Source organism: Peromyscus leucopus, chromosome 8b (genome assembly GCF_004664715.2).
Source record: "Peromyscus leucopus breed LL Stock chromosome 8b, UCI_PerLeu_2.1, whole genome shotgun sequence".
NCBI classification, from domain to species: Eukaryota; Metazoa; Chordata; class Mammalia; order Rodentia; family Cricetidae; genus Peromyscus; species Peromyscus leucopus.
The window spans coordinates 97,319,154-97,430,189 of NC_051086.1; the positions used below are offsets into that span (position 1 = coordinate 97,319,154).

Genomic DNA, 111,036 nt, shown 5'->3' on the forward strand with positions numbered 1-111,036 from the left:
ATGCTGCCAGTGTTTTGAGCTGAGAGCAGGACCTATTTATGGGGACCCTGGCCCCACCCAGGGCACTCTGGGTAGGAGAAAGCATGGGTTTGTATTTCTTTCCAATGGCCTGGCTAAAGAAATAGGGGTGTCTCTGCAGTTTCCAAAGGAAAGCTATGTCCCTACAACAGTCTCTCTTCAGTGTCCGGGGTGTGGAAGATGAAAAAGGGTCACTTAGGTGGGCTGCAGAGGGGTCATGTGGTTTGAGGACTCCTTCCTGTGATGGCAGAATGAGTTCCAGCCAGGCCAGAGCCTGCCAAGCCCTGGCAAGGACAGACTGAAACCTAGACTCGTGAGCTGGGCTATTTATAGCCCTTGTGGACATCATCTGTTAATACCCCTTCTGTTCTTCCTTCGTACTTATTCACTCAACAAATATTGTTTAATAAAGCCTCTCAAACTTCCAGCTGGTCTCCACTGGGCCAGGAGACCCGGAGATGAGGTGTTGGTTCACATTGGAGCCATAGCCTCAGAGGAAGTGTTCTATTCGGGTCAGTGTGATGCCAGGGGCTGCGAGAGAAACAGGAGTCCCAAGAGGAAGGCGCTCCAGGGTGTGTGACCCACAGAGCCCAACCCTTCCCCATCCGAGTCCCCCTCCAGAACTCCAGCCCAGGAGCTTCTGGGCTTAGCTTTATGGAAGGAGTCTTCTAATGTCTAGGCTTTTGTGCACTGCCCTTACAGTCCTCCTCTCCTGATGCTCCAGAACCCGCTTCTCCTGACATCCCCTCTCCAGACTCTGAACAGCCTGATTCTGACTTGGCCAGTATCTACAATGCTGTGTATCTGCTAACTTTGGGACTCCTAGAAAACGTGGACATCTCTGATAGACTCAGGAGAGAGAGTGTACACAGCACTCTCTGCCATCAGCCTGGAGGCTCTCCCTGAGACAGGGGATGTGAGACCCCATTTACATGGTCCGGGTGGTACTCTTCCTGGAGTGTAGTATGACACTACCCAAGCATCTTGGCACATCCAGGTCTGTGTGTCAGGTCCCACCAGCTAGCTGTGCCTGCGGTGGGTGCTGTCTATGTGAATACCCTCACTCTCAGCAGGACAGGAAGTGGCTTCACCTTTATCACTCCTGTGTTCCTATGAAGAGCGAGGGCAGCAGACGAAACACAGCATTCAGTGTCAGCACACTTCCCGCCCATCCTTAGTGGACTATGTTGTCTTCTCTAGAATGGTCTTTAAAAACCCACCAGTGGGAGCTGGAGAGATGGCTCAGAGGTTAAGAACACTGGCTGCTCTCCCAGAGGTTCTGAGTTCAATTCCCAGCAATCACATGGTGATTCTCAACCATCTGTAATGTGTTCTGGCGCCCTCTTTTGGTGTGCAGGAATACAAGTAGGCAGTACACTGTATACATAGTAATAAATAAACCTTAAAACAAACCAACAAAACAACCAGTGAGCTCTTGGGGAATGGTGATGGGTGGGGTCCAGCCTAGGATCATCAGTTGTTAAGATAAAGAAATCTGGCTCTTGCTATCCTCTTTATTCCAGGAAGCCTCACCTGGACTCATTTTGTGGCTCAGGAAAGAACAGTCTCCAAGGTGCCAGGGAAGCTGAGCGCTTCTCTCCGGAGTCAGGAGAAGGCTGTGGAGAGGCAGCGCATGTCTGAAGGGAGCCGGGCTTGAGTCTTACTTGCCAGGTGATTTTGATGCAGTCCTCTGGCCTCTCTGAGAGAAAGCAGTGATTTTCCTCCAAGCATACCTGCTCACTGGTGGCTAGAAGGACCGGCCCTGCCAGTAGAGAGTGCTGTGCCCATGTGCCCAGTTCCGAGTTGTCACTCAGCCACCCACCCCAACTCAGAAGCATCTAGAGGCACAGCTTCTCTTTTACAGGGCAGGCTGTGTAGCCCAGCAGCTGAGGATCAATTCTGGAGCCAGGTTGCCTGGATTCAAATTCCTTTTTTGAGGGGGTGGGGTTTTGAAACAGGGTTTCTCTATGTAGCCCTGGCTGTCCTGGAACTCACTCTGTAGGCCAGGCTGGCCTCGAACTCACAGAGATCCGCCTGCCTCTGCCTCCTGAGTGCTGGGATTAAAGGCGTGCGCCACCACCACTACCCAGCTTGGATTCAAAAAGTCTTAGGGAAAGTTAGAAGGCTGTCATGGTTTTTTACAAAACACATTAAAAAACAGGGCCCTTGTTTGCATCCTGTAGCTCCATGGGTCCAGACCTCACTTGTGCTGGCTCTAGAGAAGCCTCTTCCAGCATGAACTGTATATCCCTCTAAGGCCTCTACCCACAAACAATACACAATTCTGAGGGTCTGAGGGTCTTATTTAGGAGTCAACAACCAGAGCGCACCCCCCCCCCAAACATACTCTAGGCCTGGGTGCTCTCCCACCCTACTTAGCCAGTCTCAACCCTGCCTAGGCCCCCAGCTGTGCCCTTGTCAAGCCCAGCCATTTCCCTTTCTTCTTGGCCACCTACATCATCTTCACCCACTTGGGAAAGAATGGTCTCCAAGGTGACCACATCCTCTTCCTCTGGTTAGGACAAGGTACTGTTCAGCCAGCATGCATTGAAGCCAGTTACGTCTGAGTCTTGGACCTCTGCCCCTCGGTGCATTACTACTAGCTCATCAGCCTGGATGGCCCCAGGGTCCCTTACTGGTACCCACTTCGTGTATAAAACCCAGCCCTGCCTTGGATGGGACCCTTGAGGGTGAGGACTGTCTGTCCGGCCTCACGGTGGGGTCTCTCATGAGCCCTATGTGAATCGTTTCTTCTGCATCCTGGAAGGGCTGAGGACATGGGGGACAGTGGACTTGGGTCAGTGTCTCAATCACAGATGAGTCCTGAATTTAGTGGCTATGTAGAAGCCTCCCACAGGGACAGAGAAACAACTAGAGAGGGGCTGCACTCCTCCAGGCTGTTTTTATAGGACATGACAGTGTTTTTGGTTTGGGGGAGCATCAAGTTGAGGTACACTGTGTAGAAAGGCACATAACTAGCCCATTTACTAGCCCTGGCAGCTCCCTGGCCTGGGATGGGGGCTGCTGCCGCTCAGTCAGGCTCTGCCATCTGCCACATCTCCGTGGAGATCAGAACTGAAGGGCTCATTGGAGGCAGAAATTTTTTCTCTCTCTCTCTTTTTTTTTTTAATGCTGCAGGATCAGGCTCAAGATGTCACTCTAGTGAGCGGGACCGGAGACGGGAGAGAAATGTCTAGGAAAACAGGGGAGAAATAAATGGAAGCTTCCATGCTCCAGAAGGAGGGAGGAAGAGGGAACAGCAAAGACAGGAAAATGAGAAGGAAAAGGAGGAAGATCGTGCAGAGAGGGACTGGATTTAGCATCCATCTTTCCTGGGCTGCTCAAGGCAGCAGCAGCCCAGGAAACAGGACTCTGGGCGTTTAAGCAACTTTCTACTGCCAACCTTTATTTTTGTGGAACTACAGGCTGAAGTGGCTCCGTCCTGCCTCTTATCTCCTTCCGGAATGTCTGCTCTCCTGACCTTTGGAAATATCACAATGATGACAGTGAGGATCATAAATGGAGAACCCAAGAGTGATTTCTAGGTGACCAGTGGCCTTTCTACCTCTACACATCGCAGCAGTGAGACACCTGGCGCCCATAGGACACCGGCCAGCCAGTCACCTCAAGACACTTTTTCTAGAGTGATTCCTGCTGTGGAAGACTCCCACACATCCAGCGGTGCTCCAGGGTGTCAGCCCCTCGCTGTAGATTGTGTTCTAAGAAACCCTGAAAGGAAATGGACTCCAAAAACCACCTGTAGCACAGGTTAGAAATGGAAACAATCGAGCAGGGCGGTGGTGGCGCAGGCCTTTAATCCCAGCACTCAGGAGGCAGAGTAGGCAGATCTCTGTGAGTCTGAGGCCAGCCTGATCTACAGAGTGAGTTCCAGGACAGCCAGAGCCACACAGAGAAATGCTGTCTCGAAAAACAAACAAACAAATGGAAATACTCATACAGAAACATCAATAACACTGCCAGCAGTTTATTTTTTATGGAGACTTTATTCAATGCCATGCTGGGTGTTGGGGATATGACGTTTATTTGCTCACCAACTCCTTAGACATCTATCTGGTATGTCTATTATACAGGTAAGAAAGTAAGAGTTTAGCCTGCTCTACACTCAGGCCAGTGTCACTTAAGGTCCAGATCCCGCATGGCAGCACTCAGCAATGCCAACTCCTTTCACAGCTAGCCCAGACCTTCACTTAGACCCCAGTCTTTCCCAGTTGTGGCCATTACCTCATTTCTACTTAGCTATAAAAAGCATAGGTCAGGGATGGTGGTTCACACCTTTAACCTCAGCACTCAAGAGGCAGAGGCAGGAGGATCTCTGTGAGTTCTAGGACAGCCCCAGCTACATAAAGAGACCTCACCCCCACCTCCAAAAACAGACCAAACAAACAAATAAAACAAACAAACAAACCATGAGTCACCAGAGACAAACAAGTGCTTACCTTCTCACTGGAAGACAGACCTGCTTGTTTCTGCACTGCCTGATCCCACACCTCCCAGCCTCACTGTAGGCCCTCCCTCCCTACTGAGCTCAGCAGAGCTTCAAGGCTTTCTCTCTACGGGGTCACCCCACCACTCACAGATCTAACATGCTCAGGTCTTGTCTAGAGAGATGACTCAGCAGTTGAAAGCAAGTTCTGATCTTGCAGAGGACCCAAGTTCAGTCCTTGGCATTCATGTCAGGCAGTTCACAACCCCCTGGAACTTCAGCTCCAAGGGGACCAGCTACCTCAAGGCTGCTTCTGCAGACACCTGCACTTATGTGCACACAGACCCCAGGCCTGACATACAATTAAAAATGTGTACCCATGCTTTGACTGCATGAGTGTCTGTGTACATGTGTGCCAGATGTCCAGAGGGGCTAGAAGAGGGTATCATATCTGGAACTGGAGTTACAGATGGTCGTGAGCTGTCATGTGGGTGCTGGGAACTGAACCTGGATCCTCTGGAGAAGGAGCCAGTGTCCTTAACCACTGAGCTCTATCCATCCCTATACAAAAGATTCCTATTCAAAAAAAAAAAATCTTTAAAACATGTTCTCATTCTGTAGAAAACACCCCCCCATCACACCCTCACGTGCTCCTTCGCTTCCTTTATCCTTCCCATCATAGTCACATCTGAAGATCTGTCAGGACACCTTGCCCGGTTATCTACCTGCCTCATTTGCAGTCTTGCCCCGAGATGATCACAGTCACCAAGGATTGCTATGTTGCCAGTTCTCCTCTACCTCCCTAGTGCTGGGATTAAATGCACCTGTAACCACTGCTGCCGCCACCACCACCCAGCTGGTTTGCTGCTGCCAATTATAATGAACGTTTTTTTTTTTACTTCCTCTTGTTGATACTTTAACATACTTTGTTAAATTTTCTTCTGGTTATCACTTTGTCATTGGTGAATCTTCCTTTAATAAATTTTGTTTTGCTTTTTCGAGACAGGTTTCTCTGTATAGCCTTGACTGTCCTGGAACTCACTCTGTAGACCGGGATGGCTTTGAACTCACAGAGATCCACCTGTCTCTGTCTCCCAAAAGTTGGGATTAAAGGTGTGTGCCACCACCACCTGGCAAATGTTCTAAGCAGTATTTTGTTACACTCTAAGCTCCCACGAGTGCAAGGCAGTTTTACTTGTGGCTGTGTGCCTAGAGATCAGCATACCCCTTGGCATACTGCATGTTAGATCTATGAGTTAACAGTAAACAGCATAAACGTTTAAAACATTTATTTTTAATGATGTACATAGGTGTAGAGCTATGTACATATGAGTGCAGGTGCCCTGAGGCCAAAGCTGTTGGATCTTCTTGAAGCTAGAATCACAGGCAGTTGTGAGTTGGGTGCTGGGATTCCAACTTGGGTCCTCTGTAAGAACTGTAAACCACTGAGCTACCTTTCTAGCTCCCAAAGATTTTGTTTTTATTTTTATTTAGTGTGTGTGTGTATGTGTTTATATGCCATGTGTGTGAAGGTCCCCAAACAGGCTAGAAGAGGGCACTGGACTCCATGGAGCTGAAGTTACTGGTAATTGTGGGCACCTGACATGTGAGCTGGGAACCTAATGTGGGTCCTCTGCATGAGCAGTACATGCTCTTAACCAGAGCTATCACTCTGGCTTCTCTAAAACCTTTATGGGGCCAAATCAAGGCAAAGATTTTTCAGTTTTGATGGGAGGACCCTGGGACCACCCACCGACAGCTGGGCACACTCAAACGCCCTTTCTTTTCTAGAGAACTTTGAAGGATGCACAGCGGAGGCCGCGGCCCCGGAAGAATTGCTGGTGATGGTGAGTAACTCCCTGGTGCTGATGCCTGCTTTCCATTAGCGCTGCAATCAACACAGGTTTCTAGTACTGGTGAGAGACAGAAATAAAAATGTGTTAATTTACCCAGAGAGATCAAAACGTGTAACATGACTATTGGTTCATGTATCAATGTCAACAGATCTACAGATGAATAAAACCACTTTATTTCATTTTGCCATTAAATGACACAAATGCATTTTTAAATTTACTTATATTTTGTGTGTATGGATGTTTGCCTGCATGTGTCTGTGTACCACAAGCATATTGGTACCCATGGAGGCCAGAAGAGTGTGCTAGGAATTGAACCCAAGTCCTTCAGAAGAGCAGCCAGTGCTGCTAACTCCTGAGCCCTCTCCTCAGACACAAATGCATTTTAAAGTACTGTGGGACAACAGGAAATAACCAGGCACAGGCATCTCCGAGGACAATCTGAAACCACACCAGTGGGGCGCTTGAGCTGGTTCACATTGGTTTTCTAGAGCCAACTGCTAAAGTTTTAGGAATCTTGAAAGCTAGCTGTTAAATAGCCATTATTAAAAAATTACATTCAAAGCCGGGTGGCAGTGGCCCATGCCTTTAATCCCAGCACTCAGGAGGCAGAGCCAGGCAGATCTGTGAGTTCGAGGCCAGCCTGGTCTACAGAATGAGTTCCAGGATGGTCAGAACTGTTTGTTACACAGAGAAACCCTGTCTTAAAAAACCAAATAAATAAATATAAATTGTATGACCATACAATTAGCAAAGGCAGTAAGCACTCAAAAGCTCTTTCTAATCATTTCACATCTTACTACTGTCTATGTGCACAAGGTTATTTTCATCTATGGTGTCTGTACAGGGGAGAGTCTAGAAAATGGCATACTGCACATCTCTTCCCAATTCTCATTCAGTAAGGTCACCTTGAAGACGTGAAGTCAGCCATGGTGAGAACATTTGCATCATGCAGACTGGCAAAGGGCTTCTGTATTTAGGAGCTGAGTAACATGCCTTCAGTAGCATACCACTGAACCAACCACTGGCCCATGAAAACATTTAAGGTGTGAAGAAACTTCTACTTGAAAGATAGGCTGAAAAAGCATAGAAACAGGTCTTTAGGGAATCATTCTCAAAAGAAAGTAGACTGAAGCTGGCTGTTCTCTTCTTCAGCTAGAATCTACAATTATTCTACAAACATGACTTTCACCACACAAGTATCAGTGGCTGAAGTGGTCTTAGAATCAAACAGTCAAGTGAACAGCCTGTATACAGTTATACATAAAAATGAATGTGCTCACCGACTAACTGAATCATGTTATTAGGGGTTGGTTCCTTTCTTTTCTCACAGCCAAACTTGTGCCAAGAGTAGCTTGTACTCAGTCTGCTGATTTGTCCCATTGGCCTTGGCTTCTTCCTCCATCATGACTGAAAATACTTTACAGTCACCGATGTTCCCCTAACATATGCTAAGGCCTCTCTGGTTTGCTTCCACCTCTAGCAGAGTTCATTGGCAGAGCAGATATTCTACCCTCTACCCTAGACTCAGCCTTGGAAGGACGAGGATCTCCAGTGCAATGCAATCATTTGCTGGTCTTTTACTCTGTCACTTTGGGCACATCTCCTCTTTTCTGGGTATCTGTTTTCTCTGACATGAAAAGATGGATTTTGTGGTCACCTCCTTCAATTTGGGAAGAAGTCACCATTAAAACCTTTTCGCTGAGCATTAGTGGCTAAGTCCATGCTACCATCAGGCAAACGTGGCTTCTCATCTTCTCTTTGGTCCTTGGGTCTAAGCACCAAATATTCTATTGCCTGTTACTTCTTGGCTCTGGGCCAGGAGGTGTGACCTTGAGGAAGTGACATTTCCACCTTTCCAACTTACACAACTTGGATGAATGAGAGCCACACAAGCCAAACCAGTAAGTGCTCAGGATGCCTGTGACATCTGTCAGCTGCAGGGACATTCCTATCCTGGAGTGGCATGTACTTTATCTTCATAATGTCTTTCCCCTAGAGTTGATCCCTTCAACTCCTTAATCATTTCTGCTGCTTGTATTGAATTCCCTCAAGTCTAGAATTCTCTTTTTCTCAGAGTGCAGAAGTCAGCAAACAGTATTGCAGATGTCACTTTCTCCTCCAGCGTTACAGACAGGATTTACAGAGGGGAGTGCTCATTTTGCTAATGGCTTAAAGATCCCATCAGTCAACAATATTCAAGTTCTGTTCTCATCTGGAGGTCAGAGCTTCGGGTTCTCCCAGCTCATTATCCTAAAGACTGATCTTCCTACAGCTGCTTTCTTGCTCACTGTATCCAGGAGGCATCCACCTAACGGGTCAAAGGGCCCACAGGGGCACAGTCGCCTCTGAAATTAAAAGCGGGAAAGTACAGCTACCTTGTGCATACACGTACACAGCAGGCCAGCGACACTTACCTGAATGTTAGATTAGTCAGCAAGTCGTCAGAAATGAATCTAAACGGTGGAGGGCAGAGGCCAATGGAAAGTCACAAGACAAAGGAAACACACAGGGCCCAGGCTGATTAAAAAGATAATGAGTTGTGGAAAGTAAGGTTGGGTGCCAGCCAAGAATTAGTCTTTAACAAAGGTATACCGAAGGATCCACCGCAGCCATGTTGCACACTGATTTAGTGGTTCTTTTATAGGAGTTGAAGGGCCAGAACAAAGCACTGGTTGGATGGATTCGAGCGCAGCAGCTCCACCCTCCCCAGTTTGTTGTCTGCACAGAGAAGCTGTTTTCCCTTCATCCGCACGGGCTTAGCCAACATGGCGGTCCCATAATAGGTTGAAGGCACATTTTAAAAGGAACTCTCAGAACTGGTCCAGCCAGAGATCTTTTGGCCCGTTGTAGGATCTTCATGTTCCTGGCTGGAATTAAAAAGAAAAGCAAAGCAGCAGTAGCTCTCTGAGAGCTTAAGGCCGGCAGCCTTATCAGTGAAAAGGGAAAGAGGGACATTTCTTTCCTAAATTGTTCAGGCCTATAAAGGTCTCCAAGCTGCCTGGTAACCACAGACAGGTTTAATCTCCACGTAGGGAATGGGAAATTCTCCCTACCCCCCCCCATGGATGGCCAGATATGAGGTAGGGGCTGACCACAGGGAGGTGGGGAGATGGAGACATGGCCAGATATTCTCTTTGGCCCCAAAACCGCAACTCTGAAGGTTCTGTGGAACTACTTGCCTGAAATACTGTTTTGATAAATAAGCCGTATCCTTGTGGAATTGCCATCTCCAACTGTCCCACTGGCACGGGCAGCTCTGCAGTGACGGCACACGGCCCAGACTGTGGAGTTAACCTGAATTAAATTTCAGACGTGCGGGAGCTAAGGGAAGAGGTGGTGGCGGTGGGAGGTTTATGAACAGTATGCTGAGGCTCTGATGTTGTCCTAACCAAATGGCTTCAACTGTATCTTTTAAACAAAACAAACATGGCCAGAAATAATATAATAATAGGAGAAGCATTGAGCAGCTTCATCTACACCTGAAATTCCATCAGTTTTCAATCCACAGCGAAGTCCACGTTGGAAATTCTACAAGTATGGAAAATTCCAGAAGAGATCTTTATCCTACCAAAAGCCAGATGTCAGGACAGCTCCCTTCCTGAGCGTACATGCTGAGTCCTCCATCCTCAACCCCAGGGCTGTGAGTGAAGTTCAGGAAAGCAAATCTGCTTCACCCTGCTGGGAGCTCCGAGGAGCAGGCCAGTAGAGGCACCTTTCTGGAGCTTTGTTCTTACTATTCCCAGAGGAAGCAAGCTTCACTTCCAATTTTATACCTAAGCACTCCAGAAATGGAACTTCCTCCACTCCTTACGTAATCTTCAGGATATGACATTAGACGATCTGGTACTCAGTACTCGTGTGACCTTAGGCATGTGCCTACCTCCATTTTCACCTTTCCCAGCTACAGACCAACACTACCTATCACCTGTCCAACCAAACTCATCGAGAAGTTGAGGGGTTTCAAAGGACACTGCAGACGAAGGTCTGCTGAGAAAGAGGGCTGTAGAACACACACAGAGGCAGTATGGGCAAAGGAGATGTGCCCACTGGATTACTACATCTGTGCACCAATTTGAAAAGCAGGGGTCAAAGCAACAGTGGTCAGCAGCCAGTACACAGGGAACCAGACACTTCCTTACAGAGGTCACACTTGGGAAGAAACTGAGAAGGGGCACAGAATGCAATAAATAAGTCCCACTTATGAAAAAAACTGTCTCTAGCTCATACATACCCAGCCCAGCAGTAGGTACACAATGAAAACCAGAAACTTTGTGAAGAGCAGCCACAGAAAGGAAATGGAATGTGAGAAGGGCCGAGTTTCCATCTAAGGTTAAATAATGCAACCTTGGCCAAACAATGTATTTTTAGTGTAGTGCTGTGGAGCCGGGAGCCCCATGCATTCCTGTGAGCTCACTGCAAGTTAAGACCCTAGCTTCCCCAGAAACACACCAGTCAGTGACAAGACCCATCAGAGACAACAATTTCCCTTTATTTAATCTCCATATTCATGTCCTCTGAATTTTTTTTTTTTTTGTATTTTGTTAGGAGAAATGAGATTGGGGATTAGGTATTAACACACACAGGGTGCAGAAAAGGCCCACTACAATTGCTTGCCTTGGCAGAGTAGGACCTGGTCCCAGTCTCTCATCAGGACATGGTTGGCAGCTCCTCAAGGAGGACAAGACTGGCAGATGCTCAAAAGGAAACTTGAGATTATGGAGAATAAATAAATCCCTACTGCTTCCTGGACATTTCAGATCTAATCCCTGAAAGATGAAGATCAAACCAGGCCTTCAAAACCCCATAAGCAAGAAACTCAGACCCATGAGACAAGCCAGGTGAGTGAAACAAAAGACCAGAGATACCACACAGTACAAAATAGTAATTATTTATATTTTCAAAAAGAAAAAATTAACATTTGGAAGTCTCCCCTTTGGAAGAGGGGCCAATCAGAAGTGACAGGACGGCTCCTATGCAGGCGACAAGTCAGGTACAAACAGCTGGGCATTCTGGACTGGCATTTTTTTCACATAGCAATAATAATAAAATTTCTTTTTCTCTTATGTATTTTCTGGATTTGTTTCTTCTTTTTTTTTTTTAGAAAAATGGAGGAGGAAGGGAAGAAAAAATAAAATCAGAGAAAAATGCAAAAAAAAAAAAAAAAAAAAAAACATTTTCCACGATATCTAAAAACAGAACCATAGTTCTTGTCAAGACAGTATGAATTCTGGATGAATTATTTTTTCCAGTTTTCAACATCAATAAAGATTCTGCAAAAGCCACTACCATCAAAACACTCCTCTTCCAGATCAAATCGCCTCCTCCCCTCTGCCTTCATGTGCCACTTTCGCTAAGAGGACAAATGGATGGGCTCTGTTCTTGCAAACAGTAAGTGCGAACAAGAGAGCTCTTCGGATACTTGAATGGTAGTGAGGAGTTTTCACAAATATCCAAGGTTTAGCACAGTTGGAAGGACTAAAATTTGCTTCTTTCAACATAAATACTACTGGAATCCACAAACTGATTTTTGAAAAAAAATTCTTCTTTCCTTTTCCCTTCTCTTAAAACTAAATGTCCTTTTTTTTTTTCCTTTTTGCTCCAAGCACCTGACGATGTGCTCTGCTCAGTCAGATGCAGGCAGGTTTCTCCGAAGTACCACTCCTGGGATGTGCTCGGGGCCAGCGCCTAAACTGCATCCCAGTGTCAGACCTGGTCAGGCCACAGGGAACACGGTGACACGGCAACAGGGTTTTCATTAGGTTGAGTAGCCCCAAGTCCTGGGCCCTTCCCTCCCCCCCGTTCCCCTAAGTTATTTAGTGCTGTTTTAAAGTCTGGGTCATGGTGCAGTCTTTCCCCGACACAGAGTAAAAGCTCCACAGATTACACTGTCTACCTGGTGGTCAGTGGCAGCAATGGTGGCTGCTGCTTCTGGAAAATAAATGGAGTCTCACAACTGGCAGGATCTTAGGACTGCTTCAGGCGTTTGCGTGGGGGCCCCAGGAAAGGGCATTGTGCCGAAGCCAGAGAGCGGTATGCTTCAGCCACTAAGTGCGGATGTGACACCACCATTGACTTCCACCCAGAGGTCTCCAAGACATCCGAAGCATGACTAGGAGAAATGTGGAGAGAGAGGTTACCAAAGGGAGTGTACACATGAACCAAACAGCTACCTAGATAGCCTTCTTTTTCAGTGTTTGGTGTAGAAGGTGTTAATGCAACCAACACTACCCAGACAGAACCCTTAACATGCAGAAGAATGTGCTTGCTAGACAATGTGCAGACTGGTGACTGGGCCATGGCTCTTCTAATCCCCAAAACTTGGACTCAGAGGCACTGCATTCTCAAAACGTGGGCTGTTCATCACACTCAACATTGATGATATTTATATTCACAGATGCTAATCAAGAGAAAGAGCAAGGGCTTCCTTAGATATCCAGCTCTGAGCTCCCACGTGGTGTTGCCATACTAGTCTTGTTAACCATAAGGCACATCACAGCCAGGGCCCATCTGATGGTCAGAAAAGAGAAGGTAATAACCACTTTTTGCTCAATGGTTGAGTTACCTTCTAAAAAGTAACAAGCACATATCCAACATATAGTGAGCCCTGTACAGAGCTGACGCTTACTGGTCCTTCCCTTTCTCTTCAGTCCCAGGCTAACACCTTAGAAACAACCATGTAACTAGGCCTAGAAGACATATTTCCCATATTTGGGTATTTTCTGTTTTAAAACTGTCCACTCATGTACCTGAACATCTTAGCCTTCCTAATTCCAAGGTGCTGTTGTTAGGACTTTTTTTCCCCTCCAATCAGGTAAGGGAGTATAGAGTATGTCCCAATGAGAAGAAGGACTACAGATATAACTTGTCTTAGCTCCTTCAAAGTACTTTAGAAAGTGCTGTGGTGAGGTGACCTGTCACTTGGAGTGAAGTAACCGATCTGGCAGACTGTTTCCCTTTCCAAAATAGTCTTTGACAATCAGTTAATATCTATCTCTTCTCATTCCCTGAGCCCACCAGAGACTATAAAACATATTTGACTAACTCATAAAAAAATGAACCTCTATTCTCCTGGAATTGCTCTATCTTTTTTTTTTCCCCAGTGAAATTACAGTGAGGTTGCTGTCATTTGGAGCACACAGCTTTTCCAGGCCAGCAAGTTATCACTACTTAGCTACACCGCTGTTTGGAAGTAAGGGGCTTCACTCATAACTAGAACCCGATCCCTGCAAACAAAACCATTTCACACTGTTGAGCTGAATAGAAAGATGAAAATTCTCTACTTACTACCAAAAGGTTAATGAAGCTACTTGCTCACTTTACTCACTAATTCAAAGTCTTTCTTATTTCGTTATCCCAATTATTCTCAAAGATGAACTTTGAAGATGCTACTCACTAGTTGATGAAATCCACTGCCTGAGTTTTCAGTTGATCTGCGCTGTGGAGGTCAGCCAGGATGAGAATTTCTGCGGCGTTCTCCACCGAGAGGTTACTGCAGAGGGCATCCTCGCACATGACCTTCAAGCGCTCCAGGGCATACTGTAAAACAAGCAGAGCTGTCGTCAGAGCAGCAGTCGCTCAGGGCGGACACGACTGAAGTTGCTCTCTTCAGGGGCACTGCTGTCCAGCTGGTATGGGAAGAGAATTGCAGAGCGCAGGAAAAGCCACCCCACAGTTAGAAACACAGCTGCTCGGAAGGTAGCTGTTTAAGCCTGAAACAAAGACAACCGAAGTAAGGGTGGCATCTATCAAATTCCAAGGTCTACCTGCTAGAAAATGGCAGTCAGAGCAGAGCCCACCCCAGCGCTCCCGGTATCACCTGTCTTTCGTAAACAATCACTACCCACCCTGACAAGGAGGCATTAGCCAGCCAACATTATACTACAACTTCTGCAGTCTCACTACTTAGAGCCGACTGAACTAAAGCACAGCTCTTTTTACTAAGCAGTGTCACTACCCTGGCAAGATTCTCCAAATGACCTATCAAGCTGCGAAAAGCCAGCTGTGGTGGCCTTTACCAGCATCTCTGCCATACATTGTTCCTGAGAGTGAACCAAGGGCTTCTCTGAAATAGGGAAAGAGAAATCAAATCCTATTTTACTGGGGTTGAGATTAAGATTCTCAGGGTAAAGGGACAAAGCAACAGAAACCCTGGTTCCAGTTTCAAACTTCTATTTTCTAAATAGACACCACAAACATCTGGAAACGGAAGGTCTGACTAGGCTGATGCCACTCTGCTACTTGCCCTAATACAGCACGGACTTACTGAGGAATAAAGAAGGCATGAAGCAAAATGCCATTCATTACTTCACAGGGGAAGCATTTGCTATGAGGTTTTCCAGTCTCTCTACAGATCCTTCACCCTCAGGCCTCAGAATTCAGTGACACAATGCCCCTCCAGGCTGAACCACGGCAATCAAACCAAGACAATTTTATTATGAATTTCAGGCAAGGAGGCATACCTGCTGGTATTGTGATCTCCTGCAGCAAAAAGGAGCTTTATTGGTTTTGGTGCTGCTTTAATTTCTTACATTTGAGTAACTGGAAAGCAGTTTCCATGGAAAAGGGAATGATAGGAGACAAGCAAGAAATGAGAGTGTGGGAAAGGCGAGTAGGTGCCCCGTCTTTCTACAGTGCTATTTCGACTGCTCCTCTTACCTGTCCTTACACATTCTTTTAAAGGGACTTCTGCTGTGAATAGCTCTGAGCCCGCCTGCATAATTAGACAAAAGTAGCCACTCTTGTCTCTTGGGGGACAAAGTTTTTTTTCTTAATTATGCTTCTGAAAACCCTGCCTAATGGCAGTACTTACTCAGGAGATTGAAATTGTGTCTCCCAGGCCTGGCCAGCGTGTTTTGTTTTGTTTTTGGTCTAATTACACATGTCCCCAGGAGATCGGAAAGGCTCAGAAGAAGCTGTTTCAGCCTCCAGGGTAAATTCTAGATGTTTAGATTCTTCCATGAAAGACCTTTTACTGTTTTCCTAAACTCATTGAGAGGTGTAAAGGTAAAGCATGCTTTCAAATAGGCTTGAATCAAAGGCTGCCCAGTTGGAAATTCTGAATGGAATTTGAAAATGCACCGTCAGCTATCTCCCCCGCTCCCCCTTTTTTACTGAGACAGGGTTTCTCTGTGTAGCCCTGGCTGTCCTGGAACTCACTCTGTAAACCAGGCTGGCCTTGAACTCAGAAATTTGCCTGCCTCTGCCTCCCGAGTGTTGGGGATTAAAGGTGTGTACCACCATTGCCCAGCAACTTCTCATTCATAAATTTATAGCATTATAGGGATTCAACTGCTTTCTATTTTAAAATCAGAAGGAAACATGCTTCATTGAAACCACCACTCACGTGGCAATTCAGGCTAATTTCCATGCCCATGCCCCACCGTTTTAGCTGAGAATGAAAACCGAGAGGCACAGAAGTTTTTAACTTTGGCTCTAAGGATGTATAACTTTGAGTTTCAGTGTTTCTGTCTAAAACGAGGGCTCATCATTCTCACAGGACCTCAAAGATAAGGTATATAAGCACAAGTGACCACTTCATTGGAAACCAGACCCAGGTCAGACAGAACCATAGCAACTCTATGAAAATGAGTTTGGGCTAGGCTTGGGTACACATAGCTAAACCCAGTACTCAGGAACTAAGCAGGGTGACTGTGAGGTCAAAGCCAGCCAGGGCTATAGAGCAAATCCCTATTTCAAAATAAACAAAAGATGAGCACTGGACTGTGCTAATTTCACCCAGCTTAAAGACAATACTTTCTTACTATCTATTAAAACCAACTTTCTCCTAGTCAGAAATGAGGTTGACTAGAAAGGTACAGAGTTTTCATGTTGCCAACTACTAATCAAGTCTGGAAAGGTGTTAACAAGAATAGTTACTATTCCAATCTTCATCAAAAGCAATGATTGGGTCTAATGCCTCACATTCAGCAATACTCCAAAGTGCTGATTATGGATAAACCTCTGCTGTAAGTCTAGGCATCCTCCTTTGTCCTCAGACACAAAAGGAGGAGGTATAAGGAGAAAATTCTTCAGAGCAAAACCTGGAAAGGCTCTGGTGCTCTTAGCTAGACCCACTTCTTCCTCAGAAAAGTACTGGGACTTGGACACAACAGGATGAGGTAGCACTCCCAGCAAGCATCTGCTTTCTCATGAGGTCTCGAGGAGGGAAGAGAGAAGAAAACAAAACTTCCAATGCACATTAAGAAGTTCTAGATTCTGAGGACTCCTGCAGGAAAATGGTTCAGTAATCTCTCTCTCTCTCTCTCTCTCTCTCTCTCTCTCTCTCTCTCTCTCTCTCTCTCTCCAAGACAGGGTTTCTTTGTGTAGCCTTGCCTGCCTTGGAACTAGCTCTGTAGACCAGGCTGGTCTCAAACTCAATCTTCCTCTGCAAAGGTGTGTGATACCACTGTCTGCTACTATTTTCTTTCTTTAAAATTATTTATTTGAAAAAATAAGACAGGAAAAAAAAAAAAGTCAGGCAGTGGTGGCGCACGCCTTTAATCCCAGCACTTGGGAGGCAAAGGCTGGTGGATCTCTGTGGGTTCAAGGCCAGCCTGATCTACAGAGTGAGTTCCAGGACATCCAGGGCTGTAGATGTAACCAACAGTCTTATTAAATAAGAAACACAGAACCAATGTAAAAGAGAAAGTCGAGAGGTCAGAGCTCAGAGCTCCTGCGGTGTCCCAGCTTCCCGAAAGAGAGCTATATCCTGTCTGTCCGTCTTTTTATAGTATTTTGTTCTGCCTTCTCATTGGTTGTAAACCCAAACACGTGACTGCCTTGTCACTGTCTGTATGTACAGCCCCCCAGGTCTTAAAGGCATATGTCTCCAATGCTGGCTGTATCCCTGAACACACAGAGACCTATGGGATTAAAGGCGTGTGCCACCACCGCCACACTCTTGCTATGGCTCTAATAGCTCTGACCCCCTGGTAACTTTATTTATTAACATACAATCAAAATCACATTTCAGTACAATTAGAATACCACCACACAGGGCAACACAGAAAAACCCTGTGTTGGTCAAAAAAATAGACCAAAACAAAAACAAAAACAAACCCCTCAAAACATTTATTTATTTATTCATTTATTTATTTAGTTAGTTAGTTATTTAGTGTGTGGAGGGGCATGTGTGTGGAGGTCAGAGGACGACTTGTGTGTGGGCATCAGTTCCTACACCCTGTGGGTTCCAGGAATTGAACTCAGATCCTCAGACTTGGCAGCAAAGCACTCTTACCCACTGAACTACCCTTGAGCCTATAGGCCCAAGACTATATAGTCTTTTTTATAAAGTTTGAATAAGTTAATGAAGTAAAAAATATCTTGAAAATTATAAAATACAACCCAAATGTTAGCATTACTTGAATGTTTACTCTTCTTTGTTTTGGCTTTTCGAGACAGGGTTTCTCTGTGTAGCTTTGCGCCTTTCCTGGAACTTGCTTTGTAGACCAGGCTGGTCTCGAACTCACAGAGATCCGCCTGCCTCTGCCTCCCGAGTGCTGGGATTAAAGGCGTGAGCCAAGACAGAGTAAGAAGAGGGGTGAATATCAAATATACCCTTCTGTTCCATGTTAGGGTGACCCTGATAGTTTACCGTTCAGAGCACGACACCTGACAGCTTTAGTACCAAAAGGTTACTACTGTGTTGGAGCAACATGTATAAATGAGACGGCCCTGCCTAATTAAGCTGTATGTGTGCCCACTTCATCCATGGCACAGTACACAAGCCCTATCACAAAACTGACACCTGGTCCTATGACTCTTTTCCTGTTCTCTCTGATCTTACCTTGTCAGCAGCTGCCAGCAAATCATCAGCCATCTTGTCAAGGTTTGGAGCCTTCCCCGTGTAAATGAAGCACATCATTTCCTTAAAAACTTCAGGTTCCACGTCGTTAATTTCAACCCGATTCTATGCCAGAAAAGGTGAAAATGAGAAACATTCCAACAGAACACATTCCTAAACTATATCCATGGTTTTAAGTTCTGGTGAGGAAAGAAGCCTGTACACGGATAGAAAATACCTCTCACTATTCTCTCACAATTGGTTATTCTCGTAGCTCTTCCTCCCATCATTGTGTACTACACCTTTATTTTATTTTCTCAAACACGGTAGCAAAACAAAACAACTACGTGTGTGTGTGTGTGTGTGTGTGTGTGTGTGTGTGTGTTTTGTTTTGAATCTCTGGGCTTTCTAGTATCTTTAACTCCAACTACTGAGATGACTGCTGAACAGTAAGTCCATGTCACCTGGGACATCCCCAGACCACCCATCTGCTCTCAGAAGGTGTCTGTTTAAGAAACTGTACTTTAATAACATGGCAAGAAAAAAAATCATTACGAAAATAAATAAGTCTGCCAGACTGGGAAAGGCCTGACTGTAGTCACCGGGTTACAAAGACGCGTGTCCATCCTGTTACACACCTTTTTGCTCTCCTCCATTTCGTGTTCAAACATGGCACTGAAAACTGGAGACCGAGCTACAAAGTGAGAGGGAAGTAAAGAGGTTATCACACGGGAACCACTCCATCACTCCAGTAATTATGACGACCTTTGTTCTTCCTGTCCCACTTCCAAGGAAATGCTCTTGGTCTCAAATCACATTGGAATTATAAAACATATTCTTCTTCTTTTTTTTTTTTTTTTTTTTTTTTGGAGACAGGGTTTCTGTGTAGCTTTGGAGCCTGTCCTGGAACTCACTCTGTAGACCAGGCTGGCCTATGATCTGCCTGCCTCTGCCTCCCGAGTGCTGAGATTAAAGGTGTGCACCACCACCGCCCAGCAAAACACGTTTTCAAAACATTTCTTTGGCTCTACTTTAATCATCCACATTTTAAGGAAATTATTAATCTGTGTTGGACAACAATGGTATATACAAATGGTATATACAATGGTATATACTATGTAGACTTTGAAGTTCAAATGGAAGGTATGCCATGGCCTAAGAAGGGTGTTCTAATAACTGGACTTTTGGCTGCAGCAATGAATGGCATCTCCAGAGAGACCACACAGGAAGAAGGTCAAGAGCCAGGCTCAATGGCATGCACTAGCTTGATGATGAACATTTCTGGCAAGTGTCTATTCCTCCAGCTATGTGTTCTCAGTGAAGTTGATATCATCCCCAAAAAACCTGAAAGAGCCTTAGACAGTATAACAGTTTATGGCCCTTCAAAGTTCTTTTCTGTTTGGTAAAATTATCTTCCTTAACACTGATTTTCTTTCATCACAGAGAATTCAGTTTTTTTCTTTAGAAATGAGAATGAAGAAAAAAGGTTAAGAAACAGTGCTATGGTCCATGTACTTTCTATGAACACCCATGAAACACCACACATACACACAAATAAGTAACTTAATTTCAACCATGAGAAATCATACAAGAACTCAAATTTTTTCATGTTGCTGAATAAATCAAGGGTTGGGGTCAAAGTTGAAATTCCCAACCCTGTACCTAAGAGTAGAAGGACAGATGGTAGGTGAAAAAGGGGCAGAGACCTACAACTTTTAGCCTGTAGTTTACATCGGAAAGAACTCATTTTACCTCTGCTATTTTCTAGGTAAAATTATTTAACCCTCTGAACCATTTACCCCTGCTTCTCCTGCGTGTGTGTGTGTGTGTGTGTGTGTGTGTGTGTGTGTGTGTGTGTGTATAACTTAATGTATATAAAATTTAAATTTTCTTAAATTTAGAAATAAACCAGGCATAGTGGCGCACACTTGTAAGGCAGGAGAATTCTGAGTGTGAGGTCAGCCTGGGTTACATAGCAGAAATATCTCCCTACTTTTTAAGACTTTAAACGTGAACCTCAGTATTTTCATCAATTTCAGAAGGTTATTTTTTCCCAATGGTCTTATCTCAGAAGAGTTACAGACTATTTGGTGCTCATGGACTGGTGCTTAAATACAAAGAGAAGGTCCATAGCAGCAGGCGGGGCGACTGCAGCTGGTGCAATGGACCAGAATTCCCAGCAAGAATAGAGGGCCCCTTAGGGCTGGCAGACGTTTGAAGGAGCAGGTGAAGAAGAGGGAGGGAGGGCACCAGGAGATAGAGCTTGGTGACGAAGTGCTTGCTGAGCACATGTGGGGCCCAGGGTTTACTATCCTGCCCCATAAAGAGGAAGAACAGGTAGTCAACCAACCAGGAGAAAACTGGAGCACGGAGTCAACTAGTATATGATCTGCAGCCTCTCAAACTTAGGAACTAGCAGGTAGTTCACGTAACTTTAGAAAATTGCTTTCCTGGCAAGGAGGTGAACTGAGGACAATGTGGGGAAAGGAAGCAGACAGCGAATATGCTACTTCAAGAAATTTAGCTCAGAGTATGTGGGGAGAAAGAGCACACAGACTGAGAAAACAAGGTTTCTAGGAAGGCAGGACAAGATTCAGAGAGCAGCAGTATACAAAACAATCCACTCTGAAGTTGAGGGATACCTCCTTGCCATTGAGAAGGCAGGTGAGAAAACAGCAGTCAAAGATGTTCCTACAAAAGGGCCTCTTGGAGGGAAATGTGGGCAAAAGCATCATTTAGGAGTTGGAGGAGGTTAGAGGGGGTATGGCAGAAGTCTGAAACATCTACTGTTGGGAAAAGAAGGAAGCTGACTGTACCTACAGGAAGATGCACTGGGGGTGGGGGTGGGGGTGGGGAAGCTGAGGAGACGGTCAGTGGATAAAGTGCTTACTGTACAAAGCATGAGGACCTCTGTTTCGATCTCTAGTGCCCACTTAAAAGCCAGGCATACATCTTTAACTCCAGCATTGGGTGAGGACATGGGAGGGATGTCCAGTAAAAATGGTGAGCTGGTGCCACTGAGAGACCACTACTTCAAAAGTAAGATAGAAAGTAACAAAAGAAGACATTCAACTTCTGGTCTCTGCACATATACACACAGTAATGTACTTGCATACACATGAAAAAACATGCTTGTACCACACACACAAGCAAGAAACAAACATTAAAAGAGAAAAAGAGGTGGGGGGGAAGGAAGGAAGGAAGGAAGGAAGAGAGGGAGGGAGGGAGGGAGGGAGGGAGGGAGGGAGGAGAAAAGAAAGAAGCATGTTGAGGGCCTCACTATACAGGCAGACACTAGTCTGAATTGCTCACTTCAACATTGACAATAATACCGAGGTGAAGCAGAGAATGGGAAGTTGTCCCATGAGACAGCTTGAGCTCATTTCAAGTGTGAACCTTGGAATGACAGAGCTCAGACATCTCAACAGAGGAGTCTTGGGAAGAAGTATGTTACCTGGAGAGTCACACAATACTCTCACATGTTCTGTGCTCTGCAGAGCAGTATGTAGCTATGACCCCCCCTTTTCTATAAGGATGAAGTCAGCCCTCTCTCAGTTCCTCCTCTGGTGAGTCTTTCTTGTCTTAAAGATCAAGGAACTGAGAGAACAAGACTTGATCCTCTGGGTCAGTAGCAATAGTCTCATTCTTCTTGTATGTTTACAGTGAAGATACAACTTAAGCATCTGAGACTGAGGTCTCAGCTTGATAAATACTTAGTCCCTTGACCAGAATCCTCTCCATTGCATTCAAAGCCCAACTAGGAGCTACCTGCTCTTAGGTACTCTGGGAGCTATTTTCCAAGTGCAAAGATATGGAATAGTTTTGTATAACCATCATTTATACTTTGAAAACGGTAGCCTAAGAGTCCACTCTAGAGACAAACCAGAAATGCTATTTTTATGGAAAGTAGCCTTTTTGGTTATGAGAACTCTCTTTAGAATATAAAAATACGGTCCAGGTATGGAGGCATATGCCTATTATTCTAGCACTGGGAGTGAGGGTAAGGTTAGGACTGAAAGTTTGAGGACAGTATGGGCTAACCTAGCAAGTTCCAGGTCAGCCTAAGCTACAAAGTAGGACCCTGTCTCAAAACACTAAAATGAAAATAAATTTAAAAATGTATTTAGGGGCAGAGTTCAAAAGTTGAAGTTGTCCAAAGACAATTTTGCAGCCACGATTTTTCCTATTGCATCAAAATTATAACGTGAACCATGAATAAATACCAACCTGCTAGGATGGCCTTGTGAGCCTGGAATTCTTGGCCAGCCACACACAGGCAGCAGTCTGTGAATCGAGAATTCTCCCACAGCCCTCCTAATTCATCTGCCAGCCGGCACTCAGGAACCTTTACCATGTTCATGGTATTCTGCCCAGAAATATTGACGGAATCTTGTACTACACTCACCTGTGGAATATAAGGAGACAGAAACAAAGCTTTTGTTACCAGCAGGTGGAGAGAGGCCTGCTGCCACAGTGCTCCAGAAGATTTAGGTATCATATTTTCTTGAAACCACCCCCACTAATCAAGACCTTCTCCTTTGGATCAATTTCCCCATTTATTATAATCACACTTCTTTTAGACCACACTGTAGGACAATGACCACCTCATAGAGCACGTTCTTCTCCAGTTTCTAGTAAGTTCCATCTCCTTGGAAACCCAAGCACAGCTACCAAGGAGAAACCGCCAGGGATAAATGCTTAATTTCAAGTATTCCCCTTAAGAGCTACTATAGAGGTCACTGTCTTAGTTAGGGTTTTATTGCTGTGAAGAACACCATGACCACAGCAACTCTTATAAAGGAAAACATTGAATTGCGGTCAGAGGTTCAGTCCATTATCATCATGATGGGACATGGTAGTGTAGACATGGTGCTGGAGAAGAAGCTGAGAGCCCTACATCTTGTAGGCAACAGGAAGTGGTCTGTCTCACTGGGTGTGGCTTGAGCATATATGAGACCTCAAAGCTCACCTCCACAGTGACACACTTCTTCCAACAAGACCATACACACTCCAACAAGGCCATATCTCCTGATAGTGGCACTTCCTTTGGAGGCCTCCCCCCCCCCCCAAACTATCAGTCACCATATAAAACTCTCTAAAGAAATCCAGTAAGTTAAGCCCAAAAGCATTTCTTTTATTTTAGTTAGGTCAGGAAACACAGATAAAGTGTAGTTTCTATAGCTACAGGGCTTGGTAAGTAACTGGCATTTCTCAGAGACGTTTGATTAATGAACATGATGGCTCACTAACCATAAGGATTGAAGTAGGAAGGCCTTTTAGTAGGGATAACTAGGTGGGTATAGCGTAAATTTTACACCTGAATTCAGTCATCTGTGACAATGACATTCAAGATGGCTGACTGCAGCTTACATGTACGCTTGCTTATACCCCTGGAACAGAATGACAATGAATCCTATGGAAGGCTCCAACTTCCCACTCTGGCTTCAGTAGCATGTTTCAACTAGTTGAAATTCAACCTAGATAGAAACCAACCTAAATTTTTAGATGGGTTAGTGAAAGTCAGCTGTTAGGATACCAAGTATAAGGATTTACAAATCACATTAACATTATAAAATATGCTAGCCGTTAAACAAAAAATAAGATCCTGCAAAGCAGTCACGCACCCAACAACTACTGTGTTTTATTTCCTACAGCACATAATGTTAAGAAAATTAAGTTTAAGCAGAACTCAAACCTTGAGAATTAACTCCCTGCTCTCCTACTGCTAAGAGTATGATGAGAAAGACAGTTTAAGAACATCCTTGATGACCCAGATTTCTTTTGACCTTCAAGATGCAAGTCATCCTTTAGCTGCAGTCATAAACCCAGAGGCAAAGTTACTGCTTGACCTATAATCTCTTTTGTGTAAAACTGAGGTATTTACTACTAGGTCAAGAAACTTATTCATTTGTTTAAAACTGTTATGATCTTACACAAGGAGGTAGTCAAGTTAATCAATTATGAATGTGCTCAGCATTAGAGCACATTTATCAGGGACAGATTATAACAATATTTTAATAACCCAAGACCCAGCACAAACCACCCCACAGAGATCCTCTCTTGTTCTTTGTAAGATTTCTAATTTGGTTCAACCATTTTCTCTTATTAGCATCCTCACCTCTTTGATATAATATTAAAACACTAAAAGTGAAAGTTGTCTGTTACCAGTTATAGTTCTAAATACTGATTTAGGGAAGAAAAAAAAAAAAAAAAAAGGAAAAGACCAATTAAATCCAACTTCCTCACAGGGAAAGGCAGGAATCTCCAGGGATGGCCAATGTAGAGAATGGAGAAAGCTTCTGGCACTATGTTTCTAGTTTGAATTAAACCAGGCTGACAGGAGCCCAAAATCATTAACACTTAATAGCAATTGAGTAGACTGGGTAAAATGAATTGGCAAACACTAAGCTGAATTTCAAATGAACTATGGTTACCAGTGGACTTTCTGCTGGCTAGATACATGCTTGGTAATGAGTGGGGTCCAAAGGCTGCAACACCTCTCAGTAGGATGATTCTTCTCTCTGGACACAGACAGGAACACAGCAGGAAGGAGAATGTACCTTTAGTGCCTGAGCCAGGCTTGTTCTGTAGATATATGGATGCTTGGAATCTCCAGAGCCCTGAATGTCTGGCACCTCTTACCAACATTAAATACGCTTAATTAAAAATAAATTTTAAATGGCACTCAGAAATGAGTCCTCAGAGCCCAAACTTTTAACTTAGAGAGGGATTGTTTTCCTCTGCAAATGATGATGCTAAAATGAGACCATTTTGAGAAAAATGAAAAGATATTTTTTATGCCTATAAAGTTGACTATGGAGACTCATTCAGAACTGCAGCTGTGAAGATGACGTGACTGTGACATTTCTGTCGTCTTATAAATGAATGCATGAAAATGTCTCAGGAAGGCTGTATAATCTCCAAAGTTTCAAGTTATGGGAGGGTCTCACTTTTAAAGTCAACTTCTCTCTCTCTCTCTCTCTCTCTCTCTCTCTCTCTCTCTCTCTCTCTCTCTCTCTCTCTCTTTCTTTCTTGGTTTTGTTTTTTGAGACAGGGTTTCTCTGTGTAGTCATGGCTGTCCTGGAACTTACTCTATAGACCAGGCTGGCCTCAAACTCAGAGATCCACCTGCCTCTGCCTCCTAAGTGTGGGATTAAAGGTGCTGCCTGACTTCAACTTCTCTTTCTTAAAAAAAGAAATTACAAGGTTAAAAAAAAATTTAAAAAGGAAATTTCATGAATGACTAAGGACTATCAAGTCTTGTATATTCATCCACATAAAATGGAAATCCATGGAAACATTCAGTACCTATGGAAGACTAAGGACTGTCAAATCTTGTATATTCATCTCCATAAAAGGAAAAATCAATGAAAATCACTTTAGTGTCTATACAATTAAAAACTGAAAAAATAAGGAAACACCACACACTGGTTAAAGTGTAGCACATCATTCACAGCAAAAGACTAGCAGCAACCTGAATGTCAGCCAGTAAGAGAACAAACCATACAATCATAAAACAGACTTCCCCTGCACTGAAAATTAACTGTGGTTACATATAAAGTATACATCTTATAAACAATATTTTAAAAAAAGCAGGTCCTAAAGATGACATTAAATCTCATATCAGTTTTATAAAGCCCAAAACCAAGTAAATCTTAAGACGGTATTGTTCAGGCACATAAACGATAGGGAATAATATAAAAAAAGTGAAGTAACTGCCTCATTCTTTGGTTCAGGGACAAGTATTCAGTATAAGGGAACAGCACACACAGGCTAGCTTCTAGTTACTGAGATCTTAGTGTGAGTGATGGGTTTACTACATCAACATGTTTTATAACCTACAAAGATGTTACATATTAAGCTAACATCTTTGGAGGTCAAGAACAATCAAATATTGGTTGTTTCATACAGTACAACTAATGCACACCAACAATTCACTAATAAAAAGTAAAAAATGAAGACATATTTATTTAAAACTGGGCAAAAATACATAGTCTCAGGTAACTAAAGGAACAGTCTATGCATGAGAATGAAAAGGACATTTTAAAAGCATAAGCTAATGTCTGAATATTTTATAAGTGGTATTTCATATGGTGTTTCCTATTTCTTTCTTTTTTTTTGGGTTTTTCGAGACCGGGGTTCTCTGTGTAGCTTTACGCCTTTCCTGGATCTCGCTCTGTAGACCAGGCTGGCCTTGAATTCACCGAGATCTGCCTGGCTTTGCCTCCTGAGTGCTGGGATTAAAGGCATGAGCCACCACCGCCCAGCTTGGTGTTTCCTATTTCATCTTAACTGACGCCTTACAAAGAGGACTCTTCTACCTGCATAGGCAAAGAAGGGGAATACATGCACCTTCACTGCTAAAGGATATTTGTTTTCAATATAAGGAACTGGAAAGGGTTAACAGAAGCTGAAAATTTTCACAAAGATTTTCTATGGCCCAAATTATTAAGGAGAAAATTAAAAATATAATTTAAACATGCTTTTTATGTTCTCCCTTTCATTAGCAAAGTAAATACTCTCTATTAAGAAAACTTGGGAGAGCCCTTGCTCTCTTGGGTGAATGGCATTCAGCTCCACTTAGTATAGCACAGCAGACAAGAAGTGGGAAATGGAGAGCTGACATGGCCTTGACATTAATTTGCTGTACAATGTTAGGAAAAATTACCTGACCTCCCGAGGCACTGCTTCTCTCATGTAACAAGAAATGAAGAAAACAGAACTAACCTAGCTCAAAGGATTGTGATAAGGGATGATTCAAGAAAGTCTTAAAAAACATTTAAGTATCTTAATTAAGCAAATTCAACTTGGAAGAATCACCATATTTCCTAATAGACAAATCTCCCCGAGAACTGAAAGTGAACCCCATGTGGGTGGCACATTACATACAAGACCACCCACCTGGTACTTTCAGTTGACAATCTAATCTCCAACATTCAGGAGCCATGATACCACTGAAATAAAGGCCAAACAGGCACAAGCGTTGTTCTCAGTCTTTCCCTTTCAGACTCCCCGTGACTCTGGGTCACCAAGCATCTCTGAAGCAGTTGCATTCAGTGTACATTAGGATAGCAAAGAAGTATCTGGGCACAGACTGAGGGCGCAGTGCAGCAAAGCAGTGGGTGCTTGCAACTAAATTTCCATGTGGATATCCTTTCATAAAATTTCTAAATAATAGAAAATAAGGAAAACTATAGAACATAAAATATAAGCAGGAATTAAGATAAACTTGTTTATAAATATTCCACTGATACAAGGGAAACAGGTCAAAGGAAGAGGACTTACATGGAAAATGGTCTAGCTGTGAAAAGTGCTAAGAACTTGGATGAATTGCAGACATTTTAAAAACCCACACATCCAATACACACCCCCACGCAACCGTCTTGCAGTGTTGAATGCTACTAAGTCCACAGAGAGCCTTGGAACAGGAACGAGTCTCACTAGGCACAGGACCAAGTACGAGAAGCAACACTCAGCACCTGTGGCCAACTGGGAAGTGTGAGAGGAACAGATGGCACACCTGGTTCCATGGCGAGAAACCTCGGCATCAGCAGAACCCAGCAGACGCTTCCCCGTGCAACATCTCCCATTTCCAACGTGTCATCTCACTTCCCTTCTAAGTCAGTAAGGCAAATCTAAACTTAACCACAGGATTTCTCCTAGGAGATTTCATATGGGGAAGTGAAGAGAGAATGCTGGAACTCAGCCTCAGACCTAACCAAGGGAGGGCAGGCCAAACAGTTTCCAAATCACAGACCACAATCCAGGGGTCGGAGCAGCTGGAACAGTATGGGGAAAGAGGAAGAAACACACCAGAAAAGGATGGACCCATTGTAGACTTGAAAATGCTACAACACGAGTCAAGGTACTGCCTAAAATGCCAGAGGTAATATTTGGAGAAGATTCTCTTTAGGGAGAAGCTTGAAGACTGGCTTTCATTTCCAACAAAATTAGAATTTCCCACTATCTTAAAGTTTTTTTTTTTCTTGAAATGTAAGTCTTCAGCATTCCGGGGGGTTAAGCAGGATGATAGGGGTGAGCCTGAGGCCAGCCTGGGCTACAGAAAGACCTGCTTTTAAAAAACCAAAGGGGCAGGGGAACAACCCACAAATCCCTAGGATAGGCAACAGGCAAAGATGGAAACTGATGCTGTTTATGTAACAGCTAACCCCAAACAAAGCCATATAGTTAATTCTCATTGTTCTACTCAGGCAAGCGAGTGTGACCTGCAACTAGCAGGACTCCCATGAAATTCACATTTCAAGTTCATTAAACATAAAACTGACACATTTCACATATTTATACAGATGCCTATACCGTATCATTTCGTTCAGTTACTCTGCAATTAAAATGGAGAGGGAATGAATGGCTATTATGCAAACTAAATTTTACCTTTTCAGTGTACAAAGTTTTCTAATCATTAGCAATTATTTGTTCTAATCCACAAGCCTGCTACTGCTGGCCATGCTTTTTTCACAAAAGGGCAAGAGTCCTAAGGACAAGTTCTTGGACTACACAGGTGTGATATGCCTTTGGAACAGTCATTAACTCACAATACAAACCTATTATTTGATGAGCTAGCTGGCAACTGGTATGCTTGCCTGCACTCTGCCTCATGAAAATACAAAATCATTTGCTTCACTCTCAGGAAGAAGTTTCCTGACTGAGATATACAGGGACAATAATACTCCAGTTTACCAGATAGAACTTTTGTTTCTTACATTTCTAAATGTATGGAAAATGGCATGAAATGATTCATTACAATATACAGTACCCATTTTAATAAGCCCCTTTCAATTGGATCTTGGGTCAAGGAATTTTTCTAAGCCTTTCCAAAGGCTCTTAGGTCTTTGGTAAGAGACACTGACTCTTCTATCTGATGACAGCTGACTCTCCCACTCTAAGCTACAAGTTCCCACAGCTTTCACCTTAGAAAAAGTGGCCCTTCACTTTCCTATTTCATGATCCCAGCAAGACAAACCATGAACACTCAACTCCTGCAAGGAGCCATCTTGTCCAAAGAGCAGAAAAGGAGAGCAACCCAGTCAACACATGCCAATCAAGAAGGAATCAGGGAGTTTAAGCGACAGATACACAAACTTAGTTGCAGTTGCTGGCCACTGCTCAGCTTGAAGTATTAGCCCTTCCAAATACTATTTGAAAAAACCCACAAAAAAAAAAAAAAAAGTGAGGATCTTGACTCAAGCAACTCAAAACTGACAGATACAATCTTTGTTCTTATGAACAGTAACAAGTAGAGAGCCCAGGTGCCCAACAACCTTGAAATCATAAGGCAGTTCAATCAGTCACATAAATAACATTTGTACAGAACTACTCCCCTTGGGGATTTTTCTCATTTCACATCCTTGACACAATACAATTAAGTCTACCAATACACATCAGGTCAGGGAATTGCCAGTCTCAAAGCAGGGCAAAAGGACTCACCTCACAGAAGAGGGTGAGCTTGTCATCAGGGAGAAGCCCATTGGCCTCATCCAAGAGAAAATCTCTACGAATAAATTTTTTGAATCCCCAGTCTTTGCCTTGCACGAACCTATAAGCTCGCTGACTCTCTGGAATGAAAAAGAGTGTCATACTCAGAGTTACTCAAAGACCAGCTCAAATCCACAACTTATCAGTGTATGAAGTTACTGGATGTGAAAGTAGAGAAATGTCATTTACCCATAGCTTTGGTTTCTTCTCCCTTGGCATTCAGGATGGAGAACTTGAACTTTGCCCGAACTTCACTCTTTGGACAACTGACCAATAACAGGTAAAGTGACAGGTAATCTTTGCTTTCTTCATCCAGCCCTTTTGGGTTTACTCGCAAACACCTGCCCAACACAGAAACAAATGTGGATCAAAAGAATCCTTATAGTTCCTGAACTCTAGTATGGAACATCAGAATCCAGAGGGGAAGAAGTGTTTCTGTTGCTGTTGTTGTTAGGTTTGTTTTTAAACACCTAAGCTCCTTACCAGGAGGCTGATTCAATAGAAACTTGAAAATAATCTTTCTACACCAATTTGGATCATATTTTAAAAAATAGACAAAAATAAAAGGGTATTCACATCCCTTACATCTCTATCATTTCCTTTATAATTGTCAAATTATTCACCTATCTCAGCCTAAAACATTCAAAAGTTTTTCAGACTACTCTGTTTTTCATTCTTCAATCTCAGAAAAGATAGCCTCAGTTTCTCATGGAGAAATAATTTTGTAAAAAGTCAGAGAACCTTTCAGTAACACTGTGGGAGAAAAATGTTTTCTGGAGAAGTATTCACATAGTATGTACTCTTTTTTGTTTGTTTGCTTTTCTAAACAGGATTTCTCTGTGTTAATAGCCCTGGCTATCCTGGAACTATGTAGACCAGGTTGGTCTTGAACTCACAGAGATCCGCCTGCTTCTGCCTCCAAGTGCTAGGATAAAGGCATGTGTCACCACATTTGGCTAATAGATACTCTTTTATAGGGGTGTGTGTGTGTGTGTGTGTGTGTGTGTGTGTGTGTGTGTGTGCGCTATGCCTGTGGAGGTCAAAGACATGGGACCCCTCTGGAGCTGGAATTGGGCGGTTCTGGGTCATCCAATGTGTGTGTGCTGGGAACCAAATTCAGATCCTCTGCAAGAGCAGCAAGTATTCTTACCTGCTGAGCCCTTTCTCTAGCCTCCAGCAATTATATTTTAAGATTTAAAATAACAGGTATTGTGGAAGAAGCACAGATAAAAGTAAAACTCTTATAAGACACAGGAATGTTCTAAGCTTGGCTTCTAAATAAGAGTTTGAGATGCCAATCTGTTAAGGATGATTCAAAACTGAATTTAGGCAGAACTTAACAGGTTCAACTGAGTTAAGTTGTAAATGTCATTAGCTGAAACGCATGTAGTTCAGACACTGCTCTACCACACAGAATACACAAGCCACATGTATCTTCAGGCCTTGCCAGGGTTATGTCACCTTTCTCAAACAGGTGGTCTAATCCAGTGCCTCTCTAGGGAGTACAGATGCCAAATATATCACTATACAATATGCTAGAGGGGTTAAATATAATGCTTAGAATAAACATTTTGCTCAGTACCTAGCCTACCATTTAATGTACAAAGTCAGCAAATATTGAATTAATAAATTCTTCAGTGGGTTATCAGAGAACAAAGTGGGGATTTAGAGACAAAAATGCTTTGATCTTTGCTGGGGACATACGGGGTATCCGTAACTACCTGGCTCCTACTCCTCAAGATGATACTTGGTTTTGATGACACTCATCCTCACTCTCAGGTCATAGTCATCTTGCAATAGGCACTAGTTCAGGGATTCCAGCCTTAATCCATTCTGTGCATGAACGACATACTCTTGACTAGACAGTAAATTCAGCTTCAATTCCATTGTTACTTCAAGCATAGGAAAGCTACACTTAAGATGTGTCATCGCATGGAACATGAGCAGAGAAATGAGGTCTGCAATGGAATATGCCTCCTGGATGACAGTTATCTCTACCCTCCCAGTTATAAAGCCAAACAAATATCCTTTATTGCTTAAAAGTAAGCTATTATTGTTAAAGACAGGACTTTATGTGGTCCAGGCTGGCCTCAAATTCCCTATATAATAAGGATGTCCTTGAACCATTGCCCTGCTCTCCTCTTTGAGAAAGACTTACTATGCAACCCTGTCTAGCCTGGAATTTGCTACGTAGACCAGGTTGGCCTTGAATTCAGAGATCCACCTGCCTCTGCCTCCTGAGTGTGGGGATGAAAGGTATGTGCTAGCATACCCAGCCTAACCTTGAACTCTTGTGAGAGGTAAGTGAACTTCAACCTGAGTGTGTGTGTGTGTGTGGGGGGGGGGGGGTTTCAGGTATCCACCACCATGCCCAGTTTATGAGTTCTGGGGACGGGATCTAAGTCTTCAAGTATGTGCAGGCAATTTAAAAGTCAAGATCTTAGCCCAGTGGTGGTGCACACCTTTAATCCCCAGCACTCAGGAGGCAGAGGCAGGAGGATCTCTGTGAGTTTGAGGCCAGCCTAGGCTACAGAGTAAGTTCCAGGAAAGGCACCAAAGCTACACAGAGAAACTCTGTCTCAAAAAAAACAAAAACAGGGCTGGAGTGATGGCTCAGAGGTTAAGAGCACTGGCTGTTCTTCCAGGAGTCCCGAGTTCAATTCCCAGCAACCACATGGTGGCTCACAGCCATCTAAAATTCGATCTGGTACCCTCTTCTGGCATGTAGGCAGAATACTGTATACATAATAAATAAGTAAATCTTTAAAAAAAAATTCGTGTTTGATTTTTTAAAAAACAAAAACAAAAACAAACAAACAAAAAGTCAAGATTTTTATGTTACAAACTTAGATTTGTTGCTGCATGTGATGGTGCACACCTTTAATCTCAGCACTCAAGAGGCAGAGGCAGGTGAATCTTTGTGAGTTCAAGGTCAGCCAACTCTATTTAGTGAGACCATATCTCCAAACAAACAAAAAGAAACCCACAAAAGTTAGACTTTGTCGCTTTTTCTGGAAAACACAGAAAACCTGATGATAGTCGGCTCTTCTCCACACATAGCTCTGTGACTGAGCCGTGTGGCACCAAGTCCTTCATATACTTACTGTAGTGCCAAGAACTAACCCTAGAACCTCACACATGCTGGGTGAGCACTCTGCTGCTGAACTACGCCCCCAGCCTTCTAACAATCCTTTATAAAAGGTAAATTACAATTTTTAATTTCTTGTGTGGGTCTGTATGTGGGTCCATGAGCGCCTTGGTTCTAGTGTGACAACTTGAAGAAATCATTTCTTTTCCTTCCACCATGTGGGCCCCAGGGATCAAACTCAGGTCTTCTGGTAACCCCGGCCTTCTTTATTCACTTATGTTACCCTATACAACTCGAATTTGCTAAATTGTAACCAACTCATTAAATTATTTCAACCACTTGTTAGTAGGTGCCTACTGTGTCTGGCCCTATTCTAGGCAATAAGGATAAGAAAAGTGAAGTTCCTGCTTTTAAGAACTTACATTCTGCCCATATCCTATTCAAACCAAGCAAAACAGGCAACGTATGGAATAAGTTTACAACTAGAGGTGTTCTTCCTCACCATTTCAGTTTATCATTGGCTCCTGATGAAAAAGTTGAACTTTTTATGACTTCACCCATTTCCTCCCGGCAAAAACTAAAGTTATTGATGGTCCACATGTAGGAGAATTTCACTACCTTGATCTGTTGATAGAAAATTAGGAAGGAATTAAATGTGGGGAACCTGGAAAAAACAGGCTGAAGATCAGACAAGCACCCCTCCCTTAACCCCACAGGAAGACAGCAGTTCATCAGGCCCCTGATCTACATTAGAGAAATCTCAGTGACCTACTGCTTCTACAACGTTTTCAACTTCTGGAAAACATTGGCAGGAAGTAAGAAAGAAAAACACAGTCAAGGAAGCAACAGCAACAATAACAACAAAACATGGACAGGGTAGGGAAAGTCTGAAACTTTGTGGTCCTAAAAGAGCCTGTTATTGAGATACTGATGTCATTCCTGGGACTGTGAATCTCAAACATTGCTCAGAGCTTTAGAACACACCCCTATCAAGTAGGATTGAAATAATTTCGACAAAATCTCTGTGAGTTCGAGGTCAGCCTGGTCTATAAATCAAGTTCCAGGACAGCCAGAGCTGTTACACAGAGAAACCCTGTCTCAAAAACAAAACAAAAAAAATCTAGCCAAAGATTCCCCTTCAATCATCATAGAAAAGCACTAGCCTTGGGAATTCTGACTCTATGTAAGAAAAACAAGAATTTAAGGCTAACAAGGACTTTATCTTGTGGCTTTTGGCAGTTATGCCCACAGAGAAACTAGTAACTCAAAGTTGAAAAGTGATTGTGTTGCTTCTGCCCACTGGTGAAAACATGAACTTACCTGTGTATAGCACCAGCTCTCTGCCACGGGACCACTCGACATTTCTGCCGGAGGTGGAGGACTTGGAACCCTTGACATCGCCAGTTTGAAGGTTAAACTGGGTTTACAAAGTCAGGGAGCAAAGATTTCTGGCTTTTCTTCACCCTGGTAAGACCCAAGAATTAAAACTTATTAGACTCTTTTTAATTGATTATTTTTAATGTTAATCTCAATTTTTATTATTCTTCTCTCATATAACACATCCTGACCTCAGTTTCCTCTCTCTCTACTCCTCTCAGGTCCTCCACCCTTTTCCCTACTATCCTATTATTCTATTGATCTTCTAAGATACTGGAAACTTTGTGGCTTGTCTGAAATGTTCTTTCTTGATTTAAATATCAACTTCAGAAAAGACCATGTAGTCTCCTAGGCAAAATTACATTATTGTCTATGCATGGTGGCTTACACCTTTAATCTCAGCACTCAGGAGGCAGAGGCAGGTGGATCTCTGTGAATTAGAGACCTGTATATCAAGTTTCAGGCCAGCCAGGGCTACAGGAGACCCTGTCTCAAATAAATGAAGTGAACCGAATAAATAAATAAAATTCCATTACTGTTCTGCACAATTCTCAACATTATGTTTAAAATCTGCTGGGCAGGGTGTCACATGCAACTTTCATCCCAACACTCTAGAAACAGGGGCTGGCGGATCTCTTGTATTTGAGGCCAAGCTAGTCTATACAGCCAGTATCAAGCCAACAAGCCCTGCATAGTGAAACAAGACAACAGAAGCAGAGAAACATAATCTAAAGGTGTATTAAAGCACACTGAAAAGGCTGCTTGATAAAGAGTCAACAGGACTAACACTAGGAACCCCCTTGCCACCAGAACCTTCCCTTAGGACACAAATGCTCCGCTCCAGTGGAAAATGACCTTGGTACTCTACCCTCCAATTTTCCTGATCGCCTGTGCTTCACTGCAGACTTAAGAGCAGCCTTCTGTTCGACTCCTCTGCCAGCTGCTCTCTTAAAGGGCACCATTTTTACACCTCCCTTAGATGTGCTCCTTTCTCTACAACATCACGTCAAGTTTTCACCTGACTTTCTAGATTTTTCTTGCTTTCTCTACTAATTGCTCTTCAACCTCAATTTCTCTTTCTTTCTTTTTAGACAGGGTCTCTCTATTATGTAGCTCTGGCTGGCCTGGAACTCACTATGTAGATCAGACTACCTGGAACTCAGAGATCTACCTGCCTTCTGCCTCCTGGGTACTGGTATTAAAGGTGTGTGCCACCAATTGGGCCTTCCTCAATTTCTTTTATTGGATTTTTTTTTTTTTACAATTACTCCCCATGGTTTAATTTTCAATCATTTTCTCAATTTACATTCTCATGGCAACCAATCATTTCAACAGTATCAAATTTCTGCCAGCACATAAACATTATCAAATGTCTTTAACTTACACCTCTTTTATAGCCCCAAGCCCCTTTCAAATAGCTGCTATAATAAAATCTAACTCAAAATAATTTTTAAAAACTTAGGTCATGGACCAGTGTGGCACCTCAGCAGATAAAGGTGCTTGCCACCAAGCCTGCTGACCTGAGTCGAAGTCCTGGAATCCACAAGGTAGAAGGAGATAACCAAGTCCTACAAACTGTCCTTGTACTACATGTATGCCATGGTACATGCATGACACAGCCACAGAATAAAAATATAATAAAATTATTAAAAACGTAAGGCCAGGCGTACTAGTATATGCCTGTATCCCAGTACTTGAAATTCAGAAGCAACAGATCTCTGTGAGTCCAAGACTAGCTTGGTCTACACATAGAGAGTTCTAGGCCAGCCAGAACTAAGACCCTGTTTCTCAAAAACCAAACCAAACCAAAACAAAACAAAAAAACAACAATCAAGAGTAAGTCAAAGGATACAAAGTTGCAGAGATATAGGGTAGACTAGAAACTCTTTCCCATTGTTGGTGAGACACTAAAACAAAAAGTATAACTGTGTATGTAGGAATTTGGTCATATCTAGCAAAGTTCAAAGTGCACACACCACAGAACGCAGCACTCCTACTTTGAACACAATGCACACCACAACAGGGATTGCCAAGTTTGGAAGGCACAAAATTACCTCTTATGAATGTTGATCTACCCCCAAGCTTCTGATCAGCAGTCTGGGATGGGCCCAAGAGTATATTTCTAGCAAGGTCCCAAGTAATCCTGCTGAACTAGTCCTGGAACCACTGCCCTAGAGAAAGTCTGCACTTACGGACAAGACATGGATGGACTAGAGAGTCAATGTGACACTGTAACAGTGAAAAGCTAGAAACAAACTAAAACCCTTTAGTAAGGAACAGGTAAGTAAACTGGGTTATTTCCATATAATGGAAAATGAGCTTTATGGTTTAAAATAGTAACTAGATCTGTAACACTGTGGTCCTCAAACACAATGAATGCCAATGAAAAGAAGGAGTTTTTGAAAGATAAGTCCAGAACATTACTTCTACAAATATAAGTACTGGTACAGATAAAAGCATACTGTAGGAACAAAACAAGAATAACAAAAACATGGCAAGTTGTTACCAGTTTCATGGGGAAATGAGATTTGAAAATAGAAGACACCAACTTTGTCTCTTACGTTTTGGTTCTCAAAGATTTATTTTTATGTATCTAGGTGTTTTGCCTGTATATGTATATGCATATGCACACTATGTAGGTGCTGGGAACTGAACCCCGGTCCTCTGGAGGAGTAGCCAGTGCTACTAACCACTGAACCATCTCTCCAGGTCCTCTGATATCTGCTTATTTTAAAAATAAGGGTGATAGGAAGCAAATAAAATAATACAAATCTGTTAGAGATAACAAGTGCTTGAGTATCTACTATTCTTTGAACTGTCTGGCTTAAATAATTTTTAAAGTGATGATGATGATAGTATGTGTGTTTATTACTTATGTTCATGCATGTATGTGCAATGCACGTGTGAGCACATTCCCTGGTATGCATGTGAAGTTAGAGGACAACTCTTTAGAGTCGGTTTTCCCTTCTTCCCTTTACATGGATTTCAGGATGAACTCAGGCGGTCAGGCCTGCAAAGCTACTCACCAATACGGTGTTGTCTGTCTTCTCTGCCTGGCTACTTGGAGGCTCTAAGACAAACTTTGACTCATCTCCTAAAATGACAGGTTTACATTCCTGTTCTACAGGCTTCGTTTTATATGTAATCACACGTTCTACTCTAAATTAGTTTTAAGTTCATTAATTTTCTTTGCCTCTTTGCTATAATTCTCTGAGCTATGAGAGAGAGAGAGAGAGAGAGAGAGAGAGTATGTGTGTTCTATTGTTCCCCCAGAAACTAGAGCTCACAGACTCAGCAAGGCTAGCTGTCTAGTATCTCTAAGCTCCAGGGATCCTCCTCATCTCTGCCTTCCCAGTGCTGAGATTATTGACACGTGCCACCATGCATGGCTTTTCATGGGCACTGGGGATCAGAACTCGGGTCTTCATGTTTACATAGCCTGTTTATTGCCTGAGCTGTCTCCCAAGTATTTTTTCAGTTTGCCTCAAATCCTAAGTAGAGGATGATATAAATGAATAACAGCAAAATCATTTAGTAGTAAGTAACTAACCTCACAAAACTTGCTTAAATAGAATAAAAATACTTATAAATGTAATTAAATGTTCCATTGGTCAAACTCTGCCCTAGAAGCATTTATAACTACAGCATCATCTGCCATCACAGATGGTTAGCTGTCTTATACACATGGCATGCTGTTGCAAACCACTGCATTCACCAGTTGGTGCAAGTCATGAGCCCCAGTCTCATAGGCTTGTTTGTCTAGTAACAAGTTAATATACCTTAGGCAGTTTTACAAATCCCAGTTATCGTTGCTGCCTAGAATGAAGTTGCAGATTTCCTACTTTTGGGCAGCGCAGCAATGAAGATGTGAATTTTAACGTGAGTTAAGAGAGTAAACCTGGCTCATGAAGCATGTGTTGGAAGCTACACTCCACACTGAGTCATCACAAAGTACTGAGCTGAGCTTATTTTTAAGTTCTTTAAAAAAAAAACAACAAAAAACTTCAAATTCACCTAACAAATAACAATTAACAGGGCTGGGGATAAAGCTGAATGGTAGAGTGCTCGCTTAGCCCTGGTTCAATATCCATTACTTCAACTACTACAAATTTTAAAAATCTAGGAAAAAGACATATATTTTTTCCAATGACATTCTGTTAATTCCTTAGTTTCTTTCCACTGAGTATTACTCCATTATGACCAGGAATAAAGAAATACTATTTTATTGGAATTGGGCAAGTGTGTGCTTGAGTAGTTACTGTAAACTAGCAGGATGATGTTTTTGTTTATTATAACAAAGTGGTTTTATTTAAATAATTTAAAAAGAAATACTAATTGGTCTTGACCATTATTCTCCTTTTTCTTTTCTTTCTTTTTTTTTCTTTTGACTTGTTTTATAACCAAGTCTTTCTTTGATCTAATTTTTTTTAAATGCCCAACCCAGCACCTAAGAGAACTGGAGACTCAATCTCAGCTCTGAGATGCTCTAACCAGACAACCTGCTGGGAGGGAAATTGACTGGGATGGCAGAAGTCTAATTAATTTCACTCATAGTGGGCACCATGGGCAAAGTGTTCATGGGCCAAGGAACCTGGTGCTGCATGAACTCTTCAGCACTTCATGCCAACCGCTGCAGAGGCTCAGCAAAAACAATCTTGGGAAAGAAGAGATCTATTTGAAGGTCATAGTTAGAGAATGTTCGAAAGAGACAACCAGAGCCAAAACATATTGTTCACAGCTCAAACAAGTTAAGACATGACCATCCAAGTTCTCTAAGGAGAAAATGATTTCCCCAAGCTTACCAACTCTAAGCATTGACAACTCTAGGTTGAGATGTCTTTATGTGCCACCATTTATTTTCCTGCTGACTCTGTAAAATACTGACCTGTAAGGAAAGACCTTCCTGGATTATACAGAAAAAAGTGTACTTCAGCATATTCCTTTCAACTCTAATACCAGAGGCAGTGTTACTAGCTAATGGCCATCTCTGATAGGATGCTTTCTAGCAGTACTATATATAAGTACTAACCATCTTTTGACAGGGGATTTAAGTCAATAAATATATAATTTCTAACTAGAAGGTAAAATGTAGACAAAAGAGAAACATATAAATGCAATCAAGCAAAAATAATGCTTTGAACTGAATCTACACAGTTCACTTTTCAGCTGAACCACCTCTTCCTGCCTTCTTACACACTTGTAAAAATACCCAGTTGCCTGCAGAAGGTTTTAAAGTTTTATTAGTTTTTAAAGTTTACAAAGTTATGCAGGTGGTGGTGACGCACACCTTTAATCCCAGCACTCGGGAGGCAGAGGCAGGCAGATCTCTGTGAGTTCGAGGCCAGCCTGGGCTACCAAGTGAGTTCCAGAAACGGCGCAAAGTTACACAGAGAATCCCTGTCTTGAAACAAAACAAAACAAAACAAAAAGTTTATAAAGTTTTTACTTAAACACAATTTACACCTGTTCTTTGTATCTATTCCTTTATCACCTAACATAGTGCCTAGAAAAGTAAACATACTTTGATTAAAATACATATCTAGTTATATTAAGTTAGCTAACTTTTCTGATTTTTGTTGTTCCTTTTTGACAGAACTCTAAAACAAGCTTTCTAACAATGTTGAGTACATCAGCTGTGCAATGCAATGGCAATCAGTAATTTGCTCTTTTGAATAAAAAACAAACACAGGTCCAAACTCCTAGCCTAACTTCTAGCCATAACATCAAATCCCAGATCTAGTAAAAACGAGGGTTTGGGCCAGTATGAAGTGTACCTTCCTTTTATAGAGGAAAAAAGATTGACTGTAATTTCTTCGTTTTGGAAACACATATCAAGTGGGCTAATTAATTTGGGTTAGCCAATAATTAATTGGCTTCTTATATAATCAAAATTATTTCAACAGACAGATTCTATTAGTAACAACAGAAAAGCCAATTGTTTATGTGTGGTATTCACTGAGCTAAGCTAGAATATACTAAAAAAGTATAAAACAGACAGCTTGTACAGCTATTTTGTTTAATCTTTCACGAGCATTTCTTCATCATTAATCTAATCTACTTATCCAGAGAATTAAAAAATAAACCAATGCACACAGACATATATCTCATACATGATGCACATATGCTGAGTTAACTTTATATTCATCAGTTTTAAAATGATAGAAATAAGATCATGAAGATACTAAGCTGAACCATGAAACTTGTTTTGTATGTCAAAATAGGTGCTTAATGGCCACTGCATGTGACACAACATGATACCCAGCACAAATGAGCTAATAATGTAGCAAGAACTAGGAATGGATCTTTCAACCAGAGAGCAGTTAAGAACTTTTTTTTAAAAGTCTACCTCTACCTTCTTCACTTTAAAGACTTGTTCAGTTTCTAAAGAAAACTCCCAATGTCATACCTATTTTAAACCTGAGAGACGTTAACATTCCCCAAAATATAAGATGACAAAACCACTGTTGATTTAAAAAACATACACGCCGAAAACATATAGAAGATTTTGGTATATTCATTTTCAAAAGGCTAATGTGACCTAAAAGGAATTTCTGTTTCTTCTGTTCAGCCCTGTTCTGCATATTCAGCCCAGGAGGTAATAGTTTCTCATTACCTTAGGGACAGCTATTACAGGTCATATTGACATCTTTTGTTGCAATATCTGAATGAGATTTTAATATTTTTTATAAGTAAATCCTTTGTACTTTGGTCTAATCTAATGAAATATTAAATACACTGGGCTTTTTTTTTTTTTTCCCAGTGTAGAAACACTTCTTAATGAAAATAAGAACACTGAAGAGAGCTCTCAATCAGCAAAGGAAAGGTTGGGGGTTTCTTGCACGTCTAGTTCATGTTCTGTACAATCTTACAAGACTACTGCTTTGTTTGTTTGTTTGTTTGTTTTCATTATTAAAAAATCCTATGTACCTATACAAGGACTTTGCAATATTAAGTAGATCTAGAGATAAAAAGAAGCAACTACTTCCAGTGTGGCCATGGCGGCCAATGCAACCACGGATCACTGCAGTTCCTGCTGCTAGGGGCTTGTGGACAAGTGTATAGGATCAACAATTCACACTGTGATGAAGAATGATAAAGAAACTGTTGGTACACTTCTAGATTTTGATGACTTTGTCAATATGGTGCTGGAAGATGTCAATCTGAAATTACACCAGAAGGAAGAAGATCTAAATTAGATCAGATTTTACTAATGGAAATAATGTAACAATGCTGGTTCCTGGAGAAAAAGGGCCTAAAATACAAGTAGACTTCCTTGACTTATGCTAGATTCTGGCTTTTTAAAGCAAGCATGAAGACCTGAGTTCAAATCTCCAACACTCTCATAAAAAGCTAAGTGCAGCAACACACATGCATAATCTCGGTGCTGGCAAGGCAGAGACAAGGAGATTCCTGGAGCCTACTGGCTCGATAGTCTTACCAAGTTGGTGAGCTCCAGGTTCAGCAAAAGATCCTGTCTCAAAAAAATAAGGTGGAGGAAAATGGAGAAAGAAATCTGTGGCCTATACATATAAACAGATAGACAGATGAACACACACATACACACACACACACACACACACACACCCCTAAGGGTTTATTAAAATTTATTAATAATAAATTTTTAATCCAAATGAGACAAGACACAAATTCTTCAGTGGTTTATGCTGTTCTGAGTAAAATCAGCATTCTTGTCCTGACCTGACTACCATGGCCTCTCTGTCTCATAATAATGTCTACATTTCTTTTCAACCAAAATGCTTTATTTAGTCTTTACTTCTGTTGGCACAAATCACTATTGAGCACATAGACTTTTTCTTCATCCCGGAGAGCTTTTTCTCCTCACGTTCCCCTACTATGGGAGCAGGCGCTAAGATAGGGTCTCACTCTGTAGCCCAGGCTGGTCTTCATCTCACTGCAATCTTCCTGTCATAGCCTCCCAAGTGCTGGGAGTAAAGCATGAGGCACAGTACCTGGCTCCATCAGGTCTTTCTAGTTGAGTCCCTCCTGTCATTTAGGTATCCTATAAAATGTAGTAGCCTAAGAGAGCTCTTCCCTGACCACCTAATCTGGGGCAGTCCTCACTTCTAAACCTGTTTCTTTCACATTACCTCATTTTTTTAATTGTCACTAATTGAAGTTATCTTGCTTCTATTTCCACACCTATCTAGTCTTCCCCACTAGAATTTATGTTCAATAAGAAAATAGCATCTCCTTGTGTCTCCAGTGCTAATACAACAGACATTCAATAAATATTTGTTCCATGATTCTGTTGTTGAGTAGCTAGACTGTTTGGGATCTATTTTCCCTAAGTGTGTCCTATTTACTAAGTTAAACTTCATGAACTACTGAGTCAATGTAGATATACAAAATCTGGCATACATTTTTGTATATATATATATATATGCATGTGTGGTATGCATCCATGTATATATGTGCATTCACACATGTGGGTGGGTGCATGTGTGTGTGTAAGTGAACTTGCTCTTTATGTGTGCATGTGTGAAGGCCAAACACTAATGTTAACATCTTCCATCACTCTCCCTTTTATTTAGCAGGGTCTCTCACTGAATCCAGAAGCTTGCCAATTCTGACTAGTCTAATGAGCCAGCTTGCCCCTGGATCCCATTTCTGTCTGCTGGGATTACAGGTGGCTACTACCTGCCTGGCTTTATATGGGTTCTGGAAATCTATGGTCCTCACACTTGCTTGGCAAGCACTTTATCCAGCCCACCTAGTCCCTCAAGCATACCTTAAAAAAAAAAAATCATTCATTTTACTCATAAAAGATTTATTAAGCCCAGGCGGTGGTGGCACATGCCTTTAATCCCAGCACTTGGGAGACAGAGCCAGGCTGATCTCTGTGAGTTCAAGGCCAGCCTAGTCTACAGAGCAAGAGCCAGGGCAGGCACCAAAACTACACAGAGAAACCCTGTCTCAAAAAAACCGGAAAAAAAAATTAAGTACATCTTAAAACTATAGTCAAAATTCTTTAAAAAAAAAAAATTTCAGAAAAGAAGAGAAAAGAGAATCTGCAGGGATATGGGAGAATTCCTGAATCTACAAGACAACACTGAGAGACGCACACTTCCCAGAACAATTTCTCTTATAGAAAGTACCATTAGCAGGTGCACACCTTAAATCCCAGCACTCAGGAGGCAGAGGCAGGTGGATCTCTGTGAGTCTGAGAGCAGCTTGGTTCACATAGTGACTTCCAGGATAGTCAGGACTACATAAAGAAACCTCCATTGCACTCTCTCGTGTGAGAGCGCACGCACGCGCTCCCCCCACACACACCAAAAACAAAACATAACAAAAAAAAGTAACTGTCAGGAAACCAGTCTAAATTTTAAAATAATCAAATTGAGGCAGATAGTAAGCATTTACTTAGATTCCATCTATAATTTTCCTATTTGACACAGCCTGATTACCTTAAAACAGACATATAGAAACAAAGATAATTAGACATGAACACACATCTATGTCTAGACACTTAACTAAGTTTTTCCAAACATTGTTTTTCAAACTATTGTATACATGGGAAACTCTGAAACAAAGATAGCATTTAGTGTGTAAGATTTCCCCAGGCTACAGACATTTCTTAGGCAAATACTGATTCTGAGAGGACTATGAGGACTCCTTCCTCCTTCTCCAGTACCATAAGCTAGTTTCAGAGAAACAGACTGACAGGGCTCATGCATACAAAGTTAAACTGTCAATGAACAAGAAAGGGTATTGAGTCTTTCCCCAAATGCAATAAGTTAACAGCAGAATGTTCCCACTCATTCCCAAGCTTCAAGGTATGCTGGGAGTTTACAGCCTTATTGCCCTCTTTAGAAGGCAGTAGGTTATAAATAACCACAAACTGTCCTTGTCCCTAAGGAGATCTAGCAGCCAGCTCAAAGGTTAAAATGTAGAACAATTTTCACTTCAGATACAACTTTTCCAGACAGCAAAAAATAAAAAATAAAAATGCAAAAAAAAATTTATTGCCAATTTAAGGGTCTGGAAGTAATTTCCTTCCCCTAGAATCTACCTACCACTTTAAGAGTTACTGGTACAGACACACTGGCATCATCCTCTACCCTCAAAATAACACTGGGTGAAGGCAATGCATCTATGCTCCAAACTTAGAAGCTTGCTCTGGAAAGGAGATTCCATTAAATTACTTTGTAGGACTGAAAAACTCCAGATATTAGAAAGACTTTTGGAGTTCCATTTTGCTTTTTAACTTAGGCAAAAATAGCTATGAAACAAAATACATACAAAGAACAGCATATGAGAAAAAAAATTCCACCTTCACTTAGATGAGGGAATCCAGAAAAATAAAACATGTCCAAAACAAGCATAGGTTTCACAAGGCTTGGACTAAAACCAGCAGGTGATATGCTGCTTTGTTAATTACAGAACCCCTGCTGGGGAGCAAGACTCTACCAGCTGCTTAAAACAAAAAAACCAAAAAACCAACACATAGGACTCATCAGAATAAGCTCTCCACACAGTTTCAAATCCACCACTTGGGAGATGTCTAAAATGGAGCAACACAAATTCAAATAAAAAAACAAACTTGCTGGGTGGAGGTGGCTCCGGCCTTTAATCGGATCTTTGTGAGTTCGAGTCCAGCCTGGTCTGCAGCGCAAGATCCAGGAAAGACACAAAGCTACACAGAAAAACCCTGTCTCAAAAAACAAACAAAAAACAAAATAACAAACAAACAAAAAGCTCATAAAGGGGCTGTTTCACTTCAGAGTGGACTTTTTTTATGACTCCATTTTCATAAATTAAAATCATGTGTTACTTCTAATGAATGATGGCCAAAACCTTCCAAGACCACAATGAGCAAGCTTGGTAAAAGTAGAGATTTTAACATCTCCTACATGTCCAAGATTTCTCTGCTGGAAAATAGTCAACAAAATTTTTAATAGGAGAATGTAAAAAGCAGACTCTAGTATTAGTTAATACTCCCAAAGCTCATCACATGTGGGCCCACACACACACAAGATGTGAGGAAAAACATAGATTACTGTATAAAGTTTTTATAGGCGTAGTTGAAGGAAGAAAGGAAAGATCATAATTTCAAGTCTAAACAAGTTTGGGGGTTCTAGTATTTCTAACAAAACTTTCCTATTTGTTTGTTTGTTTAGTGTGTATGGGGGTGTGTGAATACCATGGCTCCTGTATGAAGGCACAGGGCCAATTGTGAGAGTTGGTTCTCTCCTTCTACCACGTGGTTCCCAGGGATCCAATTCAGGCCATCAGGCTTGGGGACAAGTGCCTTTACCCACCAAGCCATCTTGCTAGCTGACCTAAAACTTTATATACAAGTAAACAAGCTAAAGAGATGTCTCAGCAATTAAGAGCCATATTGCTCTTACAGAAGACCCAAGTCTGGTTCCCAGCACCCATCTCAGGTGCCTCATAATGCCTACACATAGTTAAGAATACTTTTTAAAAAATCTTTAAACCATAAACAGATGAAAAGTTAACTCTAATATTATGCATATGTGTCCAGCATGCAAGGAATTTAAAAACTGAAATCATCTTATTTAACAAAGAGAACTGCCTATAACCCATAGTATCCGCTGGCCTTATAAGAAAAAAATCATTTAAATATTTATTGCTAATAAAAATTGGTCAGATAAGAGGCCCAAGGAATGAACATAGAAGAAAAGTCAGAATCAATACTGGGATATAGAGTGAGGAGTAAATTCATTAACTTGGAAACAGAAAAGCCTCACCTGCTACGGGGTATTTACCATACTACAAAAGCAACCCATTATGTTCCCCATTAACCACTACAACCTATCAGGGAACTCAATTTTCCTCAGAAATATGTTTTGAAAGGGAAAGCCCAACCCCCTCCAACTAAGATAAACAAGTACTCTACCACAGAGCTACCTTCACAGCCTGTGTGTGACTGTGTGTATGTGTGTGTGTGCCACACACTGTCATCTCCTTTAGGTCTTAACACATCTCCTTATTAAATGAAGTAAGGTGTCTTATCTAGAAATTAAACACAGAAAATAAATTCCTTCTTAAAAATAACTAAATTCAGCCAGGCAGTGGTGGGTGGCACACATCATTAATCTCTGCACTCTAGAGGCAGGGAGATCTCTGTAAGTTCGAGGCCAGGGCTGTTACACAAAGAAACCCTGCCTCAAAAAACTAAACAAACAAACAAACATAACCAAATTCTGGCCTGGGCATGGAGCTCAGTTGGTGGAGTTCTTGCCTAGCATACAGGAAATCCTGGGTTTGATTCTCAGCACCACATAAACTGGGCATAATAGCACATGCCTGTAATCTCGACATTTGGGAAGTGGAAGCAGAAAAGACCAGTGGTCAAAAGGTCATCCTCAGTCATTTAGTTTGAGGCCAAGAATAAGTGAGACCCTATATTGGTGTGCGTGTTGGGGATGGGGTGGGGGTAGAGCACAGAAAGTAGGGGGAAGGAGGGGGACTCAGAAGGAGATGCCTCTTTGGGTAAAGTGTTGCCAGACTGGAAACACTTCGAAGTAGACAAGGAGAGTCTTGGGAGTTAATGGGCAGCTAGTCTAGCTAGGCAATGAGCTATGTTAAGGATCTAAATAAACTCAACAGAACAAAGGAAAACCTGCAAGTTCTCAGTCTCCAGTGTGCATTACAAGTTCTTGAATCAAGGGTAAAGTAAAAACACATAGGCAGACAAAACAGGAAAGTTGAACAAGATGTCTCTCTTAAGAGAATGAATGCCCTTAGTTCCTGATGACCTTTGTCTGAAAAGATTAAAATGCAATAACGCCCATTTTGCCCAGTAAGACTCTGTAAAAGTATACACAGAGGCTTGAGGCATTAATCAGAGCCCAGAGTAAACACCTGAAGAGAGCCATTTTGGTAGCAAGATTTTAAGTCAACATTAAAGAACTAAGTTCTAAAGTACAACACAAAAAGGTAAGATGTTCAAAATTCAAACTCCTTTTACAGACCAAAAAAGCCACACTGCTTACAGCTTTTTGCTTTATAAACTGTAATCTTAACCCTCTAAGGAGCTCTTCTTACTCTACTGTTTCCATATCATGTATTAGCAACCCTTGATTAAAAATTTAAACCCAGCTGGGACTGCTGGTATATACCTATAATCCTAGCATTTGAGAGGATGATGAGTTTGAGGCCAGCTTGTGCTATATAGCGTCATTAAGTCTCAAAAAAAATTTAAATCCAAACACAACTGCTTCCCCCATTAGTATGTATAACCTTTTCCTAGTATATATTAGTCAGCAGAAAAGATATGATTAAAAGGTTCTAGTTTATTCCCAGCAGGGATATTTAGAATAAAACCTTTATTAGAGTCACTTACAAAAATGTTTCTTTGGATTGGGCTGGGGAGATAGCTCAGTTGGTAAAACATTTACCTTGTAAGAACAAGGGCCTGAGTTCAATCCCCAGAATCCACATAAAAGCTAGGCATGGTGGCACTCACTTTTAAACCAGCATTACTGGCAGGCAGAGATGGGGGATCCCTGGGACTCACTGGCTAGCCAGCCTATCATAACTGGTAACTCCAGGCCAATAAGATAACCTTGTCTTAAAGGAGGTGGATACTGTCGCTGAAGATGACAGACTACCCTCTGGCCTCCACATGCACACGCATACAAGTACATACACATTAAAAAGAAAATCAAACATGTTTTCTTTATATGACTTTACCTTCCATATGCACTAAAATCAAACAGTAAACTGCACTAAAGATGTACATTTTTCAAGCGCAATAAATATTTCTATCTATCTCATTCTGCTTTACCCCTTCATGATTAAACTGTATAAATAAAACTACATAAAACTCACCAAGTCAAGTCAGTAGGTAAACTCTAATTTGTCTTGTCTAGCAGGAAATCTCTGTTGGAAATAGAGACGATGAGTCAGCTTAACTACATTGTGAGTCTCATACACATCTTACTTTGGCTATTATTTAAAGGGAAAAGTTCACAAAAATCAGGTGATACAAATGCAATGAAATGACTGATAAAAGGACTTACTAGACAAAACTACTATTCTAATACTCTAGTCTGAACGATCTACTTTTTATTCAGCTCTCAAAAAGGGTATACTTGAAAGTCAGAAAACCAGCTGGTTCTAACACTCTTGCTTATAAGCAAAAATGAAATATCACTTGCCCCATGTCAATATTGTTGAGGAAAACTTACTACAAAGTATAACATATGCCTTTACTAAAAGGTGCTGTCTAGCTAAATTACACCAAAGCAAGACACATTTAAACAAAGTCATTTATCACATGGTTTTAGGAAATAGCAGGAAGCTATCCACAAAAGACCGGGTTATTAATACTGATTATACACGGGAGAGAAAGGGTTTGTGTTGAAGATCGGTGAGATTATCTTGGTTGCTGTCTGCAGCACAACTGCTTTAATAATCTTTCATATATCATGCAAAGGGAATTGGGCTTGTAGGACCAGGACCTAGGCAAAAATAGGTAGAACAGATCCTTTTTTCCTTTAATGTGTAAAAATGAGGCGCTGTGGAAATCATTGGTTAGCCTTCAAAGTCTCTCAAATGTGTGCATATGAACTTTAATACACTGATTGAAATTAATTTTCCTTATACTGTAACAGATTTTGGTAAAACCAAATGTGGTTACTATTAGTAAAAGAAAGAACCCCCTAAACAGGATGTTACCTCAGGACACCTTTAATCAGACACCATAAAATAAAACTTAGAAAAATCTCACAAGTTATATCAAGGAGCAGCAGTCAGATCAAATCCATCCAACAAATATTTGGTAAGCATAGCCAAATGGACACAGTTCTGGACACCCCAAAGGCAGAAAGAGAATGCCTTAAAGTACTAACTTCCAGCCAGAAGATAGCCTACTTTTTCAAATTAAAAGTCTCTGAATATGCGTGATTTATTTTTCTTTTTCTTTCTTTCTTTCTTTCTTTCTTTCTTTCTTTCTTTCTTTCTTTCTTTCTTTCTTTCTTTCCTTCCTTCCTTCCTTCCTTCCTTCCTTCCTTCCTTCCTTCCTTCCTTCCTTCCTTTCTTTCTTTTTCTTTCTTTCTTTCTTTTTTTTTTAAGACAGGGTCTCACTATGTAGCTCTGGTTGTCCTGAAACTCACAATATAGAACAGGCTGGCCTTGAACTTACAGGAATCCATCTGCCTCTGCCTCCTGAGTGCTGAGATTGAAGGCGTGAGCCACGACACTCAGTTTATACGTGTGATTCTTGCAGCAGAAACCTTTAGCCTTTTCCTCACTTTTTCTTAAGTTTCTGGGTTTTGTCTTGAATTAATTTCCCAGAATTAACACTTTTAGCCCCCATACACTGAAAAGGTTAAAGTAACACTACAGTGAATAGATATCTAGCTACCCTCTACTATTTAATAGTGAACAAAAGGTCTCCCCCACAGAACACTCCTTTGACTTTTCTTTTTTTAAAAGATAATTCAGCACTGAGAACTTGGTCATAAAACAGGGTCACCCAAGAATAAATACTTACAGACCAATATCCTATCATATTACTTAAAATTTAATTTTGAAGCCGGGCGTGGTGGCGCACGCCTTTAATCCCAGCCAGGCGGATCTCTGTGAGTTCGAGGCCAGCCTGGGCTACCAAGTGAGCTCCAGGAAAGGCGCAAAGCTACACAGAGAAACCCTGTCTCGAAAAAACCAAAAAAAAAAAAAAAAAAAAAAAATTTAATTTTGAAACATAAGACCTGTATTTTAGAAGTTTCCTCTATTGATATAAGGGTTGAAATGTAATGTGTGTGACTATTCTCTAGGAGCCACCACTTAACACTCCAATTATATGAGAAGGAAGCTTCTGAAAGAGCAAAATCAGGACAGACGTATTTTCTTTGCTTTGTGGAATGTCACAGTGGTCGAGGGAACGTCCAGTCACCCCATCTCACTCTAAGTAAAAGCCACAGTCTCTACAATGGTCCAGAGTAGGCACTCTGTAGCTCTCTAGCCTCATCTCCAGCTCCAGCTCCTAAGCTCGGAATGTTCTAGCTGTACCACTTTTCTTTGTTGTAGTTCCTCACAGCGCAGGCTCATTCCTGTCTCGGGGCTTTGTATTGCAGTTTGCTGTCTTGGTAATGTTCTCCAGGCCCTGAGAGATGATCGGGGCACACGCCCTGCCATTGCTGATTCCTTAATTGTCAGCATCTCTGTGAGAGCTTTCCCTGACACCCTTAAATGCAACTCTTTCCCCTGGCACAGTCTTATTCCTGCCTCATTATTTTTTCTATACTAGATAAAGTCATCTAGCATACTATATTTTTTACAATCTGTTTCCTCTAACTGAAAAATAAGCTGTTCAAAGGTAGAGTTATGTGTTTTGTTGCTGTACCTTGACAGTGTCTGGCACATGGAAGGCAAGAAACAAACCTATTTAATAAATGACTGAATTCAACTTTCCTTCTGAACTTCCATCCTTTGAAGATTGCACAGTAGTTCTATACATTCCTATAGGGGCACACACCTGTTATCGAGCACTTGGAAAGAAAAGGCTTGAGGATAAGTTTGAGGTCGGTAAGAGTTACAGACTAACTAAAGCTCCAGTCCAACTTGGATACCCTGCCTCAAAACAAACAAAAAAATTACCTCTCCATAAATTAGCAATTTTTTGTTTTATTTTTCAAGACAAGATTTCTCTGTGTAGCTCTGACTGTCCTGGAACTCACTCTGTAGACCAAGCTGGCCTTGAATTCAGAGATCTGCCTGCCTCTACCTTCTGAGTGCTGGGATTAAAGATGTGTGCCATCACATCTGGCCTTAAAGATTTATTTATTTTATGTAACGGATGTTTTATCTGCATGTATGTCTGCACACCGAAAGAGAACATTGGATCCCATTGGACTACAGTTATAGATGGTTTTAAGTTTTCATATGGTTGCTAAGAAATAGAACTCAGGACCTCTGTAAGAACAGCCAGTGCTCTTAACTACTAAACCATCTCTCCAGCCTCTTAAAATTAGCATTTTTTACATGAACAAGGTTTAGGCTTATGCTTTTAATATTAATGGACGATAGATGCCCAAAAAATTAATAAAAGTATATTTTCCCCCAACAAAGCAAAATATCTGTTTTCAATGATAACATCCTTGAGGGCAAAAAGAGCTAAGAACTCCTGTATTATGGGAACTAGCTGACAATGCACAACAGAAGTTTGTAAAAACTGAGCAGGTTTTATTTATACTATAAGGTAAAATATTTTTAAAAAATAAACATGTAAACAAAAGAATTGTAAGAAAAATGCACAGGCCTCCAGTGGCGGTGCACTCCTTTGATCCCAGCACTTGAGAGGCAGAGGCAGGTGGGTAGATTTCTGAACTTATGGCCAGTCTGGTCTACATAGAGTTCCAGGCCAGCCAGGGCTACATAGTGACACTGTCTTAAAAAAGCCAAAAGAGAAAAGAACAGTTCCTTAAATACTATATTTTTAAAGATTTATTTTTACTTTATATGCATGAAGGGTTTTGCTTACATGTATATATGTAAGTGTATGTATGCTGTGCTTGCCAGAGGCCAGAAGAGAGCATTGAACTGTCTGGGTCTGGGGTTAACAGACAATTATGAGCCACTATTTAGGGGCTGGGCACTGAAACCCAGGTCTTCTGCAAAGGCAATTTCTCCATGCACCAAGAAGAAGTACCTCGCGCCTTCTGCATTTATTTGTGTGTATCTGACTGTGTGAGCGTGCACACGACAGTGGATGTGTGGAGAGAGGACGACTGCAGCAACAGGCTCTCTCCTTCCACCATGTGGTCCCAGGGAACAAACTCAGGTCATCCGGCTTAGCAGCATGCACCTTTGCCATCCACTTACTGAGCCATCTTATTGGCCCTTAAGAAGAAAATTCTTTGTATTATTTTGATTGCCACAGAATAATAGATGCTGTTATATACCCAGATGAAACAGACCAAGAGGATGACTATAGTTTAAAAAACATACTTTTTTACTAAAAAGATTCATGACAATTTCTAGAAGAGAAAGAAAACTCCATAGTGTTAGTGCTCTTTGTTTGTTTTTGTTTTTCAAGACAGGGTTTCTCTATGTAGCCCTGTCTATCCTGGAACTTTCTCTATAGACCAGGCTGGCCTTAGACTCACAGAGATCTGTCTGCCTCTGCCTCCTGAGTGCTGGGATTAAAGGCGTGCGCCACCACTCAGCTAGTGTTAGTGTTCTAATGAAAGATTTAAGACAAGACATGTCTTAGGGCTGAAAGACAGCTCAGTGGTCAAAAGCAAGTAGTGTCCTTGCAGAGAATTCATTTGTTTTCCAGTACCCACAGACATACCTACATTTAAGCAAATGAACAAACAAACATATCTTTGCAACATAAAGTATAAAATGTGAAGTTGATGTGACAAAGAATAGGTTATCAATTCCTTTCAAACTCCAAGATTACCATGGCATAAGGAAGAATATTCACTAAATAAAACTTTCTAGTAAATGACATGAGACATATTTCAGCATATAGACAGCATTTATTTTGCTTCCCCCCCCCCCTTTGGGGGGGCAGGATCTGGCTATTTAGCCCAGACTTATCTAAAACTCTCTACTCTCCAGCCTTCCAAGTGCTGGAATTACAGGCTGGAAGCAAGCCTCACTGCATTTGCACTTTTGATGGAATACTTCATCCACATAAAAGTGAGAATATGCCTGAATCTAAGGTACTTTCCAATCTTGGTACTTAGGACGTGAGCCATACCCTAAGATGAGAACACATCTGAAAGAACACAGACATCTGGGACTCAAGTTTTATTAATGTGGTTTCCGATTCAAGGTCATATTGGTTGTTAAAAAAATACTCAGTATATCAATTTTTCCCAAATTCTTAAAGATAGTTCATATAGTCATGAGACGGGTTGCTGCCCAAACTAGTTGTTAAAAGAAGTTCTAATTGACACTTGCAACAGGCAGTGTGTGTTATTAGAGAAGAGAAACAGTTTTCATTGTATCATTTCTAGACTCCAAGTGCTGGAAACCTCTGAATAGGATCCAGGTTTAAAGGGGGAAAACACGCAGGGTGCAAATTAAAAATATACTCAACCTCTCAATAACAAATAAAGCACAGCAAATTAAAGGCTACAAAGAAAAATTTTAAAGTGGAAATCATTGGTCATTGAAATATATGATCCCTTAGACAAAATTTATAGGAAGTAATTCTAAACTAATACCAATGTAAAATTATATTTTAAAAATAGGGCTGGAGAGATGGCTCAGAGGTTAAGAGCACTGGCTGTTCTTCCAGAGGTCCTGAGTTCAATTCCCAGCAACCACATGGTGGCTCACAACCATCTACAATGAGATCTAGCTCCCTCTTCTGGCCTGAAGACAGAACACTCACTGTATACATAATAAATAAATAAATCTTAAAAAAAAAAAATGCTACCCCTGATGGGCAGTGGTAGTACACACCTTTAATCCCAGCATTTGGGAGGCAGAGGCAGGCAGATCTTCATCAGTTCAAGGCCAGCCTGGTCTACAGAGCAAGATCCAGGAAAGGTGCAAAGCTACACAGAGAAACCCTGTCTTGAAAAACAAAAACAAAAACAAAAGAAAGACTTATTTTTGGGGGGCTGGAGAGATGGCTCAGCGGTTAAGAGCACTGACTGCTATTCCAGAGGACCCGGGTTCAATTCCCAGCACCCACATGGCAGCTCACAACTATCTATAACTCCAGTTCCAGGGGACCCTCAGATAGACATACATGCAGGCAAAACACCAATGCACATAAAATAAAAATAAATAAATTATTTTTTAAAAAATGCTACCCCTTGTTTGTAGCACTTATAGCCATTAAATCTGAGGGAGGCAGAGGGATGATGAAAACCTTTCATAATTCAGAATATTGGTCTTCTTTTACTAAGGTGAAGCTCTGAAATTTTCTTCCCTTATAGATTCTTCTAAGAATCTGATAATGTGATAGCACTGCATTTTAATGTATTTCTAGTGACAGCCCAGTGGTTTAGCAGCTACAACTGGGACATGCTGAATTTCTGAGGCAACACAAGAACTGCAGACTGGGTCAGAGGTCATTAAACAGTCCCACATTTGGTGAATTAAAGTATCCGAGTAGTCAAAAAGTAGTAAAAGAGCTGAGCATGGTGGTACAGCCGGTAATCCTAGCTCTTGGGAAGCAGAAGCAGGAGAAATCACAAGATCAAGAACAGCCTAGTCTACACAGAAGAGAAAAATCTCAATAGTTATGGAAGTTTATGGAAACAGATATTAGATTTAAAACAATAAAATGTGGGCTGGAGAGATGGCTCAGCAGTTAAGAGTACTGGCTGTTCTTCCAGAAGACATGGGTTCAATTCCCAGCACCCACATAGAAGCTCACAACTGTCTGTAACTCCAGTTCCACAGGATCTGACACCCTCACACAGACAACATGCAGGCAAAACACCAATGCACACAAAAATAATAAAGATTTTAAAAAGACAAAATACAAAATATTAAAATGCAAAGCTCTCATTATCAAATTATACAAAGGGTCCATAGGAAAGAAATTTTTGGCACTTTCCACACCAGTAAAAAAAAGAAGTATTAAAATTATATAAAGGTTTTCCTCATTCCCCTTACTCCTTCAAATAATGACTATAAGTTATTGGAGTAAGTAGGAAATTCAAATGAAACTTTAGATAAAAATCAAAAACAAATTCAAACCACTGAAGGAAAAAAGGAGTAGCGTGCGCATAAACACACACACACACACACACACACACACACACACACACACACGAGATACCTACGTTCTTTGATATTTTTGTCTATAATGGCAAATTTTAAAAAAATCAACAGAGTTGTGATACTATGAAATAAAAACAGTATCATTAAAACAGGAAGCCTAGGGCAAGGCATGGTGGTGCATGTTTTTAATTTTAGAACTCAGGAGGCAGAAGCAGGCAGATCTCTGTGAGTTCAAGGCCAAGTTGGTCTACATAGAGAGTTTCGGACCAGCCAGGGCCACATAGTGAGACCTTATCTCAAAAAAAAAAAAAAAACAAAAAAAAAAACAAACAAAACATGAATGGCCGAGCATATATATAGCAACATGGATAGAGGTCAGAAAATAAGAAGAAATGAAAAAATGATTGCTATAGAATCTTTAGCCAAGTATGGTGGTGCACACCTTTAATCCTAGCACTTAAGAGGTAGAGGCAGAAGTATCTATTGTTAGTTTGAGGCCAGCCTGGTCTGTAAGTAGCTCCAGGACAGCCAGGACTACATAGAGAAACCATGTCTAGAAAAAAGAAAAAGAATCTTCATATATACAGTATACATACATAAGTACTTAAAAATCCATATAAAATTTATTATAAAAGACTGAACACATAAAGCAATACATTTTCATATCCATACCAGTGTATATACTACACTGAAAGGATACATATTACATTCTCTGTGGAGCAAGGATTGGAAACGAAGGATAACTTCTTTAACTGATAGTATTTCTCACAATCTCTACTTGGTTTTGTAAAAAACTTCAATGAAAATTCAGCGGAAATAGAGAATTGGAAAAACTAAAAACAGAGTACTCTTTTAAATAGACAATTATGTCATCTGAATGAAGCCCCATCAGACCCCAAAGCCAATGAATCTAATCAGATTTCATTAGTGAAAATCTGCTTGTAAAATACTTTTCCTGTGATTGATGGGAATAATATAGCAGTGGGTGACTTAAGCAAAGAGGAGAAAGACGCTGGCTTCCCACACTTTAGCAAGGAAGCACTTCTTAAACAAAAGTAAGCTCCAGTAACTCAACAAGCCTTCAGAAAGACTTTGGTCCCTGTAGGGAATGTTCTTCATAGTGTATAGTGCACCTCCTCATTCCCTCTAACATGCCACTCTGAAGACGGATCCTTCCTCCCTGAAGACCGATCAATCCCCCCTCTAATGACCTCGGATTTCAGTGTGTGAGAATGCAAAGACACATTTTCCAAAAACACTTGACACTTTTTGTTTTTGAGTGGGGAGGACTCAAATATTTCTTTGAAATATTTAAAGTCTTTTTTCTTTCTAATATTTCTCCTTCCTTTACTTTTTCTGTTTGTTCTATCTCTGGCATATTTGTACTTTTCACTTCTTGAGGGAAAATGTAATTCCAAATAAACCAAATCAAAATCTACTTCATAGCCCAAATCTAAAATAAAGGGAGAAAAGGGGGGAAAGCAAGAAAAAAAACTAACCTTATATTGCTGTCTTCATTTTTGCAATAAGACTACAAATAAAGTTCTGCTTATCAAGTAAGGGAGTAAAATCAAACTTACTTGTACATCATAAACCTTCAATTAATTCAGAGCCACCTTTTACAAGCCACTTTGTTTACTATAAAGCCATTTTAATAGGTACAACTGACCACTATAGTAGAATCTATAACTTCAGAATTCAGAGCTGTGATAGTCTATGTATCCCTACCTCATCCTCCTGGTCTCCTTCCCCTCCACAGCCTCCCAAGGACCAGTGTTTTCAGTGATCTGGGCTATATAAGGACTCCCTCAAAAGCAGAACTGCATCCAGTACTAAGTGGCTTCAGTTGTTTTCAAAGCACTCTGACATTCATGATCTTATTTGGGATTTTTACCAACTTAGTGAAGCATGCAGAATAAGCATTTTACAAACAAGGAAATAAGCTTCCCAGCTGTCCTGGTCACATGGTTACTAAGGAGCTTAAGTTAGACTACAAGTCTTTTTAACTACTAATCTAACAGTCTAATCCTTTGACTTCCCGATTCTTACATAAGGTTACATGTGAGGATGTATGTTATAGTCTTTTATTCAACATGTAAAAAATTGGGAAAATATCTCACAGAAAGCATGTTTATATACTCTAGTTTGCAACTGCATTTGATTTTTTTTTTTTTTTTTTTTTTTTTTTTTAGCTAGGATCATATGAGCACAGTCTGGCTTCAAAGTCACTATGTAGCCAAGGATGGCTTTGAAATTCTGATTCTCAGGGGCTGGAGAGATGGCTCAGTGGTTAAGAGCACTGGCTGCTCTTCCAGAGGTCCTGAGTTCAATTCCCAGCAACCATGTGGTGGATCACAACCATCTGTAATGAGATTTGGTGCCCTCTTCTGGCTTGCAGGCAGACATATAGGCAGAACACTGTATACATAATAAATAAAATCAACCTTTAAAAAAAAAAAGAAGAAATTCTGATTCTCCTGGCTTGGCCTCCTCAGTGCTAAAATGTGCCATTGTTCCTGGCTTAATTTCATTTTTAAGTGGCAACTTTGTAAAAATGGTCTTAGATTCTAATGAGTTCTGAACGTCATTTATTTGTTTTGGTTTTTGAAAACAGGGCCTTGGCTGTCCTGGATCTCACTCTGTAGACCAGGCTGGCCTTGAACTCACAGAGATCCACCTGCCTCTGCCTCCCAAGTACTGGGATTAAAGACGTGTGCTACTACCACCCGGCTACCAACACCCAGCATCTGAGCATCATTATTAATGGAGACATCAGCAAGCCATTGATTGGATTCATACTTTTCTTTCAGACTGGGTACTGGGAACAGATACTGTGTACCTAATTCTTCTAGAATGACTTTCCACACATTAACAGTTTATCCATCAGGTCTTTAAAATACAATGTTTACTATTCCAACCTGTCAGAATAATAGTCTACTGTTTCCAGGAAACCAGTACCTTTTCCTCTAAAGACCTCTACTGCTCCTTTGCCACAATTTACAGAATTAAAAAGCAGAATTTCTACAGTTCTTTAACTACATGTATTTGTGGTGTCTAGTATAACATTAACTGCCACCCCCTTCAACAGTTGCTCAGGCCACACCCTGTGTTTGCGTATCCCACCCAGTATCAAGTCCTATCTGGCACTAGGCTTCTTTACTCCCTATTATCCACTGTGTCCAAGCCAGTGTTCTCTCCCCTGAACAGTGTTACCTGTGCTCCTAACTCATCTCCTGGCTTCCTCTGTAGCCCAGTCTATTCTCTACAAAGTAGCCATGGTAAATTTTTTAAAATGCCAACAGATCATGCCACTTTTTCTCTTAACCACATTTAAAATAAAATTCAGCCTCTATAACAGACCCTATAGGATCCTTATATACGGGAGCTAGCTCATTAACTCATGGCCTACCCTTCTTCCCCGTCTTTTGACTCCAAACACACTGGTCTTCTATACACAAGTCAAGCTTGTTTCCATCTCAGGCCTTTGACTCTCTCTTCCTTGCTCAAAGTCCCTTAAAGATCATTTTCCTAGACATTTACATCGCTAGCTTCTCTTTGTTGTTGTTTCAGTTTTTGAGACAGGGTCTCACTATGTAGCCTTGGATGGCCTGGAACTCACAATGTAGACCAGACTGGCCTATTTAGACCTGGCTGGTCTCTTAAGAGATCCCCCTGCCACTGCCTCTGCCTCCCAGAGCTGGGACTAATGTGCACCACACTGGCTCATTGCTAGCTTCTTGTTACTAACTCAGGACACCTCTTAAGAGGTAGGAGGAAAGGGGCTGGGAGGGGTGGGGGGAGTCTCCTTTTTATAGACTTTGTGACCTCAATCAAAAGTAACAGCCAGTCCCTACTCCTTGGATGATTTCATGTGCATTAACCCACTATGCTACTTATAGCCTACAGCCCAATCATCTTCTTGGTGCAACTGTAATGACATTCTAGTCAGGTGTGGTGGCACATGCCTACAATTCCAGTTTGCTAGAGGCAGGAGTTCAAGGACAGCTTGAGCTATGTCGCCAGACCCAATATCAACAAACACAAAGCAAAAACAGCAACAAAGACATTCTGTTCCTACGGAGCCGAGAACACGGAGGCTCCATTTTTCAACAGTGGCCTGCTTCTTTTCTTTTTGGCACTCAACAGGATTTTCTCTTTACTTTGGTCATAAACTTTTTTTTTTAAACAATTTTTAACAAAGCCACAGATTTACAATACAGATTAGATACAATTTTGAGACAGGGATTCACTATTACCTAGTGAATCTCCCAAGGCCAAGTGACCCTCCTACTTAAGCTTCCTGAGTAGCTGAAGACAGGCCCATGCCACTATGCCCAACTCTAGGCCACACTTAATCTCAGAAAATTCCCTTATACAATTATTTAAGTCTGACTTAAAATACATATAATTATTATGCCTCTAATTTTGTCTCTCTTTTAACTCACTGAGTCCAATTAGTGCTGTCCATATGCACAGACATGAGGAACCTACCAGTGGCCACATTTGTCAAGAAAACCAACTTTCCCTCCCTCAGCTGCTGCTGCTGCTCTTCTCTGATTTGTGTGTGTGTGTGTGTGTGTGTGTGTGTGTGTGTGTGTGTGTGTGTGTGTGTGTGTCTGTGTGTCTGTGTGTCTGTGTGTCTGTGTGTCTGTGTGTCTGTGCGTATGTGTGCATGCGCCTGTAGGTGGTACACATATACCACAGGATGCACATGGAAGTCAAAGGACAACTTTCAGGAGTCAGTTCTCTCCTTCCACTTTGAGTTCTATGGATAGAACACTCAGGTTGCTAGGCTGCAGAGCAAGTAATTTTACACACAAGCCATCTAGTTGGCCTCTGCCCCACCCCTGCAGTCCCCCTCCACTTCAAGAGAGATCACTCACTAGTTTATGGCTGAGGGCACTGCTTTATAGTAAAGTTCTTGCCTAGCATTGGAGAGACCCTGGACTCATTCCCCACCACTGATAGAATGGGGATGAAGGCAGGAAGGAGGAAAAGGCAGACTAGTTTGCTGACCACTGAATATTTTTTGTGTATGCCTATTGTGCCTACAAGGTGTCTGTACACCATGTGCATGCCTCCTGCCCGAGGATACCAGAGAAAGCATAAAATCCCTTAGGTTGGAGTTACAAACAAATGGTGAACTGCCGAGTAGACAGTGGAAATACCCCGGACCTCTGCAAGAGCAACCAGTGCTCTTGACTGCGGAGCCACTTCTCCAGTCCTCTAGCATTGACTGTAACTCTACAGATCTATACAGTGGGTTCCAGGCTAGCCAGGGCTACGCAGTGAAACAGTTTCAAAAAACAACTAATCATAATGAGACCTGATAACACTGGAATTTTCCAAGACAGAAAATTGCTTATAAATAGAGTGGTGGGGAGAGGTACTGACATGAGTATTTTGGGAGATTTTGCCTCTAGATTCATATTCATATATATTCTCATTCTCATTCTCTCTCTCTCTCTCTCTCTCTCTCTCTCTCTCTCTCTCTCTCTCTCTCTCTCTCTCTCTCCCTCCCTCCCTCCCCTCCTCCCTCCATTCCTCCCTCCTCTCCCCTCCCCTCCTAACCCACTGGGTCCAATTAGTGCTGTCCATATGCACATGGGCATGGATCGTCCAACTGTGGAATGAGAACCAGTCTGTGATCACATGTATAAAGAAAACTGACTCTCACTCCTGCATCAACCACGTTAATACAGAGTGAAAATCAAATTCCCTAATACTAGTTTTTCCGAAGCAAAAGGCTAAATTGATCTGAAGAACACAAAGGAAGTTCTTTGCAATGAACCAACTATTCTCTTGAGGGAAAAGGACTGTACCCAGAGCATCTTAAACTGTGCCTTGAACATAGGATGAGCTCCATAAACGTTTGATTAATTAATAAAATCACTCTGAAGATGTATCTAGAAACAATTTTGTACTAGAGATCAGGAAGCTGAACTCCAAAGCAACTTAGTGGCTTGCCAAATGTGACATTGACACTGAAGCCAATAGCAGAGCTGAGACCAAACACAGTTACATTAGGAAAGGGAAGTGCTGAGCTGAAGAATTTCAAAGTGCAAACAAAAGATAACACACTGATGATAGACCATCCAACTGCAGCTAAGAACAATAGAGCCAGGATAAAGCAACACCACCAAGACTCTGGTGAGGTACTGGTTACCCAGTGCATAGAGTACAAAAGGACAAAGCAAACCTCTCCGTTCTGAGGAAGGATAGCACAACCAAACCAGAAAATGAGTGGGACACTGACACTGCCCACTCCAGCTTTCCAGTCTTAGTTAATGTGACTGCTCAACTCAACTGTCAAGCTGCCCAATCCACCGCTCAGTTACACCCACAACAAAATTAAGGTAGGTTTACAAACTGGATTCCTCCCTAAGGATATGGAATTATAATGATAAATTTGGAAATCTATTTGTTCTTGACTCCAGTAGTCCTTTCCTCTTACAATTCAACCAATCATTACTGATTTAAATAGCACCTAATAGTTTGACTCTGATGTTCAAAACGGAAAAAGGGCTTTCCCCTCAAAACTCTTTCAAAGCCTAATCATCTTATCACCTAAATCAAATCATTTGAATTATTATAAAATATTTAGAGATCCCATTTGAGACAGGGCTGTGATTCACCTAAGTTTTATAAAAGTTTTCCCACCCCTACTAGTAGTAAGGCTACAAAGTGGATTTTTTTAAAATCCTCAATCTAACTAATTGTAACATTAGTAAATGTGTTTCTACTGCTTAAGCCCTAAAGTCAATCAACCATAAAAATATTTATTGAAGGTTAGAGAGACGGCTCAAGAGGTTAAGCACACTGGCTGCTCCTGCAGAGGGCCTGGGTTCAACTTCAGTACCCACACAGTGACTCACAACCATCTACAAACTCCAGTCCTAGGAAATCCAATGTCCTCTTCTGGCCTCCTTGGGCACCAGGCACATACATGGTGCATATATAGGCAGACAAAATTCTCTCTCTCTCTCTCTCTCTCTCTCTCTCTCTCTCTCTCTCTCTCTCTCTCTCACACACACACACACACACACACACACACACACGATTAAAAAATTATTAAATATAATCTGAATGTCCAGTCCCATATTAAGCCTCACCATTCCCTGTCTGGCATGAATAGAAAATGTTTTTGGCCTTGAAGAAGTAGGAAAAGCCTCAAGTTATAGTTAAAAGATTATATATTTTCAACGACTAAGAGCTTCTCCACTATATGTATTTTGTCCTCTTAAACACCAAATCATTCAAAAGTCAGAGAATATTTGCCCTGGTATTTGAGATTTAATTTTTTTTTTTTTTTTTTTTTTTTGGTTTCTCGAGACAGGGTCTCTCTGTGTGGCTTTGCGCCTTTCCTAGAACTCACTTGGTGGCCCAGGCTGGCCTCGAACTCACAGAGATCCGCCTGACTCTGCCTCCCAAGTGCTGGGATTAAAGGCGTGTGCCACCGCCGCCCGTCAAGATTTAATTTTTTAAAACATTGTAAAATTAATCTAAACATCTAGGTTAGATAGGTATTAATAAAAAAGGAAGCACGGGACTTTAGACAAACTCCATTTCAAATAATGCATAATGTAACGAGTCCTTTTCTGTCCTGCCAGCCAGCTCCCAAATAATGACATGGAGAGTTCTTATTAATTATGAAAGTTGGCCTATAGCTTAGGCTTGCTCTTAACTAGCTCTTACAACTTAAATCAACCCATTTATATTAATCCATGTACCATCACACGACATTACCTCTCTTCTATCTTGCACCTCTTATTTCTTCTTTGTGTCTCCTGGTGTCTCTCCCTTTCTTTTTCCCAGAGTCCCCTCTGTCCCCAGAAATCTCACCTAGACCTCTTGCCTAGCTACTTGTCATTCAGCTTTTTATTACACCAACCAGCAATACACCTTCACACAGTGTATGAATATCCCACAACAACATAAAGATCTCATAAGTACATTCATCTTTAAGGGGTCAATTGAGTCCCTCAAACTTATAAAACATGAAGAGAAGTTAATACTATTTAATCATGAGTGAAAAAAACAGTTACTTTAAAAATCATCTTGTAGGTCAACATTTTACTGGGTCTTCCAAAAATGCAGCTCTTTACAAATGAGAAATGGGCATCAGTTAAATAAACTTGGAAGAAAACAAGAGTTGCCTTTCTGGCTCCTGAATTCTTATGCAGCTTTATATATACATTCCTAAATCTGAATTTTCTCTTTTCTAAACTAAGTATAAGACTGTCACAAGACAGTCACAAGGACTATCATTATCTATTCACTCCTGGATATGAAATGAAATAAAAACAGTAAAATCAATTTTTAAAATCTAGACTAGTCGGGTATTAAAGTTAATCTGATTTCTAATACTAAATTTCTGTGCCTCTTTGAAAATAATGTAAAAACTGTTACCTGGCTCTCTTTATGAATGAGTGTAAAAGCAGTTCATATGATGCAGTGAACATGATACAAAGTTTTTTATTTGTTTGTTTTTGTTTTTTTCAAGACAGGGTTTCTCTGTGTTGTTTTGGTGCCTGTCCCGGATCTCGCTCTGTAGACCAGGCTGGCCTCGAACTCAGAGATCTGCCTGGCTCTGCCTCCCGAGTGCCGGGATCAAAGGCGTGCGCCACCACCACCGCCCGGCTTGCAAAGTTTTAAGAAGCAAGGTGGCCCATGTCTGCAATTTCTGTAACCCCTGCACTTGTGAAACTGAAGCAGGGGAACTAGGCTTGAGGCCAGCCTGGGCAATATAGCAAGATTCTGGAGGAGAGAGGAGAGGAGAGGGGGGGAGAGGGGGAGAGGGGGAGAGAGAGAGAGAGTTATGGGAAGCTATAATCCAAAAGTTAAAGTTCTGTAGACTCTCTAAGACCTCACCAAGTCTGATGACCTGAGTTCAATCCCCACATGTACCAACCATTTTGGCACATTGGCCTTGGACCTCCACACATGCATGCACACACCAATAAATATGTGGCAAAAATTTTTAAATAAAAAAAATAAATAAAACCCATGTATCAGTAAAATACATATACATATTCATAATATATTCATATATTCATATTCCTTGTAGGCACATATACTCCCTAATTCTTGTTTGTTTTTTTCCATACAGTGTCTCACTCATTATGTAGCTCTGGTTGCTCTGGAACTTACTATGTAGTCCAGGCTGGCCTCTAACAAAGATCTGCCTGTCTCTGCCTCCCAAGTGCTGGGATTTCATGTGGTCCCATACCCAGCACCCCTATTTTTTTAATGGTTGCTCAAAACTCTTTACCTATATGCATACCTTTAATGATTGTACAGAACTCCCTTCTAACTCTGCTGTATCATTTCTAGTTTTGCTACTACAAACAACTTAGCAAACCAGTCTATAAGGAGGCCCAGGAGCCTTGACATACTATTAACTATTTTATCAAGATAACTGCTCTCCAAAATGTACTGATACTTCCAGTGTGATTCCTCACTGTGTATCCATTCAATATGGCCAGAGAATGGGGAAAATGGGAATAAATAAATTTTAAAGTAAAAGAGTCAGTGAAATTTAGACTGAAACAAAACAGGCTGAACTGTCTCTCATGAACGAAGTGAACAAACTTCAACTAAAAGTACAGCAGATGTGATACATGGTACTGTCTATTGTTTGTAAGGTTGAAAGGGTGATGTTGACAGAAAATACATCTCTATTCAGAGAGCAGGTAAACACCTTGTATTGTGAATTCTACCAACCACAAGAAAACCCAGTTCTGTCTCAGGTCAGGATGTATTTTACTAAGATGTACACTAACCTGGCCACTCTTGCTTAGAATGGGCTACTAGCACAGTAAGTATGATTCAGTTCCTCACCTCTGTTACTAAGAATTCCTATGAATTCAGCTGTCTTCTGCACATTAGTCTAACTCCAAAGATGGTAAATGTGCTCACAAAACAAATACGAAGAAGCTCTTGGTGTTTTTACAGTTTTTAAATTAACAATTCATACAGCATCTAACATGTAATAGATGCCCAGTAACAGCTGATTTAATTCATGACATCTACTTTGTATTGTTATCTAATTCTGTAATGGAATATTTGCAAAGAAACATGTAAACACCAGACAACCCTAAGAGTGTACATGTATGGGGAAAGGAGTATATAAAAGCAAAAAGAAAACAAAGTTCCTAATTTACTTCTCTGTAATTTATATACATGTAAAAGTATTTTCAGCAAATGCTCTTTCTAATTTTATATGGAAGAAAAAAAACCAACATATGACTATTCTCAATATATTCTTTCTTCCTCATCTATGTAAACCAACTATATCTAACATCTAAACTACTTAAGAAAACTGCTTTCCATTTCTGTTATTATCAGGGATCACCAAGATACAAGCCTCACAATTGTAGGCAGTAACAAGAAGCACTCAGAATCAAGGCCAACCTTTATAAACACCTGCCCATAAAACTAAGCATGCGCTGATGGTGGCGGCGGCGGTGGTGTATGCCTTCAATCCCAGCACTCCAGAGGCGGAGGCAGAGGCAGCAACAGGTGGATTTGAGGCCAGCCTGGTTTATAAAGCGAGTTCCAGGTCAGCCAAGGTTACACAAAGAAACGGTGTCTTGAAAAACAAAACAACCCAAACAAACAAAACCAAAAACCAACCACACTAAGACCAGTGCTGATGGCCAGAACTCTTTCTCATTATGAGGCTTGTCTTTTAGCCTTTGTTCTGATTATGTTAGTACAGGGCCCAACTGTGACATGGACTCACAGCAAATAGTTCTAGGAACCCAAAGAAACATCAACAGGTACATTGATTGGATGGTATGTCAAATAAGGAGCTAGGGCCATGACTTGATCAGTAAAGTATTTACCTTATAAACATGAGTTCCTAAGCTCAATTCCCAGTATCCATGCTTTTTTTGTGTTTTGTTTTGTTTTTGAGGGGGGGGGTATATTTTTAAATGCCCAAAGTGGTGGTAATTCATGCGTTGGGGAGGCAGAGAAAGGCATATCCCTGGGACTTGCTAGCCAGACACCCTACTGTAACCAATGAACCTCAAGTACTAGTGAGGATACTGTCTCAAAAACCACGGTGGGACAGGTCCTGAGGAGTAATACCAAGGTTGACCTCTGGCCTCCATATACATGTGCACCCAGATACACACAAGCAATCACACACAAAAGAAAGTCAAGACCAGACAGACATCTTTAATCCCAGCACTAGAAGGCAGAAGAGGTGAATCTGTGTGGGTACAAGGCCAGCCTGATCTACATAATAAGGTCTAAGCCAATCAGATACATAGTGAGAATCTGTCTTTAAAAAGTCAACTAAGGTTTACTGGAAAAATGATTAATAAAAAGTGTGGATGGTCCCCAAATTCTGAGACTATTAAGCCTTGACCTGCAGGTTTATGACCTGGGAGGCTCTTTTCTTTTTTCTTTTATTTATTTATTTATTTTTTTGGTTTTTCGAGACAGGGTTTCTCTGTGTAGCTTTGTGCCTTTCCTAGATCTCGCTCTGTAGACCAGGCTGGCCTCGAACTCACAAAGATCCACCTGGCTCTGCCTCCTAAGTGCTGGGATTAAAGGCGTGCGCCACCACTGTCCGGTTATGACCTGGGAGGCTCTTTAAGATGGACTGCAAAAAGTTTTGTGGGTGTGTTGGCAAATTCCACCTAATAGTTCAACATCCCATTTATCAGACAAATTCTACACACTGGCAAGTAAGAATTTTCAAAATAAAATTTAAACCATAGAAAAACAAATATTCTAACCACACAATTAACTGGGATAAAATAACTACATTATTCAATACTATCTCTTGTTTGCTTCCAAGACACAAAAACTGTCTTTCTTGGACTTAAAAATAGTATTAAGTAGCAATGGCTCAAGGAGAGAAAAGTAAGCTACCTGATATTAATCCAAACTCCAAATCCAAAAACATCCAACACAACACTGACCATGTTCACAGTGTAAAGAACAAACGAAAACAATGTTAGGTTGAGTTGCTATATTAAATGCCAAACTACAATGACATAAGAGAAAAGAAAGGGTCGTGATTGGCTGTACATAGCCTGATAACTAAACTGCTTATTCTTTGGCTGGTGTCCATTAGTATCAGAAAGTTTTTTTTTTTTGTTTTGTTTTTGGTTTTTTCGAGACAGGGTTTCTCTTCTCTGTGTAGCTTTGCGCCTTTCCTGGAACTCACTTGGTAGCCCAGGCTGGCCTCTAACTCACAGAGATCCGCCTGGCTCTGCCTCCCGAGTGCTGGGATTAAAGGCGTGCGCCACCAACGCCCGGCCAGTATCTGAAAGTTTTATCCAACCAGATTACATAATGCAAGTAATTTATAAAAGTAAGTGTCTTTAAAACTAATGATCAATGTTTTGATACTTTTTTTTTTGGTTTTTCGAGACAGGGTTTCTCTGTGTAGCTTTGACACCTTTCCTGGAACTCACTCTGGAGCCCAAGGCTGGCCTCAAACTCAGAGATCTGCCTGCCTCTGCCTCCCCAGCACTAGGATTAAAAGCGTGTGCCACCACCGCCCGGCATGTTTTGATACTTTTATATTATTTATAATTGACTCAATCACTTTTATAAACTTTAAACTTTAATTTTTACAAATTACATTAACTTGGCTAATTCACATATCTTTGTATTATGGTTAAAAATAAAGATGGCCGGGCGGTGGCGGCGGCGGCGGCGGACGCCTTTATTCCCAGCACTCGGGAGGCAGAGCCAGGCGGATCTCTGTGAGTTCGAGGCCAGCCTGGGCTACCAAGTGAGTTCCAGGAAAGGTGCAAAGCTACACAAGAGAAACCCTGTCTCGAAAAAAACCATAAATAAATAAATAAATAAATAAATAAATAAATAAATAAATAAATAAACAGACAGACAGATAGATAGATAAATAAATAAATAAGATACTGTTGATTCTTTTTGTTTGTTTGTTTGTTTGTTTTGTTTTGTTTTTTGAGACACGGTTTCTCTGTGTAGTTTTGGTACCTGTCCTAGATCTCTCTCTCTGTAGACCAGGCTGGCCTCAAACTCACAGAGATCTGCCTGCCTCTGCCTCCCAAGTGCTGGGATTAAAGGCATCACTGCTCAGAGATTCTGTTTAGTCTTTATTCTGGAATTCAAAAAGAAATCTAACAACAAATTACTTCTGGCCGGTGTGATGGCTCACACCTGTAATCCTAGCACTAGGAATGTAGAAGTGGGGATCATAGATTTAAAGTCATTCTCAGCTTTATGATGAGGCCAGCCTGAAATACAGGGGACCCTCTCTCAGAATACCAACAAAAATTTATGTTAAACAAACTACATGAGATCACCCTCATTGATTTGGAAAAAGAAAGGTTGGAGTTCATTCGGTACCTACTTTGCAGTTTGTGACTCTTCAGGACGTTTCTTACCTGCGTCTCAAGTGTATATCTTACTTGCTACTCAAGTAGAAAGAGAATAGTTACAGTCAAACCAACATGTTCTTATTTGTGAACTTGACAAATTAATTAAAATGAGGCTTGAAAGATGGAGAAATGCCTCACATGTTAAGAGCAATGCTGTTCTTGCAAAGGTTTGGTTCCCAGCATCCACCTGGTGACTCACAACAGGCTGTATCTCCAGTTCCAAGGGATCCAATGCCCTCTTTTGACCTCAGGAGGCTCCTGCACACATAAAATCGATTTAGCCAGGTCATGGTGGTGCAAACCTTTAATCCCAGCACTCAGGAGGTATCGCTATGAGTTTGAGGTCAGCCTGGTCTACAAAGCCAGTTCCAAGACAGTCAGGGCTGTTATAGTAACTGAGAAACCCTGTCTCAAAAAGCAAAAAAAAAAAAAAAAAAAAAAAAAAGAATTAAGATAAATGAAATGAGGTTTTTATATTTTAAAAAGATCTAACCATATGCTGTCTAAGGACACAAACAGAATATCCACAAAATTCTGGGATAATCTTTTTTGTTACAATTTTTATATACAACAAAATACATCTTTCAGTATACAATTCTGTGAACTTTGACAAATATCTATAGTCATGCCACTCAACCAAGTCACAAAACAATATGGAGGTAAATTTTGGAACAACCACCTAAATAAGAGCTAACTAAAAACATTTATTTCAGTAGGATTTTTTTTTAAACCAAGTTTGAAGCAGATAAAACAGGATCTAAAAATGTAGACCAGAGCCAGGCATGGTAACACATACACCTTTAATACCAGGCAGATCTCTGAGTTCCAGGCCAGCGGCTTCACAGTAAGACCCTGTTTCAAAATTTATATTAATAAAATAAAAATTTGGGTGAGGGTTTAATGAAAACAGAGGAATGGTCCATTCTCTACTTCTAATCCTATTTCTGAGTCAGTCCAAACTACTCTGTGATCCACCCATTTCACTGAGTTACAAGCTTGCCTAACTAACTTCCTGCTACTTAAACAGTTGTGTTTAGGTCCATTTTGGACTTAAAGTCTTTCCATAAAAACCTGATTATCATGGGCGGTGGTGGCGCATGCCTTTAATCCCAGCACTCTGGACTGTGAGTTTGAAGTCAGCCTGGTCTACAAAGCCAGTTTGAGGACAGCCAGGGGTCAGGGCTGTTACACAGAGATATCCTGTCTCAAAAACAAATGAACAAACAAACAAACAAACAAACAAAGCAAAACTGATTATCTTCCACAATGATTCTACTATACATGCAATTGTTTAAGTCAGGCCCTTAATCCTAGCACTCTAGAGACAGAGGCAGGGAGATCTCTGTGAGTTCAGGATAGGCAGAACTACTGAGATTCTGTCTCAGAAAACCAAAAACCAAATGACAAAAAAACACATATAGTCAAACTAAAAACCCAGGAGTCAGCCTTCACTCCACACTCTCTTCTTTACCTCAACTCCCCACCTCCAATTCTAGTCAATATTATCTTAGAAATACATCCCTTTCTTGATCTCCACACCAGTACAAAACCATCAATATGCTGGAATATTATTTTAATTGCAATACTATACTCCCCCATTCTCACTAACAGTGAACTCATTTTTGCTATGGCATCTTTGAATGTTTTTCTTCTATCCAGAATGCTTCTCCCTCATCTTTGTAAAAACCTACTGCAATCTTTCCAAGGAAAATTAAATGCTTCCTTCTTACTCTCAATGTGTAGATCTCCTGCTATTGTAATTATTATTCTTTCCCACTAGACTGAGACTCCCTGGAGAGCACTTGCTACGTTACACTAACCTTAGTAAGTTTGGTATTAGGCAGTACCCAGCACGTTGTAGGTACTTAATGAATGTTTGAAAAAGGAACAAGTGTATGCACCATGATTTAGATAAATCAGCCTTCTAGGCTATTTACTTTCCTGGCTAAGACTTCAGGCTTACCATCTAGTAATGATCTTTTGTTTGTTTGTTTTTCGAGACAGGGTTTCTCTGTGTAATAGTCCTGGCTGCCCTGGAATTTGCTTTGTAGACCAGGCTGGCCTCACAGAAATCCGTCTGCCTCTGCTGATTCATACCATAAAGATACATGCTCAGCTATGTTCATAGCAGCACTATTTGTAATAGCCAGAACCTGGAAACAACCTAGATGCCCATCAACGGAAGAATGGATGAAAAAAATGTGGTACATATACACAATGGAGTACTACTCGGCAGAGAAAAACAATGAAAGCATGAAATTTGCAGGCAAATGGATGGAACTAGAAAAAATCCTGAGTGAGGTAACCCAAACCCAGAAAGACAGTCATAGTATGTACTCACTCATAAGTGGATTCTAGATATAAAATAAAGAACAATCAGACTACAACCCACAGAACCATGGAGGCTATATATATATATATATAGCATGGAGGTCCCTAGAACAACTGTGGCTTATAATAAATTTTGGTTTTACTCAAATACTGAGCAAGCCTATTAAGGTAAGGTAATAGTGAGGTAATGAAACATCTCACTATTAAGGTAAGAATACATACTCTATCAAGATGATAATAGAAAAATAAATAAACTAATTAATTTTAAACAATAAAAAATAAATAAAAATAGAAAAATTTGAAATATTAAACAAACAAACAAACATTTTATTAAAATTAAAAAAAGGGAGAACTAGGGACTCATCATTCCTCTCCACGTTCTATTCTTTCCCTTGTTTTATATATTTTAAATTTTTTTATCAGTGGATTCTGCTGGAGGATCCGATGCAGATAAGCACTGGAGGGCTCCTGTTGCAAATCACCCTCTGGATCGATGGAAGGATCTTTCTACTAGCATGTGGAGGAGACCCGATCTAGTGTTGGTGTGGCCCCGGAGCTTGGTTTATGTCTTTCCTCAGGACAATGAGGTTCCTCTTTGGATTCCTGAGCACTGAACGCGCCCTGTGGCTGCTGCTGAAACCCAACATGACAGAGACCTAATGGGTCATCATGAAAAAAATCTACCCTTCTGATGCCAATGGAGATTGAGAGCCCAATATGGCCAGCTTTGGCAAGCATTGATGTAAGCCTAGGAACTGTAGCCATGAGATTGGATTCTCCAGAAGAGCTGCCAGCCAAAGTCATGCTGGGATCAAGAAAAAACGGGCCTTGGCAGTTCGTGTTCCTGGAGTTGTATCCATGCCAGTGGATGTCCACACAATCCAGAAGAGAATTTGACAATGGCACACACCGCTGCTACTGTTTCTGGGATTACCATTTCATAATTGCTTACTACAGCTAGCACAGTGGAGACCCTGGCAACAAAAGTAGCTACTACAGTTAGTTACTCTTTCATTTTATTGGGCATGATAAATTTAATTCAGTAGTTATATATATCTCAATTGGCTTTGAAAATTATAAATTTATAAACTCAAGTTCCAGTTGCTTTTGGGATACTATCTTACAAGGACTCCAACGTACAGTATGGCTCGTTAAGGAAGGGAATAGATCAGTTGCCTTTAGCCTACTGGCTATGGGTGAGATAGGACCTCTGTTGGTCTTTTCTGTATCGAACACACAGATTGCAAGCCCAGTGCCACTTTGAGATCTTTGGCAGCAATTAACCATACAGCTCACACACGATTGAGCCAGTATGATAATGAGTATTCAGAGACAGGTAATGCCTGGGGGGCACTCACCAACCTAAGACAGAGCACTTGTGTGGCCTGGGCAGGCGTCTCCATGACGGGAAAGGTGACCTGCTGACGTCCCACGCAACCCAAGTCAGAAGCTCATTTTTTAATAAAAGGGGGACCTGCAGGGCCCTGGCCCCCATTTTGGGTAACTGTCGCCTTGCTTGTGGACCTTGACCTTGATATCCTCCCAATGCTAATTCCCTGCCAGGTTCTACCCTCCTGAATGCTTAAGGGAAGTTCCTTTTCTGTGTATCCTGAATAATGGGCGTTAACAGCTTAGATGTAAGATTGTAAAACATCAGTAGCGAACTTCTGCCCTCCAGGGTCCTCCCATTGTGCTGTAAGCCTGTAATTAAGACCTCCTACCCCCTTCAAGAAATGACATTCGACATTTAAAATTAAATATATATATATTTATATATATTTTATATAAATGAATGAATATATATTTATATATATTTTATATAAATGAATGAATACTGTGAATGTAATCTATGAATCTATAAATGAATGAATACTGTGAATGTAATCTATGAATACCACAAATGTGATTAATGTCATGAGTGTAATTTAAAAAATAAATAAATAGCCAGGCGGTGGTGGCGCACGCCTTTAATCCCAGCACTCGGGAGGCAGAGCCAGGCGGATCTCTGTGAGTTCGAGGCCAGCCTGGGCTACCAAGTGAGTTCCAGGAAAGGTGCAAAGCTACACAGAGAAACCCTGTCTCGAAAAACCAAAATTATTTAATTAATTAATTAATTAATTTTAAAAAATGAAAGATGAGATGAACCAAACTGCATAGAGTCCTACTGTGTTTAAAGAGCCAGAAATGGGTACCAATATGAATAGAGACCAGATATTTCATAAGCCTCTCATTCTTGAAAGGTTCTGTAATAATTTACTGTCAAATTAAAGCTAAACCCTTTAATTTTACAAGAGTAAGATCCACAATAGTTGCAATATGCCTATCAAACTATACAGTACAATAAATATTTGTTATTGGAAAGTTCACTGTTTAAGTAATTTACACATACATAACCCCTAATCCTTATTTCTTGTAAAAAGTGACTACACTGTTTCTAGTTTGTTTAAAATTGGGCCACAGCTGTCTACTTTATCTTATATTTCTATACTATACAACTTAAAATGCACTAAAAATAAAAGCAGTCCTCTGAGATACAAGAGAGTTCTCATAAAGCCTTTCAACTACATCACAAATAAACTCTCCTCTTCAACTAACTGACTGTGGCCTCTTTGTCATCTCACTAACCTGCCTTTCTCAAATTGATTCACAGCACTCTGAAAGCCAAAAGCATTCTTCTTCCTCTTATCAGAATAGTACTTTTCTAGATCCAGGTCAAGTTTTACCTTGCTGCCCCAGTTCACTCTGAATTCCTATCATGCTTACTGTAACTAAATGCTATTTAGAAATCAGGAGCTGACAATTAACTAGACTATCTTTCCTAAATCTCTCATACCCCCTTCTTAAAAATAAAGATTATTTTATGTATCTGAGTGTTTGCCTGCATGTATACATATGCACCACTTATGTGCCTGGTGACAGGAGGGCAGAAGAGGGAATTAAAGTTATGGACAGTTGTTAGTTGCCATGTGAGTGCTGGGAACCAAAACCCACTCCTTTGCAAGAGCAGCCAGTGCTCTTAACTGCTGAGCCATCTCTTCAGCCTCTCACAGATCCTTTTGATAGAGATAATGATGACACCTAGAATAATTGCTTAAGAAAAAATAAAAAACTGAGGCTGGAGAGATGGCTTGGCAGTCAGTTTTGGCAGAAGGTACCTTTATCTACTGAGCCATTTCATGGATCCTGTTGCTACACTTTCACAAAACAATACAACTTCAGAAATCAATCCCAAGAGATCTGATCAGCATATAAAGATTTATGTACAAGAATGTCTGTGGCAGTATAATATATAGATAAAACCAGAGAAGAAAGTTTAATTAATAGAGTTGGTTAAATTAATTATGTATTCAGGGAGTAGTAATGTAGCTCAGTTAGTGGATTATTTGGCTAGCATACACAAAGCCCTGGGTTCTAGTCTAAGAACCACATAAACCAAACATGATGGCACATGCCTGTACTCCCAGCACTTGAGAGTTAGAGATAAAAGGATCAGAAGTTCAAAGTTATTCTTGGCTACACAGCAAGTTCCAAGCCAGTTCACACTACATAAGACCCTGTCTCAAAAACAAACAAAACCCAACTAACTTAAAAACAAATAAGCAAACAAAACCACCCTAACTGAACAAAACACTAACGCATTATGTATCCATACAACAGACTTCTATGATTATTAGTGGTTTGTCTGTGCATATGTGTGTTGTGCATGTGGTGCATTCACCTGTGTGGGTCTGAGCACCAGCATGTGCATATAGAGAGGCCAGATGAGAAAGTCAGGCTGTTTTCTCTGTGACTCTTTGCTTTCCTTCAGACAGTGTCTCTCACTGAATCAGAAGATCACTGTTTTCCTAAGGCTAGTGAGTTCCCAAGATCCACCCATCTCCACTTGCCAATGACAGAGTGACAGGCATATGCAGCCATGTGCAGTTTATTTTGTATGAGTTCTGGGGATCTGAACTGAGGTCCTCATATTTGCACAGGAAACATTCTTCCCATTAAAACATCTACTCAGCCCTATTGTTTTTGGTTTTGTTTTCATCTGAAAGAGGATCTCATGTAACCCACACTAGCCTTGAAAGTCCCTTTATGGCTAATGCTGGGTTTGAACTCATCATCTCACCTCCATTTCTCAAGTGTTGAGCTTACAAGAGTGTGCCATTACACTCTGCTTTCTACAGCGTTACTTAAGAGATCATATTTTCATCAACATGGAAAAAAATTCTGATTTTTTTTATATTTATTTGCTTGATTGTTTATTTGGTTTTCCAAGACCAGGTTTCTTTGTGTAACAGCTGTCCTGGAACTAGCTCTGTAGACCAGGCTGGCCTCCAACTCACAGAGCTCGGCCTGCTTCTGACTCCAGAGTGCTGAGATTAAAGATGTATGCCACCACCGCCTAGCTGAAATTTTATTTTTATTTTTGTCTGTATAAATGTTTTTGCCTGGTATGTAAGCCTACATGTACATACAGTGTCCATGGAGGCCAGAAGAGGACACTGGATCCCTGCGACTGGACTTACAGTTGTGAGCTGCCATGTGGGTGCTGGGAATTGAACCCATGTCCTCTAAAAGAACAGCCAGTGTTCCTAACATATGAGTCATCTCTCCAGCCCCAATACATTTTTAAAGCATCTTTTTTTTTCTCACTATGTAGCCCTAAAACTGGCCTTTTACAGAGATCAGTCTGCCTCTGTCTTCTGAGTCCTGAAATTACAGGCATGTGCCAACACACCAGATTATGAAAGCAAATTTAAAAATAACTTTAAATTCAATGAAATTTGTAAAGATATAAATACATCTTTATATAAATATATACTACAAAGCCAGGCGATGGTGGCGTACACCTTTAGTTCCAGCACTCAGGAAGCAGAAGCAGGCAGAGCTCTATGAGTTCCAGGCCAGCCTGGTCTACAAAGCAAATTCCAGGACAGCCAGAGCTACACAGAGAAACCCTGTCTTGAAAAAAAAAACAACACACACACACACACACACACACACACACACACATATATATATACAGATTTTACATATAAACATACATATGGATATTTTTTAAAATGCCCAATAAGTTAGAAAATATTGGGCTTGTGAGCTGGCTCAGTAAGTAAAAAGTTGATGATCTCAGTCACTAAAAAAAGAAAAAAGGGGCTGGAGAGATGGCTCAGTGTACAAGCGTGTACTGCTCTTCCAGAGGACCTGAGTTCAATTCCCAGCACCCAAGTCAGGCTGCTCCCATCTGCCTGTAACTCAGATTCCAGTGGGATCCAATGCCTCTGGCCTCTGAGAGTACATGCATTCACATGAACAAACCCACACATAGACATACATAAGCCTAGTGACTCCACTAGGCTCTTACTGTGAGATCAGAGGCTGAGAAAGGAAAATCACCCAGAAGCTCATGCATGGACCAGCTAGCCTATAGAGTACACAGAGTACTAGCAGAAACAAGACAAACCCTGGCGCAACAAGATGAGAATTGGCTCTTGAAAATTGTCCTTTAGCTGGGCGGTGGTAGCGCACGCCTTTAATCCCAGCACTCCGGAGGCAGAGCCAGGCGGATCTCTGTGAGTTTAAGCCAGCCTGGGCTACCAAGTGAGTTCCAGGAAAGGCGCAAAGCTACACAGAGAAACCCTGTCTCGAAAAACCAAAAAAGAAAATTGTCCTTTAACCTCCACATGCCCTCAGTGGCACGCATAGCCCACACTCACACACCTGCACTTAAGACACACACACAGTAACAAGTTGTTTAGAAAACTGAAAATGTCAACTGTTGTTAATTCCATGTTGAGTCTTGGAGTGATTTCTTTTTCCACTTTAATATTTTTTTCATGAACTATTTAATAATGAGAAAAAGAATACTTTCATTCTGGAAAAAAAATAAAGTACAGGGTTTTGGTTTTGTGGAGTTTTGTTTTGTTTTGGTTTTGGTTTTTTGAAACAGGGTTTCTCTACATAGTCCTGACTATCCTGGAACTCTCTCTGTAGACCAGGCCTTAAACTCACAGAGATCCACCTGCCTCTGCCTCCCGAGTGCTGGGATTAGTGCTGAGATTAAAAGCATGAGCCCCCATTGCCTGGAGGTTTTTTAATTCTTTAAGGACTAGTGTATGGGTTCATTACTCCATTTACTGTTATCATCACTACTTAAGGAGTGACAAAACAGCTAATAAAAAGTTATTTTCACTAACAGGGAAAGGACTAACAGTAAAAATCACTAAAAGTGTATCAAAGTTGGTTTAATTAAATTCTCGGCTTTTTTTTTCCCCCATACAGTCCAAGCTGGCTTTGAACTTACTATGTAGCCAATGCCCTTGAACTCCTGATCTGCCTGCCCCTACACCTCCCTTTCAGGCATACATCACCACACCTGATTTATGTGGTGCTGAGGAACAACCCCAGAGCTCCTGATATGCCAGGCAAGCACTCTGCCAACTGAGGTACACACCCAAGCTAGCTTCTTCATAGTATTTCCAGAAGTTTCTAAAATAACTTAGAGTCACTTTCACTGAACGAAGTTTTTTGCCTCTGCAGAATTGGTTTCCATAAACAGTGACAGGATAGATGACCATGAGTCAAGTTCATCACCAAATCAACTTACATTCCAAAGGTTAACCATCACTACCATCCCACTGCTTTGGCATTGCTAATGAAAAAATTTGAGTACCAGGGTACACCAAGACCATCATGTACTATGCCTTTGTGTTGACAGGGTTTTAACTTCATCAGCTTTCACAGTCATTCCATTTCAACTGCTAGCTTGTACTGCCGAATCTTTTTTTTTTAAGAATCATTTTATTTATTTACGTGTGTCTGAATGTATGCATACATCTATGTACATGTGAAAGTCAGAAGAGGGGGCTGGATCCCTCAGAGCTGGAGTTACAGGTGTCTGTGGGATGCCTAGCTTGTTACATGGACACTGGGGTGTGAACTCCAGTTCTCATGGCTGGGCTTCAAGCCCTTTTAACCACTGAGTCGTCTCTCCTGCCTCCACTCCCATCTTCCTTTTGGAACTTTCTCCACTTCTCATATACTAACTTCTGAATTCTTCTGTCTATATTCACTATCCCTATAATCAGAGAAAAAGAAGAATCAAGATGAAGAAAAAGTATAAAAGCTAAAGGGGAAGAATTAACTGAGGACACTAGAAATACAGTAATGAAGACAGTACATCTCAGGAATGGTGACCAAAGCAAAACATTACATTACACAAAAACAGGCAAGGACACATGACAGACAGCCTAACACATCAAAACTGACTGCAGATGTGTTTGTTTTATAAATCTTGGTGAATCAATTTTATATAAATGAAACTGTTTCATGGAAATGAATTTCTAGAACTGTGTGCTGAACTTCATTTGCCCTTCCAAAACCCAGTACAAAAAATCCAAACTGCCCGCTTTCTGGGAATGCTTCTAAATGGTAACCCATCTAAAGCCAACCACTTCCCAACCCCACTCCTTCTGATTGTCTTATAACTGCTAATAGACCCACCATTCATCAAAGCTTGGCATTCCAAAGCTACCCTCAATTCCTTGCCCACTGTCCACCTCCACTGCATGCAGTTCCACACACCCTCAGATCGCAGCCCACCTTCTCCTCTATCCAGCTGACACTCATTCACACCAGAGCCACTTGTTCAGACAACTGTGAGAGGCCAACTAGTTCCCACACTCCCAGATCTTTCTCCATCAAATTTATCATGTGAAATGTCATTTAGACATTTTAAAGACTATCAATAAGCAGATGGTATACAAATGTATTACCTTAAGGTCTGATTTCATTCGAAGCTCCACTCACATATCTGCCTACTTAACATATTTATACTTAGCCTCATTCACATCCCAAATTTGACATGTCTAAAACTGAACTCCTGATTTTTGATCTTCCCTCCAAATCCCACACCTACTTCCCAATCCTCTTTATCTCTCACCCTCATCTCAGTAAGTGACACCTCTACCCATCCAGTTGCTTGAGCCAGAAACCTGGAATCATTCATGACACTTTCCTTTCCCTCAACCTCCACATTCTATCTAAAATTAAATGGATTCCGTTTTGACATTCTTCTCAAACACAGTCACTTCTCCCCCTCTCCTCTGCCACAGTCCCACCTGCAGAGATTCCTATTTCAAAGTGGACAGGCACAGCCCAGGAATTAGGACTCTTGGAGGCCCCTAAGTGTGCTGCCACCCTAACAGACAGCTAGCTACAGGAACCAGGTTTCTTTAGCCTCTCGTACTCCATTTCTACTGTCTCTTGATCACTTAATCCTACCTGCCTCCTTGCTGGATCTTTGGACACACCAGACACAAGCACGTCTCACAGCTTTTGCCCCCGCTCCTCTCTTTGACCTCCAACAGACATTTTCTTTTCTTTTTTTTTTTTGTTTTTGTTTTTGTTTTTGTTTTTCGAGACAGGGTTTCTCTGTGTAGTTTTGCGCCTTTCCTGGAACTCACTTGGTAGACCAGGCTGGCCTCGAACTCACAGAGATCCGCCTGGCTCTGCCTCCCGAGTGCTGGGATTAAAGGCGTGCGCCACCACCACCCGGCCCAACAGACATTTTCTTAAACCTTGTCTTTACAGTGATTTCAAGAAGCCCTCTCTAACTAGACCTAGGCTTACTACCTAATGCTCTCCATCCCTTCTCCATCCCGATAGTTTTGCTCCTGGCATCTTCTGCCTGAATTTTCCTTTCCCTTCTCTACCAATCAAAGTTCTACACTTTGTGATTCCTAGGACCTAGGTTTGAAAAAATGGTAAATTGTATACTGTAATACACAAACGACATATTATTAAAATAGTTTATACCAAGATTATCAAATGCTTGAAAGAGTATCTAGCTGAAAAGCTTAATCCCTTAAAGTCTGGTGTTTGAAAATGTTAATTCCTAAGATGTATTTCTAATCAAGAAATCTAAAGCGTTTTATGCTCTTTTAAAATATAACATTCATTTTGATATCGTGTTAAGCAACTCAAAGTGACTACACTAGCAATCCAGTAAGATTACACTATAAAGGACTTGTATCTCCTCATAAGGTTGCAGTTCTCAAAGTGCAGTATGTCAATGCCTGGCAAGGTCCTTTCAAAAGGTCTCTAAGTCATAACTATTTCAAGAAGAAAAAAGAAGAATCCGGGCAGTGGTGGCACACACCTTTAATTGCAGCACTCAAGAGGCAGAGCCAGGCGGATCTCTGTGAGTTCGAGGCCAGCCTGGGCTACCAAGTGAGTTCCAGGAGAGGCGCAAAGCTACACAGAGAAATCCTGTCTCAAAAAAAAAAAGAAAGAAAGAAAAGAAAGAAAAATAAAAAAAGAAAGGAAGAAGAAGAGAAGGAAAAAAGAAAAATTGTTTAGCTTTATGAATATGTTGACATTTGTTCTAATTATTCAAAATAATGAATAAAAACTGTTGTGCCTACAAAAAGCAAGGTAAATGGCATAAAATTAGTATTAATCTTTGAAACGTTGTCACTGATGATTTAGAAATAAAGTCAACTGCACTAAGAATGTTCCTTTGGTTTGTTTGAGGCAGGGTCTCATTCAGCCCATGCTGACTTTCAATTAAACTCCAGATCCTCTTCCTCTACCTCCCAAATACTAGGATTACAGATGTGGGCCACCATGCCTGACTCAAGAATGTTCTTGATGAAAGTAATCAAAACAGACCCATGATATATTTTGTGAACAGAAACAGGAGGTATGCACAAAGCACTTCTCAGTATCCTCGAGCACAACGGTTTCGAGGAAAAGCACTTGTGACTGGGTTTTGAGCTCAACTAGCTTCTTTTTTCATGAAACACTACTTTTTTCTTGGAAAAAGAACAAACTAGTTATTCAGACATAAATATCTAGCAGACATTTTCTTGAAAATGAAGTGAGTCTGTCACATTAAGGAAAACAACCGACAGTATTGTTGCCAATGATAAAATCTGAGCGTTTAATGAAAAAAAATTACAATTTTGGATAATTGTAGCTGCTTGACAGCTTCCCAATGCTGATTTTTTTCATAACTTCATAACTAAAGTGTTTTTTGAAAATGATGAGATGTTTTAGACATTCAGAAGATCTGCTAAACTCGATGACTCAGTAATTTTACAAATGACCAGTGACTGATCTGGAGCAAGTGCATTCAAGTGTGCACTGGCCCAGCTCCTCAGGAAGTTAAGGCTAGAGGATCTCTCGAACCAAAGAGTTTGGAGCCAGCTTGGGCAACACAGGAAGAGTCTATCTCTTTAAATAAATAATCCATTCAAATGCAAGACATACCAACATATGTCAATATAACAGTTGCAGCAATATAATTTCAGATCAACACCGCAAACTAGCTTACAAGGAAACTAACATTTGTCAAGTTTTATTATATCAAATGTATGTGATTGTCTAAATGGCTATAAAAATAACTCTCCCTTTTCTAACTGTCCTTTGAGACTACATTTCCTTCCTGTATTTCAATCAAAATTATCTATCACATCAAATTGAATACAGAAGCAGAAGGCCAGGAACATGGCTCAAGTTGGTACTTGACAGGAAGGCCTGACAACCTTGAGTTTGATCCCTGGAACTTATGTAAAGGGGCCCAATGGGTGGCCGACATCTGTAATCCTGGTACTGCAATGGGGAGATGGGAGAACCTCCCAGAAGAATCATCCAGAGGCTCAGAAGCTGGCTAAACTGAAGTATACAACACTGCAGAAACAAGAGAGGCTCTGCCTCAAAAACAAGGCGGAAGGCAAGAAATTACTTCTGAAAGTTATCCTCTGATCCTCATGTGCTCATAGTCTCTCTCTCTCTCTCCCTTCCCCTCCTCCCCCATACATAGCACATACAAACAATAATAAAAGGATAGAGAATGGTGGATGTGGTTACACCTTTAATCCCAGCACTTTCGGAGGCAAAGGCAGGAGGTTCTCCGTGAGTTTGGGGTCAGCCTGTTCTGCCTCAGATCTACATAGTGAGTTCCAGGATAGCCACGGCTACATAGAAAGACTGTCTCAAAAACAAACAAACAAACAAAGAATATAGACCCAGATACAAAAATTTAGCTTAGCTGTCTTCTACTAAGCCAAACATTTAAGAAACTTACAAAAATATTTTAAAAAATGCCACCCTCACTAATTTTTCAAGTTTTTTTTTTTTTTGGTTTTTCGAGACAGGGTTTCTCTTGTGTAGCTTTGTGCCTTTCCTGAAACTCACTTGGTAGTCCAGGCTGGCCTCGAACTCACAGAGATCTGCCTGCCTCTGCCTCCCGAGTGCTGGGATTAAAGGCGTGTGCCACCACCGCCCGGCTCAAGTTTTTTTTTTTTTAATACTATTTAAAAAAAAAAAAAAAGGCTGGGCAGTGGTGGCACACACCTTTAATCCCAGCACTCAAGAGGCAGAGGCAAGGAGAATCTCTTTGAGTTCAAAGCCCGCCTGATCTATAGGGCGAGTTTCAGGGCAGCCAGGGCTTACCCAAAGAAACCCTGTCTCAAAAAAACAAAATAAATAAATTAATTAAAATACTATTTAGTTTAAAATGAGATGGAGGAGTTTGGTTTGTTTGTTTATTTTGAGACAGAGTCTATATAACTATATATATAGTCCTGGCTGGCCTAGAACTCACCAAATAGACCAGGCTGGCCTCAAATTAAGAGTGCTGAGATTAAAGGAGTTACCTGCCTGAGTGCTGGGATTAAAGGCATTCCTCACCATGCTTGGTGACATGACTTTATTTTTTAAGTAAAAAAAAAAAATTCTTACAATGTTTTTCTTGATGTTTTCTTTTGTAATTTATGACATGTATTCAGTTTGTGTGCTGTGGCATGAGTGTGGAGGTCAGAGGACAATTTACACGAGTCAATTCTCTTCTACTATGGTAATGGTGAGCACCTTTACCTGCTGAGCCGCCTCTCCAGCCTTGTATTCTAAATTCTGATTTGGTAATGACCAATAGATACAACCCACATTTTAAAAACAGAAAACAAAACTCTTTAAAGCACTCAATAATTTTGAAGGTTGTAAGGACTCCTAAGATACATCATTTCTCAAAGAAAACCTGTCTCTAATTTCAGCCATTCCCCAAATTTCTATTTATATCAAACTTCCCCTTCCCCATAAACAACTGGAGTTGAACCTGGGGCACAAATGTGGCCCATGGGAAATCAAGCCTTGGCCTGACCAAATCAGATCTCCCTTAGGAATCTGAATTAAGCCTCATGGAAACTCAAGTTTATTTATAGAGCACCAGAGTCCACCGGTTCTTACTGCTGAAGTCTCTGCAACAGTTTTGGCTCCAGGACTTTCTAAAACCTGACTGTTCAGCTTTTCCTGTACTATACAACTACTATACATCTTTTTGATAATCTCTTTGTTTTAAATAAGTTCCATTTCTTCATGATCAAGATTTTAACACTACTAGGCAGGGTGACTCACTCTTGTAATCCAAGGATTTATAAGGTTGAATCAGGAAGACTGGCACGAACTGGAAGCCAGTCTGAGATAAACTGAGATCATGTCTCAAAAACAGCAGCAACAACAACAAAAAGATGAAGAGAAAGAAAGGAAGGAAGAAATCCTTAACACCATCAAGTTCAATATCAATGCCATTAACAAAACTGTTTTATTGGTGCCCTTATACAGTCATAACAGGTCACTTTCCAGGTGAAGAGCTGATCTCTATATAAAAATGAAAACCACACACAAAAAAACCTAAAGGGGAATTGGAATTATAATCTCATTCAGAACAAGTAATCAGTTGCTCAATAAGGAATGAAGGCTTTTTCCCCCTTTGGAGGCCATGATATATCACATGAACATATTTCAACAGCAATAGCCTATGTTAAAATGTTCCAACCAACCAGTCAGGCTTTTTCAAGGGCCTTGATGAACATAAAGAGGTACTCAGCTGCAGCACGAATTGTCAGAAGGTCTTAACAATAATAAACAAACCTGGAGCCGGGTATTGGGGTGAATGCTGGAAGATCAGAGAAGCAGGACAAGCAACAGCCACCTCACCTCGCCAGTTCCTCAGCTGATCTCATTTCCTCAAAAAGGAAGCCTGTGTCCTCATCTGAATGGGTCTCAGCTGAACTGCTACTCAAAAACCTAAAAGCTTAACCAGGTTAGTTCTTGGTTTTCACACCTTTTATACCTTTCTGCTTCCTGCCATCACTTCCTGGGATTAAAGGCTCTTCTTACCACGCCTGGCTGTTTCCAGTGTGGCCTTGAACTCACAGAGATTCAGAGGGATCTCTGCCTCTGGAATGCTAGGATTAAAGGCGTGTGCTACCACTGCCTAACCTCTGTTTATATTATGGCTATTCTGTTCTCTGACCCCAGATAAGTTTATTAGAGTGCACAATATTTTGGGGAACACAATACCACCACACTAAGCCTTGCTTATCAGATAAGACCAATCACTCTAAGTTTCTGATAATGAAAGCAGTATTGTTAACAGCACAAGATAGGCAAGCTGAGCAATGACTCAGAAAATAGAGAGGCAACCCTCATATACACAGACAAACACAAATGACATTTTAACAAGAATAGGAACAGATGGGATTACCCAAAAGATGGGGCTGGGTCACTGGGTTATCCCATGGAAAATTAGATCCACATTTTAGGGTCATCCTTATAGAAAAAAGAAGTTTTATCTTTTTCACGCTGAGTATCAAAATAAATTATGTAAAAAGCAAAACTATAAAAACACATAGGAGAAAACAGGAATTAATTTTCCCATAATGTAAAAGAGAATTCCTTCTGTAAGACACACACACACACACACACACAAAAAAAAAAAAAACCCAAAAACATATATATGCCTGCAATCCTAGCACTCGGGAGCCTGAAGAAGAAAGATCACAAGTTTGAAGCCAGCCTGGGTTATTCTGCTCTCAAAACTCTGTTTCAAACAAACAAACAAACAAACATCAAAAGGAGAACAAAATAAATCTGATTGTTGTAAAGTTTATGCTGGTCATGATGACTCATATTTGTAATCTAGAATCTAGCACCTGAGAGACTTAAGAAAGCAGGATCATGAGTTTCAAGCCAGGCTGGGCTACAGAGTACAACTATGTCTCAAAACAAACCTTGGGGACTGGAGAGAAGGCTCAGCAGTTAAAGCAGTTAAGAGCACATAGTGCTCTTCCAAGAGAACCAGAGTTCAGTTCCCACCTGTAACTCAAAAACCACCTGTAACTCCAGCTCCAAAGAATCTGACACCCTTTTCTGGCCTCCATGGGCACCTGCATACTCACAGCACACAGACACATACACTAAGTAAACAAAATTATAATGAATCTTTAAGAAATTAAAAATAGGGGCTGGAGAGATGGCTCAGAGGTTAAGAGCACCGACTGTTCTTCCAGAGGTCCTGAGTTCAATTCCCAGCACCCACATGGTGGCTCACAACCATCTGTAATGAGATCTGGCGCCCTCTTCTGTGTATGTAATAATTAATAAATCTTTTTAAAAAAAAAAATTAAAAATAGCCGGGTGGTGGTGCACGCCTCTAGCCAGGTGATCTCTGTGAGTTTGAAGCCAGCCTGGTCTACAGAGTGAGATCCAGGACAGGCACCAAAACTACACAGAAATTTAAAATAAATAAAACTTAAAACTCAGCCTCAGTAAAATATAAAGCTAAAAAAGGATTCAACAACACCCATTAGGATGCCACTACCAAGAAGAAAAAAACTGTTGGTAAGGATGTGGAGAACTTGGAACATCTGTGTACTGTTGGAGGGAATGTAAAATGGTACAAGCACCATGGAAAACAGAATAAAGGAGCTTGAAAAAAATTAAAAATAGAATTACCATATGATCTAGCAATTCTAACTCTAGCTATATACACTAAAGAATTGAGAGCAGCATTTTAAAGAGAAGTTTGTATACCTATTATCAGAGCATTTCTAAGTTAGATTCTGGAAGTCAATGTAACAACATCAGGCACAGGCTGGAGAAATAAATAGCTGTTAAGAACACGAGCTGCTCTTCCAGAGAACTAGTATTTGGGTCCCAGCACCCACATGGCAACCTGCAACTACCTATAATTTCTGCTCCAGGTGAACCAACAGCCTCTTCTGGCCTCTGTAGACACACATGGTACACACATATACTTGCAGGTAAACACTCATAAACTAAAAATAAATAAATCTTTTAAATAAGTTTTTTTTTTTTAAAAAAAAAAAAAAAAAAGGCTGGGTACATGGCTCAGGTTTGTAACCCCAGTGCTGGGGAAGCTTGCTGGCCAGCCAGTCTATACCAAGTGCTAAATTCCAGGTCAATAAGAGACCTTGTCTCAAAGAAGATGGTCAGTGTTCCTGGGAATGATAACCAGAGTTGTCCTCTGGCCTCCACAGATACACATAGATTTTTATATAATTGGTGATGGTATATGAGTGGCATTATTCCTTATACTTTTCTACATGTTTGAAGTATTTTATATTTAAGATGATTATTTGGGGGTACTGAATGTGGGTACATGTGGAAGCAAAAGTCAACTTCAGATATCTTCCTCAATCATTTCACCTTGTTTTTTGAGACAGGGTCTTTCACTGAACCTGGAGTTCACTGGTTTGGCTAAACTGGCTGGCCAGGAAGCCCCAGGAATCCTTCTGTCTCTGCCTCCCAGCACTGGGATTATGGGTACAAGGTGTCATGCTGGCTTTTTAACAGGTGCTAAAGATCCCAATTCAGACTACCAACTGAGTTCTCTCCAGCCCAGACTTTTTGTGTTTTTAAGGCAGGATCTCACTATGAAGCCCTGTCTGGCCTAGACCTGCATACATAGACCAAACTGACTTTGAATTTGAGGGATCCTGCTCTGCTGCCTCTACCTTCTTTCCAAGTGTTAGAACTACAGCTGTGTACCAATATACCCAACTTCTAATTTAAAAATTAAGTCAGGCAGTATAAATAATGTTCTACATTGAAAAGCTTATTTTTATGTTAGAAAAGCAAACTTCTACATGGCTACCTTTTTATAAAAATCAAGTAAAAAAAATATGTGTGTGTGTACATATATATGTATATATCTCAAGAAGATAAATAATTACACGTACATTTTCCTTCTTACAAATAAAAAAGCAGATCTGCAGACAGAAGAAATTAGAAGTGCTGGGAAAATTTGTGCAAGCCCTCTTTAAGGTAGCTTATGACAGCAGGAAAATTTATGCCAACAGCTTCTCAGGAACAAATAGTCAGGAATAAAGTTCTTTGTATCAAAGAAGACTTATACATGCTGAATTTCCACTCTGAGGTCTGTAGCTACCTCCCGTAAGCTACTTGACCAACTTTGCTATACAGAGAGAGCACCTAGGCAACTATTGGCCAATTCTTTGGAAATGTGCCTATCAGACCTATGAGACGGCTCTGTTGGTAAAGGCACTTGTCACCAAGCCTGACAACTGGAGTTTCATCCCTGGTACCCCACATGTTAGAAAGAGAGAACCAACTCTTGCAGGTTGTATTCTGACCTCCACACACACACTGTCATATGCATATGTTTACACACTCAAATAAATAACTATAATTTAAAAATAAACGTGACTATAGTAGTAGGAATGGTGGCCTAAGCATCCCTCCCTTCAAAAGTCTACTTTCAAAGTATTTTCCTGTAATGGAAGCTTTACAAAAGTGAAAAAAGCAACCGGATCCAATTTATTAGCAAATGTGTCCACACAGCCTTTCAGAGTAATTTTACCATGCCTGAAAACAAACACAAGAAACAGGTGTGCTTCCTCAAATACACAGCAGAATTTAATGTGGAGCCAGTATTGTTATGAAGCCAGATTGGGAATAAACAACCTTGTAAATATGACAAGGTGGTAAAAAGAACTTGGAAAATGGATTTCAGATAAGTATCAGAATACTATTATTGTCTGGCTTTGAGTAACCTGAAATCTGTGAAATTATTCAAAATATCCCTGCATGGGAAGAGTCTAATTAAATATTTTTTACTAAGACAAGAATTAGCCTAGACCCAAAGACCAGCTACAAGATGTGGTTCTATTGTATCTTTTATCTGTGTGACATTAGTGTGCCTTCATTAGTGTGGCAAAGTTGCAGAAAGCACTCAGATGAGCAGACATTTTTCCTGAGTCTACAGTACACAATATCACAGGATGTAGCAATGTTCCAGACCCTGAGCTAAGACAACTGGGAATCAGAGGTCATGGTTTGGCTGAAAATTTTCCCTAATTAAGAACAATTTATCTTGCTCCTTTTGAAAGATGAAAATCTAATGATAATGAAAAAAATATGCTATAACAGCAGAACCTTACATAACACTCTTGTAGAGAAATATATGTGGAAAATTTAAAAGAAATGCCTTTAAACGAGGAAAAGGAAAGGAAAACAAATCGGTACATACATACCCACAAAGATTTATTTTATATAATGTTAGAATACCACATGCTCCAAAAAGCTTGTGTGACAAACTCCCTGTGTACCTATGGGATGCCTTCAACTTCTAATCCTCCTGCTTCTACTTCCCAAATGCTTGATCATAGGTGTGGGCCAGCATGATGACCAGTTTATGTGGTGCTGGGAATCAAAGCCAGTCCTTCCTGCACTCAAGGCAAGCATTCAAGAACTGAGCTACATTCCAGCCCTCATTTCGTATAGCTCACTTCAGGAAAAAAAAAAAAAAAAAAAAAAAAAACAAAAACACTGCTTGTGGAAAAAAACAAATAAACAAAACCCACTCCAGTATTCTCTATAGCCAACTTTTGTTCATGTGGAAGATACCAAGTGTCGCTTGGGACACTACCTATCTTTCACAAAGAATATCTGTCTTGAAAAGACAAACAAGTTGTGGGTTCTAAAGTCTAGATCCCAGCAATGGCAGCAGCACAGAAGGGAGTCAGAAACCAGGTATACGAAGTTAAAACAAGGGGGACTGTGTGTTAGAACTTAGCTGCAGAGCCCCATAAAGGACAGGAACAACCTTATTTAGGGAAAGAGAAGCTACAGAAAGGTAAAGTGGGGGGCTGCAGAGATGGCTGGACGGCTAAGTACACTGGCTGCTCTTCTGAAGACCCAAGTTCAATTCCCAGCACCCACACAGCAGTTCATAACTGCTCAGGGAATTCCCTCTTCTGGCCTCCAAGGACACTGCATTCACATGGTGCACAGACATACACAGAGGCAAAACACCACACACAAAAACTAAAAATAGAGGTTAAAAAATTTTAAATTAAAAAAAAAAAAGGTAGCCAGGTGGTGGTGGTGGCGGTGGTGGCGCATGCCTTTAATCCCAGCACTCGGGAGGCAGAGCCAAGTGAATCTCTGTGACTTCAAGGCCAGCCTGGACTACCAAGTGAATTCCAGGAAAGGCGCGAAGCTACACAGAGAAACCCTGTCTCGAAAAATCAAAAAAAAAAAAAAAAAAAAGTAAAGAAAAGAAATAAAAAAAAAAAGGTAAAGTGAGGGCTGCACATCTGGGACAGAAAAAAATACAAAGAGAGTCAGGAACTTCTTGTGCCAGAAAGCAAGGATGCACTCATATGCTGAGCTGAGAGGACTCCAGAGGCCAGACAGGGAACATCTTGTGCATCATAAAAAAGGTTGTAACTGTTGGTAAGACACAATACATTAAAATCCATGCCTGCAAGATGATACTAACAGAAAGAAAAAGAAACTATTCATTTGTTAGCAGTAAAGATGACTATTTGAGCTATGGGGATAGCCCAAGGTAGAGCACTTACTTGCTTCCCACATTCCAGGCTTTAATAAACCCCCAGGACTGCCATCTGTCTGTGGCCTTTCTAAGTCTTTCTCACTGCCTATTAATTATACCACCTCCTTACTCAGAAAATACTAAATGGAAAGAAAGATTCATCTCAACTTTTTATAGAAATTGTAATTTACTAACACATAGAAAAAGTTTTACAGAAAACCAAAAACTAGTCAAAGGAAAATGGCAGAATCTTAAAATCACCATTTTGCAACTACTGAATTAACTGGCTAAGGTAAGGACCATCATCTTAGGAGAAAGGCTGCTGGAAAAACAACAGTACAGTGCCAGAGTGGGACCACTCACCAGAGTACCTGCTAATTAAAAAAGGAGGAAATTGGCCGGGCGGTGGTGGCGCACGCCTTTAATCCCAGCACTCGGGAGGCAGAGGCAGGCGGATCTCTGTGAGTTCGAGGCCAACCTGGGCTACCAAGTGAGTCCCAGGAAAGGTGCAAAGCTACACAGAGAAACCCTGTCTTGAAAAACGAGGGGGGGGGGCATTTCACTCAAGAGTCTAGGCTTCATCACCTAAAACACATGACCAAACCCCACATAATTAAGAGGGCTCTGGTCCTATGCTTCCTAAAACTGTTTAACGGGAATCTAACCAAGCCTTTAGGTCTCAAGATCAGCTTGTACTGATAAAAGAATAAATTATTAAAACAAACAAACAAAAAAAAAAATCAGAAAATCTGAGATGATGTACCTTGGAACACAAATGGCCTGGTCTCTTCAAAAAGCAAAAACCACTAATCCTGAGCAGCTTCAAATGGCTCTGCGACTAAAGAGACATGTTTGAAGAGGGAAACATGCAAACAGCAGCAGGTGTGGTGGTACCTGCCTTTGATTCCAGGACTTGAGAGGCAGAGGGCAGGTGGTTCTCTATGACTCTGAGGCCAGCCTGATCTATATGGTGAACTTTAGTCCAGCCAGGGCTACATAGTGAGACCCTGTCACAAAATATAAAATGAAATTTAAAATTACTTATAATTGACTTGTGACAAATACTGTAAGAATAATCAAGTATTTCAAGGAGATCCATCTAAGGGGTGAAATATATCTGCAATATAAATAAATAATATGTATCACATATAAATTTTAAAATACACTGGACAGTAATGGTACATGCCTTTAATCCCAGCACTTGGGAGGCAGAGGCAGACAGATCTCTAGGTTTGAGGCTAGCCTAGTCTACATAGTGAGTTCCAGGGCAGTCAGGCTACCCAGAGAAACCCTGTCTGGAAAAACAAAATAAAAAAAAAAAATACAATTAAAATGTGAACAATCACAGTAATGGACAGAAGGGTAATAAGTGTATATCATCCTTTCTACTTTTCTGTATGTTTAAAGGCTCATTTCAACAGTAGGAAAAAACAAAAACCTCAACATATACTTCCTCCACAAAGCCCACTAAAACAAACTTCCCTTCAACCCTTGGTCACCCCTGTGAAGGTCTTCTTAGCACAAAACACAAGCATACTATTTTACATTTTATTTTCGAACTCTTATTATTTCATATATTCAGTACCTCTGGTTTTCTAGTGATCAAAATCTCTGTTAGGCACAGAAATCTCATTCATTCTTTCTTTTTTGGGGGGGAGGGGAGTGGTTGTTGGGATGGGTGTCTCACTATGAAGTTCTGGCTGGCCTAGAACTATGTAGATCAGGTTAGCCTTAAACCCACAGAAATATACCTGCCTCTACCTCCTGAGTACTGAGATTAAAGGTGTGCTCCAACATACTCTGCCTTTTCATTTCTTTACAGCTCACAGTAAGGTATTCTGCAATCAGAAGACTGCTAAAACCAACATTCTGGTGGAGATAACAGACAGTACCTTAACAACTGAGTTACCTTTTCAACACAACAAAAAGCAGTCTACTTGCTTTCAGTCATAGCTACCAAAAGGATACCCAAAACATCACAGAAGTTTTTAGAGTTTCACAGAAAGAAACCAGAATCTAAGTGAAAGGGAAGAAACTGGAATACAGGTCTTATATGCCTTCCTAGTACTGTCTGTCATGGGTTTACTGTTACCCAGGCATATGACTTCACTCTAATGGCATTGTTCTTTGGTTGAGGCAAACATAGGCTAATAACCTTGATGTACAGAACAGTGATAGAATTTGTCCACAACTCCTCAATGTAATGAAACTTATGAAGCTATATAATGAACTTAAAATCTCAGGGAAAACACTACAAAATCTCAGAGAAAATACTACTTAAGATTTATTTTTAAATTATTATAGTATTGGTTAGGAAATACGCAGATGAGCTGCTGGCAATAATATAAATTCATAAACCTCTGTGGAAAACAATTCAGCAATATTGCCAACATTAAAAATGCATACATCCATTGATCTGGCACATTCACAAAAAAAATTTAATCCAACAGACACAAGTACACATAAAAAGTGAATTATGGCTCTGGAAATCTACTGTTAAGAACTGGCTAAATGATGATCTATCATATACAATGCAACTCTTGCCACTTTTTAAAAAAGAGATACTACACACACTATATGAAATGATCACCCAGATAAATTGAGTGAAAAAGTAAAAAATGGATATAGTGTCCCAGACAGACACCAAAGAATATGCAGGCGTATGTATTTGTAATGGATAGACTCTGGAAGGAGAGGACGCTGCCTTCGAGAAGGGTAACCTGATGGACAGGAGATTGACAGAAGGCTTTTCATTCTCACTGTATACCTTTGGAATATTTCTTTTCACATTTGTATTACCTTTTTATTTTTTAAAAAAATTTCTGCAATAATATGAATTAATTAACAACTTATCTTAATCCTAAAAGCATTCCATTCTTTTGTACCATCGAAAATTTAAATAAAGCTTAAGTGAATTCAGAAATGAAATGTTTCCAGATAAGAACAAAGCATCCTAGATGAAGAAAGCCTACTTAGAAGAAAGACAAGCATTACCTCAATAGTTTCACTTCTAGATTCTCTAAGAGCCTGGTCCAAGTATAAAGGTAGGCCACATTAAGTATTTCCAACTACCAAACTAGCCACTGTAATAACTCCTTTAAAATCTCAAAAGGACACCAACTGCCCTGATCCTCAATGTGGAGTTGTCACAATAATTCATACTACGGGTGGTGGGGGAGCTGAGTGTCCAGCTCTTTCTCAACACAGGATGATAGATGCTTCCCTGATCCCAAACCCCTGAGCTGTCTCTATGTCATCCCTTGGCTCCAAGTGCAACATGGCAACCGGAAACAGCACAATAGACAGCTGAACCACATAAAGGTCAGTGTTAAATGAGGAAGTGAAAAGTGCAAATATACTTTAAAGCCCAAGAACACAAGGTCCTAAAGTTAACATGGCAACCAAAATAAGTCTTGTGAGAATACCAAAGAAAGAACACAAAGGAAAGGCAATTTCAAAATAGGGCTGATTTATGTCCCACTCCCAGGAGTCTAGCTGAGACATAAGGTTAGCCACACAAGCGGAAAACAGAAAACACCCTGCCTTTTCCATTCTCCCCACCTAACAACAATTTAGCTATTCATTTTAATACAACTCAGCAAAACTTTTGCTAGCAAAGAGTTCATCTTTGTGACCAGATGTGGTGGTGTACACTTAACACTCAGGAGGCAGGGGTAAGCAGATCTCTCAAGTCCAGTCTTGAGACCAGCCTGGTCTGCATAGGAGTTCCAGGCCAGCCCTGGCTACAAGAGACCCTGATTGTCTCAAAACAAAAACAAACCTCCCCGCCCCCACGGAAGAGGTAAGACAAAGTTTCCAAGAGTGACAATACATCAGCAAACTACAGAACCAAGTCTAGTCTGTCGACGGAAACTCCAAGTCTTAAGTCACTGAAATATTTCTGTAAAGTTCCTCAGTTTAATTTTTTTTTGGAATTTGACGATAATTGAAAAAATTATCACTCTCATTTTAAAATTTATACTTCTGGAAAAAAAATTTATACTTCTGGACAAGCTGTTCAATTGTTTCAGATTGCCTCTGTTTTCATATGGTCACAGAACATCAGTAATGTACAGCCAAACTGAAACACTATGGAAGAACCCTGGCCCCCACCCCCACCATCACACACACACACACACACACACACACACACACACGCAAAGAGGGCTGAGGTGAAGCTCCTCATCTCTTCATTTCCGTTCTATTGTTGTTACCCCACGTCTTAAACTGTATGTGGCACTTACCCCTTCCTTATCTAATTCTGTAAAGGCAACTCAGAATCTTACTATAAAGGAATTCCCACTTTAGTTTCTTTTTGATGGCCCTTAGTCCTTCTCAACAAGGCCATCAAAATCCCCTGCCAGAATAAACGAGTTGGACTTACTCCTAAATTTAGGGGAAGTTTGTAGTAAGGGTTCGGCATGACGACCGGAGTGGTGGAAAGGGAAGTAATTCTAGAACTAGAAGTTGCAGTCAGTTTCAAAAGGAGGGTCAGCGTGGGACACGTTGGCTCTAGGAGGCGTTGGTAGCCTGGGAGTCTCTAGGGCAACACCAGATGCGAATAGTGCTTTGTCCTTAAATCCCTCACATAATTTAAATTCTCCCTCTCGGGTCGGAGCGACAAGCTCACTATTGGGTGGCAAGTCTAGCACTGCCTGGGAAGAAGGCGGGCGCGTGGTCAAGGGGCTCTTTATCCCGCAGGTCCCTGCAACACGGCAATGCGCATGCGTCCTGAGGCAGCGACCAGGCACCCCCGAGCTCCTTCACATTCGAGCATGCGCAGTTCTCCATCTCGCCGCAGGCGACAGCTCACTATTTGGCAAGGGGGATGGGGCTGGGATATGATGGTGAGGGAGGCTGGAGGCAGGGGGCGCGTTTGTGTTTCCTGAATGCTTGAGGTAGGAAGAACAGACGGCTGACTAGGCTCTGGCTTCCTCAGGCCGGGAAAGCAGGGTGTAGGAAATGGGGCAGAGAATAATACATGAGAGGAAGTGAGTGAGTGTGTGTGTGTGTATGGGGGGGGGTCAGTCACTTCTCAAGGAAACCCCCCGCACCCCAACAGGCCAACCCCCTTCCTCGACTCTTGACACACTCACACTCACCTGAGAACGGCGGCGGCGACAGCAGCTGGTCCCTGTCCCCCTGCGCTCGCCTCATACTGCCCGCAACATCCGGGACCTGCGGGACCGCCGATACACAAACACACACTCTCGGAGCGCGCACACACACACAAACACACACATATACACACACACACACACATACACACATACACACCGACACACACCGGCCCGGGCGTCCTGTCGTCAGCACGTCGACGCAGCGAGCGCGTACCCGCCGGGCCCCACCCCGCGCGGCCTCCTCCCCCGGCTTCCCGCCCCGCCCCGCCTCGCCCCGCCCCGCCCCGTCCGGCCCCGCCCCGCCCCGCCCCGCTCCAGGCGCTCCAGCTCCTCCTCCTTTAAGACTCCGCCTACCTTCCCTGGTGCGCAAGCGTCGCGAGGCGGTGCCAGCGCCCGGGGATTTGTGCGGAAGGCGGGGCCAGAGTGGAAAGAGGCGGGAACTCGGAGGGGGTCGCGTGCAGTGCGCGGAAGATCGCGCTGAGGTGCGAGGCCGGAATGGAGGCGGCTGAGAGCCAGGGACCCGGTGGGTGGGGCAGCAACAGGCATTTCACACTGAAACCTAGATGTGCAGTTTGTGGATCACAGATGACTTCGCTCTTACTTTCTTTTTTAGCCAACTCTCAGTGAAATGTTTTCTGGACTTCAATGATTGCTAGAGACTTTTTTTTAAGGACTTTTACATTTTGTTTTTGGAGATAGGGTCTTACCATGTAACACCGGCTGGCCTGGCACTCTCTTTGTGGACAGACTGGCCTCAAATTCATAGAGATCCGTGTCCAGCAAGTCTAGCCTGCAAATGCTAACATTTATTAAGTACTTTACTCAGGTGCTGTGAGGCACACCTTTAACCCCAGCACTCAGGAGGCAGAGGCAGGAGCAGTTCTATGAGTTTAAGTCCAGCTTGGCCAGCCACAATTACATGGTGAGACCACGTCTCCAAAAACTAAATAAGTAAATTCCCATTTGAAAACAATAACCAAAGGACCATTCTTTCTGGGAAAGGTGGAAGGTGTGTGTGTGTGTGTGTGTGTGTGTGTGTGTGTGTGAGAGAGAGAGAGAGAGAGAGAGAGAGAGAGAGAGAGAGAGAGAGAGAGAGAGATCAGATGGAGAAGAAGAGGATTCTGTGACAATTTATTGGCTAGGACACCTGGGTCCCCAGTCTGTCTCAGGTCTTAGCTCCCGTGGGCTAGAAGTGATTCTGGAGCTAAGTAGAATTGTCTCAGAGCATCTTAACCCTGGAAGAAAACAATCATCTTTGTGTTGAAATAATGATGTCAGCAATGAGATATTTGTTGTTGTTACATTCTTTGCTTACCTTAAACGTTAAGGAAAAAAAAAAAAACTTATTGCTGAATCAAGCCCAAAAATCCAAAGCAGACTCTGTCCCTCTTGCATACACAAATCATGTGTTCACCTAACACTGGACACAAGAGAGCAACCTAGTGACCAGTGGGTCACGAGGTAGGTAACAAGGTTGCAGCCTGTCAGGGGACTAGCTTCCTGGAGCCCTACTGCTTTCCAGGCCTGTGGGACAGTCTCCAGGCGACTGTGCTTCTGTCTCTTGCCACCTGGCACCATGAGGTTGGTGAGCCTGTTCAGCAGGAAGGCTGGCAGCCAGGCCACAGGGACTGGAAAGAACCCTTGACAACGCCAAGCTGCCTTCCACTTTCAAGTACAGAAGTAGACCCCGTAATCCCAGTTTTAAATGTCCTGGGAATCATGGGCAAAACACTCCAAAAACCCCAGGACTTATACAACTTGTGTTCCAGATAAAATTACTCTTGTTGTTGGTTCTCTGCTTCGTTTTTGGTTGGGGTCCTTGTTTTGAGACGATCTCACATTGGCCCGGCTAGCCCCAAACTCACTGTGTAACCGAAGCTGTCTTAGAACTCCTGATCCTCCTGCCTCCACCTCCTGAGTGCTAGGATTGCAGGTGTTGCTCCACTACGCCCAACCAAAAAAAAAATTTTTTTTAATTGGAGACCCTAGATTCTCTAATGATGTGGTTAGTGTGCTTGCCTCTGAAACAGAAAGAGCTCTTGTCACCCATTAGGCATTTGCCTGAAACTTTCCAATTAGATTTATTTATCATCGTTATCAACAAACATTCATCTCTTTTGATGAAGCCAGAAAGGTGTTTAGTCCTTGTACAAATTCAAAATGTCCCAATGGTAACCCAATGACCAGTTACAAGTCACTAGCCCTCGGTGACACAGGGGCTGTTTAATTACCTAGTCTCTTGACTTAGGATTTCACAGAAGAGCAGAGAGAGAGAGGAGAGGGGGTGGGGGAGCGCCCCTTGGGAAAGGAGCATGGGGAAGAGGTGTAGAAAGGATGGACATCTGTTTCAGCTTCCTTACAACTGAGACTAATCCTTACAGTTTAGCTAGACTCTGCCCAGGACACGGGAGAGGGCTTCTCCGGGTATGAAATCTGTGCCAGCAGCTTGTCCAGACTGGGCCTGGATCCCCAGTGATCTGGAGTCCATAAGAGGTCCAATTGCCATCTGTGGCTCTGTGCAATGAGACTCCCATTTTACTGTGAGGACCACACCGCCCACCTGAGATATGATCCTAGCAGCCTCTGCACAAAGGGCTTTGATTTGGTGTGGAGCTGATTAAACGATTGTAGATGTCCTTGGAAGCACTATGTGCAAGAATTTTAAACAGCTTCTCCTTTTTAATATGCACTTCCTCTTCGGTTTTAATTATTTTGTTCCTACATTTTCCCTTTCAATTTACTAAAATCTAGAAATGTAATTAGAGCAGAGGCCAGGCTCAGAGAAGGCTGCCAGGATTTCTACAGCATGATTAAATATACCAGGCATCCCTTTAGTGTGGAACTGAAAAATAAGATTCTCATTATTATCTTTCCCTTATCCAGGAAAGAATCGGCACCACGTACCGATCCGGATTTATTGAAAATGCAGCACTAATTAAAAACTCACCCAGCCTCTTGACAAGGTTTGGGTAAAGAAAAAAAAAGTTCAGTTATTTAATTATTTCCTCCATTTAATGTTTTGTTGTTGTAACCACAACAAGCAAAGAAGCCCTCATCGCTCCTCTTTTCTCAAAATAAAATTTTTCTCTCCTCATGAGGGATTTAATGAGGCTTTTATCTATGCAGCAACAATCAAGCTTACAATGGCATCAATTCAATTCGCTGCTCCTTGTGATGCTAGGAAACATGCAGAACTCATTTTCTTAATCCAAAACACAAACGACAAAATGTTCATTGGCTGTCATGAGCCAGGTCTGGGCAAGGGATCTGTCCCCAAAGACCCTGAGATGTCTGGTGTTTATTTATTTTGCCAACAAGGATCTTGGGCTCCATTTCACAGTTCAGTAAGAAAAGACACAGCTTTTCTCGGAACCATAGAGGAGGTAGAGGCAGGCCAGCCTGAAGAGGACAGTAAACTCCCGTCTTGTTTGTAAGCGCTTCAAGGAGGTAAGTCTCTTCTTTGCAGAGTTCTTCAGTTAGCTCAACGACAGCTTCGAATCCCCCAACCCGCCCCCATCTAACCCAAGGGCTGCCATGTCAGGGTCTTTTGTAGGAATGGATATACAGGAAGACTGGTAGGGAATACAATCCTGTGTATTGGCAATGTCCAAGTCTAAAGAAAAAGAGACAGGTGCCACATTCAAGGACACAAATGTAAGGTCATAAACAAGGAGAAAAAAAAAAAAAAAAAAACAAGAACGCATCGACAGTGTTGTTCTAGGGCCATGATGAGGTTAATAGAATATTGACAATGGAAACATGTTCATTGATTGATTAAATTTCACGGTGCAGCTGTGGCTTAATGAATGGGCAGGCTTCTTTTCTGCAGACTCAAGTTCAAACCCAGCACTAACATTTACCATGATATAAATATAGATAAGGCTCGTGTTTTCCAACTTATTATATGATGATGAGGGTGAAGTGAGATAATATTTGAACACAACTCAGTCTCTGGCATGAGTAGACTTGCTTATTTATGTGTGTGTCTTTGAACACGGACTTGGGGTAACTGCTTGTCTTCACACCACTCTCATCCATGTGCCGTGCTTACTGGGAGCCTCTATGCCCTTTTGTGGAATTCTCCAGGCAGCACAGAATCAAGGAAACACCACAGCAGAGCCGTCCCAGCCAGAACACTGCCTCTTGCCAATTATGGCTCTTGAACAAACTCTTTGCCCTTGGAGCCAGTTTACTTACATTTCAACCAGAGTACCTGGTTGCAAGCACGTGTGCCAACTCGGGTTCTAGCCACCCGAACTGGAACTTCCTGAAGAAGTACTAGAGCTCAAGAAAAAGACTTGGAAATTCTGCTGGGAACCAAGGGCTGGTGGAAGAAGACTCACCCTCAGAAAGTGTGGCGACAAGGTCCAGCTTCAGGACACTGCCACTAAGTGCCACCATCAGACTCAGCACTACTGCTATCTATGTAGGATGCAATCCTCCCTCCATCTTTGTGCTTTATGCTGCAAACCCCAAGCCCCAGGTAGCAGCATCCAGCTGACCAATCCTAGGACCCATCTGAGACCTTGACCACCAAGGGAACAATGAGGTCTAACTGCTGTAGTGTGAGCAGAATGATGCTCAGGACTCCTGTCCCTAGACGATGTCTGTGGCAAGAGACTCACAGGAAGCACGTCAAATGCTCTCCTTATCTCCTTGGTGAAATGGACCATGCACCGTGGGATAATACAAAGCATTGAATGATGTATTTGTTCAAAAGCTCTTGGCATATAAAAGGTATTCTGTCATTTTACTTCCCTCTTTAATAAAACAAAAGGCTGGGAATGATGTACTTACCTGAGTATTTGATTTCAATAAGCTTATAGATATTGAAGTTCTGAATTTTTAACCTGAGAAAATGGCTGGGAAACATGCTGTCTCAAAGGTGGAGTGCCAAGCAAAGAAGCAGCAGACAGCAGGGATCTGCACATCTGAGTCCTAGAAGCAGCAGACAGACAGCGGGGGATCTGCACATCTGAGTCCTAGTTTTTGGCTTGGACCAGCCACACAACACCATCTGCATGTCATTAATTTTCAAGATGGGTCTAAACCCAGATGTAGCAGCTCATGCCTGTGATCCCAGCACTTGGGAGGCTGAGGCAGGAGGATCTACCATGATTTCAAGACTTGCCTGGGCTACGTAAGTTCCAGGCCACTCTGGGCTACAGAGTAAGGCTCCGTTCCAAATAAATCAATAATAAATAATTAAATATTGTAAAATATATCGGAACTTATCACTTCAAAATAAATTTTAGATGCACAATACCTGTTTTAAACAAAGAATATACTAAAGACAGGAGGCAGAGGCAGGCAGATCTCTGTGAGTTTGGAGCTAGACTGGTCAATACAAGTGAGTTTCAGGAGCAGCTGGGCGGTGGTGGCGCACGCCTTTAATCCCAGCACTCAGGAGGCAGAGGCAGGCGGATCTCTGTGAGTTCGAGGCCAGCCTGGGCTACCAAGTGAGTTCCAGGAAAGGCGCAAAGCTACACAGAGAAACCCTGTCTCGAAAAACCAAAAAAAAAAAAAAAAAGAAAGAAAGAAAGTGAGCGAGCAAGGTTAGGGTTGGGAGGAACAACATAAAAACTAAAGAGTAGATTTTATCCACTTTGCATGCTCCATTTTGAGTTATTATCAGTGTATTTGGGGGGGAGGTTGTTTTTTATTTTGTTTTTGTTTGTTTGTTTGTTTGTTTGTTTGTTTGAGACAGGGTCGTATTATGGAGCCCTGGCTGGCCTAGAGCTTTCTGGGTAGACCAGGCTGGTCTCAAACTCACAGAGATCTGCCTGCCTCTGCCTCCTGGGTGCTGGGGTTAAAGGTGTGCGCCACCACACCTGGCTTCTTTCTTTTTCTTTCTTTTCTGTTTTGAATAAGACTAATTCACCTCTTGACATCTGCCCCAAAATAACATTTACCTAAATGCAGATGCAGATAATTAACTTAGAAAAAAAAAAAAAAAAAGGTTTTCTGCCTTCACTCACATAGGAATTACTTTGAATTTTATGACTTTAGATTAGCCTTGCCATGGCTCTACTTTCTCAAGGTGAATTGATTTCAAATGAAAGTTTACTCTACGTTAGAATTCTATTTTTTTTTTTTTAAGAATTTAATCTAAAATTCAATTACGGAAATTTGGTGCCCAAGTGAAAAGTCAACTAGCGATTACTGAATGCTCCTCGGGCACAGAGTCTCACCAGATACTAAAGGATGGGTCCAAAGAAATCACAAGATTGTTCCAATTTTCAGACTTTTCAGTCCATAACAAAACTAGGTTATAACTGGAAGGGACCTCAGAGATTGTGGCTGTCCGTGGATGCTTGTTTCTCAAGCTCTGGGCTTCTGAAGACTTGCCCATGGGCTCCAAAGAAGGAGAGGACCAACGGGGTTAGGGCAGGCCAAACCTCTCTCTGCTGGTTTAGGGGAGAAGCTAGGCACCATCTCTTATTCTTCTACTCTCGTAAAATCTTTCAGGAACTCCCATAAATTCCAACTTTAAATAGCTTTTGAATCCACACCTTTTCACTGTCCATTCAAGTTGTAGCTAAAATCCTCTTTTGCTTGGGCTAGAAAGTCCTAACTGCTTTTCTCAATCTTTCCCTTTGTGTTTTTAAGTTTGAAACAGGATCTCACTATTGTAGCTCTGGCTATTCTAGCAATCGCTATGTAGATCAGGCTGGCCTCTAATTCAAAGAGGTCTGCCTCCCCAAGGCTGATATTAAAGTTGTGTACCACCATGCCCAGCGGTTTTCCTAATCTTTTGTGTAGCCCTTAATCCATTTTTCATTTAGCAACTAGGGCAATCTAACAAAAACTAAAGGCATTTGTAAGTCTGGATTAAAACCTTTGACTGGGCCAGGACTGGTATTGCATGCCTGTAATCCTAACACTAAGGAGATGGAGCCAGGAAACCAGGAGTTCAAGGTCACACTCAACCACAAATCAAGGTTGAAGCTAGCCTGGGAGACATGAGATTCTCTCTCAAAATACCCAAACAAAGTACTGAAGAAATAGCTCAGCACTTAAAAGCACTTCTCTTTGGTTCCCCAAACTGGCAAGGTGGCCCACAACCACCTGTAATTCCGGTTCAGGGTATCCAATGCCCTCTTCTGGCTTCTGCAGGCACCAGGCAATACACACATGGCAGGTCCTCACACATACACATAAAATAAAAACAAGTCTTAAGGGAATAAAATACCTTGAATGGCCGCTGCACTGAGAATGAAATCCAAGCATTGCAGTCAACTGCAGAAACGTAAAGTTGCCGGGCAGCACTGGCGCACACCTTTAATCCCAGCACTCGGGAGGCAGAGCCAGGCGGATCTCTGTGAGTTCAAGGCCAGCCTGGTCTACAGAGCGAGATCCAGGACAGGCACCAAAACTACACGGAGAAACCCTGTCTGAAAAAACAAAACAAAAAGTCGTGTCCAGTCCTATCGCGTGGCTTTTGTCTTCTGTTCTTGCCCCAGTCCCAGCGGCCGGCGTCTATCAGAGTGCCCAGAACCCATCGAGCTCCTGCCTATCCAGATCTTGGCAGTTACTGTTCCTTCTGCCTGGAGCACTTTCCTCCTCGCTCTGCACAGAACTGCTGCTGCTTCTTCATTATCGCGTCCTCAGAGACCCTCTCTAACCACTTAGTTTCTTTTCCAACATAGCAGTCTGGATGTTTTGTTTTGTTTTGTTTTGTGTTTGTGTTTTCAACACTAACAATAATTTGTAAGTGTTTTTGTGTAATATTTGTTTATGAGTCTTCCCTACTGAGATTATCAGCTCCCTGGGGACATGTCACTTCTGCGGACCCTGAAGTCCTGGTATGCTGACCATGAATAGAAAGTGCTAAGCACACATTTACTGGAAGGATAAATGGTGACCATAACTTTGTCTGGAAGGTCAGAGAGGACCCGAATGAACGTTGGAAGCTGTCCTGGTCAGTTTTTTTGTCAACTTGGTACAAAGAGTCATTTAGGAAGAGGAACCTCAATTGAGGAAATGCCTCCCTCAGATCAGACTGTAGGCAAGCCTGTGGGGCATTTCTTGATTAATGATTGATGTGGGAGGACCCAGAACATTGTGTGTGGTGTCACCTCTGGGCGGGTGGTCCTGGGTGCTATAAGAAAGCTGACTGAGGAAACCATGAAGAGCAAGCAAGTAAGCATGCTTCTCCATGACCCATGCTTCAGTTCCCGCCTCCAGGTCTGAGTTCCTGCTCCAACTTCCCATTGTGAAGAACTGTAAATTGTAAGCTGAAATAAACCCTTTCCATTCCAAGTTGCTTTGGGTCATTACAGTTTGTTTTGGTTTTGTTGTTTTTTCGAGACAGGGTTTCTCTCTGTAGTTCTGGCTATCCTGGAACTCACTCTGTAGACCAGGCTGGCCTTGAACTCTGGGACCCACCTGCTTCTGCCTCCTGAGTGCTGGGATTAAAGGTGTGCGCCACCCCACCCAGGCCCTGGTAGTCAGAGTGTTTTATCGAAGTAATTGAAACCGCACTAGAACAGAAATTGCTATATGGATCATGGGATATTTCTGTGGCAGACCTGGCCATGTTGTATTTGGGAGGATTGCGGAAGGACTTTCGTGAACTGTAAGCTATACTATGACATAAACCCTCTCCTCCCCAAATTGTTTTTGGTCGGCCTTTTATCACAGCAACAGAAAGCAAAGCAGGACAGAGGTCTAAGTGGAAAACTGATAAGCAAAGGGGTAATAGAGGAGATGGATAAGGAGGACAAACCATCCAGATAGAGGCCAGGGAGGGTATGGCGTGTGTGTGTGTGTGTGTGTGTGTGTGTGTGTGTGTGTGTGTGTGTGTTTGTACATCCTTGAAAATTAGTGACTGAAGGGCAGAGAGCAAGTGGGAGGACCGTGTGAGATGGAGGGGGAGGGGGAAGGGGAGGGAGGTTGGAAGACCCATAGAGATAAGGACAGGGAGGAGAGAAGTTAAGAGGAGTTAAAGCGCTGTTGGTGAGAGAGGACGCCATCTCCTGAAGACCCCTCTTCTTGTTTCCCCCATCTCTCTGACTGCTCCTTCTCACATATCAGACTCTTCCTTGGTGTGTCTGAAGGCTGGCTTCCCTTGGATCCATTCGCTTCCTCTTGTCACACTGTCCTTACTTGCCTGGAGATGGCTCATTCTCGCTCAGCTCCTCTGCTATCCATCTGCTACAGAATATTCCCAGTCTGCCTGGAGCCAGGCCCTTCTCTCCAAGCCCAGACTTACCCAGGGACCTCCCCGGTGACCCACAGACACCTAAGCACAGCAGATCTGGAAGCTGCTCCATCTCCAGACTTCTCTACCTCACCGGCTGGGTAAGCCTGGCGCTGGGAAGCACGCTCGGCACTCCCAGGCCTCAGCCAAGGCATCGCTGAGTGCTGCCCCTGGTCCTTTACTCATACCTCAGTCCCACCCACTTCCTTCCCTCTCTGCTGACACATCCCCAGTTGTTCTGTGGATCACAAAGGCCTCCCAGCCTTTCATTCTCCACTCTCCAGCCAGAGTGTACACTCTGAAATGCCAGCCTAATTTGATCACTTGTTTGCATAAAACCCTTCCACGGCGCCACACCACCCTCAGGGAAATAAAGTCCAGACTCTTTCATAAAGAAGAAAGACTCTCTGCTAGATGACCTGTGCCCTTGTGACCTGGGCTTTGTCTCCAAGCTCCTCCTTCCCTGAGCAACAGACTTTGCAGGCAGCCACAGAGCTGCTTTCTGTGCCTTACACAGTTCCTGGAGTGAGGCCGGTTCTAGCTTTTTACACGTTACCCTCCCCCAACCCCTTTCTGGGCCCTCACTCACTCACTCACTGCCGCCGACATTAATTTTCTGCTGAGGGACCAGCAAGATGGGCCAGTGGGTAAAGGCACTTGCTGCCAAGGCTGAGGCCCTGGGTTCAATCCCTGGATCCCATGTGATGGGAGGAACAAGCCAGCAACCCACAACCCACAAGTTATTCTCTGACTTCCATATGCACGCCACAGCATGCAAATATGTACTGTGGCATGTTCCCTTACACATGCGCACACGTATTACTATAATAAAAAGCATCTAATTCTCGGCTGACTATTGAGGCTCTTTACCCACTTGCCTTCAGGACACTGTCTGTCTGGTGTTCAGATCCCTGAGCTACTTCTACCTCCGTCTCCTGCTCTGAACTCTCATTTTGTGCCGCAGTTGCCTGGTCCTTCCCCACGTTGCTGCCCAAACTGTCCACTCCTCCTGGGCAGAGGTTTCCTTTTGCTTTTTTTCTCTCCTATAATTCCGTACCAAGCAGCATTCCTAGCACATAGCAGGTATTCGGCTAAATGCATGTGGGCTGAATGTATAAATGAATAGTGGAATAAACACTCCTTTCAAGAACATGACTCTTGCTCTTTGGGGCCCAGAAGCTTCCATTAGCTTCCTCTTCCTGCATCCATTGTTTAGTCAGGTTCTGAGGACAGGGACACTCTTCCAAAAGGCTCCTTGACTCAGGCCCTCTGCTGGGAGCCAAGCTTCCCTTAAAAGGCCACCTTATCGGAAAGTGTCTGTGATGGCATTTATGAGGCCTATTTTTATCTGTGCTGGAAAGCCTCAAAGTTAATTCCCAAGCCAAAGACATTAAACTCAGGAACGTGGATGAGCAAGGAAGCATCTTGGAGATGCCTTTGAGTCATTCATGGCTTTGTTTCCTCTGGAAGAGCCTCGGATCCTCCCCGTCACCAGCCCTTGTTTTTAAGGACTGCCTGACTCTAAAAAGCCTTTGATCTTACTTTAGTTAAAACTAGATCCTGTGGCCCTTAATGACCTGGGCTGCAGAGTCATCTTCCCCAAGACTACCTTCTCTGCTGGAGCTCTGGGGGGCCCAACACAGAGCAGCTTGGCTAATAGCTCCAGTTTATTCAAACTGGTTTCCCAGCCCCACCCCCAAATGGAAATTAATCATTGGATGTTAGAAGGAGGCAGGATGGCCAGAGGAAAGGCTCCCACCCAGCCTGGCCAGAGGGATAATTGGACAGATGCTGGAGAAGCAGGGAGAGGAACCCAGCAGGGCTGTCGGGCAGCGGAGGGCCGGTGCCAAGGAAAGGAGTCAGTGTGGCCACTGCGGGGCTGGCGGATTGCACTGGGGGTGTTAGGGAGGGGCTATTGGGAAGGGTGCAAGGAAAGGAGAGACAGGGTGCAGGCTTCCAGGTGGGGTGGAGTGGGACAAAGCAGGTCGGGGTCAAATGGTAGCCCCAGAGAGAGGGTCAGACCTGCCCTGAGTTGTGGCTAGAAATCTAGACGTGTGCATTAGAACTGGGCCAGGCATGGTGGTGCACGCTGTAATCTTAGCATTTGGGAGGCTGAGGCAGGAGGACCAGGAGCTTTGGAGCAGACTGAACTATATGGTGAGACTCTGTCTACTGTCTTCTGGAAAGAAGGAAGGGAGAGATTATAGGTGTCGGGGAGAGGGAGAGGAAGGGAGGGAGAGAGACTGTGGATGTAGCTTAATTAGCAGAGTACTGTCCGTACACAAAGCCCTAGGTTTAATTTCCAGCACCCAAGAAATCAGGCATAGTAGCCCACACCTGCAACTACAGTATTCAGGAGATAAAGGCAGCAGGGTCATAAGTTCAAGGTCATCCTTGGATACATAGTGATATTGAGGCCAGCCTGGGCTATATGAGACTCTGTCTCCAAAAAGAAAGAGAAGAGGGAGAAAAGCAAGGGGAAGAGGAATGGAGGGGGAGGAAGATGGAGACAGAGACAGAGAAACGCTAACAAAAATCTGGGCAATGCAACAGTGGGTGTTCTTACTTCCAGATTCAACATTGGACTTCACAGAGGAGGGTCATGGTGCACCCCCGATAATCTTGCCACTTGAGAGGCTGAGCCAGGAGGATTGTGAGTCTGAGTCCAGGCTGGGCTACATAGCAAGGTAATACACCCAGTAAATAAATCAGGAGCTGTACAGATGGCTGAGTGGTTAAAAGCACTTATAGCTCTTGCAGAGGACCCAGGTTCGGTTCCCAGCACCCACAGGGTGGCTCACAACCACCTATCACTCCAGTTTCCGGGGCTCCAATGTTTCTTCTGACCTCCTCAGGCAATGCATGCTCATGGTAACACATACATACACTGAGGCACTCACACATACACATTAGATAGATAGTTAGACAGACAGACAGACAGATAGATAGGGGTTAGGGTGATGACTCAGTAGCTAAAGAACTTGCCTTGCAAACATGAGACCTGAGTTCGATCCCCAACACCCACATAAAACAGCCAGGCCTGATGGTATGCGTTTATAATCTCACTGCTGGGGAGGCAGGCACAGGCAGATCCCTCGGGCTCATGGGCCAGCCAGTCTACTCGATGAATCATCTCTGAATGAGATATACCCTGTCTCCAAAAAAAATGGGTATGGAGCCTGGGAATGACACCCAAGGTTGTCCTCTGGCCTCTACACACACACACACACACACACACACACACACACACACACACACACACGCAAGCACATATGTGTATCCCACACACAAAAATAAATAAATAAACCAGATCATGTTTTGCCACCATTCCTAATGGGATGGTGAAATTAGGAAAGATATACTTTGTTAAAGAATGCTGGGAGCTGGGAAACGGACCGCTTTGATCCTTTCTCCCAGCAAAACCCTCCCTGGTTCAGGATCTTTGTCCCATTTCCCTTCCACGGTACTATAGGTACATGGACACGGGAGAGGACCACAGTTCCCTGGGCACCTCTGCCTCATTGGCCACTCTGGGACAAGGACCAAACACGAGCTTGGAGCCTGGGCAAGTCAGAGTGGTCCCCATGCCCGAGGGATTGCTTCCTGGAAAGTCTTGCTACAAAGACTCCCTCTCTCCAGGCACTGGGTGGCTGAGCGAGGCTGCGGGAGGTTTCTACTTTTCAAAGCTCCTCTCATCAGAAAGAACAGCATGGGGCAGATGCGTCCATAGCCCAGCCTAGAGAGTGACTCCAATCTACTTCAGCTGCCCCAGGCCTCTATTCAGGAAGACTCCAGAGGCATTTCAGGGCCAGGATGGAGGCTCGGCTTCTGGAATGATCTGGTTACTTCAAGATGAAATATACTTTGGAAGTCTCAGATATCTATTTTTCAAAGACATGCCCTTATTCACTGGGGCAGTGAGGATGCGTATGGGTTGCTCTGTGTGGGCAGGAGGCAACGTCCTCTCTAGATGAAAAGCACAGCACAGCCTGCCAGAAAAGCAGCAGACTACGACAGGGTCAAGTGACTGCTCTGCTTCTGGGGGCCACGACGAGGAGTGTGAGCCACCCCCGCCTTCTCTTTCCCTGGGAAGTTTTGATCACTCATGCATCTTCTCCCCCAACGCAGGGTAAGGGATCATTCTGATGATCTCATTTTGGACAAGTGAGAAGCGAAAGCTTTTTAACTCTGACCCACTCGACTGCTTGCTATGCAGCGGGCACTCCGGTGTGTAGGCAGTGGGTGGCAGCAGCTGCCAGACACCTTCCCCCGAGGATGCATCAGTTGGTACCAAAGCCCACATCAACTCTTTCTCATCTCTGTGCTGGCGGTGGCGGCGGCGGCAGGTCCTGGAAGGAAGCCAGGAAGTCCACCGTGGAGCCCTGCCTTCTTCCCCAGCCCCCAGCCCCCAAGAACAAGGAGGGCCAGCAGGACAGCCCGCTGAGAATGGAGCCGATGGTTCTTAGACACATTTCCCAGCTGCCACACCTACTAACACGAGAACTCACACAGGCATGCACAAACGCACACTCAGCCATGAATTCAGTGTCAGGCTTTTGTGCTCTGTCTGTCCCGTGCCCAAAGCAGTGGCAGTAAGAACTTCCGTCAGCAAAATGTCACTCCTCGTCCCCTGCCTCCCTCCCTCCCTTCCTCTCTTTCACAAACAGTTGTTGAATGCCTACAGTGAGCTGCTCAGTCTTGGGGTTAGGGCCCTGAGAATACTGCTCTGATGATGGGAATGCCCTAGCAAGGGTGATGGCCGCCTGGTGGTCCCCGGACAGACAGACAGACCCGACCAGAAGGCCTGTCTACTGTAAACCAGCAAATAACTAAACAAACAAAACTCTGGGAGAGGTCTTGAAGAAGAGAGCATTTCCATTCTCTCCTCCTCTTCTTCCTCCTCTTCCTCCTCCTCCTCTGTAACCCCTCTTTCTCTTCCTTTCTTTGAGGCAGGGTCCCACATAGTCTAGGCTGATCTTGAGCTCACTACTATCTGAGAATAACCTTGAACTTCTGGTCTTCATGCCCCTACCTTCCAAGTGCTGGGATTCCTGGCATGCACCACCCTGTCTGGTTAGCGATTTGCTGGGGATCGAACTCAGGACTTTGAATGCCAGGTGCGCAGTTTACCAACTGAATTATGTCCCCAGCCCTCTGTCTTCTCTTGACATGCATGACAAATGTCATTGATCAAAAGATGAAGATCTACTGCACCCTGTAGGTGGTATTTGCATTTCAATCTATCACAATTCCATCCTGATCCTGTTTACACTCTTCCCATCCCTACTGACCTAAACTGGTTACTTCCTTTATGTGTGTTCTCTGCAGTGACTGGACAGGTATCAGGATCTCGGGCCTTTAACATGAGAGGTTCTGAGAGGGAACAGTTAACTCTATTCGAGGAAGACAGATCAGTTAACCCTTGAACCAGGTCCAAGTACTTTGTTATGTATTTACTTGTATCATCCTTCCCCCGATGGGACTCATAGGGGAAGGGCTCCAGGCAGCCTTCTGCTCCACAGTCTCTCTGGCACACAGCACACTGCCACGGTCTGTCTCAGTGCATACCAATGCAATGTGTTGAATGAACAGGGTGGCTAAAAGTACCAAATGGAAAAGGGGGATTCCAAGCAAAGGGAACTCTGGGCACAAAGGCATGCCGGTAAACACCATACAAGGGAAGCTGCAACGAGTCCCTGGTGAATGGGAGTGCTGGGAGTGTGAGGTGAGTGGGATGGAGCAGGCTGGAAGTAGCAGGAGTTGACGAAGGGAAAATAGACACCAGTGGGCTCCTGAAGGGCTTTTCATGCTGCATGGAGAAGGTAACTGGGGAACCTTGGAAGTGATTTCGGAGCGAAGTGACAGGATCAGGTTCTTGACTCACAGAAATAGCTCTGGCAGGGTGTTAGGGTGAGAAGTGAGCTTCAGGGGGAGGACAGAAGCAGCAAATAGAACCTTCAATTCAGTGTCTTCACCCCCCCCCCTTTCTCTTCCTGAAGCCCCCAGCAACTCGCCTGGAGAATCTAATCTAGGAGAGTGGTGCCCCCTGCTGATGAAGTCTGGTACTGCACTCCCCTGGGCCACCAGGGAAATAAAAAAAAATTTGGCCCCGAACAAAAAGTAACTGGAAGCCTTGAGCACAGAACTGAGACTTGAATGAGAATGAGAGCGCCTCCTTAGGAAGAGAGGAGCCCACGAGGACACTTTGGATAATGACTAATGCCAAATAAAATATAGAATGCTGGCTAAATTTGAATACAGAGACATATACCAAAAATGTGTTGTTTATCTGAAACTCAAAGTGAGATAAGCAGCCTGTATTTTTATTCATTAAACCTGGCAGCCCTGGAGAGTATCTGGAGGGTCCAGGAGGAAACTGGAAATCATTCAGCTGGATGGGCTGCTGTGGTTGGTGTACTGTGCCCTCAACCTCCTCACCTCATCCATAAAGCCACTGGAAACAACTACCTTAGTTTGCAGGATGCCAAGTCGAACTGCTCTGTTTGGGAAATCACTGTGTGTGTGTGTGTGTGTGTGTGTGTGTGTGTGTGTGTGTGTGTGTGTGTGTAGACAAGGTCTGGCCTCAAACTCACAAAAATCTGCCTCCTGAGTGCTGGGGTTAAAGGTGTGTACCACCATGCCTGGCTGGGAAGTCACTTTGAATTAAAGGAGTCCCATGATTATGATTGATCTTGTGTATGGAGCCCTCAGTAAATATGAAGGGAGTATGGACCCTTTCCTACATAAAACTGAGCCTACCAACTTGGAGTCTCTCTCTCTCTCTCTCTCTCTCTCTTTCTCTCTCTCTCTCTCTCTCTCTCTCTCTCTCTCTCTCTCTCTCTCTCTCTCTCTCTCTCACACACACACACACACACACACACACACACACTTCATGGAGTTCCCAACCTTCGTGGATAGATTCTTCAGGCCTGTGGTCTGAATGTCTCGAGTCTAGGATCCGAGGTAGGAAGAAAGACATCTAGTCGACCGAAGATGAAACATGGTGCCTTTGCTGGTTTTGAACATCCAGATGCCATCACCAAAACAGAGAAGGAGAAGCAGCACGTGTTTCGGCACATGGCCTGAAGCACTTGCCTCTTCCACCTTTCCCAGAAATCACACAAAAGGTGAGCTTCCGGAGAAGGCAGAGCAGCAAGGCACACGTGAGGGCTGTGGCTCTGTGGGCAGGAGCCGCCGACTGAATTGCTTTTGGTTTCTCATCCCTGGGTCTCCTGGCCCCTTGCGCTGACTGAATCCCTCATGGTTTCAAGTTCCCCTGGGTCCTCTTCCCATCCTTCCTGCCAAAGGCAGACAGGGCTCACAGACTGCAGGTCTGAGGAGCGTGCCTATCAGATGGCTTCAGCAAGGCAGTGGCTACTCTCCAGGATATTCTGGATGGCACGGAGCTGTGTGATGAAACCAGTCTGAACACACTGTAGGCAGGTTTCGGGAAGAACTCTCGGAGACTCCTCGCAGCCCCTCTTGAAAAGCCCCTGGGACCTCCACAGCCTGCCCGCCACCTGACCAGGAAGCGAGGGCAAAAGCCAGGAAAGGTTGTCTGGGGGGGAGGTCATTTGGGGCTCGCAGATTGCTCTGAATC

At 42.2% G+C, this 111,036-nt stretch overlaps 1 protein-coding gene and 1 pseudogene across 4 annotated transcripts; one reads left to right on the top strand and one right to left on the bottom strand.

Annotated features, from left to right (window-relative positions):
• Positions 1-11,190: 11,190 nt before the first annotated feature.
• On the bottom strand, positions 11,191-94,455 carry LOC114692909 (speckle type BTB/POZ protein). 4 transcript variants are annotated; one of them, XM_028868997.2, is made up of 12 exons: positions 94,217-94,455; positions 47,880-47,930; positions 38,650-38,712; positions 34,002-34,145; positions 33,184-33,305; positions 29,783-29,934; positions 29,546-29,673; positions 22,328-22,505; positions 18,739-18,794; positions 18,104-18,226; positions 13,712-13,854; positions 11,191-12,427 (listed from the first exon to the last, which is right to left on the bottom strand). In XM_028868997.2, the coding sequence occupies exons 4-12, from the start codon at positions 34,077-34,079 to the stop codon at positions 12,283-12,285; spliced, it is 1,125 nt and encodes a 374-aa protein (XP_028724830.1). In that variant the 5' UTR covers positions 34,080-34,145; positions 38,650-38,712; positions 47,880-47,930; positions 94,217-94,455; the 3' UTR covers positions 11,191-12,282. The 4 variants fall into 4 exon arrangements, with proteins under 4 accessions (XP_028724830.1, XP_028724832.1, XP_028724828.1 ...); XM_028868999.2 differs by lacking the exon at positions 47,880-47,930; XM_028868995.2 differs by lacking the exon at positions 38,650-38,712.
• On the top strand, positions 41,054-41,345 carry LOC114692994 (annotated as a pseudogene).
• Positions 94,456-111,036: the final 16,581 nt, after the last annotated feature.

What these genes read in the sequence shown, in the direction of transcription:
- LOC114692909 (XM_028868998.2), bottom strand. Translation starts at nt 34,079, where the DNA reads ATGTCAAGGGTTCCAAGTCCTCCACCTCCGGCAGAAATGTCGAGTGGT. An exon ending in AGAAGAAACCAAAGCTATGG is followed by an intron (nt 29,674 to 29,782) that starts GTAAATGACATT and finishes TTTTCATTCCAG; the next exon opens with AGAGTCAGCGAGCTTATAGG. An exon ending in GCAGTGGATTTCATCAACTA is followed by an intron (nt 12,428 to 13,711) that starts GTGAGTAGCATC and finishes CATTTCTCCTAG; the next exon opens with TCATGCTTCGGATGTCTTGG.